Genomic DNA, 144,179 nt, shown 5'->3' on the forward strand with positions numbered 1-144,179 from the left:
GAAAACATCACTCTACACATCACTCTACACAACACTGAAAACATCACTCAACACATCACTCGACACAACATTGAAAACATCACTCTACACATCACTCTACACAACATTGAAAACATCAATCTACACATCACTCTACACAACATTGAAAACATCACTCTGCACATCACTCTACTCAACATTGAAAACATCACTCTACACAGCACTCTACACAACATTGAAAACATCACTCTACACAACAATCTACACAACATTGAAAACATCACTCTACAAATCACTCAACACAACATTGAAAACATCACTCTACACATCAATCTATACAATATTGAATATATCACTCTACACATCACTCCACACAACATTGAAAACATCACTTTACATATCACTCTGCACAACATTGAAAACCTCACTCGACACATCACTCAACACAACATTGAAAACTTCACTCCACATATCACTCTGCACAACATTGAAAACATCACTATACATATCACATCACTCTACACATCACTCCACACAACATTGAAAACATCACACTACACATCACTCTACACAACATTGAAAGCATCACTCTACACTTCACTCTACACAACATTGAAAACATCACTCTACACTACATTGAAAACATCACTCTACACAACATTGAAAACAACAATCTTTACATCACTCGACACAACATTGAAAAAATCACTCTACACATCACTCTACACAACATTGTAAACATCACTCTACACATCACTCTACACACCATTGATAACATCACTCTACACTCCACTCTACACAACACTGAAAACATCACTCAACACATCACTCTACACAACATTGAAAACATCAATCTACACATCACTCTGCAGAATATTGAAAACATCACTCTACACATCACTCTTCACAACATTTAAAAATTCACTCTGTACATCATTCTGCACAACATTGAAAACAACACTCTACACATCACTCTATAGAACATTGAAAACATTACTCTACACATCACTCTCCACAACATTGAAATATGGCGCTACACATCACTCTGCACAGCATTGAAAACATCACTCTACATATCACTCTGCACAACATTGAAAACATCACTCTACACATCACTCTACACAACATTGAAAACATCACTCTACACATCGCTCTACACAACATTGAAAAGATCACACTACACATCACTCTATACAACATAGAAAACATCTCTCTGCACCTTACTCTGCACAACATTGAAAACATCACTCTACACATCACTCTCCACAACATTGAAATATGGCGCTACATATCACTCAGCACAACATTGAAAAGATCACACTACACATCACTCTATAGAACATTGAAAACATCACTCTACACATCACTCTCCACAACATTGAAAACATCACTCTACACATCACTCTCCACAACATTGAAATATTGCGCTACATATCACTCAGCACAACATTGAAAACATCACTCTACACATCACTCTGCCCAACATTGAAAACATCACTCGACACAACATTGAAAAAATCACTCTACACATCAATCTATACAATATTGATTACATCACTCTACACATCACTCCACACAACATTGAAAACATCACTCTACATATCACTCTGCACAACATTGAAAACATCACTATACATATCACATCACTCTACACAACATTGAAAACATCACTCTACACATCACTCTAAACAACATTGAAAACATCACTCTACACTTCACTCTACACAACATTGAAAACATCACTCTACACTACATTGAAAACATCACTCTACACATCACTCTACACAACATTGAAAACATCACTCTACACATCACTCTGCACAACATTGAAAGCATCACTCTGCACAACACTCTGCACAACATTGAAAACATCACTCTACACATCACTCTACACAACATTGAAAAAATCACTCTACAGTTCACTTTACACAACATTGAAAACATCACTCAACACATCACTCTACACAACATTGAAAACATCACTCTGCACATCACTCTACACAACATTGAAAACATCACTCTACACAGCACTCTACACAACATTGAAAACATCACTCTACACAACAATCTACACAACATTGAAAACATCACTCTGCACATCAATCTATACAATATTGAAAACATCACTCGACACATCACTCCACACAACATTGAAAACTTCACTCTACATATCACTCTGCACAACATTGAAAACATCACTCTACACATCACTCGACACAACATTGAAAACATTACATATCACTCTGCACAACATTGAAAACATCACTCTTCACATCACTCTATACAACATAGAAATCATCTCTCTGCACCTCACTCTGCACAACATTGAAAACATCACTCTACACATCACTCCACACAACATTGAAAACATCACTCAACACATCACTCTACACAACATTGAAAACACCACTCTACACATCACTCTACACACCATTGATAACATCACTCTACACTTCACTCTACACAACACTGAAAACATCACTCAACACATCACTCTACACAACATTGAAAACATCAATCTACACATCACTCTGCAGAATATTGAAAACATCACTCTACACATCACTCTACACAACATTGAAAAATTCACTCTCTACATCATTCTGCACAACATTGAAAACATCACTCTACACATCACTCTACAGAACATTGAAAACATCACTCTACACATCACTCTCCACAACATTGAAATATGACGCTACACATCACTCTGCACAGCATTGAAAACATCACTCTACATATCACTCTGCACAACATTGAAAACATCACTCTACACATCACTCTACACAACATTGAAAACATCACTCTACACATCGCTCTACACAACATTGAAAACATCACTCTACACATCACTCTATACAACATAGAAAACATCTCTCTGCACCTCACTCTGCACAACATTGAAAACATCACTCTACACATCACTCTACACAACATTGAAAACATCACTCTGCACATCACTCTGCACAACATTGAAAACATCACTCTACACATCACTCTACACAACTTTGAAAACATCACTCTACACTTGATTCTACACAACATTGAAAAAAACACTCTGTACATCATTCTGCACAACATGGAAAACATCACTCTGCACCTCACTCTGCACAACATTGAATACATCACTGTACACATCAATCTGCACAACATTGGAAACTTCACTCTACGTATCACTCTGCACAACATTGAAAGCATTACTCTACACATTACATCACTCTACACAACACTCTACACAACATTGAAAACCTCACTCTACACATCACTCTACACAACATTGAAAACATCACTCTACACATCACTCTACACAACATTGTAAACATCACTCTACACATCACTCTACACACCATTGAAAACATCACTCTACACATCACTCTACACAACACTGAAAACATCACTCAACACATCACTCGACACAACATTGAAAACATCACTCTACACATCACTCTACACAACATTGAAAACATCAATCTACACATCACTCTACACAACATTGAAAACATCACTCTGCACATCACTCTACTCAACATTGAAAACATCACTCTACACAGCACTCTACACAACATTGAAAACATCACTCTACACAACAATCTACACAACATTGAAAACATCACTCTACAAATCACTCAACACAACATTGAAAACATCACTCTACACATCAATCTATACAATATTGAATATATCACTCTACACATCACTCCACACAACATTGAAAACATCACTTTACATATCACTCTGCACAACATTGAAAACCTCACTCGACACATCACTCAACACAACATTGAAAACTTCACTCAACATATCACTCTGCACAACATTGAAAACATCACTATACATATCACATCACTCTACACATCACTCCACACAACATTGAAAACATCACACTACACATCACTCTACACAACATTGAAAGCATCACTCTACACTTCACTCTACACAACATTGAAAACATCACTCTACACTACATTGAAAACATCACTCTACACAACATTGAAAACAACAATCTTTACATCACTCGACACAACATTGAAAAAATCACTCTACACATCACTCTACACAACATTGTAAACATCACTCTACACATCACTCTACACACCATTGATAACATCACTCTACACTCCACTCTACACAACACTGAAAACATCACTCAACACATCACTCTACACAACATTGAAAACATCAATCTACACATCACTCTGCAGAATATTGAAAACATCACTCTACACATCACTCTTCACAACATTTAAAAATTCACTCTGTACATCATTCTGCACAACATTGAAAACATCACTCTACACATCACTCTATAGAACATTGAAAACATCACTCTACACATCACTCTCCACAACATTGAAATATGGCGCTACACATCACTCTGCACAGCATTGAAAACATCACTCTACATATCACTCTGCACAACATTGAAAACATCACTCTACACATCACTCTACACAACATTGAAAACATCACTCTACACATCGCTCTACACAACATTGAAAAGATCACACTACACATCACTCTATACAACATAGAAATCATCTCTCTGCACCTTACTCTGCACAACATTGAAAACATCACTCTACACATCACTCTCCACAACATTGAAATATGGCGCTACATATCACTCAGCACAACATTGAAAAGATCACACTACACATCACTCTACACAACATTGAAAACCTCACTCTACACATCACTCTACACAACATTGAAAACATCACTCTACACATCACTCTACACAACATTGTAAACATCACTCTACACATCACTCTACACACCATTGAAAACATCACTCTACACATCACTCTACACAACACTGAAAACATCACTCAACACATCACTCGACACAACATTGAAAACATCACTCTACACATCACTCTACACAACATTGAAAACATCAATCTACACATCACTCTACACAACATTGAAAACATCACTCTGCACATCACTCTACTCAACATTGAAAACATCACTCTACACAGCACTCTACACAACATTGAAAACATCACTCTACACAACAATCTACACAACATTGAAAACATCACTCTACAAATCACTCAACACAACATTGAAAACATCACTCTACACATCAATCTATACAATATTGAATATATCACTCTACACATCACTCCACACAACATTGAAAACATCACTTTACATATCACTCTGCACAACATTGAAAACCTCACTCGACACATCACTCAACACAACATTGAAAACTTCACTCAACATATCACTCTGCACAACATTGAAAACATCACTATACATATCACATCACTCTACACATCAGTCCACACAACATTGAAAACATCACACTACACATCACTCTACACAACATTGAAAGCATCACTCTACACTTCACTCTACACAACATTGAAAACATCACTCTACACTACATTGAAAACATCACTCTACACAACATTGAAAACAACAATCTTGACATCACTCGACACAACATTGAAAAAATCACTCTACACATCACTCTACACAACATTGTAAACATCACTCTACACATCACTCTACACACCATTGATAACATCACTCTACACTCCACTCTACACAACACTGAAAACATCACTCAACACATCACTCTACACAACATTGAAAACATCAATCTACACATCACTCTGCAGAATATTGAAAACATCACTCTACACATCACTCTTCACAACATTTAAAAATTCACTCTGTACATCATTCTGCACAACATTGAAAACATCACTCTACACATCACTCTATAGAACATTGAAAACATCACTCTACACATCACTCTCCACAACATTGAAATATGGCGCTACACATCACTCTGCACAGCATTGAAAACATCACTCTACATATCACTCTGCACAACATTGAAAACATCACTCTACACATCACTCTACACAACATTGAAAACATCACTCTACACATCGCTCTACACAACATTGAAAAGATCACACTACACATCACTCTATACAACATAGAAAACATCTCTCTGCACCTTACTCTGCACAACATTGAAAACATCACTCTACACATCACTCTCCACAACATTGAAATATGGCGCTACATATCACTCAGCACAACATTGAAAAGATCACACTACACATCACTCTATAGAACATTGAAAACATCACTCTACACATCACTCTCCACAACATTGAAAACATCACTCTACACATCACTCTCCACAACATTGAAATATTGCGCTACATATCACTCAGCACAACATTGAAAACATCACTCTACACATCACTCTGCCCAACATTGAAAACATCACTCGACACATCACTCTACACAACTTTGAAAACATCACTCTACACTTGACTCTACACAACATTGAAAAAATCAGTCTACACATCACTCTATACAACATGGAAAACATCACTCTGCACCTCATTCTGCACAACATTGAAAACATCACTGTACACATCAATCTGCACAACATTGGAAACTTCACTCTACGTATCACTCTGCACAACATTGAAAACATTACTCTACACATTACATCACTCTACACATCACTCTACACAACATTGAAAACCTCACTCTACACATCACTCTACACACCATTGAAAACATCACTCTACATATCACTCTACACAACACTGAAAACATCACTCAACACATCACTCGACACAACATTGAAAACATCAATCTACACATCACGCTACACAACATTGAAAACATCAATCTACACATCACTCGACAGAATATTGAAAACATCACTCTACACATCACTCTACACAACATTGAAAACATCACTCTTTAAATCACTCTAGACAACATTGAACACATCACTACACTTCTCTCTACACAATATTGAAAACATCACTCTACACATCAATCTATACAATATTGAAAACATCAGTCTACACATCACTCCACACAACATTGAAAACATCACTCTACATATCACTCTGCACAACATTGAAAACCTCACTCTAAACATCACTCCACACAACATTGAAAAAAACACTCTACATATCACTCTGCACAACATTGAAAACATCACTCTACATATCACATCACTCTACACACCACTCTACACAACATTGAAAACATCACTCTATACATCACTCTACACAGCATTGTGCACATAACTCTACACATCACTCTGCACAACATTGAGAACATCACTCTGCACATCACTCTACACAACATTGAAAACATCACTCTACACATCACTCGACACAACATTGAAAACATTACTCCACACATCACTCTACAGAACATTGAAAACATTACTCTCCACATCACTCTGCACAACATTGAAACCATCACTCTATACATCACTCTACACAACATTGTAAACATCACTCTACACATGACTCTACACAACATTGAAAACATTACTCAACACATCACTCTACACAACATTGAAAACATCATTCTCTACATCACTCTGCACAACATTGAAAACATCACTCTGCACATCACTCTGCACAACATTGAAAAGATCACTCTACACAACATTGAAAACATCACTCTACACATCACTCTGCACAACATTGAAAACATCACTCTGCACAACACTCTGCACAACATTGAAAACATCACTCTACAGTTCACTTTACACAACATTGAAAACATCACTCAACACATCACTCTACACAACATTGAAAACATCACTCTACACATCACTCTACACAACATTGAAAACATCACTCTGCACATCACTCTACACAATATTGAAAACATCACTCTACACAGCACTCTACACAACATTGAAAACATCACTCTACACAACAATCTACACAACATTGAAAACATCACTCTACACATCAATCTATACAATATTGAAAACATCACTCGACACATCACTCCACACAACATTCAAAACATCACTCTACATATCACTCTGCACAACATTGAAAACATCACTCTACACATCACTCGACACAACATTGAAAACATTACATATCACTCTGCACAACATTGAAAACATCACTCTACACATCACTCTATACAACATAGAAAACATCACTCTGCACCTCACTCTGCCCAAATTTGAAAACATCACTCTACACATCACTCCACACAACATTGAAAACATCACTCCACACATCACTCTACACAACTTTGAAAACATCACTCTACACTTCACTCTACACAACATTGAAAACATCACACAACACATCACTCTACACAACATTGAAAACATCACTCTACACAGCACTCTACACAACATTGAAAACATCACTCTACACAACAATATACACAACATTGAAAACATCACTCTACACAACATTGAAAACATCACTCTACACATCAATCTATACAATATTGAATACATCACTCTACACATCACTCCACACAACATTGAAAACATCACTCTACATATCACTCTGCACAACATTGAAAACATCACTATACATATCACATCACTCTACACAACATTGAAAACATCACTCTACACATCACTCTAAACAACATTGAAAACATCACTCTACACTTCACTCTACACAACATTGAAAACATCACTCTACACTACATTGAAAACATCACTCTACACATCACTCTACACAACATTGAAAACATCACTCTACACATCACTCTGCACAACATTGAAAGCATCACTCTGCACAACACTCTGCACAACATTGAAAACATCACTCTACACATCACTCTACACAACATTGAAAAAATCACTCTACAGTTCACTTTACACAACATTGAAAACATCACTCAACACATCACTCTACACAACATTGAAAACATCACTCTGCACATCACTCTACACAACATTGAAAACATCACTCTACACAGCACTCTACACAACATTGAAAACATCACTCTACACAACAATCTACACAACATTGAAAACATCACTCTGCACATCAATCTATACAATATTGAAAACATCACTCGACACATCACTCCACACAACATTGAAAACTTCACTCTACATATCACTCTGCACAACATTGAAAACATCACTCTACACATCACTCGACACAACATTGAAAACATTACATATCACTCTGCACAACATTGAAAACATCACTCTTCACATCACTCTATACAACATAGAAAACATCTCTCTGCACCTCACTCTGCACAACATTGAAAACATCACTCTACACATCACTCCACACAACATTGAAAACATCACTCTACACATTACACAGCACAATATTGAAAACATCACTCTACACATCACTCTGCACAACATTGAAAACATCACTCCACACATCACTCTACACAACATTGAAAACATCACTCTACACTACATTGAAAACATCACTCTACACATCACACTACACAACAATGAAAACAACACTCTATACATCACTCGACACAACATTGAAAAAATCACTCTACACGTCACTCTGCACAACATTGAGAACATCACTCTGCACATCACTCTACACATCATTGAAAACATCACTCTATACATCACTCTGCACAGCATTGTAAACATCACTCTACACATCACTCTGCACAATATTGAGAACATCACTCTGCACATCACTCTACACAACATTGAAAACATCACTCTACATATGACTCTGCACAACATTGAAAAAATCACTCTGTATCCCACTCTGCACAACATTGAATACATCACTCTATACGTCACTCTACAGAACATTGAAAACATCACTCTACACCTCACTCTCCACAACATTGAAATATCACGCTACACATCACTCTACATAACATTGAAATCATCACTCTACACATCACTCTGCACAATATTGAAAACATCACTCTACACATCACTCTACACAACATTGAAAACATCACTCCACACATCACTCGACACAACATTGAAAACATCAATCTACACAGCACTCTACACAACATTGAAAACATTACTCAACACATCACTCTACACAACATTGAAAACATCACTCTTTACATCACTCTGCACAACATTGAAAACATCACTCTGCACATCACTCTGCACAAACTTGAAAACATCACTCTACACATCACTCTACACAACATTGAAAACATCACTCTACACTTCACTCTACACAACATTGAAAACTTCAATCTACACATCACTCTGCAGAATATTGAAAACTTCACTCTACACATCACTCTACACAACATTGAAAACATCACTCTACACATCACTCTCCACAACATTGAAATATGATGCTACACATCACTCTGCACAACATTGAAAACATCACTCTACACATCACTCTGCACAACATTGAAAACTTCACTCTACACATCACTCAAAACAACATAGAAAACATCACTCTACACATCACTCTATACAACATAGAAAACATCACTCTGCACCTCACTCTGCACAACATTGAAAACATCACTCTACATATCACATCACTCTACACACCACTCTACACAACATTGAAAACATCACTCTATACATCACTCTACACAGCATTGTGCACATAACTCTACACATCACTCTGCACAGCATTGAGAACATCACTCTGCACATCACTCTACACAACATTGAAAACATCACTCTACACATCACTCGACACAACATTGAAAACATTACTCCACACATCACTCTACAGAACATTGAAAACATTACTCTCCACATCACTCTGCACAACATTGAAACCATCACTCTATACATCACTCTACACAACATTGTAAACATCACTCTACACATGACTCTACACAACATTGAAAAAATCACTCTGTACCCCACTCTGCACAACATTGAATACATCACTCTATACATCACTCTACAGAACATTGAAAACATCACTCTGCACCTCACTCTCCACAACATTGAAATATCACGCTACACATCACTCTACGCAACATTGAAATCATCATTCTACACATCACTCTACACAACATTGAAAAAATCAATCTACACATCACTCTATACAACATGGAAAACATCACTCTGCACCTCATTCTGCACAACATTGAAAACATCACTGTACACATCAATCTGCACAACATTGGAAACTTCATTCTACGTATCACTCTGCACAACATTGAAAACATTACTCTACACATTACATCACTCTACACATCACTCTACACAACATTGAAAACATCACTCTACACATCACTCTACACAACACTGAAAACATCACTCAACACATCACTCGACACAACATTGAAAACATCACTCTACACATCACGCTACACAACATTGAAAACATCAATCTACACATCACTCGACAGAATATTGAAAACATCACTCTACACATCACTCTACACAACATTGAAAACATCACTCTTTAAATCACTCTACAGAACATTGAAAACATCACTCTACACATCACTCTACACAACATTGAATACATCACTACACTTCTCTCTACACAATATTGAAAACATCACTCTGCACATCAATCTATACAATATTGAAAACATCAGTCTACACATCACTCCACACAACATTGAAAACATCACTCTACATATCACTCTGCACAACATTGAAAACCTCACTCTAAACATCACTCCACACAACATTGAAAAAAACACTCTACATATCACTCTGCACAACATTGAAAACATCACTCTACATATCACATCACTCTACACACCACTCTACACAACATTGAAAACATCACTCTATACATCACTCTACACAGCATTGTGCACATAACTCTACACATCACTCTGCACAACATTGAGAACATCACTCTGCACATCACTCTACACAACATTGAAAACATCACTCTACACATCACTCGACACAACATTGAAAACATTACACCACACATCACTCTACAGAACATTGAAAACATTACTCTCCACATCACTCTGCACAACATTGAAACCATCACTCTATACATCACTCTACACAACATTGTAAACATCACTCTACACATGACTCTACACAACATTGAAAACATTACTCAACACATCACTCTACACAACATTGAAAACATCATTCTCTACATCACTCTGCACAACATTGAAAACATCACTCTGCACATCACTCTGCACAACATTGAAAACATCACTCTACACAACATTGAAAACATTACTCTACACATCACTCTGCACAACATTGAAAACATCACTCTGCACAACACTCTGCACAACATTGAAAACATCACTCTACACATCACTCTACACAACATTGAAAACATCACTCTACAGTTCACTTTACACAACATTGAAAACATCACTCAACACATCACTCTACACAACATTGAAAACATCACTCTGCACATCACTCTACACAACATTGAAAACATCACTCTACACAACAATCTACACAACATTGAAAACATCACTCAACACATCACTCTACACAACATTGAAAACATCACTCTGCACATCACTCTACACAACATTGAAAACATCACTCTACACAGCACTCTACACAACATTGAAAACATCACTCTACACAACAATCTACACAACATTGAAAACATCACTCTGCACATCAATCTATACAATATTGAAAACATCACTCGACACATCACTCCACACAACATTGAAAACTTCACTCTACATATCACTCTGCACAACATTGAAAACATCACTCTACACATCACTCGACACAACATTGAAAACATTACATATCACTCTGCACAACATTGAAAACATCACTCTTCACATCACTCTATACAACATAGAAAACATCTCTCTGCACCTCACTCTGCACAACATTGAAAACATCACTCTACACATCACTCCACACAACATTGAAAACATCACTCTACACATTACACAGCACAATATTGAAAACATCACTCTACACATCACTCTGCACAATATTGAAAACATCACTCCACACATCACTCTACACAACATTGAAAACATCACTCTACACTACATTGAAAACATCACTCTACACATCACACTACACAACAATGAAAACAACACTCTATACATCACTCGACACAACATTGAAAAAATCACTCTACACGTCACTCTGCACAACATTGAGAACATCACTCTGCACATCACTCTACACATCATTGAAAACATCACTCTATACATCACTCTGCACAGCATTGTAAACATCACTCTACACATCACTCTGCACAATATTGAGAACATCACTCTGCACATCACTCTACACAACATTGAAAACATCACTCTACATATGACTCTGCACAACATTGAAAAAATCACTCTGTATCCCACTCTGCACAACATTGAATACATCACTCTATACGTCACTCTACAGAACATTGAAAACATCACTCTACACCTCACTCTCCACAACATTGAAATATCACGCTACACATCACTCTACATAACATTGAAATCATCACTCTACACATCACTCTGCACAATATTGAAAACATCACTCTACACATCACTCTACACAACATTGAAAACATCACTCCACACATCACTCGACACAACATTGAAAACATCAATCTACACAGCACTCTACACAACATTGAAAACATTACTCAACACATCACTCTACACAACATTGAAAACATCACTCTTTACATCACTCTGCACAACATTGAAAACATCACTCTGCACATCACTCTGCACAAACTTGAAAACATCACTCTACACATCACTCTACACAACATTGAAAACATCACTCTACACTTCACTCTACACAACATTGAAAACTTCAATCTACACATCACTCTGCAGAATATTGAAAACTTCACTCTACACATCACTCTACACAACATTGAAAACATCACTCTACACATCACTCTCCACAACATTGAAATATGATGCTACACATCACTCTGCACAACATTGAAAACATCACTCTACACATCACTCTGCACAACATTGAAAACTTCACTCTACACATCACTCAAAACAACATAGAAAACATCACTCTACACATCACTCTATACAACATAGAAAACATCACTCTGCACCTCACTCTGCACAACATTGAAAACATCACTCTACATATCACATCACTCTACACACCACTCTACACAACATTGAAAACATCACTCTATACATCACTCTACACAGCATTGTGCACATAACTCTACACATCACTCTGCACAGCATTGAGAACATCACTCTGCACATCACTCTACACAACATTGAAAACATCACTCTACACATCACTCGACACAACATTGAAAACATTACTCCACACATCACTCTACAGAACATTGAAAACATTACTCTCCACATCACTCTGCACAACATTGAAACCATCACTCTATACATCACTCTACACAACATTGTAAACATCACTCTACACATGACTCTACACAACATTGAAAAAATCACTCTGTACCCCACTCTGCACAACATTGAATACATCACTCTATACATCACTCTACAGAACATTGAAAACATCACTCTGCACCTCACTCTCCACAACATTGAAATATCACGCTACACATCACTCTACGCAACATTGAAATCATCATTCTACACATCACTCTACACAACATTGAAAAAATCAGTCTACACATCACTCTATACAACATGGAAAACATCACTCTGCACCTCATTCTGCACAACATTGAAAACATCACTGTACACATCAATCTGCACAACATTGGAAACTTCATTCTACGTATCACTCTGCACAACATTGAAAACATTACTCTACACATTACATCACTCTACACATCACTCTACACAACATTGAAAACATCACTCTACACATCACTCTACACAACACTGAAAACATCACTCAACACATCACTCGACACAACATTGAAAACATCACTCTACACATCACGCTACACAACATTGAAAACATCAATCTACACATCACTCGACAGAATATTGAAAACATCACTCTACACATCACTCTACACAACATTGAAAACATCACTCTTTAAATCACTCTACAGAACATTGAAAACATCACTCTACACATCACTCTACACAACATTGAACACATCACTACACTTCTCTCTACACAATATTGAAAACATCACTCTGCACATCAATCTATACAATATTGAAAACATCAGTCTACACATCACTCCACACAACATTGAAAACATCACTCTACATATCACTCTGCACAACATTGAAAACCTCACTCTAAACATCACTCCACACAACATTGAAAAAAACACTCTACATATCACTCTGCACAACATTGAAAACATCACTCTACATATCACATCACTCTACACACCACTCTACACAACATTGAAAACATCACTCTATACATCACTCTACACAGCATTGTGCACATAACTCTACACATCACTCTGCACAACATTGAGAACATCACTCTGCACATCACTCTACACAACATTGAAAACATCACTCTACACATCACTCGACACAACATTGAAAACATTACACCACACATCACTCTACAGAACATTGAAAACATTACTCTCCACATCACTCTGCACAACATTGAAACCATCACTCTATACATCACTCTACACAACATTGTAAACATCACTCTACACATGACTCTACACAACATTGAAAACATTACTCAACACATCACTCTACACAACATTGAAAACATCATTCTCTACATCACTCTGCACAACATTGAAAACATCACTCTGCACATCACTCTGCACAACATTGAAAACATCACTCTACACAACATTGAAAACATTACTCTACACATCACTCTGCACAACATTGAAAACATCACTCTGCACAACACTCTGCACAACATTGAAAACATCACTCTACACATCACTCTACACAACATTGAAAACATCACTCTACAGTTCACTTTACACAACATTGAAAACATCACTCAACACATCACTCTACACAACATTGAAAACATCACTCTGCACATCACTCTACACAACATTGAAAACATCACTCTACACAACAATCTACACAACATTGAAAACATCACTCTACACATCAATCTATACAATATTGAAAACATCACTCGACACATCACTCCACACAACATTGAAAACATCACTCTACATATCACTCTGCACAACATTGAAAACATCACTCTACACATCACTCGACACAACATTGAAAACATTACATATCACTTTGCACAACATTGAAAACATCACTCTACACATCACTCTATACAACATAGAAAACATCACTCTGCACCTCACTCTGCCCAAATTTGAAAACATCACTCTACACATCACTCCACACAACATTGAAAACATCACTCTACACATCACACAGCACAATATTGAAAACATCACTCTACACATCACTCTGCACAACATTGAAAACATCACTCCACACATCACTCTACACAACTTTGAAAACATCACTCTACACTTCACTCTACACAACATTGAAAACATCACACAACACATCACTCTACACAACATTGAAAACATCACTCTACACAGCACTCTACACAACATTGAAAACATCACTCTACACAACAATATACACAACATTGAAAACATCACTCTACACATCACTCTACACAACATTGAAAACATCACTCTACACATCAATCTATACAATATTGAATACATCACTCTACACATCACTCCACACAACATTGAAAACATATCTCTACACTACATTGAAAACATCACTCTACACATCACTCTACACAACATTGAAAACATCACTCTACACATCACTCTGCACAACATTGAAAGCATCACTCTGCACAACACTCTGCACAACATTGAAAACATCACTCTACACATCACTCTACACAACATTGAAAAAATCACTCTACAGTTCACTTTACACAACATTGAAAACATCACTCAACACATCACTCTACACAACATTGAAATCATCACTCTGCACATCACTCTACACAACATTGAAAACATCACTCTACACAGCACTCTACACAACATTGAAAATATCACTCTACACAACAATCTACACAACATTGAAAACATCACTCTGCACATCAATCTATACAATATTGAAAACATCACTCGACACATCACTCCACACAACATTGAAAACATCACTCTTCATATCACTCTGCACAACATTGAAAACATCACTCTACACATCACTCGACACAACATTGAAAACATTACATATCACTCTGCACAACATTGAAAACATCACTCTTCACATCACTCTATACAACATAGAAAACATCTCTCTGCACCTCACTCTGCACAACATTGAAAACATCACTCTACACATCACTCCACACAACATTGAAAACATCACTCTACACATTACACAGCACAATATTGAAAACATCACTCTACACATCACTCTGCACAACATTGAAAACATGACTCCACACATCACTCTACACAACATTGAAAACATCACTCTACACTACATTGAAAACATCACTCTACACATCACGCTACACAACAATGAAAATAGCACTCTATACATCACTCGACACAACATTGAAAAAATCACTCTACACGTCACTCTGCACAACATTGAGAACATCACTCTGCACATCACTCTACACATCATTGAAAACATCACTCTATACATCACTCTGCACAGCATTGTAAACATCACTCTACACATCACTCTGCACAACATTGAGAACATCACTCTGCACATCACTCTACACAACATTGAAAACATCACTCTACATATCACTCGACACAACATTGAAAACATTACTCTACATATCACTCTACAGAACATTGAAAACATCACTCGACACATCACTCTGCACAACATTGAAAACATCACTTTATACATCACTCTACACAACATTGTAAACGTCACTCTACATATGACTCTGCACAACATTGAAAAAATCACTCTGTATCCCACTCTGCACAACATTGAATACATCACTCTATACGTCACTCTACAGAACATTGAAAACATCACTCTACACCTCACTCTCCACAACATTGAAATATCACGCTACACATCACTCTACACAACATTGAAATCATCACTCTACACATCACTCTACACAACATTGAAAACATCACTCTACACATCACTCGACACAACATTGAAAACATCAATCTACACAGCACTCTACACAACATTGAAAACATTACTCAACACATCACTCTACACAACATTGAAAACATCACTCTTTACATCACTCTGCACAACATTGAAAACATCACTCTGCACATCACTCTGCACAAACTTGAAAACATCACTCTACACTTCACTCTACACAACATTGAAAACATCAATCTACACATCACTCTGCAGAATATTGAAAACTTCACTCTACACATCACTCTACACAACATTGAAAAATTCACTCTGTACATCATTCTGCACAACATTGAAAACATCACTCTACACATCACTCTACAGAACATTGAAAACATCACTCTACACATCACTCTCCACAACATTGAAATATGATGCTACACATCACTCTGCACAACATTGAAAACATCACTCTACACATCACTCTGCACAACATTGAAAACATCACTCTACACATCACTCAAAACAACATAGAAAACATCACTCTACACATCACTCTATACAACATAGAAAACATCACTCTGCACCTCACTCTGCACAACATTGAAAACATCACTCTACATATCACATCACTCTACACACCACTCTACACAACATTGAAAACATCACTCTATACATCACTCTACACAGCATTGTGCACATAACTCTACACATCACTCTGCACAGCATTGAGAACATCACTCTGCACATCACTCTACACAACATTGAAAACATCACTCTACACATCACTCGACACAACATTGAAAACATTACTCCACACATCACTCTACAGAACATTGAAAACATTACTCTCCACATCACTCTGCACAACATTGAAACCATCACTCTATACATCACTCTACACAACATTGTAAACATCACTCTACACATGACTCTACACAACATTGAAAAAATCACTCTGTACCCCACTCTGCACAACATTGAATACATCACTCTATACATCACTCTACAGAACATTGAAAACATCACTCTGCACCTCACTCTCCACAACATTGAAATATCACGCTACACATCACTCTACACAACATTGAAATCATCATTCTACACATCACTCTACACAACATTGAAAACATCACTCTACACATCACTCGACACAACATTGAAAACATCAATCTACACAGCACTCTACACAACATTGAAAACATTACTCAACACATCACTTTACACAACATTGAAAACATCATTCTCTACATCACTCTGCACAACATTGAAAACATCACTCTGCACATCACTCTGCACAACATTGAAAACATCACTCTACACAATATTGAAAACATCACTCTACACATCACTCTGCACAACATTGAAAACATCACTCTGCACAACACTCTGCACAACATTGAAAACATCACTCTACACATCACTCTACACAACATTGAAAACATCACTCTATAGTTCACTTTACACAACATTGAAAACATCACTCAACACATCACTCTACACAAAATTGAACACATCACTCTGCACATCACTCTACACAATATTGAAAACATCACTCTACACATCACTCTACACAACGTTGAAAACATCACTCTACACAACAATCTACACAACATTGAAAACATCACTCTACACATCAATCTATACAATATTGAAAACATCACTCGACACATCACTCCACACAACATTGAAAACATTACATATCACTCTGCACAACATTGAAAACATCACTCTACACATCACTCTATACAACATAGAAAACATCACTCTGCACCTCACTCTGCCCAACATTGAAAACATCACTCTACACATCACTCCACACAACATTGAAAACATCACTCTACACATCACACAGCACAATATTGAAAACATCACTCTACACATCACTCTGCACAACATTGAAAACATCACTCCACACATCACTCTACACAACTTTGAAAACATCACTCTACACTTCACTCTACACAACATTGAAAACATCACACAACACATCACTCTACACAACATTGAAAACTTCACTCTACACAGCACTCTACACAACATTGAAAACATCACTCTACACAACAATATACACAACATTGAAAACATCACTCTACACATCACTCTACACAACATTGAAAACATCACTCTACACATCAATCTATACAATATTGAATACATCACTCTACACATCACTCCACACAACATTGAAAACATCACTCTACATATCACTCTGCACAACATTGAAAACATCACTATACATATCACATCACTCTACACAACATTGAAAACATCACTCTACACATCACTCTAAACAACATTGAAAACATCACTCTACACTTCACTCTACACAACATTGAAAACATCACTCTACACTACATTGAAAACATCACTCTACACATCACTCTACACAACATTGAAAACATCACTCTACACATCACTCTGCACAACATTGAAAGCATCACTCTGCACAACACTCTGCACAACATTGAAAACATCACTCTACACATCACTCTACACAACATTGAAAACATCACTCTACAGTTCACTTTACACAACATTGAAAACATCACTCAACACATCACTCGACACAACATTGAAAACATTACATATCACTCTGCACAACATTGAAAACATCACTCTTCACATCACTCTATACAACATAGAAAACATCACTCTGCACCTCACTCTGCACAACATTGAAAACATCACTCTACACATCACTCCACACAACATTGAAAATATCTCTATACACATTACACAGCACAATATTGAAAACATCACTCTACACATCACTCTGCACAACATTGAAAACATCACTCCACACATCACTCTACACAACATTGAAAACATCACTCTACACTACATTGAAAACTTCACTCTACACATCACGCTACACAACAATGAAAACAACACTCTATACATCACTCGACACAACATTGAAAAAATCACTCTACACGTCACTCTGCACAACATTGAGAACATCACTCTGCACATCACTCTACACATCATTGAAAACATCACTCTATACATCACTCTGCACAGCATTATGCACATCACTCTACACATCACTTTGCACAACATTGAGAACATCACTCTGCACATCACTCTACACAACATTGAAAACATCACTCTACATATCACTCGACACAACATTGAAAACATTACTCTACACATCACTCTACAGAACATAGAAAACATCACTCTACACATCACTCTGCACAACATTGAAAAAATCACTCTGTACCCCACTCTGCACAACATTGAATACATCACTCTATACATCACTCTACAGAACATTGAAAACATCACTCTGCACCTCACTCTCCACAACATTGAAATATCAGGCTACACATCACTCTACACAACATTGAAATCATCACTCTACACATCACTCTGCACAACATTGAAAACATCACTCTACACATCAATCTACACAACATTGAAAACATCACTCTGCACATCACTCTACACAACATTGAAAACATCACTCTCTGCATCACTCTGCACAACATTGAAAACATCACTCTGCACATCACTCTGCACAACATTGAAAACATCACTCTACACATCACTCTGCACAACATTGAAAACATCACTCTGCACAACACTCTGCACAACATTGAAAACATCACTCCACACATCACTCCACAGAACATTGAAAACATCACTCTACACAGCACTTTACATAACATTGAAAACATCACTCTACACAACAATCTACACAACATTGGAAACATCACTCTACACATCACTCTACACAACATTGAAAACATCACTCTACACATCAATCTATAAAATATTGAAAACATCACTCGACACATCACTCCACATAAGATTGAAAACATCACTCTACATATCACTCTGCACAACATTGAAAACATCACTCGACACATCACACGACACAACATTGAAAACATCACTCTACATATCACTCTGCACAACATTGAAAACATCACTCTACACATCACTCTATACAACATAGAAAACATCACTCTGCACCTCACACTGCACTACATTGAATACATCACTCTACACATCACTCGACACAACATTGAAAACATCACTCTACACATCACTCTGCACAACTTTGAAAACATCACTCTACACAACATTGAAAACACCACTCAACACATCACTCTACACAACATTGAAAACATCACTCTACACAGCACTCTACACAACATTGAAAACATAACTCTACATATCAATCTACACAACATTGAAAAAATCACTCTACACATCACTCTACACAACATTGAAAACATCACTCTAGACATCAATCTATAGCATATTGAATACATCACTCTACATATCACTCTGCACAACATTGAAAACATCACTATACATATCACATCGCTCTACGCAACATTGAAAACATCACTCTACACATCACTCTAAACAACATTGAAAACATCACTCTACACTTCACTCTACACAACATTGAAAACATCACTCTACACTACATTGAAAACATCACTCTACACATCACTCTACACAACATTGAAAACAACACTCTATACATCACTCGACACAACATTGAAAAAATCACTCTACACATCACTCTGCACAACATTGAGAACATCACTCTGCACATCACTCTACACATCATTGAAAACATCACGCTACACATCACTCTACACAGCATTGTAAACATCACTCTACACATCACTCTGCACAACATTGAGAACATCACTTTGCACATCACTCTACACAACATTGAAAACATCACTCTGCACATCACTCGACACAACATTGAAAACATTACTCTACATATCACTCTATAGAACATTGAAAACATCACTCTACACATCACTCTGCACAACATTGAAAACATCACTTTATACATCACTCTACACAACATTGTAAACATCACTCTACACATGACTCTACACAACATTTTAAAAATCACTCTGTATCCCACTCTGCACAACATTGAATACATCACTCTATACGTCACTGTACAGAACATTGAAAACATCACTCTACACCTCACTCTCCACAACATTGAAATATCACTCTACACATGAATCTACACAACATTGAAATCATCACTCTACACATCACTCTGCACAACATTGAAAACATCACTCTACACATCACACTACACAACATTGAAAACATCACTCTACACATCACTCGACACAACATTGAAAACATCACTCTACACATCACTCTGCACAACATTGAGAACATAACTCTGCACATCACTCTACACATCATTGAAAACATCACTCTGTACATCACTCTACACAGCATTGTAAACATCACTCTACACATCACTCTGCACAACATTGAAAACATCACTCTACACATCACACTACACAACATTGAAAACATCACTCTACACATCACTCGACACAACATTGAAAACATCAATCTACACAGCACTCTACATAACATTGAAAACATTACTCAACAAATCACTCTACACAACATTGAAAACATCACTCTACACATCACTCTAAACAACATTGAAAACATCACTCTACACTTCACTCTACACAACATTGAAAACATCACTCTACACTACATTGAAAACATCACTCTACACATCACTCTACAGAACATTGAAAACAACACTCTATACATCACTCGACACAACATTGAAAAAATCACTCTACACATCACTCTGCACAACATTGAAAACATCACTCTACACATCACTCGACACAACATTGAAAACATCAATCTAAACAGCACTCTACACAACATTGAAAACATTTCTCAACACATCACTCTACACAACATTGAAAACATCACTCTACACATCACTCTAAACAACATTGAAAACATCACTCTACACTTCACTCTACACAACATTGAAAACATCACTCTACACTACATTGAAAACATCACTCTACACATCACTCTACACAACATTGAAAACAACACTCTATACATCACTCGACACAACATTGAAAAAATCACTCTACACATCACTCTGCACAACATTGAGAACATCACTCTGCACATCACTCTACACATCATTGAAAACATCACTCTATACATCACTCTATACAGTATTGTAAACATCACTCTACACATCACTCTGCACAACATTGAGAACATCACTCTGCACGTCACTCTACACAACATTGAAAACATCACTCTACACATCACTCGACACAACATTGAAAACAAAACTCTACATATCACTCTACAGAACATTGAAAACATCACTCTACACATCACTCTGCACAACATTGAAAACATCACATTATACATCACTCTACACAACATTGTAACCATCACTCTAGACATGACTCTACACAACATTGAAAAAATCACTCTGTATCCCACTCTGCACAACATTGAATACATCACTATATACGTCACTTTACAGAACATTGAAAACATCAGTCTACACCTCACTCTCCACAACATTGAAATACCACGCTACACATCACTCTACACAACATTGAAATAATCACTCTACACATCACTCTGCACAACATTGAAAACATCACTCTACACATCACTCTACACAACATTGAAAACCTCACTCTACACATCACACAGCACAACATTGAAAACATCACTCAACACATCACTCTACACAACATTGAAAACATCACTCTACACAGCACTCTACACAACGTTGAAAACATCACTCTGCACAACATTGAAAACATCACTCCACACATCACTCTGCACAACATTGAAAACATCACTCTACACATCACTCTGCACAACATTGAAAACATCACTCCACACATCACTCTACACAACATTCAAAACATCACTCTACACTTCACTTTACACAACATTGAGCACATCACTCAACACATCACTCTACACAACATTGAAAACATCACTCTGCACATCACTCTACACAATATGGAAAACATTACTCTACACAGCACTCTACCCAACATTGAAAACATCACTCTACACAACAATCTACACAACATTGAAAAAAATCACTCTACACATCACTCAACACAACATTGAAAACATCACTCTACACATCAATCTATACAATATTGAAAACATCACTCTACACATCACTCGACACAACATTGAAAACATCACTTTTCATATCACTCTGCACAACATTGAAAACATCACTCTACACATCACTCTATACAACAGAGAAAACATCACTCTGCACCTCACTCAGCACAACATTGAAAACATCACTCTACACATCACTCTGCACAACATTGAAACCATCACTCTACACATCACTCCACACAACTTTGAAAATATCACTCTACACTTCACTCCACACAACATTGAAAACATCACTGAACATATCACTCTACACAACATTGAAAACATCACTCTGCACATGACTCCACACAACATTGAAAACATCACTCTACACAGCACTCTAAACAACATTGAAAAGATCACTCTACACAACAATCTACACAACATTGAAAACATCACTCTACACATCACTCTATACAATATTGAATACATCACTCTACACATCACTCCACACAACATTGAAAACATCACTCTACATATAACTCTGCACAACATTGAAAACATCACTCTACACATCACTCTACACAACATTGAAAACATCACTCTACATATCACTCTGCACAACATTGAAAACATCAATATACATATCACATCACTCTACACAACATTGAAAACATCACTCTACACATCACTCTAAACAACATTGAAAACATCACTCTACACTTCACTCTACACAACATTGAAAACATCACTCTACACTACATTGAAAATATCACTCTACACATCACTCTACACAACATTGAAAACAACACTCTATACATCACTCGACACAACAATGAAAAAATCACTCTACACATCACTCTGCACAACATTGAGAACATCACTCTGCACATCACTCTACACAACATTGAAAACATCACTCTATACATCACTCTACACAGCATTGTCAACATCACTCTACACATCACTCTGCACAACATTGAGTACATCACTCTGCACATCACTCTACACAACATTGAAAACATCACTCTACACATCACTCGACACAACATTGAAAACATTACTCTACATATCACTCTACAGAACATTGAAAACATCACTCTACACATCACTCTGCACAACATTGAAAACATGACTCTATACATCACTCTAAACAACATTGTAAACATCACTCTACACATGACTCTACACAACATTGAATACATCACTGTATACGTCACTCTACAGAACATTGAACACATCACTCTACACCTCACTCTCCACAACATTGAAATATCACTCGACACATCACTCTACACAACATTGAAATCATCACTCTACACGTCACTCTGCACAACATTGAAAACATCACTCTACACATCACTCTACACAACATTAAAAACATCACTCTACACATCACTCGACACAACATTGAAAACATCAATCTACACAGCACTCTACACAACATTGAAAACATTACTCAACACATCACTCTACACAACATTGAAAACATCACTCTTTACAGCACTCTGCACAACATTGAAAACATCACTCTGCACATCACTCTGCACAACATTGAAAACATCACTCTACACATCACTCTACACAACATTGAAAACATCACTCCACACATCACTCTGCACAAAATTGAAAACATCACTCTACACATCACTCTGCACAACATTGAAAACATCACTCTACACATCACTCTACACAACATTGAAAACATCACTCTGCACGTCACACTACACAATATTGAAAACATCACTCTACACAGCACTCTACCCAACATTGAAAACATCACTCTACACAACAATCTATACAACATTGAAAATAATCACTCTACACATCAATCAACACAACATTGAAAACATCACTCTACACATCAATCTATACAATATTGAAGACATCACTCTACACAGCACTCCACACAACATTGAAAACATCACTCTACATATCACTCTGCACAACATTGAAACCATCACTCTACACATCACTCGACACAACATTGAAAACATCACTCTACATATCACTCTGCACAACATTGAAAACATCATTCTACACATCACTCTATACAACATAGAAAACATCACTCTGCACCTCACTCTGCACAACATTGAAAACATCACTCTACACATCACTCCACACAACATTGAAAACATCACTCTACACATCACGCTACACAACATTGAAAACATCACTCGACACAACATTGAAAAAATCACTCTACACATCACTCTGCACAACATTGAGAACATAACTCTGCACATCACTCTACACATCATTGAAAACATCACTCTGTACATCACTCTACACAGCATTGTAAACATCACTCTACACATCACTCTGCACAACATTGAGAACATCACTCTGCACATCACTCTACACAACATTGAAAACATCACTCTACACATCACTCGACACAACATTGAAAACATTACGCTACATATCACTCAACAGAACATTGAAAACATCACTCTACACATCACTCTGCACAACATTGAAAACATCACTTTATACATCACTCTACACAACATTGTAACCATCACTCTACACATGACTCTACACAACATTGAAAAAATCACTCTGTATCCCACTCTGCACAACATTGAATACATCACTCTATACGTCACTCTACAGAACATTGAAAACATCACTCTACACATCACTCTCCACAACATTGAAATATCACGCTACACATCACTCTACACAACATTGAAATCATCACTCTACACATCACTCTGCACAACATTGAAAACATCACTCTATACATCACTCTACACAACATTGAAAACATCACTCTACACATCACACAGCACAATATTGAAAACATCAGGCTACACTTCACTCTACACAACATTGAAAACATCACTCAACACACCACTCTAAACAACATTGAAAACATCACTCTACACAGCATTCTACACAACATTGAAAACATCACTCTACAGAACATTGAAAACATCACTCTACACATCAATCTATACAATATTGAATACATCACTCTACACATCACTCCACACAGCATTGAAAACATCACTCTACATATCACTCTGCACAACATTGAAAACATCACTCTACACATCACTCTACACAACATTGAAAACATCACTCTACATATCACTCTGCACAACATAGAAAACATCACTATACATATCACATCACTCTACACAACATTGAAAACATCACTCCACACCTCACTCTAAACAACATTGAAAACAGCACTCTACACTTCACTCTACACAACATTGAAAACATCACTCTACACTACATTGAAAACATCACTCTACACATCACTCTGCACAACATTGAAAACATCACTTTATACATCACTCTACACAACATTGAAAACATCACTCTACACTACATTGTAAACATCACTCTATACGTCACTGTACAGAACATTGAAAACATCACTCTACACCTCACTCTCCACAACATTGAAATAACACTCTACACATCAATCTACACAACATTGAAATCATCACTCTACACATCACTCTGCACAACATTGAACACATCACTCTACACATCACTCTACACAACATTGAAAACATCACTCTACACATCACTCGACACAACATTGAAAACATTACTCTACATATCACTCTACAGAACATTGAAAACATCACTCTACACATCACTCTGCACAACATTGAAAACATGACTCTATACATCACTCTAAACAACATTGTAAACATCACTCTACACATGACTCTACACAACATTGAATACATCACTGTATACGTCACTCTACAGAACATTGAACACATCACTCTACACCTCACTCTCCACAACATTGAAATATCACTCGACACATCACTCTACACAACATTGAAATCATCACTCTACACATCACTCTCCACAACATTGAAAACATCACTCTACACATCACTCTACACAACATTAAAAACATCACTCTACACATCACTCGACACAATATTGAAAACATCAATCTACACAGCACTCTACACAACATTGAAAACATTACTCAACACATCACACCACACAACATTGAAAACATCACTCTTTACAGCACTCTGCACAACATTGAAAACATCACTCTGCACATCACTCTGCACAACATTGAAAACATCACTCTACACAACATTGAAAACATCACTCCACACATCACTCTGCACAACATTGAAAACATCACTCTACACATCACTCTGCACAACATTGAAAACATCACTATACATATCACATCACTCTACACAACATTGAAAACATCACTCCACACCTCACTCTAAACAACATTGAAAACAGCACTCTACACTTCACTCTACACAACATTGAAAACATCACTCTACACTACATTGAAAACATCACTCTACACATCACTCTGCACAACATTGAAAACATCACTTTATACATCACTCTACACAACATTGAAAACATCACTCTACACTACATTGTAAACATCACTCTATACGTCACTGTACAGAACATTGAAAACATCACTCTACACCTCACTCTCCACAACATTGAAATAACACTCTACACATCAATCTACACAACATTGAAATCATCACTCTACACATCACTCTGCACAACATTGAACACATCACTCTACACATCACTCTACACAACATTGAAAACATCACTCTACACATCACTCGACACAACATTGAAAACATTACTCTACATATCACTCTACAGAACATTGAAAACATCACTCTACACATCACTCTGTACAACATTGAAAACATGACTCTATACATCACTCTAAACAACATTGTAAACATCACTCTACACATGACTCTACACAACATTGAATACATCACTGTATACGTCACTCTACAGAACATTGAACACATCACTCTACACCTCACTCTCCACAACATTGAAATATCATTCGACACATCACTCTACACAACATTGAAATCATCACTCTACACATCACTCTCCACAACATTGAAAACATCACTCTACACATCACTCTACACAACATTAAAAACATCACTCTACACATCACTCGACACAATATTGAAAACATCAATCTACACAGCACTCTACACAACATTGAAAACATTACTCAACACATCACACCACACAACATTGAAAACATCACTCTTTACAGCACTCTGCACAACATTGAAAACATCACTCTGCACATCACTCTGCACAACATTGAAAACATCACTCTACACAACATTGAAAACATCACTCCACACATCACTCTGCACAACATTGAAAACATCACTCTACACATCACTCTGCACAACATTGAAAACATCACTCTACACATCACTCTACACAACATTGAAAACATCACTCTACACTTCACTTTACACAACATTGAAAACATCACTCAACACATCACTCTACACAACATTGAAAACATCACTCTGCACATCACTCTACACAATATTGAAAACATCACTCTACACAGCACTCTACCCAACATTGAAAACATCACTCTACACAACAATCTACACAACATTGAAAAAATCACTCTACACATCACTCAACACAACATTGAAAACATCACTCTACACATCAATCTATACAATATTGAGAACATCACTCTACACATTACTCGACACAACATTGAAAACATCACTTTTCATATCACTCTGCACAACATTGAAAACATCACTCTACACATCACTCTATACAACATAGAAAACATCACTCTGCACCTCACTCTGCACAACATTGAAAACATCACTCTACACATCACTCCACACAACATTGAAAACATCACTCTACACATCACTCAGCACAACATTGAAAACATCACTCTACACATCACTCTGCACAACATTGAAAACATCACTCTACACATCACTCTACAAAACTTTGAAAATATCACTCTACACTTCACTCCACACAACATTGAAAACATCACTCAACACATCACTCTACACAACATTGAAAACATCACTCTGCACATGACTCTACACAACATTTAAAACATCACTCTGCACAGCACTCTAAACAACATTGAAAATATCACTATACACAACAATCTACACAACATTGAAAAGATCACTCTACACATCACTCTACACAACATTGAAAACATCACTCTACACATCAATCTATACAATATTGAATACATCACTCTACACATCACTCCACACAACATTGAAAACATCACTCTACATATCACTCTGCACAACATTGAAAACATCACTCTACACATCACTCTACACAACATTGAAAACATCACTCTACATATCACTCTACACAACATTGAAAACATCACTCTACACTTCACTCTACACAACATTGAAAACATCAATATACATATCACATCACTCTACACAACATTGAAAACATCACTCTACACATCACTCTACACAACATTGAAAACATCACTCTACACTTCACTCTACACAACATTGAAAACATCACTCTACACATCACTCTACACAACATTGAAAACAACACTCTATACATCACTCGACACAACAATGAAAAAATCACTCTACACATCACTCTGCACAACATTGAGAACATCACTCTGCACATCACTCTACACAACATTGAAAACATCACTCTATACATCACTCTACAACAGCATTGTAAACATCACTCTACACATCACTCGACACAACATTGAAAACATCAATCTACACTGCACTCTACACAACATTGAAAACATCACTCTTCACATGACTCTACACAACATTGAAAAAATCACTCTGTATCCCACTCTGCACAACATTGAATACATCACTCTATACGTCACTCTACAGAACATTGAAAACATCACTCTACACATCACTCTCCACAACATTGAAATATCACGCTACACATCACTCTACACAACATTGAAATCATCACTCTACACATCACTCTGCACAACATTGAAAACATCACTCTATACATCACTCTACACAACATTGAAAACATCACTCTACACATCACACAGCACAATATTGAAAACATCAGGCTACACATCACTCTGCACAACATTGAAAACATCACTCCACACATCACTCTGCACAACTTTGAAAACATCACTCTACACTTCACTCTACACAACATTGAACACATCACTCAACACACCACTCTACACAACATTGAAAACATCACTCTACACAGCACTCTACACAATATTGAAAACATCACTCTACACAACATTGAAAACATCACTCTACACATCAATCTATACAATATTGAATACTTCACTCTACACATCACTCCACACAACATTGAAAACATCACTCTACACATCACTCGACACAATATTGAAAACATTACTCTACATATCACTCTACAGAACATTGAAAACATCACTCGACACATCACTCTGCACAACATTGAAAACATCACTCTACATATCACATCACTCTACACAACATTGAAAACATCACTCTACACCTCACTCTAAACAACATTGAAAACATCACTCTACACTTCACTCTACACAACATTGAAAACATCACTCTACACTACATTGAAAACATCACTCTACACATCACTCTACACAACATTGAAAACAACACTCTATACATCACTCGACACAACATTGAAAAAATCACTCTGCACATCACTCTGCACAACATTGAGAACATCACTCTGCACATCACTCTACACATCATTGAAAACATCACTCTATACATCACTCTACACAGCATTGTAAACATCACTCTACACATCACTCTGCACAACATTGAGAACATCACTCTGCACATCACTCTACACAAGATTGAAAACATCACTCTACACATCACTCGACACAACATTGAAAACATTACTCTACATATCACTCTACAGAACATTGAAAACATCACTCGACACATCACTCTGCATAACATTGAAAACATCACTTTATACATCACTCTACACAACAATGTAAACATCACTCTACACATGACTCTACACAACACTGAAAAAATCACTCTGTATCCCACTCTGCACAACATTGAATACATCACTCTATACGTCACTCTACACAACATTGAAATCATCACTCTACACATCACCCTGCACAACATTGAAAACATCACTCTACACATCACTCTACACAACATTGAAAACATCACTCTATATATCACTCTACACAGCATTGTAAACATCACTCTACACATCACTCTGCACAACATTGAGAACATCACTCTGCACATCACTCTACACAAGATTGAAAACATCACTCTACACATCACTCGACACAACATTGAAAACATTACTTTACATATCACTCTACAGAACATTGAAAACATCACTCTATACATAACTCTACACAACATTGAAAACATCACTCCACACATCACTCTGCACAACATTGAAAACATCACTCTACACATCACTCTGCACAACATTGAAAACATCACTCTACACATCACTCTACACAACATTGAAAACATCACTCTACACTTCACTTTACACAACATTGAAAACATCACTCAACACATCACTCTACACAACATTGAAAACATCACTCTGCACATCACTCTACACAATATTGAAAACATCACTCTACACAGCACTCTACCCAACATTGAAAACATCACTCTACACAACAATCTACACAACATTGAAAAAATCACTCTACACATCACTCAACACAACATTGAAAACATCACTCTACACATCAATCTATACAATATTGAGAACATCACTCTACACATTACTCGACACAACATTGAAAACATCACTTTTCATATCACTCTGCACAACATTGAAAACATCACTCTACACATCACTCTATACAACATAGAAAACATCACTCTGCACCTCACTCTGCACAACATTGAAAACATCACTCTACACATCACTCCACACAACATTGAAAACATCACTCTACACATCACTCAGCACAACATTGAAAACATCACTCTACACATCACTCTGCACAACATTGAAAACATCACTCTACACATCACTCTACAAAACTTTGAAAATATCACTCTACACTTCACTCCACACAACATTGAAAACATCACTCAACACATCACTCTACACAACATTGAAAACATCACTCTGCACATGACTCTACACAACATTTAAAACATCACTCTTTACATCACTCTACACATCATTGTAAACATCACTCTACACATGACTTTACACAACATTGAATACATCACTGTATACGTCACTCTACAGAACATTGAAAACATCACTCTACACCTCACTCTCTACAACATTGAAATATCACTCTACACATCACTCTACACAACATTGAAATCATCACTCTACACATCACTCTGCACAACATTGAAAACATCACTCTACACATCACTCTACACAACATTGAAAACATCACTCTACACATCACTCGACACAACATTGAAAACATCAATCTACACTGCACTCTACACAACATTGAAAACATCACTCTTCACATGACTCTACACAACATTGAAAAAATCACTCTGTATCCCACTCTGCACAACATTGAATACATCACTCTATACGTCACTCTACAGAACATTGAAAACATCACTCTACACATCACTCTCCACAACATTGAAATATCACGCTACACATCACTCTACACAACATTGAAATCATCACTCTACACATCACTCTGCACAACATTGAAAACATCACTCTATACATCACTCTACACAACATTGAAAACATCACTCTACACATCACACAGCACAATATTGAAAACATCAGGCTACACATCACTCTGCACAACATTGAAAACATCACTCCACACATCACTCTGCACAATTTTGAAAACATCACTCTACACTTCACTCTACACAACATTGAAAACATCACTCAACACAAAACTCTACACAACATTGAAAACATCACTCTACACAGCACTCTACACAACATTGAAAACATCACTCTACACAACATTGAAAACATCACTCTACACATCAATCTATACAATATTGAATACTTCACTCTACACATCACTCCACACAACATTGAAAACATCACTCTACACATCACTCGACACAATATTGAAAACATTACTCTACATATCACTCTACAGAACATTGAAAACATCACTCGACACATCACTCTGCACAACATTGAAAACATCACTCTACATATCACATCACTCTACACAACATTGAAAACATCACTCTACACCTCACTCTAAACAACATTGAAAACATCACTCTACACTTCACTCTACACAACATTGAAAACATCACTCTACACTACATTGAAAACATCACTCTACACATCACTCTACACAACATTGAAAACAACACTCTATACATCACTCGACACAACATTGAAAAAATCACTCTGCACATCACTCTGCACAACATTGAGAACATCACTCTGCACATCACTCTACACATCATTGAAAACATCACTCTATACATCACTCTACACAGCATTGTAAACATCACTCTACACATCACTCTGCACAACATTGAGAACATCACTCTGCACATCACTCTACACAAGATTGAAAACATCACTCTACACATCACTCGACACAACATTGAAAACATTACTCTACATATCACTCTACAGAACATTGAAAACATCACTCGACACATCACTCTGCATAACATTGAAAACATCACTTTATACATCACTCTACACAACAATGTAAACATCACTCTACACATGACTCTACACAACACTGAAAAAATCACTCTGTATCCCACTCTGCACAACATTGAATTCATCACTCTATACGTCACTCTACACAACATTGAAATCATCACTCTACACATCACCCTGCACAACATTGAAAACATCACTCTACACATCACTCTACACAACATTGAAAACATCACTCTATATATCACTCTACACAGCATTGTAAACATCACTCTACACATCACTCTGCACAACATTGAGAACATCACTCTGCACATCACTCTACACAAGATTGAAAACATCACTCTACACATCACTCGACACAACATTGAAAACATTACTCTACATATCACTCTACAGAACATTGAAAACATCACTCGACACATCACTCTGCATAACATTGAAAACATCACTTTATACATCACTCTACACAACAATGTAAACATCACTCTACACATGACTCTACACAACACTGAAAAAATCACTCTGTGTCCCACTCTGCACAACATTGAATACATCACTCTATACGTCACTCTACACAACATTGAAATCATCACTCTACACATCACCCTGCACAACATTGAAAACATTACTCAACACATCACTCTACACAACATTGAAAACATCACTCCACACATCACTCTGCACAACATTGAAAACATCACTCTACACATCACTCTACACAACATTGAAAGCATCACTCTACACTTCACTTTACACAACATTGAAAACATCACTCAGCACATCACTCTACACAACATTGAAAACATCACTCTGCACATCACTCTACACAATATTGAAAACATCACTCTACACAGCACTCTACCCATCATTGAAAACATCACTCTACACAACAATCTACACAACATTGAAAAAATCACTCTACACATCACTCAACACAACATTGAAAACATCACTCTACACATCAATCTATACAATATTGAAAACATCACTCGACACAACATTGAAAACATCACTCTACATATCACTCTGCACAACATTGAAAACATCACTCTACACATCACTCTATACAACATAGAAAACATCACTCTGCACCTCACACTGTACAACATTGAAAACATCACTCTACACATCACTCCACACAACATTGAAAACATCACTCTACACATCACTCAGCACAACATTGAAAACATCACTCTACACATCACTCTGCACAACATTGAAAACATCACTCTACACATCACTCTACACAACTTTGAAAATATCACTCTACACTTCATTCTACACAACATTGAAAACATCACTCAACACATCACTCTACACAACATTGAAAACATCACTCTGCACATGACTCTACACAACATTGAAAACATCACTCTACACAGCACTCTAAACAACATTGAAAACATCACTCTACACAACAATCTACACAACATTGAAAAGATCACTCTACACAGCACTCTAAACAACATTGAAAACATCACTCTACACAACAATCTACACAACATTGAAAACATCACTCTACATATCACTCTACACAACATTGAAAACATCACTCTACATATCACTCTGCACAACATTGAAAACATCACTATACATATCAAATCACTCTACACATCACTCGACACTACATTGAAAACATCACTCTACACATCACTCCACACAACATTGAAAACAACACTCTATACATCACTCGACACAACATTGAAAAAATCACTCTACAAATCACTCTGCACAACATTGAGAACATCACTCTGCACATCACTCTACACATCATTGAAAACATCACTCTATACATCACTCTACACAGCATTGTAAACATCACTCTACACATCACTCTGCACAACATTGAGAACATCACTCTGCACATCACTATACACAACATTGAAAACATCACTCTACACATCACTCGACACAACATTGAAAACATTACGCTACATATCACTCTGCAGAACATTGAAAACATCACTCTACACATCACTCTGCACAACATTGAAAACATCACTTTATACATCACTCTACACAACATTGTAACCATCACTCTACACATGACTCTACACAATATTGAAAAAATCACTCTGTATCCCACTCTGCACAACATTGAATACATCACTCTATACGTCACTCTACAGAACACTAAAAACATCACTCTACACATCACTCTCCACAACATTGAAATATCACGCTACACATCACTCTACACAACATTGAAATTGTTAGCGTTAGTGTTTTCTTAGAAGAATCACTCAACACTCAGGGTCGGTTCCAATGCTGAAGCAGCTTTTATTACGCTCAGCGGGAAGGAAAAACTCAGGACCGTATCCAGGTTTCTCTTCACAGAACAAAGAGTTACATGTACCTTTATATGTTTTCCAACAGTTACAAAACGGTTTCCTACAGTTACACAGCCCATCACGGCTGGACACAAGCCAATCATAACGATTATAGATTACATATAGGTTCTTTTAATCCAATAGAATTCTCCTAGTAACCAGGGAACCATTGTCAATTTGGGCTGATTGATGACTTTATATGTTCTCTCCCTAGTTCTTTCATCTGGGAGAAATAATTGGTTTGTAGCCTTGTTTACAGCAAATGGTTTCCCTCTTATCTTTCTTCCTGCGGAATTAATTGGTTTATGGCCTTGTTCACAGGAGATGGTTTCCTTCTTATCTCTGTCTTCCCAGGCATTCCTACAGTGGGCCTCACAGGGTTATTGCTCGGTCAGTGAACGTTCAACAGTTCACAGCTTGACTACCTGGTTTCCCATCATGCCTGGGCAGCCATTTTATGTGTGTGTCCATTTAAGCTTATGTGAGTTTTAAATATCCAGCAGGTGCCTAATGCCTAAGTCTATATATATCTACTCTCGACAACAGAATTCATCATTCTACACATCACTCTGCACAACATTGAAAACATCACTCTATACATCACTCTACACAACATTGAAAACATCACTCTACACATCACACAGCACAATATTGAAAACATCACTCTACACTTCACTCTACACAACATTGAAAACATCACTCAACACACCACTCTACACAACATTGAAAACATCACTCCACACAGCACTCCACACAACATTGAAAACATCACTCTACACAACATTGAAAACATCACTCTACACATCAGTCTATACAATATTGAATACATCACTCTACACATCACTCCACACAACATTGAAAACATCACTCTACATATCACTCTGCACAACATTGAAAACATCACTCTACACATCACTCTACACAACATTGAAAACATCACTCTACATATCACTCTGCACAACATTGAAAACATCACTATACATATCACATCACTCTACACAACATTGAAAACATCACTCTACACCTCACTCTAAACAACATTGAAAACATCACTCTACACTTCACTCTACACAACATTGAAAACATCACTCTACACTACATTGAAAACATCACTCTACACATCACTCTACACAACATTGAAAACAACACTCTATACATCACTCGACACAACATTGAAAAAATCACTCTACACATCACTCTGCACAACATTGAGAACATCACTCTGCACATCACTCAACACATCATTGAAAACATCACTCTATACATCACTCTACACAGTATTGTAAACATCACTCTTCACATCACTCTGCACAACATTGAGAACATCACTCTGCACATCACTCTACACAACATTGAAAACATCACTCTACACATCACTCGACACAACATTGAAAACATTACTCTACATATCACTCTACAGAACATTGAAAACATTACTCTACACATCACTCTGCACAACATTGAAAACATCACTTTATACATCACTCTACACAACAATGTAAACATCACTCTACACATGACTCTACACAACACTGAAAAAATCACTCTGTATCCCACTCTGCACAACATTGAATACATCACTCGATACGTCACTCTACAGAACTTTGAAAACACCACTCTACACCTCACTCTCCACAACATTGAAATATCACGCTACACATCACACTACACAATATTGAAATCATCACTCTACACATCACCCTGCACAACATTGAAAACATCACTCTACACATCACTCTACACAACATTGAAAACATCACTCTACACATCACTCGACACAACATTGAAAACATCAATCTACACAGCACTCTACACAACATTGAACACATTACTCAACACATCACTCTACACAACATTGAAAAGATCACTCTTTACATCACTCTGCACAACATTGAAAACATCACTCTGCACATCACTCTGCACAACATTGAAAACATCACTCTACACATCACTCTACACAACATTGAAAACATCACTCCACACATCACTCTGCACAACATTGAAAACATCACTCTACACATCACTCTGCACAACATTGAAAACATCACTCTACACATCACTCTACACAACATTGAAAACATCACTCTACACTTCACTTTACACAACATTGAAAACATCACTCAACACATCACTCTACACAACATTGAAAACATCACTCTGCACATCACTCTACACAATATTGAAAACATCACTCTACACAGCACTCTACCCAACATTGAAAACATCACTCTACACAACAATCTACACAACATTGAAAAAATCACTCTACACATCACTCAACACAACATTGAAAACATCACTCTACACATCAATCTATACAATATTGAAAACATCACTCTACACATCACTCGACAAAACATTGAAAATATCACTCTACATATCACTCTGCACAACATTGAAAACATCACTCTACACATCACTCTATACAACATAGAAAACATCACTCTGCACCTCACACTGCACAACATTGAAAACATCACTCTACACATCACTCTACAGAACATTGAAAACATCACTCTACACATCACTCTCCACAATATTGAAATATCACGCCACACATAACTCTGCACAACATTGAAAACATCACTCTACACATCACTCTGCACAACATTGAAAACATCACTCTACACATCACTCTACACAACATTGAAAACATCACTCTACACTTCACTTTACACAACATTGAAAACATCACTCAACACATCACTCTACACAACATTGAAAACATCACTCTGCACATCACTCTACACAATATTGAAAACATCACTCTACACAGCACTCTACCCAACATTGAAAACATCACTCTACACAACAATGTACACAACATTGAAAAAATCACTCTACACATCACTCAACACAACATTGAAAACATCACTCTACACATCAATCTATACAATATTGAAAACATCACTCTACACATCACTCGACACAACATTGAAAACATCACTCTACATATCAGTCTGCACAACATTGAAAACATCACTCTACACATCACTCTATACAACATCGAAAACATCACTCTGCACCTCACTCTGCACAACATTGAAAACATCACTCTACACATCACTCCACACAACATTGAAAACATCACTCTACACATCACTCAGCACAACATTGAAAACATCACTCTACACATCATTCTGCACAGCATTGAAAACATTACTCTACACATCACTCTACACAACTTTGAATATATCACTCTACACATCACTCTACACAACATTAAAAACATCACTCCACACATCAATCTATACAATATTGAATACATCACTCTACACATCACTCCACACAACATTGAAAAGATCACTCTACACATTACTCTACACAACATTGAAAACATCACTCTACACATCAATCTATACAATATTGAATACATCACTCTACACATCACTCCACACAACATTGAAAACATCACTCTACATATCACTCTACACAACATTGAAAACATCACTCTACATATCACTCTGCACAACATTGAAAACATCACTATACATATCACATCACTCTACACATCACTCTACACAACATTGAAAACATCACTCTACATATCCATCTACACAACATTGAAAACATCACTCTACACTTCACTCTACACAACATTGAAAACATCACTATACAATACATTGAAAACATCGCTCTACACATCACTCTACACAACATTGAAAACAACACTCTATACATCACTCGACACAACATTGAAAAAATCACTCTACACATCACTCTACACAACATTGTAAACATCACTCTACACAATAATCTACACAACATTGAAAAGATCACTCTGCACATCACTCTACACAACATTGAAAATATCACTCTACACATCAATCGATACAATATTGAATACATCACTCTACACATCACTCCACACAACATTGAAAATATCACTCTACATATCACTCTGCACAACATTGAAAATATCACTCTGCACATCACTCTACACAACATTGAAAACATCACTCTACATATCACTCTGCACAACATTGAAAACATAACTATACATATCACATCACTCTACACATCACTTTACACAACATTGAAAATATCACTCTACACATCACTCTGCACATCATTGAAAACATCACTCTACACTTCAATCTACACAACATTGAAAACATCACTCTACACTACATTGAAAACATCACTCTGCACATCACTCTACACAACATTGAAAACAACACTCTATATATCACACGACACAACATTGAAAAAATCACTCTACACATCACTCTACACAACATTGTAAACATCACTCTACACATCACTCTACACACCATTGAAAACATCACTCTACACATCACTCTACACAACACTGAAAACGTCACTCAACACAACACTCTACACAACATTGAAAACATCAATCTACACATCACTCTACAGAACATTGAAAACATCACTCTACACATCACTCGACACAACATTGTAAACATCACTCTACACATCACTCTGCACACCATTGAAAACATCACTCTACACTTCACTCTACACAACATTGAAAACATCACTCTAAACAACAAACTACACAACATTGAAAACATCAATCTACACATCACTCTGCAGAATATTGAAAACATCACTCTACACATCACTCGACACAACATTGAAAACATCACTCTATACATCACTCTACACAACATTGAAAACATCACTCTATACAAAATTGTAAACATCACTCTACACATGAGTCTACACAACATTGAAAAAATCACTCTGGATATCATTCTGCACAACATTGAAAACATCAATCTACACAACACTCTACAGAACATTGAAAACATCACTCTACACCTCACTCTCCACAACATTGAAATATCACGCTACACATCACTCTACATAACATTGAAATCATCACTCTACACATCACCCTGCACAACATTGAAAACATCACTCTACACATCACTCTACACAACATTGAAAACATCACTCTACACATCACTCGACACAACATTGAAAACATCAATCTACACAGCACTCTACACAACATTGAACACATTACTCAACACATCACTCTACACAACATTGAAAAGATCACTCTTTACATCACTCTGCACAACATTGAAAACATCACTCTGCACATCACTCTGCACAACATTGAAAACATCACTCTACACATCACTCTACACAACATTGAAAACATCACTCCACACATCACTCTGCACAACATTGAAAACATCACTCTACACATCACTCTGCACAACATTGAAAACATCACTCTACATATCACTCTGCACAACATTGAAAACATCACTCTACACAGCACTCTACACAACATTGAAAACATCACTCTCCACTTCACTTTACACAACATTGAAAACATCACTCAACACATCACTCTACACAACATTGAAAACATCACTCTACACATCACTCTACACAACATTGTAAACATCACTCTACGCATGAGTCTACACATCGTTGAAAAAATCACTCTGTACATCATTCTGCACAACATTGAAAACATCAATCTACACAACACTCTACAGAACATTGAAAACATCACTCTACACATCACTCTCCACAACATTGAAAACATCACTCTACACAACAATCTACACAACATTGAAAACATCACTCTACACATCTCTCTACACAACATTGAAAATATCACTCTACACATCACTCTGCACAACATTGAAAACATCACTCTGCACATCACTCTGCACAACATTGAAAACATCACTCTACACATCACTCTACACAACATTGAAAACATCACTCTACAATTCACTTTACACAACATTGAAAACATCACTCAACACATCACTCTACACAACATTGAAAACATCACTCTGCACATCACTCGACACAATATTGAAAACATCACTCTACACAGCACTCTACACAACATTGAAAACATCACTCTACACAACAATCTACGCAACATTGAAAACATCACTCTACACATCACTCTACACAACATTGAAAACATCACTCTACACAACAATCTACACAACATTGAAAACAACACTCTACACATCACTCTACACAATATTGAAAACATCACTCTACACAGCACTCTACACAGCATTGAAAACATCACTCTACACATCATTCTACACAACATTGAAAACATCACTCTATACATCACTCTGCACAACATTTTAAACATCACTCTGCACATGACTCTACACAACATTGAAAAAATCACTCTGTACCCCACTCTGCACAACATTGAATACATCACTCTATAGATCACTATACAGAACATTGAAAACATCACTCTACACATCACTCTCCACAACATTTAAATATCACGCTACACATCACTCTACACAACATTGAATTCATCACTCTACACATCACTCTGCAGAACATTGAAAAAATCACTCTGCACATCACTCTACACAATATTGAAAACATCACTCTACACAGCACTCTACACAACATTGAAAACATCACTCTACACAACAATCTACGCAACATTGAAAACATCACTCTACACATCACTCTACACAACATTGAAAACATCACTCAACACAACAATCTACACAACATTGAAAACATCACTCTACACATCACTCTACACAATATTGAAAACATCACTCTACACAGCACTCTACACAGCATTGAAAACATCACTCTACACATCACTCTACATAACATTGAAAACATCACTCTATACATAACTCTACACAACATTGTAAACATCACTCTACACATGACTCTACACAACATTGAAAAAACCACTCAATACCCCACTCTGCACAACATTGAATACATCACTCGATAGATCACTCTACAGAACATTGAAAACATCACTCTACACATCACTCTCCACAACATTTAAATATCACGCTACACATCACTCTACACAACATTTAAATCATCACACTACACATCAGTCTGCAGAACATTGAAAACATCACTCTCCACATCAGTCTACACAACATTGAAAACATCACTCTACACATCACTCTACACAACATTGAAAACATCACTCTACACAACAATCTACACAACATTGAAAATATCACTCTACACATCACTCTGCACAATATTGAAAACATCACTCTACACATCACTCTACATAGCATTGAAAACATCACTCTACACATCACTCTACATAACATTGAAAACATCACTCTACACATCACTCTACACAACATTGTAAACATCACTCTACACATGACTCTACACAACATTGAAAAAACCACTCAGTACCCCACTCTGCACAACATTGAATACATCACTCTATAAATCACTCTACAGAACATTGAAAACATCACTCTACACATCACTCTCCACAACATTTAAATATCACGCTACACATCACTCTACACAACATTGAAAACGTCACTCTACACATCACTCTGCACAATATTGAAAACATCACTCTACACATCACTCTACACAACATTGAAAACATCACTCTACACATCACTCTGCACAACATTGAAAGCATCACTCTACACATCACTCTTCACAACATTGAAAACATCACTCTACACATCACTCTGCACAATATTGAAAACATCACTCTACACATCACTCTACACAACATTGAAAACATCACTCTACACTTCACTTTACACAACATTGAAAACATCACTCAACACATCATTCTACACAACATTGAAAACATCACTCTACACATCACTCTGCACACCATTGAAAACATCACTCTACACTTCACTCTACACAACATTGAAAACATCACTCTACACAACACTCAGCACAACATTGAAAACATCACTCTACACATCACTCTGCACAGCATTGAAAACATCACTCTACACATAACTCTGCACAACTTTGAAAATATCACTCCACACATCACTCTACACAACATTGAAAACATCACTCTACACATCAATCTATACAATATTGAATACATCACTCTACACATCACTCCACACAACATTGAAAAGATCACTCTACACATCACTCTACACAACATTGAAAACATCACTCTACACATCAATCTATACAATATTGAATACATCACTCTACACATCACTCCACACAACATTGAAAACATCACTCTACATATCACTCTGCACAACATTGAAAACATCACTCTACATATCACTCTGCACAACATTGAAAACATCACTATACATATCACATCACTCTACACATCACTCTACACATCATTGAAAACATCACTCTACACATCCATCTACACAACATTGAAAACATCACTCTACACTTCACTCTACACAACATTGAAAACATCACTATACAATACATTGAAAACATGACTCTACACATCACTCTACACAACATTGAAAACAACATTCTATACATCACTCGACACAACATTGAAAAAATCACTCTAAACATCACTCTACACAACATTGTAAACATCACTCAACACAATAATCTACACAACATTGAAAAGATCACTCAACACATCACTCTACACAACATTGAAAACATCACTCTACACATCACTCTACAGAACATTGAAAACATCACTCTACATATCACTCTGCACAACATTGAAAACATCACTATACATATCACATCACTCTACACATCACTCTACGCAACATTGAAAACATCACTCTACACATCACTCTACACAACATTGAAAACATCACTCTACACTTCAATCTACACAACATTGAAAACATCAATCTACACATCACTCTGCAGAATATTGAAAACATCACTCTACACATCACTCGACACAACATTGAAAACATCACTCTATACATCACTCTACACAACATTGAAAACATCACTCTACACAAAATTGTAAACATCACTCTACACATGAGTCTACACAACATTGAAAAAATCACTCGGTATATCATTCTGCACAACATTGAAAACATCAATCTACACATCAATCTATACAATATTGAATACATCACTCTACACATCACTCCACACAACATTGAAAACATCACTCTGCACATCACTCTGCACAACATTGAAAACATCACTCTACACATCACTCTACACAACATTGAAAACATCACTCTACAATTCACTTTACACAACATTGAAAACATCACTCAACACATCACTCTACACAACATTGAAAACATCACTCTGCACATCACTCGACACAATATTGAAAACATCACTCTACACAGCACTCTACACAACATTGAAAACATCACTCTACACAACAATCTACGCAACATTGAAAACATCACTCTACACATCACTCTACACAACATTGAAAACATCACTCTACACAACAATCTACACAACATTGAAAACAACACTCTACACATCACTCTACACAATAGTGAAAACATCACTCTACACAGCACTCTACACAGCATTGAAAACATCACTCTACACATCATTCTACACAACATTGAAAACATCACTCTATACATCACTCTGCACAACATTTTAAACATCACTCTGCACATGACTCTACACAACATTGAAAAAATCACTCTGTACCCCACTCTGCACAACATTTAATACATCACTCTATAGATCACTATACAGAACATTGAAAACATCACTCTACACATCACTCTCCACAACATTTAAATATCACGCTACACATCACTCTACACAACATTGAATTCATCACTCTACACATCACTCTGCAGAACATTGAAAAAATCACTCTGCACATCACTCTACACAATATTGAAAACATCACTCTACACAGCACTCTACACAACATTGAAAACATCACTCTACACAACAATCTACGCAACATTGAAAACATCACTCTACACATCACTCTACACAACATTGAAAACATCACTCAACACAACAATCTACACAACATTGAAAACATCACTCTACACATCACTCTACACAATATTGAAAACATCACTCTACACAGCACTCTACACAGCATTGAAAACATCACTCTACACATCACTCTACATAACATTGAAAACATCACTCTATACATAACTCTACACAACATTGTAAACATCACTCTACACATGACTCTACACAACATTGAAAAAACCACTCAATACCCCACTCTGCACAACATTGAATACATCACTCGATAGATCACTCTACAGAACATTGAAAACATCACTCTACACATCACTCTCCACAACATTTAAATATCACGCTACACATCACTCTACACAACATTTAAATCATCACACTACACATCAGTCTGCAGAACATTGAAAACATCACTCTCCACATCAGTCTACACAACATTGAAAACATCACTCTACACATCACTCTACACAACATTGAAAACATCACTCTACACAACAATCTACACAACATTGAAAATATCACTCTACACATCACTCTGCACAATATTGAAAACATCACTCTACACATCACTCTACATAGCATTGAAAATATCACTCTACACTTCACTCTACATAACATTGAAAACATCACTCTACACATCACTCTACACAACATTGTAAACATCACTCTACACATGACTCCACACAACATTGAAAAAACCACTCAGTACCCCACTCTGCACAACATTGAATACATCACTCTATAAATCACTCTACAGAACATTGAAAACATCACTCTACACATCACTCTCCACAACATTTAAATATCACGCTACACATCACTCTACACAACATTGAAAACATCACTCTACACATCACTCTGCACAATATTGAAAACATCACTCTACACATCACTCTACACAACATTGAAAACATCACTCTACACATCACTCTGCACAACATTGAAAGCATCACTCTACACATCACTCTTCACAACATTGAAAACATCACTCTACACATCACTCTGCACAATATTGAAAACATCACTCTACACATCACTCTACACAACATTGAAAACATCACTCTACACTTCACTTTACACAACATTGAAAACATCACTCAACACATCATTCTACACAACATTGAAAACATCACTCTACACATCACTCTGCACACCATTGAAAACATCACTCTACACTTCACTCTACACAACATTGAAAACATCACTCTACACAACACTCAGCACAACATTGAAAACATCACTCTACACATCACTCTGCACAGCATTGAAAACATCACTCTACACATAACTCTGCACAACTTTGAAAATATCACTCCACACATCACTCTACACAACATTGAAAACATCACTCTACACATCAATCTATACAATATTGAATACATCACTCTACACATCACTCCACACAACATTGAAAAGATCACTCTACACATCACTCTACACAACATTGAAAACATCACTCTACACATCAATCTATACAATATTGAATACATCACTCTACACATCACTCCACACAACATTGAAAACATCACTCTACATATCACTCTGCACAACATTGAAAACATCACTCTACATATCACTCTGCACAACATTGAAAACATCACTATACATATCACATCACTCTACACATCACTCTACACATCATTGAAAACATCACTCTACACATCCATCTACACAACATTGAAAACATCACTCTACACTTCACTCTACACAACATTGAAAACATCACTATACAATACATTGAAAACATGACTCTACACATCACTCTACACAACATTGAAAACAACATTCTATACATCACTCGACACAACATTGAAAAAATCACTCTAAACATCACTCTACACAACATTGTAAACATCACTCTACACAATAATCTACACAACATTGAAAAGATCACTCAACACATCACTCTACACAACATTGAAAACATCACTCTACACATCACTCTACAGAACATTGAAAACATCACTCTACATATCACTCTGCACAACATTGAAAACATCACTATACATATCACATCACTCTACACATCACTCTACGCAACATTGAAAACATCACTCTACACATCACTCTACACAACATTGAAAACATCACTCTACACTTCAATCTACACAACATTGAAAACATCAATCTACACATCACTCTGCAGAATATTGAAAACATCACTCTACACATCACTCGACACAACATTGAAAACATCACTCTATACATCACTCTACACAACATTGAAAACATCACTCTACACAAAATTGTAAACATCACTCTACACATGAGTCTACACAACATTGAAAAAATCACTCTGTATATCATTCTGCACAACATTGAAAACATCAATCTACACAACACTCTACAGAACATTGAAAACATCACTCTACACATCACTCTCCACAACATTGAAAACATCAATCTAAACAACAATCTACACAACATTGAAAACATCACTCTACACAAAACTCTACACAACTTTGAAAACATCACTCTACACAACAATCTACACAACATTGAAAACATCACTCTACACATCACTCTGCAGAATATTGAAAACATCACTCTGCACATCACTCTACACAACATTGAAAACATCACTCTATACATCACTCGACACAACATTGAAAACATCACTCTACACATCACTCTACACAACATTATAAACATCACTCTACACATGAGTCTACACAACATTGAAAAAATCACTCTGTACATCATTCTGCACAACATTGAAAACATCACTCTACACATCACTCTACAGAACATTGAAAACATCACTCTACACATCACTCTCTACAACATTGAAATATCACTCTACACATCACTGCACAACATTGAAAACATCACTCTACACATCACTCTACACAATATTGAAAACATCACTCTACACATCACTCTGCACAACATTGAAAACATCACTCTACATATCACTCTGCACAACATTGAAAACATCACTCTACACAGCACTCTACACAACATTGAAAACATCACTCTCCACTTCACTTTACACAACATTGAAAACATCACTCAACACATCACTCTACACAACATTGAAAACATCACTCTACACATCACTCTACACAACATTGTAAACATCACTCTACGCATGAGTCTACACAACGTTGAAAAAATCACTCTGTACATCATTCTGCACAACATTGAAAACATCAATCTACACAACACTCTACAGAACATTGAAAACATCACTCTACACATCACTCTCCACAACATTGAAAACATCACTCTACACAACAATCTACACAACATTGAAAACATCACTCTACACATCACTCTACACAACATTGAAAATATCACTCTACACATCACTCTGCACAACATTGAAAACATCACTCTGCACATCACTCTGCACAACATTGAAAACATCACTCTACACATCACTCTACACAACATTGAAAACATCACTCTACAATTCACTTTACACAACATTGAAAACATCACTCAACACATCACTCTGCACAACATTGAAAACATCACTCTGCACATCACTCTACACAATATTGAAAACATCACTCTACACAGCACTCTACACAACATTGAAAACATCACTCTACACAACAATCTACGCAACATTGAAAACATCACTCTACACATCACTCTACACAACATTGAAAACATCACTCTACACAACAATCTACACAACATTGAAAACAACACTCTACACATCACTCTACACAATATTGAAAACATCACTCTACACAGCACTCTACACAGCATTGAAAACATCACTCTACACATCATTCTACACAACATTGAAAACATCACTCTATACATCACTCTGCACAACATTTTAAACATCACTCTACACATGACTCTACACAACATTGAAAAAATCAATCTGTACCCCACTCTGCACAACATTGAATACATCACTCTATAGATCACTCTACAGAACATTGAAAACATCACTCTACACATCACTCTCCACAACATTTAAATATCACGCTACACATCACTCTACACAACATTGAATTCATCACTCTACACATCACTCTGCAGAACATTGAAAAAATCACTCTGCACATCACTCTACACAATATTGAAAACATCACTCTACACAGCACTCTACACAACATTGAAAACATCACTCTACACAACAATCTACGCAACATTGAAAACATCACTCTACACATCACTCTACACAACATTGAAAACATCACTCGACACAACAATCTACACAACATTGAAAACATCACTCTACACATCACTCTACACAATATTGAAAACATCACTCTACACAGCACTCTACACAGCATTGAAAACATCACTCTACACATCACTCTACATAACATTGAAAACATCACTCTATACATAACTCTACACAACATTGTAAACATCACTCTACACATGACTCTACACAACATTGAAAAAAACACTCAATACCCCACTCTGCACAACATTGAATACATCACTCGATAGATCACTCTACAGAACATTGAAAACATCACTCTACACATCACTCTCAACAACATTTAAATATCACGCTACACATCACTCTACACAACATTGAAATCATCACACTACACATCAGTCTGCAGAACATTGAAAACATCACTCTCCACATCAGTCTACACAACATTGAAAACATCACTCTACACATCACTCTACACAACATTGAAAACATCACTCTACACAACAATCTACACAACATTGAAAATATCACTCTACACATCACTCTACACAATATTGAAAACATCACTCTACACATCACTCTACATAGCATTGAAAACATCACTCTACACATCACTCTACATAACACTGAAAACATCACTCTACACATCACTCTACACAACATTGTAAACATCACTCTACACATCACTCTGCACAATATTGAAAACATCACTCTACACATCACTCTACACAACATTGAAAACATCACTCTACACATCACTCTGCACAACATTGAAAGCATCACTCTACACATCACTCTGCACAGCATTGAAAACATCACTCTACACATCACTCTGCACAATATTGAAAACATCACTCTACACATCATTCTACACAACATTGAAAACATCACTCTACACTTCACTTTACACAACATTGAAAACATCACTCAACACATCATTCTACACAACATTGAAAACATCACTCTGCACATCACTCTGCACAATATTGAAAACATCACTCTACACATCACTCTACCCAACATTGAAAACATCACTCTACACAACAATGTACACAACATTGAAAAAATCACTCTACACATCACTCAACACAACATTGAAAACATCACTCCACACATCAATCTATACAATATTGAAAACATCACCCTACACATCACTCGACACAACATTGAAAACATCACTCTACATATCACTCTGCACAACATTGAAAACATCACTCTACACATCACTCTATACAGCATCGAAAACATCACTCTGCACCTCACTCTGCACAACATTGAAAACATCACTCTACACATCACTCCACACAACATTGAAAACATCACTCTACACATCACTCAGCACAACATTGAAAACATCACTCTACACATCACACTGCACAGCATTGAAAACATCACTCTACACATCACTCTACACAACTTTGAAAATATCACTCTACACATCACTCTACACAACATTGAAAACATCACTCTACACATCAATCTATACAATATTGAATACATCACTCTACACATCACTCCACAAGACATTGAAAAGATCACTCTACACATCACTCTGCGCAACATTGAAAACATGACTCTACACATCAATCTATACAATATTGAATACATCACTCTGCACATCACTCTACATAACATTGAAAACATCACTCTATACATAACTCTACACAACATTGTAAACATCACTCTACACATGACTCTACACAACATTGAAAAAACCACTCAATACCCCACTCTGCACAACATTGAATACATCACTCGATAGATCACTCTACAGAACATTGAAAACACCACTCTACACATCACTCTCCACAACATTTAAATATCACGCTACACATCACTCTACACAACATTGAAATCATCACACTACACATCAGTCTGCAGAACATTGAAAACATCACTCTACACATCAGTCTACACAACATTGAACACATCACTCTACACATCACTCTACACAACATTGAAAACATCACTCTACACAACAATCTACACAACATTGAAAATATCACTCTACACATCACTCTACACAATATTGAAAACATCACTCTACACATCACTCTACATAGCATTGAAAACATCACTCTACACATCACTCTACATAACATTGAAAACATCACTCTGCACATCACTCTACACAACATTGTAAACATCACTCTGCACATGACTCTACACAACATTGAAAAAAACACTCAGTACCCCACTCTGCACAACATTGAATACATCACTCTATAGATCACTCTACAGAACATTGAAAACATCACTCTACACATCACTCTCCACAACATTTAAATATCACTCTACACATCACTCTGCACAACATTGAAAACATCACTCTACACATCACTCTGCACAATATTGAAAACATCACTCTACACATCACTCTACACAACATTGAAAACATCACTCTACACTTCACTTTACATAACATTGAAAACAACACTCAACACATCATTCTACACAACATTGAAAACATCACTCTGCACATCACTCTGCACAATATTGAAAACATCACTCTGCACATCACTCTACCCAACATTGAAAACATCACTCTACACAACAATGTACACAACATTGAAAAAATCACTCTACACATCACTCAACACAACATTGAAAACATCACTCTACACATCAATCTATACAATATTGAAAACATCACCCTACACATCACTCGACACAACATTGAAAACATCACTCTATATATCACTCTGCACAACATTGAAAACATCACTCTACACATCACTCTATACAACATCGAAAACATCACTCAGCACCTCACTCTGCACAACATTGAAAACATCACTCTACACATCACTCCACACAGCATTTAAAACATCACTCTACACATCACTCAGCACAACATTGAAAACATCACTCTACACATCACACTGCACAGCATTGAAAACATCACTCTACACATCACTCTACACAACTTTGAAAATATCACTCTACACATCACTCTACACAACATTGAAAACATCACTCTACACATCAATCTATACAATATTGAATACATCACTCTACACATCACTCCACAAGACATTGAAAAGATCACTCTACACATCACTCTGCGCAACATTGAAAACATGACTCTACACATCAATCTATACAATATTGAATACATCACTCTACACATCACTCCACACAACATTGAAAACATCACTCTACATATCACTCTACACAACATTGAAAACATCACTCTACATATCACTCTGCACAACATTGAAAACATCACTATACATATCACATCACTCTACACATCACTCTACACAACATTGAAAACATCACTCTACACATCCATCTAAACAACATTGAAAACATCACTCTACACTTCACTCTACACAACATTGAAAACATCACTATACAATACATTGAAAACATCACTCTACACATCACTCTACACTACATTGAAAACAACACTCTATACATCACTCGACACAACATTGAAAAAATCACTCGACACATCACTCTACACAACATTGTAAACATCACTCTACACAATAATCTACACAACATTGAAAAGATCACTCTACACATCACTCTACACAACATTGAAAACATCACTCTACACATCACTCTACACAACATTGAAAACATCACTCTACATATCACTCTACACAACATTGAAAACATCACTCTACATATCACTCTGCACAACATTGAAAACATCACTATTCATATCACATCACTCTACACATCACTCTACACAACATTGAAAACATCACTCTACACATCCATTTACACAACATTGAAAACATCACTCTACACTTCACTCTACACAACATTGAAAACATCACTATACAATACATTGAAAACATCACTCTACAAATCACTCTACACTACATTGAAAACAACACTCTATACATCACTCGACACAACATTGAAAAAATCACTCGACACATCACTCTACACAACATTGTAAACATCACTCTACACAATAATCTCCACAACATTGAAAAGATCACTCTACACATCACTCTACACAACATTGAAAACATCACTCTACACATCACTCTACACAACATTGAAAACATCACTCTACACTTCAATCTACACAACATTGAAAACATCACTCTACACTACATTGAAAACATCACTCTGCACATCACTCTACACAACATTGAAAACAACATTCTATATATCACACGACACAACATTGAAAAAATCACTCTACACATCACTCTACACAACATTGTAAACATCACTCGACACATCACTCTACACACCATTGAAAACATCACTCTACACATCACTCTACACAACACTGAAAACATCACTCAACACATCACTCTACACAACATTGAAAATATCAATCTACACATCACTCTACAGAACATTGAAAACATCACTCTATACATCACTCGACACAACATTGTAAACATCACTCTACACATCACTCTGCACACCATTGAAAACATCACTCTACACTTCACTCTACACAACATTGAAAACATCACTCTACACAACACTCAGCACAACATTGAAAACATCACTCTACACATCACTCTGCACAGCATTGAAAACATCACTCTACACATCACTCTGCACAACTTTGAAAATATCACTCCACACATCACTCTACACAACATTGAAAACATCACTCTACACATCAATCTATACAATATTGAATACATCACTCTACACATCAATCCACACAACATTGAAAAGATCACTCTACACATCACTCTACACAACATTGAAAACATCACTCTACACATCAATCTATACAATATTGAATACATCACTCTACACATCACTCCACACAACATTGAAAACATCACTCTACATATCACTCTACACAACATTGAAAACATCACTCTACACATCCATCTACACAACATTGAAAACATCACTCTACACTTCACTCTACACAACATTGAAAACATCACTATACAATACATTGAAAACATCACTCTACACATCACTCTACACAACATTGAAAACAACATTCTATACATCACTCGACACAACATTGAAAAAATCACTCTACACATCACTCTACACAACATTGTAAACATCACTCTACACAATAATCTACATAACATTGAAAAGATCACTCTACACTTCACTCTACACAACATTGAAAACATCACTCTACACATCACTCTACACAACATTGAAAACATCACTCTACATATCACTCTGCACAACATTGAAAACATCACTATACATATCACATCACTCTACACATCACTCTACGCAACATTGAAAACATCACTCTACACATCAATCTACACAACATTGAAAACATCACTCTACACTTCAATCTACACAACATTGAAAACATCACTCTACACTACATTGAAAACATCACTCTGCACATCACTCGACACAACATTGAAAACAACATTCTATATATCACACGACACAACATTGAAAAAAATCACTCTACACATCACTCTACACAACATTGTAAACATCACTCTACACATCACTCTACACACCATTGAAAACATCACTCTACACATCACTCTACACAACACTGAAAACATCATTCAACACATCACTCTACACAACATTGAAAACATCAATCTACACATCACTCTACAGAACATTGAAAACATCACTATACACATCACTCGACACAACATTGTAAACATCACTCTACACATCACTCTGCACACCATTGAAAACATCACTCTACACATCACTCTGCAGAATATTGAAAACATCACTCTACACATCACTCTACACAACATTGAAAACATCACTCTATACATCACTCTACACAACATTGAAAACATCACTCTACACATCACTCTACACAACATTGTAAACATCACTCTACACATGAGTCTACACAACATTGAAAAAAATCACTCTGTACATCATTCTGCACAACATTGAAAACATCAATCTACACAACAACTACAGAACATTGAAAACATCACTCTATACATCACTCAACACAACATTGAAAACATCACTCTACACATCACTCTACACAACATTGTAAACATCACTCTACACATGAGTCTACACAACATTGAAAAAATCACTCTGTACATCATTCTGCACAACATTGAAAACATCAATATAAACAACAATCTACACAACATTGAAAACATCACTCTACACAACACTCTGCACTACATTGAAAACATCACTCTACACAACAATCTACACAACATTGAAAACATCAATCTACACATCACTCTGCAGAATATTGAAAACATCACTCTACACATCACTCTACACAACATTATAAACATCACTCTACACATGAGTCCACACAACATTGAAAAAATCACTCTGTACATCATTCTGCACAACATTGAAAACATCACCCTACACATCACTCTACAGAACATTGAAAACATTACTCTACACATCACTCTCCACAACATTGAAATATCACGCTACACATCACTCTGCACAACATTGAAAACATCACTCTACATATCACTCTACACAATATTGAAAACATCACTCTACACATCACTCTGCACAACAATGAAAACATCACTCTACATATCACTCTGCACAACATTGAAAACATCACTCTACACAGCACTCTACACAACATTGAAAACATCACTCTCCACTTCACTTTACACAACATTGAAAACATCACTCAACACATCACTCTACACAACATTGAAAACATTACTCAACACATCACTCTACACAACATTGTAAACATCACTCTACGCATGAGTCTACACAACGTTGAACAAATCACTCTGTACATCATTCTGCACAACATTGAAAACATCAATCTACACAACACTCTACAGAACATTGAAAACATCACTCTACACATCACTCTCCACAACATTGAAAACATCACTCTACAGAACAATCTACACAACATTGAAAACATCACTCTACACAGCACTCTACAAAACATTGAAAACATCACTCTACACATCACTCTCCACAACATTGAAAACATCACTCTACACAACAATCTACACAACATTGAAAACATCACTCTACACATCACTCTACACAACATTGAAAATATCACTCTACACATCACTCTGCACAACATTGAAAACATCACTCTGCACATCACACTGCATAACATTGAAAACATCACTCTACACATCACTCTACACAACATTGAAAACATCACTCTACAATTCACTTTACACAACATTGAAAACATCACTCAACACATCACTCTACACAACATTGAAAACATCACTCTGCACATCACTCTACACAATATTGAAAACATCACTCTACACAGCACTCTACACAACATTGAAAACATCACACTACACAACAATCTACGCAACATTGAAAACATCACTCTACACAACATTGAAAACATCACTCTACACAACAATCTACACAACATTGAAAACATCACACTACACATCACTCTACACAATATTGAAAACATCACTCTACATATCACTCTCCACAACATTTAAATATCACGCTACACATCACTCTACACAACATTGAATTCATCACTCTACACATCACTCGACACAACATTGAAAACATCACGATACACATCACTCTGCACAACATTGAAAACATCACTCTACACATCACTCTACACAACATTGAAAACATCACTCTACACTTCACTTTACACAACATTGAAAACATCACTCTACACAGCACTCTACACAACATTGAAAACATCACTCTACACAACAATCTACGCAACATTGAAAACATCACTCTACACATCACTCTACACAACATTGAAAACATCACTCTACACAACAATCTACACAACATTGAAAACATCACTCTACACATCACTCTACACAATATTGAAAATATCACTCTACACAGCACTCTACACAGCATGGAAAACATCACTCTACACATCACTCTACATAACATTGAAAACATCACTCTATACATCACTCTACACAACATTGTAAACATCACTCTACACATGACTCTACACAACATTGAAAAAACCACTTAGTACCCCACTCTGCACAACATTGAATACATCACTCGATAGATCACTCTACAGAACATTGAAAACATCACTCTACACATCACTCTCCACAACATTTAAATATCACGCTACACATCACTCTACACAACATTGAAATCATCACACTACACATCACTCTGCAGAACATTGAAAACATCACTCTACACATCACTCTACACAACATTGAAAACATCACTCTAGACATCACTCTACACAACATTGAAAACATCACTCTACACAACAATCTACACAACATTGAAAACATCACTCTACACATCACTCTACACAATATTGAAAACATCACTCTACACAGCACTCTACACAGCATTGAAAACATCACTCTACACATCACTCTACATAACATTGAAAACATCGCTCTATACATCACTCTACACAACATTGTAAACATCACTCTACACATGACTCTACACAACATTGAAAAAAACACTCAGTACCCCACTCTGCACAACATTGAATACATCACTCTATAGATCACTCTACAGAACATTGAAAACATCACTCTACACATCACTCTCCACAACATTTAAATATCACGCTACACATCACTCTACACAACATTGAAATCATCACACTACACATCACTCTGCAGAACATTGAAAACATCACTCTACACAACATTGAAAACATCACTCTACACATCACTATACATAACATTGAAAACATCACTCTAAACATCACTCGACACAACATTGTAAACATCACTCTACACATCACTATGCACACCATTGAAAATATCACTTTACACTTCACTCTACACAACATTGAAAACATCACTCTATACATCACTCGACACAACATTGAAAACATCACTCTACATTTCGCTCTACACAACATTGAAAACATCACTCTACACATGAGTCGACACAACATTGAAAAAATCACTCTGTACATCATTCTGCACAACATTGAAAACATCACTCTACACATCACTCTACAGAACATTGAAAATATCACTCTACACATCACTCTCCACAACATTGAAATATCACGCTACACATCACTCTGCACAACATTGAAAACATCACTCTACACATCACTCTACACAATATTGAAAACATCACTCTACACATCACTCTGCACAACATTGAAAACATCACTCTACATATCACTCTGCACAACATTGAAAACATCACTCTACACAGCAACCTACACAACATTGAAAACATCACTCTCCACTTCACTTTACACAACATTGAAAACATCACTCAACACATCACTCTACACAACATTGAAAACATCACTCTGCACATCACTCTACACAATATTGAAAACATCACTCGACACAGCACTCTACACAACATTGAAAACATCACTCTACATAACAATCTACACAACATTGAAAACATCACTCTACACATCACTCTACACAACATTGAAAATATCACTCTACACAACAATCTACACAACATTGAAAACATCACTCTACACATCACTCTACACAATATTGAAAACATCACTCTGCACAGCACTCTACACAACATTGAAAACATCACTCTACACAACACTCTACACAACATTGAAAACATCACTCTATACATCACTCTACACAACATTGTAAACATCTCTCTACACATGACTCTACACAACATTGAAAAAATCACTCTGTACCCCACTCTGCACAACATTGAATACATCACTCTGTCGATCACTCTACAGAACATTGAAAACATCACTCTACACTTCACTCTACACAACATTGAAAACATCACTCTACACAACAATCTGCACAACATTGAAAACATCAATCTACACATCACTCTGCAGAATATTGAAAACATCACTCTACACATCACTCTACACAACATTGAAAACATCACTCTATACATCACTCGGCATAACATTGAAAACATCACTCTACACATCACTCTACACAACATTGTAAACATCACTGTACATATGAGTCTACACAACAATGAAAAAGTCACTCTGTACATCATTCTGCACAACATTGAAAACATCACTCTACACATCACTCTACAGAACATTGAAAACATCACTCTACACATCACTCTCCACAACAGTGAAATATCACGCTACACATCACTCTGCACAACATTGAAAACATCACTCTACACATCACTCCACACAATATTGAAAACATCACTCTACACATCACTCTGCACAACATTGAAAACATCACTCTACACAGCACTCTACACAACATTGAAAACATCACTCAACACATCACTCAACACAACATTGAAAACATCACTCTGCACATCACTCTACACAATATTGAAAACATCACTCTACACAGCACTCTACACAACATTGAAAACATCACTCTACACAACAATCTACACAATATTGAAAACATCACTCTACACATCACTCCACACAACATTGAAAACATCACTCTGCACATCACTCTACACAATATTGAAAACATCACTCTAAACAGCACTCTACACAACATTGAAAACATCACTCTACACTTCACTTTACACAACATTGAAAACATCACTCTACACATCACTCTACACAATATTGAAAACATCACTCTATACATCACTCTACACAACATTTAAAACATCACTCTACACATCACTCTACACAACATTGAAAACATCACTCTATACATCACTCTACACAACATTGTAAACATCACTCTACACATGACTCTACACAACATTGAAAAAATCACTCTGTACCCCACTCTGCACAACATTGAATACATCACTCTATCGATCACTCTACAGAACATTGAAAACATCACTCTACACATCACTCTCCACAATATTTAAATATCACGCTACACATCACTCTACACAACATTAAAATCATCACACTACACATCACTCTGCAAAACATTGAAAACATCACTCTACACATCACTCTACACAACATTGAAAACATCACTCTGCACATCACTCTACACAATATTGAAAACATCACTCGACACAGCACTCTACACAACATTGAAAACATCACTCTACACAACAATCTACACAACATTGAAAACATCACTCTACACATCACTCTACACAACATTGAAAATATCACTCTACACAACAATCTACACAACATTGAAAACATCACTCTACACATCACTCTACACAATATTGAAAACATCACTCTGCAGAGCACTCTACACAACATTGAAAACATCATTCTACACATCACTCTACACAACATTGAAAACATCACTCTATACATCACTCTACACAACATTGTAAACATCACTCTACACATGACTCTACACAACATTGAAAAAATCACTCTGTACCCCACTCTGCACAACATTGAATACATCACTCTATCGATCACTCTACAGAACATTGAAAACATCACTCTACACTTCACTCGACACAACATTGAAAACATCACTCTACACAACAATCTGCACAACATTGAAAACGTCAATCTACACATCACTCTGCAGAATATTCAAAACATCACTCTACTCATCACTCTACACAACATTGAAAACATCACTCTATATATCACTCGACACATCATTGAAAACATCACTCTACACATCACTCTACACAACATTGTAAACATCACTCTGCACATCACTCTACACAATATTGAAAACATCACTCTACACAGCACTCTACACAACATTGAAAACATCACTATACACATCACTCTGCACAACATTGAATACATCACTCTGCAAATCACTCTGCACAACATTGAAAACATCACTCTACACATCACTCTACACAACATTGAAAGCATCACTCTACACATCACTCTGCACAACATTGAAAACATCACTCTGCACATCACTCTACACAACATTGAAAACATCACTCTACACATCACTCTACACAACAATGAAAACATCACTCAACACTTCACTCTAAACAACATTGAAAACATCAATCTACACATCACTCTACAGAACATTGAAAACATCACTCTAAACATCACTCGACACAACATTGTAAACATCACTCTACACATCACTCTGCACACCATTGAAAACATCACTCTACACTTCACTCTACACAACATTGAAAACATCACTCTACACAACAATCTACACAACATTGAAAACATCAATCTACACATCACTCTGCAGAATATTGAAAACATCACTCTACACATCACTCTACACAACATTGAAAACATCACTCTATACATCACTCGACACAACATTGAAAACATCACTCGACACATTACTCTACACAACATTGTAAACATCACTCTACACATGAGTCTACACAACAATGAAAAAGTCACTCTGTACATCATTCTGCACAACATTGAAAACATCACTCGACACATCACTCTACAGAACATTGAAAACATCACTCTACACATCACTCTCCACAACATTGACATATCACGCTACACATCACTCTGCACAACATTGAAAGCATCACTCTGCACATCACTCTACACAATATTGAAAACATCACTCTACACATCACTCTGCACAACATTGAAAACATCACTCTACATATCACTCAGCACAACATTGAAAACATCACTCTACACAGCACTCTACACAACATTGAAAACATCACTCTCCACTTCACTTTACACAACATTGAAAACATCACTCAACACATCACTCTACACAACATTGAAAACATCACTCTGCACATCACTCTACACAATATTGAAAACATCACTCTACACAGCACTCTACACAACATTGAAAACATCACTCAACACATCACTCTACACAACATTGAAAACATCACTCTGCACATCACTCTACACAATATTGAAAACATCACTCTACACAGCACTCTACACAACATTGAAAACATCACTCTACACAACAATCTACACAATATTGAAAACATCACTCTACACATCACTCTACACAACATTGAAAACATCACTCTACATAACAATCTACACAACATTGAAAACATCACTCTACACATCACTCTACACAATATTGAAAACATCACTCTACACAGCACTCTACACAACATTGAAAACATCACTCTACACTTCACTTTACACAACATTGAAAACATCACTCAACACATCACTCTACACAACATTGAAAACATCACTCTGCACATCACTCTACACAACATTGAAAATATCACTCTACACAACAATCTACACAACATTGAAAACATCACTCTACACATCACTCTACACAATATTGAAAACATCACTCTGCACAGCACTCTACACAACATTGAAAACATCACTCTACACATGACTCTACACAACATTGAAAAAATCACTCTGTACCCCACTCTGCACAACATTGAATACATCACTCTATCGATCACTCTACAGAACATTGAAAACATCACTCTACACATCACTCTCCACAATATTTAAATATCACGCTACACATCACTCTACACAACATTGAAATCATCACACTACACATCACTCTGCAAAACATTGAAAACATCACTCTACACATCACTCTACACAACATTGAAAACATCACTCTGCACATCACTCTACACAATATTGAAAACATCACTCGACACAGCACTCTACACAACATTGAAAACATCACTCTACACAACAATCTACACAACATTGAAAACATCACTCTACACATCACTCTACACAACATTGAAAATATCACTCTACACAACAATCTACACAACATTGAAAACATCACTCTACACATCACTCTACACAATATTGAAAACATCACTCTGCACAGCACTCTACACAACATTGAAAACATCACTCTACACATCACTCTACACAACATTGAAAACATCACTCTATACATCACTCTACACAACATTGTAAACATCACTCTACACATGACTCTACACAACATTGAAAAAATCACTCTGTACCCCACTCTGCACAACATTGAATACATCACTCTATCGATCACTCTACAGAACATTGAAAACATCACTCTACACTTCACTCTACACAACATTGAAAACATCACTCTACACAACAATCTGCACAACATTGAAAACATCAATCTACACATCACTCTGCAGAATATTGAAAACATCACTCTACACATCACTCTACACAACATTGAAAACATCACTCTATATATCACTCGACACATCATTGAAAACATCACTCTACACATCACTCTGCACAACATTGTAAACATCACTCTACACATGAGTCTACACAACAATGAAAATGTCACTCTGTACATCATTCTGCACAACATTGAAAACATCACTCTACACATCACTCTACAGAACATTGAAAACATCACTCTACACATCACTCTCAACAACATTGAAAACATCACTCTACACATCACTCTGCACAACATTGAAAACATCACTCTACACATCACTCTACACAATATTGAAAACATCACTCTACACATCACTCTGCACAACATTGAAAACTTCACTCTACATATCACTCAGCATAACATTGAAAACATCACTCTACACAGCACTCTACACAACATTGAAAACATCACTCTCCACTTCACTTTACACAACATTGAAAACATCACTCAACACATCACTCTACACAACATTGAAAACATCACTCTGCACATCACTCCACACAATATTGAAAACATCACTCTACACAGCACTCTACACAACATTGAAAACATCACTCAACACATCACTCTACACAACATTGAAAACATCACTCTGCACATCACTCTACACAATATTGAAAACATCACTCTACACAGCACTCTACACAACTTTGAAAACATCACTCTACACAACAATCTACACAATATTGAAAACATCACTCTACACATCACTCTACACAACATTGAAAACATCACTCTACACATCACTCTAAACAATATTGAAAACATCACTCTACACAGCACTCTACACAACATTGAAAACATCACTCTACCCTTCACTTTACACAACATTGAAAACATCACTCTACACATCACTCTACACAATATTGAAAACATCACTCTGCACAGCACTCTACACAACATTTAAAACATCACTCTACACATCACTCTACACAATATTGAAAACATCACTCTACACAGCACTCTACACAACATTGAAAACATCACTCTACACAACAATCAACACAATATTGAAAACATCACTCTACACATCACTCTACACAACATTGAAAACATCACTCTACACATCACTCTACACAATATTGAAAACATCACTCTACACAGCACTCTACACAACATTGAAAACATCACTCTACCCTTCACTTTACACAACATTGAAAACATCACTCTACACATCACTCTACACAATATTGAAAACATCACTCTGCACAGCACTCTACACAACATTTAAAACATCACTCTACACATCACTCTACACAATATTGAAAACATCACTCTACACAGCACTCTACACAACATTGAAAACATCACTCTACACAACAATCTACACAATATTGAAAACATCACTCTACACATCACTCTACACAACATTGAAAACATCACTCTACACATCACTCTACACAATATTGAAAACATCACTCTACACAGCACTCTACACAACATTGAAAACATCACTCTACCCTTCACTTTACACAACATTGAAAACATCACTCTACACATCACTCTATACAATATTGAAAACATCACTCTGCACAGCACTCTACACAACATTGAAAACATCACTCTACACATCACTCTCCACATCATTTAAATATCACGCTACACATCACTCTACACAACATTGAAATCATCACACTACACATCACTCTGCAAAACATTGAAAACATCACTCTACACATCACTCTACACAACATTGAAAACATCACTCTACACATCACTCGACACAACATTGAAAACATCACTATACACATCACTCTGCACAACATTGAATACATCACTCTGCAAATCACTCTGCACAACATTGAAAACATCACTCAACACTTCACTCTAAACAACATTGAAAACATTAATCTACACATCACTCTACAGAACATTGAAAACATCACTCTAAACATCACTCGACACAACGTTGTAAACATCACTCTACACATCACTCTGCACACCATTGAAAACATCACTCTACACTTCACTCTACACAACATTGAAAACATCACTCTACACAACAATCTACACAACATTGAAAACATCAATCTACACATCACTCTGCAGAATATTGAAAACATCACTCTACACATCACTCTACACAACATTGAAAACATCACTCTATACATCACTCGACACGCATTGAAAACATCACTCGACACATCACTCTACACAACATTGTAAACATCACTCTACACATGAGTCTACACAACAATGAAAAAGTCACTCTGTACATCATTCTGCACAACATTGAAAACATCACTCTACACATCACTCTACAGAACATTGAAAACATCACTCTACACATCACTCTCCACAACATTGAAATATCACGCTACACATCACTCTGCACAACATTGAAAACATCACTCTACACATCACTCTACACAATATTGAAAACATCACTCTACACATCACTCTGCACAACATTGAAAACATCACTCTACATATCACTCAGCACAACATTGAAAACATCACTCTACACAGCACTCTACACAACATTGAAAACATCACTCTCCACTTCACTTTACACAACATTGAAAACATCACTCAACACACCACTCTACACAACATTGAAAACATCACTCTGCACATCACTCTGCACAATATTGAAAACATCACTCTACACATCACTCTACACAACATTGAAAACATCACTCTACACATCACTCTACACAATATTGAAAACATCACTCTACACAGCACTCTACACAACATTGAAAACATCACTCTACAATTCACTTTACACAACATTGAAAACATCACTCTACACATCACTCTACACAATATTGAAAACATCACTCTGTACATCACTCTACACAATATTTAAACATCACTCTACACATCACTCTACACAACATTGAAAACATCACTCTATACATCACTCTACACAACATTGTAAACATCACTCTACATATGTCTCTACACAACATTGAAAAAATCACTCTGTACCCCACTCTGCACAACATTGAATACATCACTCTATAGATCACTCTACAGAACATTGAAAACATCACTCTGCACATCACTCTACACAACATTGAAAACATCACTCTACACATCACTCTACACAACAATGAAAACATCACTCAACACTTCACTCTACACAATATTGAAAACATCACTCTACACAGCACTCTACACAACATTGAAAACATCACTCAACACATCACTCTACACAACATTGAAAACATCACTCTGCACATCACTCTACACAATATTGAAAACATCACTCTACACAGCACTATACACAACATTGAAAACATCACTCTACACAACAATCTACACAATATTGAAAACATCAGTCTATACATCACTCTACACAAAATTGAAAAAATCACTCTGTACCCCACTCTGCACAACATTGAATACATCACTCTATAGATCACTCTACAGAACATTGAAAACATCACTCTACACATCACTCTCCACAACATTTATATATCACGCTACACATCACTCTACACAACATTGAAATCATCACACTACACATCACTCTGCAGAACATTGAAAACATCACTCTACACATCACTCTACACAACATTGAAAACATCACTCTACACATCACTCGACACAACATTGAAAACATCACTATGCACATCACTCTGCACAACATTGAAAACATCACTCTGCACATCACTCTGCACAACATTGAAAACATCACTCTACACATCACTCTACACAACATTGAAGACATCATTCTATACACCACTCTGCACAAAATTGAAAGCATCACTCTACACATCACTCTGCACACCATTGAAAACATCACTCTACACTTCACTCTACACAACATTGAAAACATCACTCTACACAACAATCTACAGAACATTGAAAACATCAATCTACACATCACTCTGCAGAATATTGAAAACATCACTCTACACATCACTCTACACAACATTGAAAACATCACTCTATACATCACTCGACACAACATTGAAAACATCACTCTACACATCACTCTACACAACATTGTAAACATCACTCTACACATGAGTCTACACAACAACGAAAAAGTCACTCTGTACATCATTCTGCACAACATTGAAAACATCACTCTACACAGCACTCTACAGAACATTGAAAACATCACTCTACACATCACTCTCCACAACATTGAAATATCACGCTACACATCACTCTACACAACATTGAAAACATCACTCTATACATCACTCGACACAACATTGAAAACATCACTCTACACATCACTCCACACAACATTGTAAACATCACTCTACACATGAGTCTACACAACAACGAAAAAGTCACTCTGTACATCATTCTGCACAACATTGAAAACATCACTCTACACATCACTCTACAGAACATTGAAAACATCACTCTACACATCACTCTCCACAACATTGAAATATCACGCTACACATCACTCTACACAATATTGAAAACATCACTCTACACATCACTCTACACAACATTGAAAACATCACTCTACACAACAATCTACACAACATTGAAAACATCACTCTACACAGCACTCTACACAACATTGAAAACATCACTCTACACTTCACTTTACACAACATTGAAAACATCACTCAACACATCACTCTACACAACATTGAAAACATCACTCTGCACATCACTCTACACAATATTGAAAACATCACTCTACACATCACTCTGCACAACATTGAAAACATCACTCTACACATCACTCTACACAATATTGAAAACATCACTCTACACAGCACTCTACACAACATTGAAAACATCACTCTACACTTCACTTTACACAACATTGAAAACATCACTCTACACATCACTCTACACAATATTGAAAACATCACTCTATACATCACACTACACAACATTTAAAACATCACTCTACACATCACTCTACACAACATTGAAAACATCACTCTATACATCACTCTACACAACATTGTAAACATCACTCTACACATGACTCTACACAAAATTGAAAAAATCACTCTGTACCCCACTCTGCACAACATTGAATACATCACTCTATAGATCACTCTACAGAACATTGAAAACATCACTCTACACATCACTCTCCACAACATTTATATATCACGCTACACATCACTCTACACAACATTGAAATCATCACATACACATCACTCTGCAGAACATTGAAAACATCACTCTACACATCACTCTACACAACATTGAAAACATCACTCTACACATCACTCGACACAACATTGAAAACATCACTATGCACATCACTCTGCACAACATTGAAAACATCACTCTGCACATCACTCTGCACAACATTGAAAACATCACTCTACACATCACTCTACACAATATTGAAGACATCATTCTATACACCACTCTGCACAAAATTGAAAGCATCACTCTACACATCACTCTGCACACCATTGAAAACATCACTCTACACTTCACTCTACACAACATTGAAAACATCACTCTACACAACAATCTACAGAACATTGAAAACATCAATCTACACATCACTCTGCAGAATATTGAAAACATCACTCTACACATCACTCTACACAACATTGAAAACATCACTCTATACATCACTCGACACAACATTGAAAACATCACTCTACACATCACTCTACACAACATTGTAAACATCACTCTACACATGAGTCTACACAACAACGAAAAAGTCACTCTGTACATCATTCTGCACAACATTGAAAACATCACTCTACACATCACTCTACAGAACATTGAAAACATCACTCTACACATCACTCTCCACAACATTGAAATATCACGCTACACATCACTCTACACAATATTGAAAACATCACTCTACACATCACTCTACACAATATTGAAAACATCACTCTACACATCACTCTGCACAACATTGAAAACATCACTCTACATATCACTCAGCACAACATTGAAAACATCACTCTCCACTTCACTTTACACAACATTGAAAACATCACTCAACACATCACTCTACACAACATTGAAAACATCACTCTGCACATCACTCTACACAATATTGAAAACATCACTCTACTCAGCACTCTACACAACATTGAAAACATCACTCAACACATTACTCTACACAACATTGAAAACATCACTCTGCACATCACTCTACACAATATTGAAAACATCACTCTACACAGCACTCTACACAACATTGAAATCATCACACTACACATCACTCGGCAGAACATTGAAAACATCACTCTACACATCACTCTACACAATATTGAAAACATCACTCTGCACAGCACTCTACACAACATTTAAAACATCACTCTACACATCACTCTACACAATATTGAAAACATCACTCTACACAGCACTCTACACAACATTGAAAACATCACTCTACACAACAATCTAAACAATATTGAAAACATCACTCTACACATCACTCTACACAACATTGAAAACATCACTCTACACATCACTCTACACAATATTGAAAACATCACTCTACACAGCACTCTACACAACATTGAAAACATCACTCTACCCTTCACTTTACACAACATTGAAAACATCACTCTACACATCACTCTACACAATATTGAAAACATCACTCTGCACAGCACTCTACACAACATTTAAAACATCACTCTACACATCACTCTACACAATATTGAAAACATCACTCTACACAGCACTTACACAACATTGAAAACATCACTCTACACAACAATCTACACAATATTGAAAACATCACTCTACACATCACTCTACACAACATTGAAAACATCACTCTACACATCACTCTACACAATATTGAAAACATAACTCTACACAGCACTCTACACAACATTGAAAACATCACTCTACCCTTCACTTTACACAACATTGAAAACATCACTCTACACATCACTCTACACAATATTGAAAACATCACTCTGCACAGCACTCTACACAACATTGAAAACATCACTCTACACATCACTCTCCACATCATTTAAATATCACGCTACACATCACTCTACACAACATTGAAATCATCACACTACACATCACTCTGCAAAACATTGAAAACATCACTCTACACATCACTCTACACAACATTGAAAACATCACTCTACACATCACTCGACACAACATTGAAAACATCACTCTACACATCACTCTACACAACATTGAAAGCATCACTCTACACATCACTCTGCACAACATTGAAAACATCACTCTGCACATCACTCTACACAACATTGAAAACATCACTCTACACATCACTCTACACAACAATGAAAACATCACTCAACACTTCACTCTAAACAACATTGAAAACATTAATCTACACATCACTCTACAGAACATTGAAAACATCACTCTAAACATCACTCGACACAACGTTGTAAACATCACTCTACACATCACTCTGCACACCATTGAAAACATCACTCTACACTTCACTCTACACAACATTGAAAACATCACTCTACACAACAATCTACACAACATTGAAAACATCAATCTACACATCACTCTGCAGAATATTGAAAACATCACTCTACACATCACTCTACACAACATTGAAAACATCACTCTATACATCACTCGACACGCATTGAAAACATCACTCGACACATCACTCTACACAACATTTTAAACATCACTCTACACATGAGTCTACACAACAATGAAAAAGTCACTCTGTACATCATTCTGCACAACATTGAAAACATCACTCTACACATCACTCTACAGAACATTGAAAACATCACTCTACACATCACTCTCCACAACATTGAAATATCACGCTACACATCACTCTGCACAACATTGAAAACATCACTCTACACATCACTCTACACAATATTGAAAACATCACTCTACACATCACTCTGCACAACATTGAAAACATCACTCTACATATCACTCAGCACAACATTGAAAACATCACTCTACACAGCACTCTACACAACATTGAAAACATCACTCTCCACTTCACTTTACACAACATTGAAAACATCACTCAACACACCACTCTACACAACATTGAAAACATCACTCTGCACATCACTCTGCACAATATTGAAAACATCACTCTACACATCACTCTACACAACATTGAAAACATCACTCTACACATCACTCTACACAATATTGAAAACATCACTCTACACAGCACTCTACACAACATTGAAAACATCACTCTACAATTCACTTTACACAACATTGAAAACATCACTCTACACATCACTCTACACAATATTAAAAACATCACTCTGTACATCACTCTACACAACATTTAAACATCACTCTACACATCACTCTACACAACATTGAAAACATCACTCTATACATCACTCTACACAACATTGTAAACATCACTCTACACATGACTCTACACAACATTGAAAAAATCACTCTGTACCCCACTCTGCACAACATTGAATACATCTCTCTATAGATCACTCTACAGAACATTGAAAACATCACTCTGCACATCACTCTACACAACATTGAAAACATCACTCTACACATCACTCTACACAACAATGAAAACATCACTCAACACTTCACTCTAAACAACATTGAAAACATCAATCTACACATCACTCTACAGAACATTGAAAACATCACTCTAAACATCACTCGACACAACATTGTAAACATCACTCTACACATCACTCTGCACACCATTGAAAACATCACTCTACACATCACTCTCCACAACATTGAAATATCACGCTACACATCACTCTGCACAACGTTGAAAACATCACTCTACACATCACTCGACACAATATTGAAAACATCACTCTACACATCACTCTGCACAACATTGAAAACATCACTCTACATATCACTCAGCACAACATTGAAAACATCACTCTACACAGCACTCTACACAACATTGAAAACATCACTCTCCACTTCACTTTACACAACATTGAAAACATCACTCAACACATCACTCTACACAACATTGAAAACATCACTCTGCACATCACTCTACACAATATTGAAAACATCACTCTACAAAGCACTCTACACAACATTGAAAACATCACTCAACACATCACTCTACACAACATTGAAAACATCACTCTGCACATCACTCTACACAATATTGAAAACATCACTCTACACAGCACTCTACACAACATTGAAAACATCACTCTACACAACAATCTACACAATATTGAAAACATCACTCTACACATCACTCTACACAACTTTGAAAACATCACTCTACACAACAATCTACACAACATTGAAAACATCACTCTACACATCACTCTACACAATATTGAAAACATCACTCTACACAGCACTCTACACAACATTGAAACCATCACTCTACACTTCACTTTACACAACATTGAAAACATCACTCAACACGTCACTCTACACAACATTGAAAACATCACTCTGCACATCACTCTACACAATATTGAAAACATCACTCTACACATCACTCTACACAACATTGAAAACATCACTCTACACATCACTCTACACAATATTGAAAACATCACTCTACACAGCACTCTACACAACATTGAAAACATCACTCTACACTTCACTTTACACAACATTGAAAACATCACTCTACACATCACTCTACACAATATTGAAAACATCACTCTATACATCACTCTACACAACATTTAAAACATCACTCTACACATCACTCTACACAACATTGAAAACATCACTCTATACATCACTCTACACAACATTGTAAACATCACTCTACACATGAGTCTACACAACATTGAAAAAATCACTCTGTACCCCACTCTGCACAACATTGAATACATCACTCTATAGATCACTCTACAGAACATTGAAAACATCACTCTGCACATCACTCTACACAACATTGAAAACATCACTCTACACATCACTCTACACAACAATGAAAACATCACTCAACACTTCACTCTACACAATATTGAAAACATCACTCTACACAGCACTCTACACAACATTGAAAACATCACTCAACACATCACTCTACACAACATTGAAAACATCACTCTGCACAGCACTATACACAACATTGAAAACATCACTCTACACAACAATCTACACAATATTGAAAACATCACTCTACACATCACTCTACACAATATTGAAAACATCACTCTATACATCACTCTACACAACATTGTAAACATCACTCTACACATGACTCTACACAACATTGAAAAAATCACTCTGTACCCCACTCTGCACAACATTGAATACATCTCTCTATAGATCACTCTACAGAACATTGAAAACATCACTCTGCACATCACTCTACACAACATTGAAAACATCACTCTACACATCACTCTACACAACAATGAAAACATCACTCAACACTTCACTCTAAACAACATTGAAAACATCAATCTACACATCACTCTACAGAACATTGAAAACATCACTCTAAACATCACTCGACACAACATTGTAAACATCACTCTACACATCACTCTGCACACCATTGAAAACATCACTCTACACATCACTCTCCACAACATTGAAATATCACGCTACACATCACTCTGCACAACGTTGAAAACATCACTCTACACATCACTCGACACAATATTGAAAACATCACTCTACACATCACTCTGCACAACATTGAAAACATCACTCTACATATCACTCAGCACAACATTGAAAACATCACTCTACACAGCACTCTACACAACATTGAAAACATCACTCTCCACTTCACTTTACACAACATTGAAAACATCACTCAACACATCACTCTACACAACATTGAAAACATCACTCTGCACATCACTCTACACAATATTGAAAACATCACTCTACAAAGCACTCTACACAACATTGAAAACATCACTCAACACATCACTCTACACAACATTGAAAACATCACTCTGCACATCACTCTACACAATATTGAAAACATCACTCTACACAGCACTCTACACAACATTGAAAACATCACTCTACACAACAATCTACACAATATTGAAAACATCACTCTACACATCACTCTACACAACTTTGAAAACATCACTCTACACAACAATCTACACAACATTGAAAACATCACTCTACACATCACTCTACACAATATTGAAAACATCACTCTACACAGCACTCTACACAACATTGAAACCATCACTCTACACTTCACTTTACACAACATTGAAAACATCACTCAACACGTCACTCTACACAACATTGAAAACATCACTCTGCACATCACTCTACACAATATTGAAAACATCACTCTACACATCACTCTACACAACATTGAAAACATCACTCTACACATCACTCTACACAATATTGAAAACATCACTCTACACAGCACTCTACACAACATTGAAAACATCACTCTACACTTCACTTTACACAACATTGAAAACATCACTCTACACATCACTCTACACAATATTGAAAACATCACTCTATACATCACTCTACACAACATTTAAAACATCACTCTACACATCACTCTACACAACATTGAAAACATCACTCTATACATCACTCTACACAACATTGTAAACATCACTCTACACATGAGTCTACACAACATTGAAAAAATCACTCTGTACCCCACTCTGCACAACATTGAATACATCACTCTATAGATCACTCTACAGAACATTGAAAACATCACTCTGCACATCACTCTACACAACATTGAAAACATCACTCTACACATCACTCTACACAACAATGAAAACATCACTCAACACTTCACTCTACACAATATTGAAAACATCACTCTACACAGCACTCTACACAACATTGAAAACATCACTCAACACATCACTCTACACAACATTGAAAACATCACTCTGCACAGCACTATACACAACATTGAAAACATCACTCTACACAACAATCTACACAATATTGAAAACATCACTCTACACATCACTCTACACAATATTGAAAACATCACTCTATACATCACACTACACAACATTTAAAACATCACTCTACACATCACTCTACACAACATTGAAAACATCACTCTATACATCACTCTACACAACATTGTAAACATCACTCTACACATGACTCTACACAAAATTGAAAAAATCACTCTGTACCCCACTCTGCACAACATTGAATACATCACTCTATAGATCACTCTACAGAACATTGAAAACATCACTCTACACATCACTCTCCACAACATTTATATATCACGCTACACATCACTCTACACAACATTGAAATCATCACACTACACATCACTCTGCAGAACATTGAAAACATCACTCTACACATCACTCTACACAACATTGAAAACATCACTCTACACATCACTCGACACAACATTGAAAACATCACTATGCACATCACTCTGCACAACATTGAAAACATCACTCTGCACATCACTCTGCACAACATTGAAAACATCACTCTACACATCACTCTACACAACATTGAAGACATCATTCTATACACCACTCTGCACAAAATTGAAAGCATCACTCTACACATCACTCTGCACACCATTGAAAACATCACTCTACACTTCACTCTACACAACATTGAAAACATCACTCTACACAACAATCTACAGAACATTGAAAACATCAATCTACACATCACTCTGCAGAATATTGAAAACATCACTCTACACATCACTCTACACAACATTGAAAACATCACTCTATACATCACTCGACACAACATTGAAAACATCACTCTACACATCACTCTACACAACATTGTAAACATCACTCTACACATGAGTCTACACAACAACGAAAAAGTCACTCTGTACATCATTCTGCACAACATTGAAAACATCACTCTACACATCACTCTACAGAACATTGAAAACATCACTCTACACATCACTCTCCACAACATTGAAATATCACGCTACACATCACTCTACACAACATTGAAAACATCACTCTATACATCACTCGACACAACATTGAAAACATCACTCTACACATCACTCTACACAACATTGTAAACATCACTCTACACATGAGTCTACACAACAACGAAAAAGTCACTCTGTACATCATTCTGCACAACATTGAAAACATCACTCTGCACATCACTCTACAGAACATTGAAAACATCAATCTACACATCACTCTCCACAACATTGAAATATCACGCTACACATCACTCTACACAATATTGAAAACATCACTCTACACATCATTCTACACAACATTGAAAACATCACTCTACACAACAATCTACACAACATTGAAAACATCACTCTACACAGCACTCTACACAACATTGAAAACATCACTCTACACTTCACTTGACACAACATTGAAAACATCACTCAACACATCACTCTACACAACATTGAAAACATCACTCTGCACATCACTCTACACAATATTGAAAACATCACTCTACACATCACTCTGCACAACATTGAAAACATCACTCTACACATCACTCTACACAATATTGAAAACATCACTCTACACAGCACTCTACACAACATTGAAAACATCACTCTACACTTCACTTTACACAACATTGAAAACATCACTCTACACATCACTCTACACAATATTGAAAACATCACTCTATACATCACACTACACAACATTTAAAACATCACTCTACACATCACTCTACACAACATTGAAAACATCACTCTATACATCACTCTACACAACATTGTAAACATCACTCTACACATGACTCTACACAAAATTGAAAAAATCACACTGTACCCCACTCTGCACAACATTGAATACATCACTCTATAGATCACTCTACAGAACATTGAAAACATCATTCTACACATCACTCTCCACAACATTTATATATCACGCTACACATCACTCTACACAACATTGAAATCATCACACTACACATCACTCTGCAGAACATTGAAAACATCACTCTACACATCACTCTACACAACATTGAAAACATCACTCTACACATCACTCGACACAACATTGAAAACATCACTATGCACATCACTCTGCACAACATTGAAAACATCACTCTGCACATCACTCTGCACAACATTGAAAACATCACTCTACACATCACTCTACACAATATTGAAGACATCATTCTATACACCACTCTGCACAAAATTGAAAGCATCACTCTACACATCACTCTGCACACCATTGAAAACATCACTCTACACTTCACTCTACACAACATTGAAAACATCACTCTACACAACAATCTACAGAACATTGAAAACATCAATCTACACATCACTCTGCAGAATATTGAAAACATCACTCTACACATCACTCTACACAACATTGAAAACATCACTCTATACATCACTCGACACAACATTGAAAACATCACTCTACACATCACTCTACACAACATTGTAAACATCACTCTACACATGAGTCTACACAACAACGAAAAAGTCACTCTGTACATCATTCTGCACAACATTGAAAACATCACGCTACACATCACTCTACAGAACATTGAAAACATCACTCTACACATCACTCTCCACAACATTGAAATATCACGCTACACATCACTCTACACAATATTGAAAACATCACTCTACACATCACTCTACACAATATTGAAAACATCACTCTACACATCACTCTGCACAACATTGAAAACATCACTCTACATATCACTCAGCACAACATTGAAAACATCACTCTCCACTTCACTTTACACAATATTGAAAACATCACTCAACACATCACTCTACACAACATTGAAAACATCACTCTGCACATCACTCTACACAATATTGAAAACATCACTCTACTCAGCACTCTACACAACATTGAAAACATCACTCAACACATTACTCTACACAACATTGAAAACATCACTCTGCACATCACTCTACACAATATTGAAAACATCACTCTACACAGCACTCTACACAACATTGAAATCATCACACTACACATCACTCGGCAGAACATTGAAAACATCACTCTACACATCACTCTACACAATATTGAAAACATCACTCTGCACAGCACTCTACACAACATTTAAAACATCACTCTACACATCACTCTACACAATATTGAAAACATCACTCTACACAGCACTCTACACAACATTGAAAACATCACTCTACAAAACAATCTAAACAATATTGAAAACATCACTCTACACATCACTCTACACAACATTGAAAACATCACTCTACACATCACTCTACACAATATTGAAAACATCACTCTACACAGCACTCTACACAACATTGAAAACATCACTCTACCCTTCACTTTACACAACATTGAAAACATCACTCTACACATCACTCTACACAATATTGAAAACATCACTCTGCACAGCACTCTACACAACATTTAAAACATCACTCTACACATCACTCTACACAATATTGAAAACATCACTCTACACAGCACTTACACAACATTGAAAACATCACTCTACACAACAATCTACACAATATTGAAAACATCACTCTACACATCACTCTACACAACATTGAAAACATCACTCTACACATCACTCTACACAATATTGAAAACATAACTCTACACAGCACTCTACACAACATTGAAAACATCACTCTACCCTTCACTTTACACAACATTGAAAACATCACTCTACACATCACTCTACACAATATTGAAAACATCACTCTGCACAGCACTCTACACAACATTGAAAACATCACTCTACACATCACTCTCCACATCATTTAAATATCACGCTACACATCACTCTACACAACATTGAAATCATCACACTACACATCACTCTGCAAAACATTGAAAACATCACTCTACACATCACTCTACACAACATTGAAAACATCACTCTACACATCACTCGACACAACATTGAAAACATCACTCTACACATCACTCTACACAACATTGAAAGCATCACTCTACACATCACTCTGCACAACATTGAAAACATCACTCTGCACATCACTCTACACAACATTGAAAACATCACTCTACACATCACTCTACACAACAATGAAAACATCACTCAACACTTCACTCTAAACAACATTGAAAACATTAATCTACACATCACTCTACAGAACATTGAAAACATCACTCTAAACATCACTCGACACAACGTTGTAAACATCACTCTACACATCACTCTGCACACCATTGAAAACATCACTCTACACTTCACTCTACACAACATTGAAAACATCACTCTACACAACAATCTACACAACATTGAAAACATCAATCTACACATCACTCTGCAGAATATTGAAAACATCACTCTACACATCACTCTACACAACATTGAAAACATCACTCTATACATCACTCGACACGCATTGAAAACATCACTCGACACATCACTCTACACAACATTGTAAACATCACTCTACACATGAGTCTACACAACAATGAAAAAGTCACTCTGTACATCATTCTGCACAACATTGAAAACATCACTCTACACATCACTCTACAGAACATTGAAAACATCACTCTACACATCACTCTCCACAACATTGAAATATCACGCTACACATCACTCTGCACAACATTGAAAACATCACTCTACACATCACTCTACACAATATTGAAAACATCACTCTACACATCACTCTGCACAACATTGAAAACATCACTCTACATATCACTCAGCACAACATTGAAAACATCACTCTACACAGCACTCTACACAACATTGAAAACATCACTCTCCACTTCACTTTACACAACATTGAAAACATCACTCAACACACCACTCTACACAACATTGAAAACATCACTCTGCACATCACTCTGCACAATATTGAAAACATCACTCTACACATCACTCTACACAACATTGAAAACATCACTCTACACATCACTCTACACAATATTGAAAACATCACTCTACACAGCACTCTACACAACATTGAAAACATCACTCTACAATTCACTTTACACAACATTGAAAACATCACTCTACACATCACTCTACACAATATTGAAAACATCACTCTGTACATCACTCTACACAACATTTAAACATCACTCTACACATCACTCTACACAACATTGAAAACATCACTCTATACATCACTCTACACAACATTGTAAACATCACTCTACACATGACTCTACACAACATTGAAAAAATCACTCTGTACCCCACTCTGCACAACATTGAATACATCTCTCTATAGATCACTCTACAGAACATTGAAAACATCACTCTGCACATCACTCTACACAACATTGAAAACATCACTCTACACATCACTCTACACAACAATGAAAACATCACTCAACACTTCACTCTAAACAACATTGAAAACATCAATCTACACATCACTCTACAGAACATTGAAAACATCACTCTAAACATCACTCGACACAACATTGTAAACATCACTCTACACATCACTCTGCACACCATTGAAAACATCACTCTACACATCACTCTCCACAACATTGAAATATCACGCTACACATCACTCTGCACAACGTTGAAAACATCACTCTACACATCACTCGACACAATATTGAAAACATCACTCTACACATCACTCTGCACAACATTGAAAACATCACTCTACATATCACTCAGCACAACATTGAAAACATCACTCTACACAGCACTCTACACAACATTGAAAACATCACTCTCCACTTCACTTTACACAACATTGAAAACATCACTCAACACATCACTCTACACAACATTGAAAACATCACTCTGCACATCACTCTACACAATATTGAAAACATCACTCTACAAAGCACTCTACACAACATTGAAAACATCACTCAACACATCACTCTACACAACATTGAAAACATCACTCTGCACATCACTCTACACAATATTGAAAACATCACTCTACACAGCACTCTACACAACATTGAAAACATCACTCTACACAACAATCTACACAATATTGAAAACATCACTCTACACATCACTCTACACAACTTTGAAAACATCACTCTACACAACAATCTACACAACATTGAAAACATCACTCTACACATCACTCTACACAATATTGAAAACATCACTCTACACAGCACTCTACACAACATTGAAACCATCACTCTACACTTCACTTTACACAACATTGAAAACATCACTCAACACGTCACTCTACACAACATTGAAAACATCACTCTGCACATCACTCTACACAATATTGAAAACATCACTCTACACATCACTCTACACAACATTGAAAACATCACTCTACACATCACTCTACACAATATTGAAAACATCACTCTACACAGCACTCTACACAACATTGAAAACATCACTCTACACTTCACTTTACACAACATTGAAAACATCACTCTACACATCACTCTACACAATATTGAAAACATCACTCTATACATCACTCTACACAACATTTAAAACATCACTCTACACATCACTCTACACAACATTGAAAACATCACTCTATACATCACTCTACACAACATTGTAAACATCACTCTACACATGAGTCTACACAACATTGAAAAAATCACTCTGTACCCCACTCTGCACAACATTGAATACATCACTCTATAGATCACTCTACAGAACATTGAAAACATCACTCTGCACATCACTCTACACAACATTGAAAACATCACTCTACACATCACTCTACACAACAATGAAAACATCACTCAACACTTCACTCTACACAATATTGAAAACATCACTCTACACAGCACTCTACACAACATTGAAAACATCACTCAACACATCACTCTACACAACATTGAAAACATCACTCTGCACAGCACTATACACAACATTGAAAACATCACTCTACACAACAATCTACACAATATTGAAAACATCACTCTACACATCACTCTACACAATATTGAAAACATCACTCTATACATCACACTACACAACATTTAAAACATCACTCTACACATCACTCTACACAACATTGAAAACATCACTCTATACATCACTCTACACAACATTGTAAACATCACTCTACACATGACTCTACACAAAATTGAAAAAATCACTCTGTACCCCACTCTGCACAACATTGAATACATCACTCTATAGATCACTCTACAGAACATTGAAAACATCACTCTACACATCACTCTCCACAACATTTATATATCACGCTACACATCACTCTACACAACATTGAAATCATCACACTACACATCACTCTGCAGAACATTGAAAACATCACTCTACACATCACTCTACACAACATTGAAAACATCACTCTACACATCACTCGACACAACATTGAAAACATCACTATGCACATCACTCTGCACAACATTGAAAACATCACTCTGCACATCACTCTGCACAACATTGAAAACATCACTCTACACATCACTCTACACAACATTGAAGACATCATTCTATACACCACTCTGCACAAAATTGAAAGCATCACTCTACACATCACTCTGCACACCATTGAAAACATCACTCTACACTTCACTCTACACAACATTGAAAACATCACTCTACACAACAATCTACAGAACATTGAAAACATCAATCTACACATCACTCTGCAGAATATTGAAAACATCACTCTACACATCACTCTACACAACATTGAAAACATCACTCTATACATCACTCGACACAACATTGAAAACATCACTCTACACATCACTCTACACAACATTGTAAACATCACTCTACACATGAGTCTACACAACAACGAAAAAGTCACTCTGTACATCATTCTGCACAACATTGAAAACATCACTCTACACATCACTCTACAGAACATTGAAAACATCACTCTACACATCACTCTCCACAACATTGAAATATCACGCTACACATCACTCTACACAACATTGAAAACATCACTCTATACATCACTCGACACAACATTGAAAACATCACTCTACACATCACTCTACACAACATTGTAAACATCACTCTACACATGAGTCTACACAACAACGAAAAAGTCACTCTGTACATCATTCTGCACAACATTGAAAACATCACTCTGCACATCACTCTACAGAACATTGAAAACATCAATCTACACATCACTCTCCACAACATTGAAATATCACGCTACACATCACTCTACACAATATTGAAAACATCACTCTACACATCATTCTACACAACATTGAAAACATCACTCTACACAACAATCTACACAACATTGAAAACATCACTCTACACAGCACTCTACACAACATTGAAAACATCACTCTACACTTCACTTGACACAACATTGAAAACATCACTCAACACATCACTCTACACAACATTGAAAACATCACTCTGCACATCACTCTACACAATATTGAAAACATCACTCTACACATCACTCTGCACAACATTGAAAACATCACTCTACACATCACTCTACACAATATTGAAAACATCACTCTACACAGCACTCTACACAACATTGAAAACATCACTCTACACTTCACTTTACACAACATTGAAAACATCACTCTACACATCACTCTACACAATATTGAAAACATCACTCTATACATCACACTACACAACATTTAAAACATCACTCTACACATCACTCTACACAACATTGAAAACATCACTCTATACATCACTCTACACAACATTGTAAACATCACTCTACACATGACTCTACACAAAATTGAAAAAATCACACTGTACCCCACTCTGCACAACATTGAATACATCACTCTATAGATCACTCTACAGAACATTGAAAACATCATTCTACACATCACTCTCCACAACATTTATATATCACGCTACACATCACTCTACACAACATTGAAATCATCACACTACACATCACTCTGCAGAACATTGAAAACATCACTCTACACATCACTCTACACAACATTGAAAACATCACTCTACACATCACTCGACACAACATTGAAAACATCACTATGCACATCACTCTGCACAACATTGAAAACATCACTCTGCACATCACTCTGCACAACATTGAAAACATCACTCTACACATCACTCTACACAATATTGAAGACATCATTCTATACACCACTCTGCACAAAATTGAAAGCATCACTCTACACATCACTCTGCACACCATTGAAAACATCACTCTACACTTCACTCTACACAACATTGAAAACATCACTCTACACAACAATCTACAGAACATTGAAAACATCAATCTACACATCACTCTGCAGAATATTGAAAACATCACTCTACACATCACTCTACACAACATTGAAAACATCACTCTATACATCACTCGACACAACATTGAAAACATCACTCTACACATCACTCTACACAACATTGTAAACATCACTCTACACATGAGTCTACACAACAACGAAAAAGTCACTCTGTACATCATTCTGCACAACATTGAAAACATCACTCTACACATCACTCTACAGAACATTGAAAACATCACTCTACACATCACTCTCCACAACATTGAAATATCACGCTACACATCACTCTACACAATATTGAAAACATCACTCTACACATCACTCTACACAATATTGAAAACATCACTCTACACATCACTCTGCACAACATTGAAAACATCACTCTACATATCACTCAGCACAACATTGAAAACATCACTCTCCACTTCACTTTACACAACATTGAAAACATCACTCAACACATCACTCTACACAATATTGAAAACATCACTCTGCACATCACTCTACACAATATTGAAAACATCACTCTACACAGCACTCTACACAACATTGAAAACATCACTCAACACATTACTCTACACAACATTGAAAACATCACTCTGCACATCACTCTACACAATATTGAAAACATCACTCTACACAGCACTCTACACAACATTGAAATCATCACACTACACATCACTCGGCAGAACATTGAAAACATCACTCTACACATCACTCTACACAACATTGAAAACATCACTCTACACATCACTCGACACAACATTGAAAACATCACTATGCACATCACTCTGCACAACATTGAAAACATCACTCTGCACATCACTCTGCACAACATTGAAAACATCACTCTACACATCACTCTACACAACATTGAAGACATCATTCTATACACCACTCTGCACAACATTGAAAGCATCACTCTACACATCACTCTGCACAACATTGAAAACATCACTCTACACATCACTCTACACAACATTGAAAATATCACTCTACACATCACTCTACACAACACTGAAAACATCACTCAACACATCAATCTACACAACATTGAAAACATCACTCTACACATCACTCTACACAACATTGAAAACATCAATCTACACAGCACTCTACAGATTATTGAAAACATCACTCTACCCATCACTCAACACAACATTGAAAAGATCACTTTACACATCAATCTATACAATATTGAAAACATCACTCTACACATCACTCCACACAACATTGAAAACATCATTCTACACATCACTCTACACAACATTGTAAACATCACTCTACACATCACTCTACACAACATTGAAAACATCACTCTACACTTCACTCAACACAACATTGAAATCATCACTCTACACTACATTGAAAACATCACTCTACACATCACTCTACACAAGATTGAAAACAACACTCTACACATCACGCCACACAACATTGAAATATCATGCTACACATCACTCTGCACAACATTGAAAACATCACTCTACACATCACTCTTCACAACATTGAAAACATCACTCTACACATCACTCTACACAACATTGAAAACATCACTCTGCGCATCACTCCACACAACATTGAAAACATCACTCTACACATCACTCTATACAACAGAGAAAACATCACTCTGCACCTCACTCTGCACAACATTGAAAAAAACACTCTACACATCACTCTACACAACATTGAAAACATCACTCTACACATCACTCAGCACAACATTGAAAACATCACTCTACACATCACTCTGCACAACATTGAAAACATCACTCTACACATCACTCTACACAACTTTGAATACATCACTCTACGCATCACTCTACACAAGATTGAAAACAACACTCTACAAATCACTCGACACAACATTGAAAAAATCACTCTGCACATCACTCTACACAACATTGTAAACATCACTCTACACATCACTCTACACACCATTGAAAACATCACTCCACACATTACTCTACACAACACTGAAATCATCACTCAACACATCAATCTACACAACATTGAAAACATCACTCTAAACATCACTCTACACAACATTGAAAACATCAATCTACACATCACTCTACAGATTATTGAAAACATCACTCTACACATCACTCTACACAACATTGAAAACATCACTCTACACAACAATCTACACAACATTGAAAACATCACTCTACACATCACTCTACACAATATTGAAAAAATCACTCTACACAGCACTCTACACAACATTGAAAACATCACTCTACACTTCACTTTACACAACATTGAAAACATCACTCAACACATCACTCTACACAACATTTAAAACATCACTCTGCACATCACTCTACACAATATTGAAAACATCACTCTACACATCACTCTACACAACATTGAAAACATCACTCTACACATCACTCTACACAATATTGAAAACATCACTCTACACAGCACTCTACACAACATTGAAAACATCACTCTACATATCACTCTACACAACATTGAAAACATCACTCTATACATCACTCTACACAACATTGTAAACATCACTCTACACATGACTCTACACAACATTGAAAAAATCACTCTGTACCCCACTCTGCACAACATTGAATACATCACTCTATAGATCACTCTACAGAACATTGAAAACATCACTCTACACATCACTCTCCACAACATTTATATATCACGCTACACATCACTCTACACAACATTGAAATCATCACACTACACATCACTCTGCAGAACATTGAAAACATCACTCTACACATCACTCTACACAACATTGAAAACATCACTCTACACATCACTCGACACAACATTGAAAACATCACTATGCACATCACTCTGCACAACATTGAAAACATCACTCTGCACATCACTCTGCACAACATTGAAAACATCACTCTACACATCACTCCACACAACATTGAAGACATCATTCTATAAACCACTCTGCACAACATTGAAAGCATCACTCTACACATCACTCTGCACACCATTGAAAACATCACTCTACACTTCACTCTACACAACATTGAAAACATCACTCTACACAACAATCTACAGAACATTGAAAACATCAATCTACACATCACTCTGCAGAATATTGAAAACATCACTCTACACATCACTCTACACAACATTGAAAACATCACTCTATACATCACTCGACACAACATTGAAAACATCACTCTACACATCACTCTACACAACATTGTAAACATCACTCTACACATGAGTCTACACAACAACGAAAAAGTCACTCTGTACATCATTCTGCACAACATTGAAAACATCACTCTACACATCACTCTACAGAACATTGAAAACATCACTCTACACATCACTCTCCACAACATTGAAATATCACGCTACACATAACTCTACACAATATTGAAAACATCACTCTACACATCACTCTGCACAATATTGAAAACATCACTCTACACATCACTCTGCACAACATTGAAAACATCACTCTACATATCACTCAGCACAACATTGAAAACATCACTCAACACAGCACTCTACACAACATTGAAAACATCACTCTCCACTTCACTTTACACAACATTGAAAACATCACTCAACACATCACTCTACACAACATTGAAAACATCACTCTGCACATCACTCTACGCAATATTGAAAACATCACTCTACACAGCACTCTACACAACATTGAAAACATCACTCAACACATTACTCTACACAACATTGAAAACATCACTCTGCACATCACTCTACACAATATTGAAAACATCACTCTACACAGCACTCTACACAACATTGAAATCATCACACTACACATCACTCTGCAGAACATTGAAAACATCACTCTACACATCACTCTACACAACATTGAAAACATCACTCTACACATCACTCGACACAACATTGAAAACATCACTATGCACATCACTCTGCACAACATTGAAAACATCACTCTGCACATCACTCTGCACAACATTGAAGACATCATTCTATACACCACTCTGCACAACATTGAAAGCATCACTCTACACATCACTCTGCACAACATTGAAAACATCACTCTACACAACACTCTACACAACATTGAAAATATCACTCTACACATCACTCTACACAACACTGAAAACATCACTCAACACATCAATCTACACAACATTGAAAACATCACTCTACACATCACTCTACACAACATTGAAAACATCACTCTGCACATCACTCTGCACAACATTGAAAACATCACTCTACACATCACTCTACACAACATTGAAGACATCATTCTATACACCACTCTGCACAAAATTGAAAGCATCACTCTACACATCACTCTGCACACCATTGAAAACATCACTCTACACTTCACTCTACACAACATTGAAAACATCACTCTACACAACAATCTACAGAACATTGAAAACATCAATCTACACATCACTCTGCAGAATATTGAAAACATCACTCTACACATCACTCTACACAACATTGAAAACATCACTCTATACATCACTCGACACAACATTGAAAACATCACTCTACACATCACTCTACACAACATTGTAAACATCACTCTACACATGAGTCTACACAACAACGAAAAAGTCACTCTGTACATCATTCTGCACAACATTGAAAACATCACTCTACACATCACTCTACAGAACATTGAAAACATCACTCTACACATCACTCTCCACAACATTGAAATATCACGCTACACATCACTCTACACAACATTGAAAACATCACTCTATACATCACTCGACACAACATTGAAAACATCACTCTACACATCACTCTACACAACATTGTAAACATCACTCTACACATGAGTCTACACAACAACGAAAAAGTCACTCTGTACATCATTCTGCACAACATTGAAAACATCACTCTGCACATCACTCTACAGAACATTGAAAACATCAATCTACACATCACTCTCCACAACATTGAAATATCACGCTACACATCACTCTACACAATATTGAAAACATCACTCTACACATCATTCTACACAACATTGAAAACATCACTCTACACAACAATCTACACAACATTGAAAACATCACTCTACACAGCACTCTACACAACATTGAAAACATCACTCTACACTTCACTTGACACAACATTGAAAACATCACTCAACACATCACTCTACACAACATTGAAAACATCACTCTGCACATCACTCTACACAATATTGAAAACATCACTCTACACATCACTCTGCACAACATTGAAAACATCACTCTACACATCACTCTACACAATATTGAAAACATCACTCTACACAGCACTCTACACAACATTGAAAACATCACTCTACACTTCACTTTACACAACATTGAAAACATCACTCTACACATCACTCTACACAATATTGAAAACATCACTCTATACATCACACTACACAACATTTAAAACATCACTCTACACATCACTCTACACAACATTGAAAACATCACTCTATACATCACTCTACACAACATTGTAAACATCACTCTACACATGACTCTACACAAAATTGAAAAAATCACACTGTACCCCACTCTGCACAACATTGAATACATCACTCTATAGATCACTCTACAGAACATTGAAAACATCATTCTACACATCACTCTCCACAACATTTATATATCACGCTACACATCACTCTACACAACATTGAAATCATCACACTACACATCACTCTGCAGAACATTGAAAACATCACTCTACACATCACTCTACACAACATTGAAAACATCACTCTACACATCACTCGACACAACATTGAAAACATCACTATGCACATCACTCTGCACAACATTGAAAACATCACTCTGCACATCACTCTGCACAACATTGAAAACATCACTCTACACATCACTCTACACAATATTGAAGACATCATTCTATACACCACTCTGCACAAAATTGAAAGCATCACTCTACACATCACTCTGCACACCATTGAAAACATCACTCTACACTTCACTCTACACAACATTGAAAACATCACTCTACACAACAATCTACAGAACATTGAAAACATCAATCTACACATCACTCTGCAGAATATTGAAAACATCACTCTACACATCACTCTACACAACATTGAAAACATCACTCTATACATCACTCGACACAACATTGAAAACATCACTCTACACATCACTCTACACAACATTGTAAACATCACTCTACACATGAGTCTACACAACAACGAAAAAGTCACTCTGTACATCATTCTGCACAACATTGAAAACATCACTCTACACATCACTCTACAGAACATTGAAAACATCACTCTACACATCACTCTCCACAACATTGAAATATCACGCTACACATCACTCTACACAATATTGAAAACATCACTCTACACATCACTCTACACAATATTGAAAACATCACTCTACACATCACTCTGCACAACATTGAAAACATCACTCTACATATCACTCAGCACAACATTGAAAACATCACTCTCCACTTCACTTTACACAACATTGAAAACATCACTCAACACATCACTCTACACAATATTGAAAACATCACTCTGCACATCACTCTACACAATATTGAAAACATCACTCTACACAGCACTCTACACAACATTGAAAACATCACTCAACACATTACTCTACACAACATTGAAAACATCACTCTGCACATCACTCTACACAATATTGAAAACATCACTCTACACAGCACTCTACACAACATTGAAATCATCACACTACACATCACTCGGCAGAACATTGAAAACATCACTCTACACATCACTCTACACAACATTGAAAACATCACTCTACACATCACTCGACACAACATTGAAAACATCACTATGCACATCACTCTGCACAACATTGAAAACATCACTCTGCACATCACTCTGCACAACATTGAAAACATCACTCTACACATCACTCTACACAACATTGAAGACATCATTCTATACACCACTCTGCACAACATTGAAAGCATCACTCTACACATCACTCTGCACAACATTGAAAACATCACTCTACACATCACTCTACACAACATTGAAAATATCACTCTACACATCACTCTACACAACACTGAAAACATCACTCAACACATCAATCTACACAACATTGAAAACATCACTCTACACATCACTCTACACAACATTGAAAACATCAATCTACACAGCACTCTACAGATTATTGAAAACATCACTCTACCCATCACTCAACACAACATTGAAAAGATCACTTTACACATCAATCTATACAATATTGAAAACATCACTCTACACATCACTCCACACAACATTGAAAACATCATTCTACACATCACTCTACACAACATTGTAAACATCACTCTACACATCACTCTACACAACATTGAAAACATCACTCTACACTTCACTCAACACAACATTGAAATCATCACTCTACACTACATTGAAAACATCACTCTACACATCACTCTACACAAGATTGAAAACAACACTCTACACATCACGCCACACAACATTGAAATATCATGCTACACATCACTCTGCACAACATTGAAAACATCACTCTACACATCACTCTTCACAACATTGAAAACATCACTCTACACATCACTCTACACAACATTGAAAACATCACTCTGCGCATCACTCCACACAACATTGAAAACATCACTCTACACATCACTCTATACAACAGAGAAAACATCACTCTGCACCTCACTCTGCACAACATTGAAAAAAACACTCTACACATCACTCTACACAACATTGAAAACATCACTCTACACATCACTCAGCACAACATTGAAAACATCACTCTACACATCACTCTGCACAACATTGAAAACATCACTCTACACATCACTCTACACAACTTTGAATACATCACTCTACGCATCACTCTACACAAGATTGAAAACAACACTCTACAAATCACTCGACACAACATTGAAAAAATCACTCTGCACATCACTCTACACAACATTGTAAACATCACTCTACACATCACTCTACACACCATTGAAAACATCACTCCACACATTACTCTACACAACACTGAAATCATCACTCAACACATCAATCTACACAACATTGAAAACATCACTCTAAACATCACTCTACACAACATTGAAAACATCAATCTACACATCACTCTACAGATTATTGAAAACATCACTCTACACATCACTCTACACAACATTGAAAACATCACTCTACACAACAATCTACACAACATTGAAAACATCACTCTACACATCACTCTACACAATATTGAAAAAATCACTCTACACAGCACTCTACACAACATTGAAAACATCACTCTACACTTCACTTTACACAACATTGAAAACATCACTCAACACATCACTCTACACAACATTTAAAACATCACTCTGCACATCACTCTACACAATATTGAAAACATCACTCTACACATCACTCTACACAACATTGAAAACATCACTCTACACATCACTCTACACAATATTGAAAACATCACTCTACACAGCACTCTACACAACATTGAAAACATCACTCTACATATCACTCTACACAACATTGAAAACATCACTCTATACATCACTCTACACAACATTGTAAACATCACTCTACACATGACTCTACACAACATTGAAAAAATCACTCTGTACCCCACTCTGCACAACATTGAATACATCACTCTATAGATCACTCTACAGAACATTGAAAACATCACTCTACACATCACTCTCCACAACATTTATATATCACGCTACACATCACTCTACACAACATTGAAATCATCACACTACACATCACTCTGCAGAACATTGAAAACATCACTCTACACATCACTCTACACAACATTGAAAACATCACTCTACACATCACTCGACACAACATTGAAAACATCACTATGCACATCACTCTGCACAACATTGAAAACATCACTCTGCACATCACTCTGCACAACATTGAAAACATCACTCTACACATCACTCCACACAACATTGAAGACATCATTCTATAAACCACTCTGCACAACATTGAAAGCATCACTCTACACATCACTCTGCACACCATTGAAAACATCACTCTACACTTCACTCTACACAACATTGAAAACATCACTCTACACAACAATCTACAGAACATTGAAAACATCAATCTACACATCACTCTGCAGAATATTGAAAACATCACTCTACACATCACTCTACACAACATTGAAAACATCACTCTATACATCACTCGACACAACATTGAAAACATCACTCTACACATCACTCTACACAACATTGTAAACATCACTCTACACATGAGTCTACACAACAACGAAAAAGTCACTCTGTACATCATTCTGCACAACATTGAAAACATCACTCTACACATCACTCTACAGAACATTGAAAACATCACTCTACACATCACTCTCCACAACATTGAAATATCACGCTACACATAACTCTACACAATATTGAAAACATCACTCTACACATCACTCTGCACAATATTGAAAACATCACTCTACACATCACTCTGCACAACATTGAAAACATCACTCTACATATCACTCAGCACAACATTGAAAACATCACTCAACACAGCACTCTACACAACATTGAAAACATCACTCTCCACTTCACTTTACACAACATTGAAAACATCACTCAACACATCACTCTACACAACATTGAAAACATCACTCTGCACATCACTCTACGCAATATTGAAAACATCACTCTACACAGCACTCTACACAACATTGAAAACATCACTCAACACATTACTCTACACAACATTGAAAACATCACTCTGCACATCACTCTACACAATATTGAAAACATCACTCTACACAGCACTCTACACAACATTGAAATCATCACACTACACATCACTCTGCAGAACATTGAAAACATCACTCTACACATCACTCTACACAACATTGAAAACATCACTCTACACATCACTCGACACAACATTGAAAACATCACTATGCACATCACTCTGCACAACATTGAAAACATCACTCTGCACATCACTCTGCACAACATTGAAGACATCATTCTATACACCACTCTGCACAACATTGAAAGCATCACTCTACACATCACTCTGCACAACATTGAAAACATCACTCTACACAACACTCTACACAACATTGAAAATATCACTCTACACATCACTCTACACAACACTGAAAACATCACTCAACACATCAATCTACACAACATTGAAAACATCACTCTACACATCACTCTACACAACATTGAAAACATCAATCTACACAGCACTCTACAGATTATTGAAAACATCACTCTACACATCACTCTACACAACATTGAAAAGATCACTTTACACATCAATCTATACAATATTGAAAACATCACTCTACACATCACTCCACACAACATTGAAAACATCATTCTACACATCACTCTACACAACATTGTAAACATCACTCTACACTTCACTTTACACAACATTGAAAACATCACTCAACACATCACTCTACACAACATTGAAAACATCACTCTGCACATCACTCTACACAATATTGAAAACATCACTCTACACAGCACTCTACACAACATTGAAAACATCACTCAACACATTACTCTACACAACATTGAAAACATCACTCTGCACATCACTCTACACAATATTGAAAACATCACTCTACACAGCACTCTACACAACATTGAAATCATCACACTACACATCACTCTGCAGAACATTGAAAACATCACTCTGCACATCACTCTACACAACATTGAAAACATCACTCTACACATCACTCGACACAACATTGAAAACATCACTATGCACATCACTCTGCACAACATTGAAAACATCACTCTGCACATCACTCTGCACAACATTGAAGACATCATTCTATACACCACTCTGCACAACATTGAAAGCATCACTCTACACATCACTCTGCACAACATTGAAAACATCACTCTACACAACACTCTACACAACATTGAAAATATCACTCTACACATCACTCTACACAACACTGAAAACATCACTCAACACATCAATCTACACAACATTGAAAACATCACTCTACACATCACTCTACACAACATTGAAAACATCAATCTACACAGCACTCTACAGATTATTGAAAACATCACTCTACACATCACTCTACACAAGATTGAAAACAACACTCTACACATCACGCCACACAACATTGAAATATCACGCTACACATCACTCTGCACAACATTGAAAACATCACTCTACACATCACTCTTCACAACATTGAAAACATCACTCTACACATCACTCTACACAACATTGAAAACATCACTCTGCGCATCACTCTACACAACATTGAAAACATCACTCTACACATCACTCTATACAACAGAGAAAACATCACTCTGCACCTCACTCTGCACAACATTGAAAAAAACACTCTACACATCACTCTACACAACATTGAAAACATCACTCTACACATCACTCAGCACAACATTGAAAACATCACTCTACACATCACTCTGCACAACATTGAACACATCACTCTACACATCACTCTACACAACTTTGAATACATCACTCTACGCATCACTTTACACAAGATTGAAAACAACACTCTACAAATCACTCGACACAACATTGAAAAAATCACTCTGCACATCACTCTACACAACATTGTAAACATCACTCTACACATCACTCTACACACCATTGAAAACATCACTCCACACATTACTCTACACAACACTGAAATCATCACTCAACACATCACTCTACACAACATTGAAAAAAATCACTCTGTACATCACTCTACACAACATTGAAAACATCACTTTACACATGAATCTATACAATATTGAAAACATCACTCTACACATCCCTCCACACAACATTGAAAACATCATTCTACATATCACTCTGCACAACATTGAAAACAGCACTCTACACACTCTACACAACATTGAAAACATCACTCTACACATCATTCTGTACAACATTGAAAACATCACTCTACACATCACTCTGCACAACATTGAAAACATCTATATACACATCACTCTATACAACATAGAAAACATCACTCTGCATCTCACTCTGCACAACATTGAAAACATCACACTACATATCACTCTACACAACATTGAAAACATCACTCTACACATCACTCAGCACAACATTGAAAACATCACTCTACACATCACTCTGCACAACATTGAAAACATCACTCGACACAGCACTCTACAGAACATTGAAAACATCACGCTACAAAACAATCTACGCAACATTGAAAACATCACTCTACACATCACTCTACACAACATTGAAAACATCACTCTACACATCAATCTATACGATATTGAAAACATCACTCTACACATCAAGCCACACAACATTGAAACATCACGCTACACATCACTCTGCACAACATCGAAAACATCACACTACACATCACTCTTCACAACATTGAAAACATCACTCTACACATCACTCTACACAACATTGAAAACATCACTCTGCACATCACTCCACACACCATTGAAAACATCACTCTACACATCACTCTACACAACACTGAAAACATCACTCAAAACATCACTCTACACAACATTGAAAACATCATTCTACATATCACTCTGCACAACATTGAAAACATCACTCTACACATCACTCTACACAACATTGAAAACATCACTCTACACTACATTGAAAACATCTCTCTACACATCACTCTACACAAGATTGAAAACAACACTCTATACATCACTCGACACAAAATTGAAAAAATCACTCTACACATCACTCTACACACCATTGAAAACATCACTCTACACATCACTCTACACAACACTGAAAACATCACTCAACACATCACTCTACACACCATTGAAAACATCACTCCACACATTACTCTACACAACACTGAAATCATCACTCAACACATCAATCTACACAACATTGAAAACATCACTCTACACATCACTCTGCACAACATTGAAAACATCACTCTACACACCACTCTACACAACATTGAAAACATCACTCTACACATCACTCTGCACAACATTGAAAACATCACTCTATACAACATAGAAAACATCACTCTGCATCTCACTCTGCACAACATTGAAAACATCACTCTACACATCACTCCACACAACATTGAACATATCACTCTACACATCACTCGACACGACATTGTAAACATCACTCTACGCATCACTCTGCACACTATTGAAAACATAACTCTACACTTCACTCGACACAACATTGAAAACATCACTGTACACAACAATCTACACAACATTGAATACATCACTCAACACATCACTCTACACAACATTGTAAACATCACTCTACACATCACTCAAACAACATTTAAAACATCACTCTACACATCAATCTATACACTATTGGAAACATCAGTCTACACATCACTCCACACAACATTGAAAACATCATTCTACATATCACTCTGCACAACATGGAAAACATCACTCTACACAACATTGAAAACATCACTCTACACTTCACTCTACACAACATTGAAAATATCACTCTACACTACATTGAAAACATCACTCTACGCATCACTCTACACAAGATTGAAAACAGCACTCTACAAATCACTCGATACAACATTGAAAAAATCACTCTGCACATCACTCGACACAACATTGTAAACATCACTCTACACATCACTCTACACACCATTGAAAACATCACTCTACACATCACTCTACACAACACTGAAAACATCACTCAACACATCAATCTACACAACATTGAAAACATCACTCTACACATCACTCTACACAACATTGAAAACATCAATCTACACAGCACTCTACAGATTATTGAAAACATCACTCTACACATCACTCTACACAACATTGAAAAGATCACTTTACACATCAATCTATACAATATTGAAAATATCACTCTACACATCACTCCACACAACATTGAAAACATCATTCTACACATCACTCTACACAACATTGTAAACATCACTCTACACATCACTCTACACAACATTGAAAACATCACTCTACACTTCACTCAACACAACATTGAAATCATCACTCTACACTACATTGAAAACATCACTCTACACATGACCCTACACAAGATTGAAATCAACACTCTACACATCACGCCACACAACATTGAAATATCACGCTACACATCACTCTGCACAACATTGAAAACATCACTCTACACATCACTCTTCATAACATTGAAAACATCACTCTACACATCACTCTACACAACATTGAAAACATCACTCTGCGCATCACTCTACACAACATTGAAAACATCACTCTACACATCACTCTATACAACAGAGAAAACATCACTCTGCACCTCACTCTGCACAACATTGAAAAAAACACTCTACACATCACTCTACACAACATTGAAAACATCACTCTACACATCACTTAGCACAACATTGAAAACATCACTCTACACATCACTCTGCACAACATTGAAAACATCACTCTACACATCACTCTACACAACTTTGAAAACATCACTCTACGCATCACTCTACACAAGATTGAAAACAACACTCTACAAATCACTCGACACAACATTGAAAAAATCACTCTGCACATCACTCTACACAACATTGTAAACATCACTCTACACATCACTCTACACACCATTGAAAACATCACTCCACACATTACTCTACACAACACTGAAATCATCACTCAACACATCAATCTACACAACATTGAAAACATCACTCTAAACATCACTCTACACAACATTGAAAACATCAATCTATGCATCACTCTACAGATTATTGAAAACATCACTCTACACATCACTCTACACAACATTGAAAACATCACGCTACAAAACAATCTACGCAACATTGAAAACATCACTCTACACATCACTCTACGCAACATTGAAAACATCACTCTACACATCAATCTATACGATATTGAAAACATCACTCTACACATCAAGCCACACAACATTGCAATATCACGCAACACATCACTCTACACAACATTGAAAACATTACTCTACACATCACTCCACACAACATTGAAAACATCATTCTACATATCACTCTGCACAACATTGAAAACATCAATCTACACATCACTCTACACAACATTGAAAACATCACTCTACACTACATTGAAAACATCTCTCTACACATCACTCTGCACAAGATTGAAAACAACACTCTATACATCACTCGACACAAGATTGAAAAAATCACTCTACACATCACTCTACACACCATTGAAAACATCACACTACACATCACTCTACACAACACTGAAAACATCACTCAACACATCACTCTATACAGCATTGAAAACATCACTCTACACATCACTCTACACAACATTGAAAACATCAATCTGCACATCACTCTACAGATTATTGAAAACATCACTCTACACAACATTGAAAACATCACTCAATACATCACTCTACACAGCATTGCAAACATCACTCTACACATCACTCTACACAACATTGTAAACATCACTCTACACATGATTCTACACAACATTGACAAAATCACTCTGTCCATCATTCTGCACAACATTGAAAACATCACTCTGCACATCACTCTACAGAACATTGAAAACATCACTCTACACATCACTCTCCACAACATTGAAATATCACGCTACACATCACTCTGCACAACATTGAAAACATCACTCTACACATCACTCTGCACAACATTGGAAACTTCACTCTACGTATCACACTGCACGACATTGAAAACATTACTTTACACATCACATCACTCTACTCATCACTCTACACAACATTGAAAACATCACTCTACACATCACTCTACACAACATTGAAAACATCACTCTACACTTCACTCTACACAACATTGAAAACATCACTCTACACTACATTGAAAACATCACTCTACACATGTCTCTACACAACGTTGAAAACATCACTCTCTACATCACTCGACACAACATTGAAAAATTCACTCTACACATCACTCTACACAACATTGAAAACAACACTCTCCAAATCACTCTACACAACACTGAAAACATCACTCAACACATCACTCTACACGACTTTGAAAACATCACTCTACACATCACTCTACAGAATATTGAAAACATCACTCTACACATCACTCTACACAACATTGAAAACATCACTCTACACATCACTCGACGCAACATTGAAAACATCACTCTACACATCAATCTATACGATATTGAAAACATCACTCTACACATCACGCCACACAACATTGAAATATCACGCTACACATCACTCTGCACAACATCGAAAACATCACTCTACACATCACTCTTCACAGCATTGAAAACATCACTCTACACATCACTCTACACAACATTGAAAACATCACTCTACACATCACTCCACACAACATTGAAAACATCATTCTACATATCACTCTGCACAACATTGAAAACATCACTCTACACATCACTCTACACAACATTGAAAACATCACTCTACACTTCACTCTGCACAACATTGAAAACAACACTCTACACTACATTGAAAACATCTCTCTACACATCACTCTACACAAGATTGAAAACAACACTCTATACATCACTCGACACAACATTGAAAAAATCACTCTACACATCACTCTACACACAATTGAAAACATCACTCTACACATCACTCTACACAACACTGAAAATATCACTCAACACATCACTCTATACAACATTGAAAACATCACTCTACACATCACTCTACACAACATTGAAAACATCAATCTGCACATCACTCTACAGATTATTGAAAACATCACTCTACACAGCATTGAAAACATCACTCTACACATCACTCTACACAACATTGTAAACATCACTCTACACATGACTCTACACAACATTGACAAAATCACTCTGTCCATCATTCTGCACAACATTGAAAACATCACTCTGCACATCACTCTACAGAACAATGAAAACATCACTCTACACATCACTCTCCACAACATTGAAATATCACGCTACACATCACTCTGCACAACATTGAACACATCACTCTACACATCACTATGCACAACATTGAAAACATCACTCTACACATCACTATATACAACATTGAAAACATCACTCTGCACCTCACTCTGCACAACCTTGAAAACATCGCTGTACACATCACTCTGCACAATATTGGAAACTTCACTCTACGGATCACTCTGCACAACATTGAAAATATTATTCTACACATCACATCACTCTACTCATCACTCTACACAACATTAAAACCATCACTCTACACATCACTCGACACAACATTGAAATCATCACTCTACACTTCACTCTACACAACATTGAAAACATCACTCTACACTACATTGAAAACATCACTCTACACATGACTCTACACAACATTGAAAACATCACTCTATACATCACTCGACACAACATTGAAAAATTCACTCTACACATCAATCTACACAACATTGAAAACAACACTCTACAAATCACTCTACACAACACTGAAAACATCACTCAACACATCACTCGACACAACTTTGAAAACATCACTCTACACATCACTCTACAGAATATTGAAAACATCACTCTACACATCACTCTACACAACATTGAAAACATCACTCTATACATCACTCTACACAACATTGAAAACATCACTCTACACATCACTCGACACAACATTGTAAACATCACTCTACACATGAGTCTACACAACATTGAAAAAATCACTCTGTACATCATTCTGCACAACATTGAAAACATCACTCTACACATCACTCTCCACAACATTGAAATATCACGCTATACATCACTCTGTACAACATTGAAAACATCACTCTATACATCACTCTGCACAACATTGGAAACAACACTCTACACATCACTCCACACAACATTGAAAACATCACTCTACACATCACTCGACACAACATTGATAACATCACTCTACACATCACTCTATACAACATAGAAAACATCACTCTGCATCTCACTCTGCACAACATTGAAAAAATCACTCTACACATCACTCTACACAACATTGAAAACATCACTCTACACATCACTCAGCACAACATTGAAAACATCACTCTACACATCACTCTGCACAACATTGAAAACATCACTCTACACAGCACTCTACACAACATTGAAAACATCACTCTACAAAACAATCTACACAACATTGAAAACATCACTCTACACATCACTCTACGCAACATTGAAAACATCACTCTACACATCAATCTATACAATATTGAAAACATCACTCTACACATCACTCCACACAACATTGAAATATCACGCTACACATCACACTGCACAACATTGAAAACATCACTCTACACATCACTCTTCACAACATTGAAAACATCACTCTACACATCACTCCACACAACATTGAAAACATCACTCTACACATCACTCTACACAACATTGAAAACATCACTCTACACATCACTCTATACAACATAGAATACATCACTCTGCACCTCACTCTGCACAACATTGAAAAAAACACTCTACACATCACTCTACACAACATTGAAAACATCACTCTACCCATCACTCAGCACAACATTGAAATAATCACTCTACACATCACTCTACACAACATTGAAAACATCACTCTACACATCACTCAGCACAACACTGAAAACATTACTCAACACATCATTCTACACAACATTGAAAACATCACTCTACACATCACTCTACACAACATTGAAAACATCAATCTACACATCACTCTACAGATTATTGAAAACATCACTCTACACCACATTGAAAACATCACTCTATACATCACTCTACACAACATTGAAAACGTCACTCTGCACATCACCCGACACAACACTGAAAACATCACTCTCCACAGCACTCTACACAACATTATAAACATCACTCTACACATCACTCTGCACAACATTGAAAACTTCACACTACATATCACTCTTGACAACATTGAAAACATCATTCTACATATCACATCACTCTACACATCACTCTACACACCATTGTAAACATCACTCTACACATCACCCTACACAACATTATAAACATCACTCTACACATCACTCTACACAACATTGTAAACATCACTCTGCACATCAATCTATACAATATTGAAAACATCACTCTACACATCACACTGCACAACATTGAAAACATCACTCTACATATCACTCGACACAAAATTGAAAACATCACTCTACACATCACTCTACACACCATTGAAAACATCACTCTACACATCACTCCACACAACACTGAAAACAGTACTCAACACATCACTCTACACAACATTGAAAACATCACTCTACACTTCACTCTACACAACATTGAAAACATCACTCTACACATCACTCGATGCAACATTGAAAACATCACTCTACACATCAATCTATACGATATTGAAAACATCACTCTACACATCACGCCACACAACATTGAAATATCACGCTACACATCACTCTGCACAACATCGAAAACATCACTCTACACATCACTCTTCACAGCATTGAAAACATCACTCTACACATCACTCTACACAACATTGAAAACATCACTCTACACATCACTCCACACAACATTGAAAACATCATTCTACATATCACTCTGCACAACATTGAAAACATCACTCTACACATCACTCTACACAACATTGAAAACATCACTCTACACTTCACTCTGCACAACATTGAAAACATCACTCTACACTACATTGAAAACATCTCTCTACACATCACTCTACACAAGATTGAAAACAACACTCTATACATCACTCGACACAACATTGAAAAAATCACGCTACACATCACTCTACACACAATTGAAAACATCACTCTACACATCACTCTACACAAGACTGAAAACATCACTCAACACATCACTCTATACAACATTGAAAACATCACTCTACACATCACTCTACACAACATTGAAAACATCAATCTGCACATCACTCTACAGATTATTGAAAACATCACTCTACACAGCATTGAAAACATCACTCTACACATCACTCTACACAACATTGTAAACATCACTCTACACATGACTCTACACAACATTGACAAAATCACTCTGTCCATCATTCTGCACAACATTGGAAACGTCACTCTGCACATCACTCTACAGAACATTGATAACATCACTCTACACATCACTCTCCACAACATTGAAATATCACGCTACACATCACTCTGCACAACATTGAAAACATCACTCTACACATCACTCTGCACAACATTGAAAACATCACTCTACACATCACTATACACAACATAGAAAACATCACTCTGCACCTCACTCTGCACAACCTTGAAAACATCGCTGTACACATCACTCTGCACAACATTGGAAACTTCACTCTACGTATCACTCTGCACAACATTGAAAACATTACTCTACACATCACATCACTCTACTCATCACTCTACACAACATTGAAAACATTACTCTACACATCACTCTACACAACATTGAAAACATCACTCTACACATGACTCGACACAACATTGAAAACAACACTCTACACTACATTGCAAACATCACTCTACACATGACTCTACACAACATTGAAAACATCACTCTATACATCACTCGACACAACATTGAAAAATTCACTCTACACATCACTCTACACAACATTGAAAACAACACTCTACAAATCACTCTACACAACACTGAAAACATCACTCAACACATCACTCGACACAACTTTGAAAACATCACTCTACACATCACTCGACACAACATTGTAAACATCACTCTACACATGAGTCTACACAACATTGAAAAAATCACTCTGTACATCATTCTGCACAACATTGAAAACATCACTCTACACATCACTCTCCACAACATTGAAATATCACGCTACACATCACTCTGTACAACATTGAAAACATCACTCTATACATCACTCTGCACAACATTGGAAACAACACTCCACACATCACTCTACACAACATTGAAAACATCACTCTACACATCACTCGACACAACATTGAAAACATCACTCTACACATCACTCTATACAACATAGAAAACATCACTCTGCATCTCACTCTGCACAACATTGAAAAAATCACTCTATACATCACTCTACACAACATTGAAAAAATCACTCTACACATCACTCTACACAACATTGAAAACATCACTCTACACATCACTCAGCACAACATTGAAAACATCACTCTACACATCACTCTGCACAACATTGAAAACATCACTCTACACAGCACTCTACACAACATTGAAAACATCACTCTACAAAACAATCTAGACAACATTGAAAACATCACTCTACACATCACTCTACGCAACATTGAAAACATCACTCTACATATCAATCTATACAATATTGAAAACATCACTCTACACATCGCTCCACACAACATTGAATTATCACGCTATCATCACTCTGCACAACATTGAAAACATCACTCTACACATCACTCCACACAACATTGAAAACATCACTCTACACATCACTCAGCACAACATTGAAAACATCACTCAACACATCACTCTACACAACACTGAAAACATTACTCAACACATCATTCTACACAACATTGAAAACATCACTCTACACATCACTCTACACAACATTGAAAACATCAATCTACACATCACTCTACAGATGATTGAAAACATCACTCTACACCACATTGAAAACATCACTCTATACATCACTCTACACAACATTGAAAACGTCACTCTGCACATCACCCTACACAACACTGAAAACATCACTCTCCACAGCACTCTACACAACATTATAAACATCACTCTACACATCACTCTGCACAACATTGAAAACTTCACACTACATATCACTCTTGACAACATTGAAAACATCACTCTACATATCACATCACTCTACACATCACTCTACACACCATTGTAAACATCACTCTACACATCACCCTACACAACATTGTAAACATCACTCTACACATCACTCTACACAACATTGAAAACATCACTCTACACATCAATCTATACAATATTGAAAACATCACTCTACACATCACACTGCACAACATTGAAAACATCACTCTACATATCACTCGACACAAAATTGAAAACATCACTCTACACATCACTCTACACACCATTGAAAACATCACTCTACACATCACTCCACACAACACTGAAAACATTACTCAACACATCACTCTACACAACATTGAAAACATCACTCTACACATCACTCTACACAACATTGAAACCATCACTCTACACATCACTCGACACAACATTGAAAACATCACTCTACACTTCACTCTACACAACATTGAAAACATCACTCTACACTACATTGAAAACATCACTCTACACATGACTCTACACAACATTGAAAACATCACTCTATACATCACTCGACACAACATTGAAAAATTCACTCTACACATCACTCTACACAACATTGAAAACAACACTCTACAAATCACTCTACACAACACTGAAAACATCACTCAACACATCACTCGACACAACTTTGAAAACATCACTCTACACATCACTCTACAGAATATTGAAAACATCACTCTACACATCACTCTACACAACATTGAAAACATCACTCTACACATCACTCGACGCAACATTGAAAACATCACTCTACACATCAATCTATACGATATTGAAAACATCACTCTACACATCACGCCACACAACATTGAAATATCACGCTACACATCACTCTGCACAACATCGAAAACATCACTCTACACATCACTCTTCACAGCATTGAAAACATCACTCTACACATCACTCTACACAACATTGAAAACATCACTCTCCACATCACTCCACACAACATTGAAAACATCATTCTACATATCACTCTGCACAACATTGAAAACATCACTCTACACATCACTCTACACAACATTGAAAACATCACTCTACACTTCACTCTGCACAACATTGAAAACATCACTCTACACTACATTGAAAACATCTCTCTACACATCACTCTACACAAGATTGAAAACAACACTCTATACATCACTCGACACAACATTGAAAAAATCACGCTACACATCACTCTACACACAATTGAAAACATCACTCTACACATCACTCTACACAACACTGAAAACATCACTCAACACATCACTCTATACAACATTGAAAACATCACTCTACACATCACTCTACACAACATTGAAAACATCAATCTGCACATCACTCTACAGATTATTGAAAACATCACTCTACACAGCATTGAAAACATCACTCTACACATCACTCTACACAACATTGTAAACATCACTCTACACATGACTCTACACAACATTGACAAAATCACTCTGTCCATGATTCTGCACAACATTGGAAACGTCACTCTGCACATCACTCTACAGAACATTGAAAACATCACTCTACACATCACTCTCCACAACATTGAAATATCACGCTACACATCACTCTGCACAACATTGAAAACATCACTCTACACATCACTCTGCACAACATTGAAAACATCACTCTACACATCACTATACACAACATAGAAAACATCACTCTGCACCTCACTCTGCACAACCTTGAAAACATCGCTGTACACATCACTCTGCACAACATTGGAAACTTCACTCTACGTATCACTCTGCACAACATTGAAAACATTACTCTACACATCACATCACTCTACTCATCACTCTACACAACATTGAAAACATTACTCTACACATCACTCTACACAACATTGAAAACATCACTCTACACATGACTCGACACAACATTGAAAACAACACTCTACACTACATTGCAAACATCACTCTACACATGACTCTACACAACATTGAAAACATCACTCTATACATCACTCGACACAACATTGAAAAATTCACTCTACACATCACTCTACACAACATTGAAAACAACACTCTACAAATCACTCTACACAACACTGAAAACATCACTCAACACATCACTCGACACAACTTTGAAAACATCACTCTACACATCACTCTACACAACATTGAAAACATCACTCTATACATCACTCTACGCAACATTGAAAACATCACTCTACACATCACTCGACACAACATTGTAAACATCACTCTACACATGAGTCTACACAACATTGAAAAAATCACTCTGTACATCATTCTGCACAACATTGAAAACATCACTCTACACATCACTCTCCACAACATTGAAATATCACGCTACACATCACTCTGTACAACATTGAAAACATCACTCTATACATCACTCTGCACAACATTGGAAACAACACTCCACACATCACTCTACACAACATTGAAAACATCACTCTACACATCACTCGACACAACATTGAAAACATCACTCTACACATCACTCTATACAACATAGAAAACATCACTCTGCATCTCACTCTGCACAACATTGAAAAAATCACTCTATACATCACTCTACACAACATTGAAAAAATCACTCTACACATCACTCTACACAACATTGAAAACATCACTCTACACATCACTCAGCACAACATTGAAAACATCACTCTACACATCACTCTGCACAACATTGAAAACATCACTCTACACAGCACTCTACACAACATTGAAAACATCACTCTACAAAACAATCTAGACAACATTGAAAACATCACTCTACACATCACTCTACGCAACATTGAAAACATCACTCTACATATCAATCTATACAATATTGAAAACATCACTCTACACATCGCTCCACACAACATTGAATTATCACGCTATCATCACTCTGCACAACATTGAAAACATCACTCTACACATCACTCCACACAACATTGAAAACATCACTCTACACATCACTCAGCACAACATTGAAAACATCACTCAACACATCACTCTACACAACACTGAAAACATTACTCAACACATCATTCTACACAACATTGAAAACATCACTCTACACATCACTCTACACAACATTGAAAACATCAATCTACACATCACTCTACAGATTATTGAAAACATCACTCTACACCACATTGAAAACATCACTCTATACATCACTCTACACAACATTGAAAACGTCACTCTGCACATCACCCTACACAACACTGAAAACATCACTCTCCACAGCACTCTACACAACATTATAAACATCACTCTACACATCACTCTGCACAACATTGAAAACTTCACACTACATATCACTCTTGACAACATTGAAAACATCACTCTACATATCACATCACTCTACACATCACTCTACACACCATTGTAAACATCACTCTACACATCACCCTACACAACATTGTAAACATCACTCTACACATCACTCTACACAACATTGAAAACATCACTCTACACATCAATCTATACAATATTGAAAACATCACTCTACACATCACACTGCACAACATTGAAAACATCACTCTACATATCACTCGACACAAAATTGAAAACATCACTCTACACATCACTCTACACACCATTGAAAACATCACTCTACACATCACTCCACACAACACTGAAAACATTACTCAACACATCACTCTACACAACATTGAAAACATCACTCTGCACATCACTCCACACAATATTGAAAACATCACTCTACACAGCACTCTACACAACATTGAAAAAATCACTCTGCACATCACTCTACACAACATTGTAAACATCACTCCACACATGACTCTACACAACATTGAAAAAATCACTCTGTACATCATTCTGCACAACACTGAAAACATCACTCTGCACATCACTCTGCACAACATTGAAAACATCACTCTACACTACATTGAAAACATCTCTCTACACATCACTCTACACAAGATTGAAAACAACACTCTATACATCACTCGACACAACATTGAAAAAATCACGCTACACATCACTCTACACACAATTGAAAACATCACTCTACACATCACTCTACACAACACTGAAAACATCACTCAACACATCACTCTATACAACATTGAAAACATCACTCTACACATCACTCTACACAACATTGAAAACATCAATCTGCACATCACTCTACAGATTATTGAAAACATCACTCTACACAGCATTGAAAACATCACTCTACACATCACTCTACACAACATTGTAAACATCACTCTACACATGACTCTACACAACATTGACAAAATCACTCTGTCCATCATTCTGCACAACATTGGAAACGTCACTCTGCACATCACTCTACAGAACATTGAAAACATCACTCTACACATCACTCTCCACAACATTGAAATATCACGCTACACATCACTCTGCACAACATTGAAAACATCACTCTACACATCACTCTGCACAACATTGAAAACATCACTCTACACATCACTATACACAACATAGAAAACATCACTCTGCACCTCACTCTGCACAACCTTGAAAACATCGCTGTACACATCACTCTGCACAACATTGGAAACTTCACTCTACGTATCACTCTGCACAACATTGAAAACATTACTCTACACATCACATCACTCTACTCATCACTCTACACAACATTGAAAACATTACTCTACACATCACTCTACACAACATTGAAAACATCACTCTACACATGACTCGACACAACATTGAAAACAACACTCTACACTACATTGCAAACATCACTCTACACATGACTCTACACAACATTGAAAACATCACTCTATACATCACTCGACACAACATTGAAAAATTCACTCTACACATCACTCTACACAACATTGAAAACAACACTCTACAAATCACTCTACACAACACTGAAAACATCACTCAACACATCACTCGACACAACTTTGAAAACATCACTCTACACATCACTCTACACAACATTGAAAACATCACTCTATACATCACTCTACGCAACATTGAAAACATCACTCTACACATCACTCGACACAACATTGTAAACATCACTCTACACATGAGTCTACACAACATTGAAAAAATCACTCTGTACATCATTCTGCACAACATTGAAAACATCACTCTACACATCACTCTCCACAACATTGAAATATCACGCTACACATCACTCTGTACAACATTGAAAACATCACTCTATACATCACTCTGCACAACATTGGAAACAACACTCCACACATCACTCTACACAACATTGAAAACATCACTCTACACATCACTCGACACAACATTGAAAACATCACTCTACACATCACTCTATACAACATAGAAAACATCACTCTGCATCTCACTCTGCACAACATTGAAAAAATCACTCTATACATCACTCTACACAACATTGAAAAAATCACTCTACACATCACTCTACACAACATTGAAAACATCACTCTACACATCACTCAGCACAACATTGAAAACATCACTCTACACATCACTCTGCACAACATTGAAAACATCACTCTACACAGCACTCTACACAACATTGAAAACATCACTCTACAAAACAATCTAGACAACATTGAAAACATCACTCTACACATCACTCTACGCAACATTGAAAACATCACTCTACATATCAATCTATACAATATTGAAAACATCACTCTACACATCGCTCCACACAACATTGAATTATCACGCTATCATCACTCTGCACAACATTGAAAACATCACTCTACACATCACTCCACACAACATTGAAAACATCACTCTACACATCACTCAGCACAACATTGAAAACATCACTCAACACATCACTCTACACAACACTGAAAACATTACTCAACACATCATTCTACACAACATTGAAAACATCACTCTACACATCACTCTACACAACATTGAAAACATCAATCTACACATCACTCTACAGATGATTGAAAACATCACTCTACACCACATTGAAAACATCACTCTATACATCACTCTACACAACATTGAAAACGTCACTCTGCACATCACCCTACACAACACTGAAAACATCACTCTCCACAGCACTCTACACAACATTATAAACATCACTCTACACATCACTCTGCACAACATTGAAAACTTCACACTACATATCACTCTTGACAACATTGAAAACATCACTCTACATATCACATCACTCTACACATCACTCTACACACCATTGTAAACATCACTCTACACATCACCCTACACAACATTGTAAACATCACTCTACACATCACTCTACACAACATTGAAAACATCACTCTACACATCAATCTATACAATATTGAAAACATCACTCTACACATCACACTGCACAACATTGAAAACATCACTCTACATATCACTCGACACAAAATTGAAAACATCACTCTACACATCACTCTACACACCATTGAAAACATCACTCTACACATCACTCCACACAACACTGAAAACATTACTCAACACATCACTCTACACAACATTGAAAACATCACTCTACACATCACTCTACACAACATTGAAAACATCAATCTACACATCACTCTACACAACATTGAAAAAATCACTCTGCACATCACTCTACACAACATTGTAAACATCACTCCACACATGACTCTACACAACATTGAAAAAATCACTCTGTACATCATTCTGCACAACACTGAAAACATCACTCTGCACATCACTCTACAGAACATTGAAAACATCACTCTATACATCACACTCCACAACATTGAAATATCACGCTACACATCACTCTGCACAACATTGAAAACATCACTCTACACATCACTATATACAACATAGAAAACATCACTCTGCACCTCACTCTGCACAACATTGAAAACATCACTGTACACATCACTCTGCACAACATTGGAAACTTCACTCTACGTATCACCCTGCACAACATTGAAAACATTACTCTTCACATCACATCACTCTACACATCACTCTACACAACATTGAACACATCACTCTACACATCACTCTACACAACATTGAAAACATCACTCTACACTTCAATCTACACAACATTGAAATCATCACTCTGCACTACATTGAAAACATCACTCTACACATGACTCTACACAACATTGAAAACATCACTCTACACATCACTCTACACAACATTGAAAACATCACTCTATACATCACTCTACACAACATTGAAAACATCACTCTACACATCACTCTACACAACATTGAAAACATCACTCTACACTTCACTCTACACAACATTGAAATCATCACTCTACACTACATTGAAAACATCACTCTACACATGACTCTACACAACATTGAAAACATCACTCTACACATCACTCTACATAACATTGAAAACATCACTCTACACATAACTCGACACAACATTGTAAACATCACTCTACACATGAGTCTACACAACATTGTAAACATCACTCTACACATGAGTCTACACAACATTGAAAAAATCACTCTCTCTACATCATTCTGCACAACATTGAAAACATCACTCCACACATCACTTTCCACAACATTGAAATATCACGCTACACATCACTCTACGCAACATTGAAAACATCACTCTACACATCAATCTATACGATATTGAAAACATCACTCTACACATCACGCCACACAACATTGAAATATCACGCTACACATCACTCTGCACAACATCGAAAACATCACTCTACACATCACTCTTCACAACATTGAAAACATCACTCTACACATCACTCTACACAACATTGAAAACATCACTCTACACATCACTCCACACAACATTGAAAACATCATTCTACATATCACTCTGCACAACATTGAAAACATCACTCTACACATCACTCTACACAACATTGAAAACATCACTCTACACTTCACTCTACACAGCATTGAAAACATCACTCTACACTACATTGAAAACATCACTCTACACATCACTCTACAGATTATTGAAAACATCACTCTACACAACATTGACAACATCACTCAATACATCACTCTACACAGCATTGAAAACATCACTCTACACATCACTCTACACAACATTGTAAACATCACTCTACACATGACTCTACACAACATTGACAAAATCACTCTGTCCATCATTCTGCACAACATTGAAAACATCACTCTGCACATCACTCTACAGAACATTGAAAACATCACTCTACACATCACTTTCCACAACATTGAAATATCACGCTACACATCACTCTGCACAACATTGAAAACATCACTCTACACATCACTCTGCACAACATAGAAAACATCACTCTACACATCACTATATACAACATAGAAAACATCAGTCTGCACCTCACTCTGCACAACCTTGAAAACATCGCTGTACACATCACTCTGCAAATCATTGGAAACTTCACTCCACGTATCACTCTGCACAACATTGAAAACATCACTCTACACATCACTCTACACAACATTGAAAACATCACTCTACACTTCACTCTACACAACATTGAAAACATCACTCTACACTACATTGAAAACATCTCTCTACACATCACTCTACAAAAGATTGAAAACAACACTCTATACATCACTCGACACAACATTGAAAAAATCACTCTACACATCACTCTACACACCATTGAAAACATCACTCTACACATCACTCTACACAACACTGAAAACATCACTCAACACATCACTCTATACAACATTGAAAACATCACTCTACACATCACTCTACACAACATTGAAAACATCAATCTACACATCACTCTACACAACATTGAAAAAATCACTCTACACATCACTCTACACAACATTGTAAACATCACTCCACACATGACTCTACACAACATTGAAAAAATCACTCTGTACATCATTCTGCACAACACTGAAAACATCACTCTGCACATCACTCTACAGAACATTGAAAACATCACTCTATACATCACACTCCACAACATTGAAATATCACGCTACACATCACTCTGCACAACATTGAAAACATCACTCTACACATCACTGTATACAACATAGAAAACATCACTCTGCACCTCACTCTGCACAACATTGAAAACATCACTGTACACATCACTCTGCACAACATTGGAAACTTCACTCTACGTATCACCCTGCACAACATTGAAAACATTACTCTTCACATCACATCACTCTACACATCACTCTACACAACATTGAACACATCACTCTACACATCACTCTACACAACATTGAAAACATCACTCTACACTTCACTCTACACAACATTGAAATCATCACTCTGCACTACATTGAAAACATCACTCTACACATGACTCTACACAACATTGAAAACATCACTCTACACATCACTCTACACAACATTGAAAACATCACTCTATACATCACTCTACACAACATTGAAAACATCACTCTACACATCACTCTACACATCATTGAAAACATCACTCTACACTTCACTCTACACAACATTGAAATCATCACTCTACACTACATTGAAAACATCACTCTACACAACATTGAAAACATCACTCTACACATCACTCTACACAACATTGAAAACATCACTCTATACATCACTCTACACAACATTGAAAAAATCACTCTACACATAACTCGACACAACATTGTAAACATCACTCTGCACATGAGTCTACACAACATTGATAAAATCACTCTCTCTACATCATTCTGCACAACATTGAAAACATCACTCCACACATCACTCTCCACAACATTGAAATATCACGCTACACATCACTCTACGCAACATTGAAAACATCACTCGACACATCAATCTATACGATATTGAAAACATCACTCTACACATCACGCCACACAACATTGAAATATCACGCTACACATCACTCTGCACAACATCGAAAACATCACTCTACACATCACTCTTCAAAACATTGAAAACATCACTCTACACATCACTCTACACAACATTGAAAACATCACTCTACACATCACTCCACACAACATTGAAAACATCATTCTACATATCACTCTGCACAACATTGAAAACATCACTCTACACATCACTCTACACAACATTGAAAACATCACTCTACACTTCACTCTACACAACATTGAAAACATCACTCTACACTACATTGAAAACATCTCTCTACACATCACTCTACACAAGATTGAAAACAACACTCTATACATCACTCGACACAACATTGAAAAAATCACTCTACACATCACTCTACACAACATTGAAAACATCAATCTACACATCACTCTACACAACATTGAAAAAATCACTCTACACATCACTCTACACAACATTGTAAACATCACTCCACACATGACTCTACACAACATTGAAAAAATCACTCTGTACATCATTCTGCACAACACTGAAAACATCACTCTGCACATCACTCTACAGAACATTGAAAACATCACTCTATACATCACACTCCACAACATTGAAATATCACGCTACACATCACTCTGCACAACATTGAAAACATCACTCTACACATCACTGTATACAACATAGAAAACATCACTCTGCACCTCACTCTGCACAACATTGAAAACATCACTGTACACATCACTCTGCACAACATTGGAAACTTCACTCTTCGTATCACCCTGCACAACATTGAAAACATTACTCTTCACATCACATCACTCTACACATCACTCTACACAACATTGAACACATCACTCTACACATCACTCTACACAACATTGAAAACATCACTCTATACATCACTCTACACAACATTGAAAACATCACTCTACACATCACTCTACACATCATTGAAAACATCACTCTACACTTCACTCTACACAACATTGAAATCATCACTCTACACTACATTGAAAACATCACTCTACACATGACACTACACAACATTGAATGCATCACTCTACACATCACTCTACACAAGATTGAAAACATCACTCTATACATCACTCTACACAACATTGAAAAAATCACTCTACACATAACTCGACACAACATTGTAAACATCACTCTGCACATGAGTCTACACAACATTGAGAAAATCACTCTCTCTACATCATTCTGCACAACATTGAAAACATCACTCCACACATCACTCTCCACAACATTGAAATATCACGCTACACATCACTCTACGCACCATTGAAAACATCACTCTACACATCAATCTATACGATATTGAAAACATCACTCTACACATCACGCCACACAACATTGAAATATCACGCTACACATCACTCTGCACAACATCGAAAACATCACTCTACACATCACTCTTCACAACATTGAAAACATCACTCTACACATCACTCTACACAACATTGAAAACATCACTCTACACATCACTCCACACAACATTGAAAACATCATTCTACATATCACTCTGCACAACATTGAAAACATCACTCTACACATCACTCTACACAACATTGAAAACATCACTCTACACTACATTGAAAACATCTCTCTACACATGACTCTACACAACATTGAAAACATCACTCTACACATCACTCTACATAACATTGAAAACATCACTCTACACATAACTCGACACAACATTGTAAACATCACTCTACACATGAGTCTACACAACATTGTAAACATCACTCTACACATGAGTCTACACAACATTGAAAAAATCACTCTCTCTACATCATTCTGCACAACATTGAAAACATCACTCCACACATCACTTTCCACAACATTGAAATATCACGCTACACATCACTCTACGCAACATTGAAAACATCACTCTACACATCAATCTATACGATATTGAAAACATCACTCTACACATCACGCCACACAACATTGAAATATCACGCTACACATCACTCTGCACAACATCGAAAACATCACTCTACACATCACTTTTCACAACATTGAAAACATCACTCTACACATCACTCTACACAACATTGAAAACATCACTCTACACATCACTCCACACAACATTGAAAACATCATTCTACATATCACTCTGCACAACATTGAAAACATCACTCTACACATCACTCTACACAACATTGAAAACATCACTCTACACTTCACTCTACACAACATTGAAAACATCACTCTACACTACATTGAAAACATCACTCTACACATCACTCTACAGATTATTGAAAACATCACTCTACACAACATTGACAACATCACTCAATACATCACTCTACACAGCATTGAAAACATCACTCTACACATCACTCTACACAACATTGTAAACATCACTCTACACATGACTCTACACAACATTGACAAAATCACTCTGTCCATCATTCTGCACAACATTGAAAACATCACTCTGCACATCACTCTACAGAACATTGAAAACATCACTCTACACATCACTTTCCACAACATTGAAATATCACGCTACACATCACTCTGCACAACATTGAAAACATCACTCTACACATCACTCTGCACAACATAGAAAACATCACTCTACACATCACTATATACAACATAGAAAACATCAGTCTGCACCTCACTCTGCACAACCTTGAAAACATCGCTGTACACATCACTCTGCAAATCATTGGAAACTTCACTCCACGTATCACTCTGCACAACATTGAAAACATCACTCTACACATCACTCTACACAACATTGAAAACATCACTCTACACTTCACTCTACACAACATTGAAAACATCACTCTACACTACATTGAAAACATCTCTCTACACATCACTCTACAAAAGATTGAAAACAACACTCTATACATCACTCGACACAACATTGAAAAAATCACTCTACACATCACTCTACACACCATTGAAAACATCACTCTACACATCACTCTACACAACACTGAAAACATCACTCAACACATCACTCTATACAACATTGAAAACATCACTCTACACATCACTCTACACAACATTGAAAACATCAATCTACACATCACTCTACACAACATTGAAAAAATCACTCTACACATCACTCTACACAACATTGTAAACATCACTCCACACATGACTCTACACAACATTGAAAAAATCACTCTGCACATCACTCTACAGAACATTGAAAACATCACTCTATACATCACACTCCACAACATTGAAATATCACGCTACACATCACTCTGCACAACATTGAAAACATCACTCTACACATCACTGTATACAACATAGAAAACATCACTCTGCACCTCACTCTGCACAACATTGAAAACATCACTGTACACATCACTCTGCACAACATTGGAAACTTCACTCTACGTATCACCCTGCACAACATTGAAAACATTACTCTTCACATCACATCACTCTACACATCACTCTACACAACATTGAACACATCACTCTACACATCACTCTACACAACATTGAAAACATCACTCTACACTTCACTCTACACAACATTGAAATCATCACTCTGCACTACATTGAAAACATCACTCTACACATGACTCTACACAACATTGAAAACATCACTCTATACATCACTCTACACAACATTGAAAAAATCACTCTACACATAACTCGACACAACATTGTAAACATCACTCTGCACATGAGTCTACACAACATTGAGAAAATCACTCTCTCTACATCATTCTGCACAACATTGAAAACATCACTCCACACATCACTCTCCACAACATTGAAATATCACGCTACACATCACTCTACGCACCATTGAAAACATCACTCTACACATCAATCTATACGATATTGAAAACATCACTCTACACATCACGCCACACAACATTGAAATATCACGCTACACATCACTCTGCACAACATCGAAAACATCACTCTACACATCACTCTTCACAACATTGAAAACATCACTCTACACATCACTCTACACAACATTGAAAACATCACTCTACACATCACTCCACACAACATTGAAAACATCATTCTACATATCACTCTGCACAACATTGAAAAAATCACTCTACACATCACTCTACACAACATTGAAAACATCACTCTACACTACATTGAAAACATCTCTCTACACATGACTCTACACAGCATTGAAAACATCACTCTACACATCACTCTACATAACATTGAAAACATCACTCTACACATAACTCGACACAACATTGTAAACATCACTCTACACATGAGTCTACACAACATTGTAAACATTACTCTACACATGAGTCTACACAACATTGAAAAAATCACTCTCTCTACATCATTCTGCACAACATTGAAAACATCACTCCACACATCACTTTCCACAACATTGAAATATCACGCTACACATCACTCTACGCAACATTGAAAACATCACTCTACACATCAATCTATACGATATTGAAAACATCACTCTACACATCACGCCACACAACATTGAAATATCACGCTACACATCACTCTGCACAACATCGAAAACATCACTCCACACATCACTCTCCACAACATTGAAATATCACGCTACACATCACTCTACGCAACATTGAAAACATCACTCTACACATCAATCTATACGATATTGAAAACATCACTCTACACATCACGCCACACAACATTGAAATATCACGCTACACATCACTCTGCACAACATCGAAAACATCACTCTACACATCACTCTTCACAACATTGAAAACATCACTCTACACATCACTCTACACAACATTGAAAACATCACTCTACACATCACTCCACACAACATTGAAAACATCATTCTACATATCACTCTGCACAACATTGAAAACATCACTCTACACATCACTCTACACAACATTGAAAACATCACTCTACACTTCACTCTACACAACATTGAAAACATCACTCTACACTACATTGAAAACATCACTCTACACATCACTCTACAGATTATTGAAAACATCACTCTACACAACATTGACAACATCACTCAATACATCACTCTACACAGCATTGAAAACATCACTCTACACATCACTCTACACAACATTGTAAACATCACTCTACACATGACTCTACACAACATTGACAAAATCACTCTGTCCATCATTCTGCACAACATTGAAAACATCACTCTGCACATCACTCTACAGAACATTGAAAACATCACTCTACACATCACTTTCCACAACATTGAAATATCACGCTACACATCACTCTGCACAACATTGAAAACATCACTCTACACATCACTCTGCACAACATAGAAAACATCACTCTACACATCACTATATACAACATAGAAAACATCAGTCTGCACCTCACTCTGCACAACCTTGAAAACATCGCTGTACACATCACTCTGCAAATCATTGGAAACTTCACTCCACGTATCACTCTGCACAACATTGAAAACATCACTCTACACATCATTCTACACAACATTGAAAACATCACTCTACACTTCACTCTACACAACATTGAAAACATCACTCTACACTACATTGAAAACATCTCTCTACACATCACTCTACAAAAGATTGAAAACAACACTCTTTCCATCACTCGACACAACATTGAAAAAATCACTCTACACATCACTCTACACACCATTGAAAACATCACTCTACACATCACTCTACACAACACTGAAAACATCACTCAACACATCACTCTATACAACATTGAAAACATCACTCTACACATCACTCTACACAACATTGAAAACATCAATCTACACATCACTCTACACAACATTGAAAAAATCACTCTACACATCACTCTACACAACATTGTAAACATCACTCCACACATGACTCTACACAACATTGAAAAAATCACTCTGTACATCATTCTGCACAACACTGAAAACATCACTCTGCACATCACTCTACAGAACATTGAAAACATCACTCTATACATCACACTCCACAACATTGAAATATCACGCTACACATCACTCTGCACAACATTGAAAACATCACTCTACACATCACTGTATACAACATAGAAAACATCACTCTGCACCTCACTCTGCACAACATTGAAAACATCACTGTACACATCACTCTGCACAACATTGGAAACTTCACTCTACGTATCACCCTGCACAACATTGAAAACATTACTCTTCACATCACATCACTCTACACATCACTCTACACAACATTGAACACATCACTCTACACATCACTCTACACAACATTGAAAACATCACTCTACACTTCACTCTACACAACATTGAAATCATCACTCTGCACTACATTGAAAACATCACTCTACACATGACTCTACACAACATTGAAAACATCACTCTACACATCACTCTACACAACATTGAAAACATCACTCTATACATCACTCTACACAACATTGAAAACATCACTCTACACATCACTCTACACATCATTGAAAACATCACTCTACACTTCACTCTACACAACATTGAAATCATCACTCTACACTACATTGAAAACATCACTCTACACATGACACTACACAACATTGAAAACATCACTCTACACATCACTCTACACAACATTGAAAACATCACTCTATACATCACTCTACACAACATTGAAAAAATCACTCTACACATAACTCGACACAACATTGTAAACATCACTCTGCACATGAGTCTACACAACATTGATAAAATCACTCTCTCTACATCATTCTGCACAACATTGAAAACATCACTCCACACATCACTCTCCACAACATTGAAATATCACGCTACACATCACTCTACGCAACATTGAAAACATCACTCGACACATCAATCTATACGATATTGAAAACATCACTCTACACATCACGCCACACAACATTGAAATATCACGCTACACATCACTCTGCACAACATCGAAAACATCACTCTACACATCACTCTTCACAACATTGAAAACATCACTCTACACATCACTCTACACAACATTGAAAACATCACTCTACACATCACTCCACACAACATTGAAAACATCATTCTACATATCACTCTGCACAACATTGAAAACATCACTCTACACATCACTCTACACAACATTGAAAACATCACTCTACACTTCACTCTACACAACATTGAAAACATCACTCTACACTACATTGAAAACATCTCTCTACACATCACTCTACACAAGATTGAAAACAGCACTCTATACATCACTCGACACAACATTGAAAAAATCACTCTACACATCACTCTACACAACATTGAAAACATCAATCTACACATCACTCTACACAACATTGAAAAAATCACTCTACACATCACTCTACACAACATTGTAAACATCACTCCACACATGACTCTACACAACATTGAAAAAATCACTCTGTACATCATTCTGCACAACACTGAAAACATCACTCTGCACATCACTCTACAGAACATTGAAAACATCACTCTATACATCACACTCCACAACATTGAAATATCACGCTACACATCACTCTGCACAACATTGAAAACATCACTCTACACATCACTGTATACAACATAGAAAACATCACTCTGCACCTCACTCTGCACAACATTGAAAACATCACTGTACACATCACTCTGCACAACATTGGAAACTTCACTCTACGTATCACCCTGCACAACATTGAAAACATTACTCTTCACGTCACATCACTCTACACATCACTCTACACAACATTGAACACATCACTCTACACATCACTCTACACAACATTGAAAACATCACTCTACACTTCAATCTACACAACATTGAAATCATCACTCTGCACTACATTGAAAACATCACTCTACACATGACTCTACACAACATTGAAAACATCACTCTACACATCACTCTACACAACATTGAAAACATCACTCTATACATCACTCTACACAACATTGAAAACATCACTCTACACATCACTCTACACATCATTGAAAACATCACTCTACACTTCACTCTACACAACATTGAAACCATCACTCTACACTACATTGAAAACATCACTCTACACATGACACTACACAACATTGAATACATCACTCTACACATCACTCTACACAAGATTGAAAACATCACTCTATACATCACTCTACACAACATTGAAAAAATCACTCTACACATAACTCGACACAACATTGTAAACATCACTCTGCACATGAGTCTACACAACATTGAGAAAATCACTCTCTCTACATCATTCTGCACAACATTGAAAACATCACTCCACACATCACTCTCCACAACATTGAAATATCACGCTACACATCACTCTACGCACCATTGAAAACATCACTCTACACATCAATCTATACGATATTGAAAACATCACTCTACACATCACGCCACACAACATTGAAATATCACGCTACACATCACTCTGCACAACATCGAAAACATCACTCTACACATCACTCTTCACAACATTGAAAACATCACTCTACACATCACTCTACACAACATTGAAAACATCACTCTACACATCACTCCACACAACATTGAAAACATCATTCTACATATCACTCTGCACAACATTGAAAACATCACTCTACACATCACTCTACACAACATTGAAAACATCACTCTACACTACATTGAAAACATCTCTCTACACATCACTTTACACAAGATTGAAAACAACACTCTATACATCACTCGACACAACATTGAAAACATCACTCTACACTTCACTCTACACACCATTGAAAACATCACTCTACACATCACTCTACACAACACTGAAAACATCACTCAACACATCACTCTACACAACATTGAAAACATCAATCTGCAAATCACTCTACAGATTATTGAAAACATCACTCTACACAACATTGAAAACATCACTCAATACATCACTCTACACAGCATTGAAAACATCACTCTACACATCACTCTACACAACATTGTAAACATCACTCTACACATGACTCTGCACAACATTGACAAAATCACTCTGTCCATCATTCTGCACAACATTGAAAACATCACTCTGCACATCACTCTACAGAACATTGAAAACATCACTCTACACATCACTCTCCACAACATTGAAATATCACGCTACATATCACTCTGCACAACATTGAACACATCACTCTACACATCACTCTGCACAACATAGAAAACATCACTCTACACATCACTATATACAACATAGAAAACATCACTCTGCACCTCACTCTGCACAACCTTGAAAACATCGCTGTACACATCACTCTGCACAACATTGGAAACTTCACTCTACGTATCACTCTGCACAACATTGAAAACATTACTTTACACATCACATCACTCTACTCATCACTCTACACAACATTGTAAACATCACTCTACACATCACTCTACACAACATTGAAAACATCACTCTACACATCACTCTGCACAACATTGAAAAAAACACTCTACACATGACTCTACACAACATTGAAAACATCACTCTCTACATCACTCGACACAACATTGAAAAATTCACTCTACACATCACTCCACACAACATTGAAAACAACACTCTACAAATCACTCTACACAACACTGAAAACATCACTCAACATATCACTCTACACAACTTTGAAAACATCACTCTACACATCACTCTACAGAATATTGAAAACATCACTCTACACATCACTCTACACAACATTGAAAACATCACTCTACACATCACTCGACGCAACATTGAAAACATCGCTCTACACATCAATCTATACGATTTTGAAAACATCACTCTACACATCACGGCACACAACATTGAAATATCACGCTACACATCACTCTGCACAACATCGAAAACATCACTCTACACATCACTCTCCACAACATTGAAATATCACGCTACACATCACTTTGTACAACATTGAAAACATCACTCTATACATCACTCTGCACAACATTGGAAACAGCACTCTACACATCACTCTACACAACATTGAAAACATCACTCTACATATCACTCGACACAACATTGAAAACATCACTCTACACATCACTCTATACAACATAGAAAACATCACTCTGCATCTCACTCTGCACAACATTGAAAAAATCACTCTACACATCACTCTACACAACATTGAAAACATCACTCTACACATCACTCAGCACAACATTGAAAACATCACTCTACACATCACTCTGCACAACATTGAAAACATCACTCTACACAGCACTCTACACAACATTGAAAACATCACTCTACAAAACAATCTACACAACATTGAAAACATCACTCTACACATCACTCTACGCAACATTGAAAACATCACTCTACACATCAATCTATACAATATTGAAAACATCACTCTACACATCACTCCACACAACATTGATATATCACGCTACACATCACTCTGCACAACATTGAAAACATCACTCTACACATCACTCTATACAACATAGAATACATCACTCTGCACCTCACTCTGCACAACATTGAAAAAAACACTCTACACATCACTCTACACAACATTGAAAACATCACTCTACCCATCACTCAGCACAACATTGAAAACATCACTCTACACATCACTCTACACAACATTGAAAACATCACTCTACACATCACTCAGCACAACATTGAAAACATCACTCAACACATCACTCTACACAACACTGAAAACTTTGCTCAACACATCACTCTACACAACTTTGAAAACATCAATCTACACATCACTCTACAGATTATTGAAAACATCACTCTACACCACATTGAAAACATCACTCTATACATCACTCTATACAACATTGAAAACGTCACTCTGCACATCACCCTACACAACACTGAAAACATCACTCTCCACAGCACTCTACACAACATTATAAACATCACTCTACACATCACTCTGCACAACATTGAAAACTTCACACTACATATCACTCTTGACAACATTGAAAACATCACTCTACATATCACATCACTCTACACATCACTCTACACACCATTGTAAACAACACTCTACACATCACCCTACACAACATTGAAAACATCATTCTACATATCACTCTGCACAACATTGAAAACATCACTCTACACATCACTCTACACAACATTGAAAACATCACTCTACACTTCACTCTACACAACATTGAAAACATCACTCTACACTACATTGAAAACATCTCTCTACACATCACTCTGCACAAGATTGAAAACAACACTCTATACATCACTCGACACAACATTGAAAAAATCACTCTACACATCACTCTACACACAATTGAAAACATCACTCTACACATCACTCTACACAACACTGAAAACATCACTCAACACATCACTCTATACAACATTGAAAACATCACTCTACACAACATTGAAAACATCAATCTGCACATCACTCTACAGATTATTGAAAACATCACTCTACACAGCATTGAAAACATCACTCTATACATCACTCTACACAACATTGAAAACATCACTCTACACATCACTCGACACAACATTGTAAACATCACTCTACACATGAGTCTACACAACATTGAAAAAATCACTCTGTACATCATTCTGCACAACATTGAAAACATCACTCTACACATCACTCTCCACAACATTGAAATATTACGCTACACATCACTCTGTACAACATTGAAAACATCACTCTATACATAACTCTGCACAACATTGGAAACAGCACTCTACACATCACTCTACACAACATTGAAAACATCACTCTACATGTCACTCGACACAACATTGAAAACATCACTCTACACATCACTCTATACAACATAGAAAACATCACTCTGCATCTCACTCTGCACAACATTGAAAAAATCACTCTACACATCACTCTACACAACATTGAAAACATCACTCTACACATCACTCAGCACAACATTGAAAACATCACTCTACACATCACTCTGCACAACATTGAAAACATCACTCTACACAGCACTCTACACAACATCGAAAACATCACTCTACAAAACAATCTACACAACATTGAAAACATCACTCTACACATCACTCTACGCAACATTGAAAACATCACTCTACACATCAATCTATACAATATTGAAAACATCACTCTACACATCACTCCACACAACATTGAAATATCACGCTACACATCACTCTGCACAACATTGAAAACATCACTCTACACATCACTCTATACAACATAGAATACATCACTCTGCACCTCACTCTTCACAACATTGAAAAAAACACTCTACACATCACTCTACACAACATTGAAAACATCACTCTACCCATCACTCAGCACAACATTGAAAACATCACTCTACACATCACTCTACACAACATTGAAAACATCACTCTACACATCACTCAGCACAACATTGAAAACATCACTCAACACATCACTCTACACAACACTGAAAACATTGCTCAACACATCACTCTACACAACTTTGAAAACATCAATCTACACATCACTCTACAGATTATTGAAAACATCACTCTACACCACATTGAAAACATCACTCTATACATCACTCTACACAACATTGAAAACGTCACTCTGCACATCACCCTACACAACACTGAAAACATCACTCTCCACAGCACTCTACACAACATTATAAACATCACTCTACACATCACTCTGCACAACATTGAAAACTTCACACTACATATCACTCTTGACAACATTGAAAACATCACTCTACATATCACATCACTCTACACATCACTCTACACACCATTGTAAACAACACTCTACACATCACCCTACACAACATTGTAAACATCACTCTACACATCACTCTACACAACATTGAAAACATCACTCTTCATATCAATCGATACAATATTGAAAACACCACTCTACACATCACACTGCACAACATTGAAAACATCACTCTACATATCACTCGACACAAAATTGAAAACATCACTATACACATCACTCTACACACCATTAAAAACATCACTCTACACATCACTCCACACAACACTGAAAACATTACTCAACACATCACTCTACACAACATTGAAAACATCACTCTACACATCACTCTACACAACATTGAAAACATCAATCTGCACATCACTCTACAGATTATTGAAAACATCACTCAACACAACTTTGAAAACATCACTCTATATATCACTCTACACAACATTGAAAAATTACTCTACACATCACTCTACACTACATTGTAAACATCACTCCACACATGACTCTACACAACATTGAAAAAATCACTCTGTACATCATTCTGCACAACACTGAAAACATCACTCTGCACATCACTCTACAGAACAATGAAAACATCACTCTATACATCATTCTCCACAACATTGAAATATCACGCTACACATCACTCTGCACAACATTGAAAAAATCACTCTACACATCACTCTACACAACATTGAAAACATCACTCTACACATCACTCAGCACAACATTGAAAACATCACTCTACACATCACTCTGCACAACATTGAAAACATCACTCTACACAGCACTCTACACAACATTGAAAACATCACTCTACAAAACAATCTACACAACATTGAAAACATCACTCTACACATCACTCTACGCAACATTGAAAACATCACTCTACACATCAATCTATACAATATTGAAAACATCACTCTACACATCACTCCACACAACATTGAAATATCACGCTACACATCACTCTGCACAACATTGAAAACATCACTCTACACATCACTCTATACAACATAGAATACATCACTCTGCACCTCACTCTGCACAACATTGAAAAAAACACTCTACACATCACTCTACACAACATTGAAAACATCACTCTACCCATCACTCAGCACAACATTGAAAACATCACTCTACACATCACTCTACACAACATTGAAAACATCACTCTACACATCACTCAGCACAACATTGAAAACATCACTCAACACGTCACTCTACACAACACTGAAAACATTGCTCAACACATCACTCTACACAACTTTGAAAACATCAATCTACACATCACTCTACAGATTATTGAAAACATCACTCTACACCACATTGAAAACATCACTCTATACATCACTCTACACAACATTGAAAACGTCACTCTGCACATCACCCTACACAACACTGAAAACATCACTCTCCACAGCACTCTACACAACATTATAAACATCACTCTACACATCACTCTGCACAACATTGAAAACTTCACACTACATATCACTCTTGACAACATTGAAAACATCACTCTACATATCACATCACTCTACACATCACTCTACACACCATTGTAAACAACACTCTACACATCACCCTACACAACATTGTAAACATCACTCTACACATCACTCTACACAACATTGAAAACATCACTCTTCATATCAATCGATACAATATTGAAAACACCACTCTACACATCACACTGCACAACATTGAAAACATCACTCTACATATCACTCGACACAAAATTGAAAACATCACTATACACATCACTCTACACACCATTAAAAACATCACTCTACACATCACTCCACACAACACTGAAAACATTACTCAACACATCACTCTACACAACATTGAAAACATCACTCTACACATCACTCTACACAACATTGAAAACATCAATCTGCACATCACTCTACAGATTATTGAAAACATCACTCAACACAACTTTGAAAACATCACTCTATATATCACTCTACACAACATTGAAAAATTACTCTACACATCACTCTACACTACATTGTAAACATCACTCCACACATGACTCTACACAACATTGAAAAAATCACTCTGTACATCATTCTGCACAACACTGAAAACATCACTCTGCACATCACTCTACAGAACAATGAAAACATCACTCTATACATCACTCTCCACAACATTGAAATATCACGCTACACATCACTCTGCACAACATTGAAAACATCACTCTACACATCACTATATACAACATAGAAAACATCACTCTGCACCTCATTCTGCACAACATTGAAAACATCACTGTACACATCACTCTGCACAACATTGGAAACTTCACTCTACGTATCACCCTGCACAACATTGAAAACATTACTCTTCACATCACATCACTCTACACATCACTCTACACAACATTGAACACATCACTCTACACATCACTCTACACAACATTGAAAACATCACTCTACACATCACTCTGCACAACATAGAAAACATCACTCTACACATCACTATATACAACATAGAAAACATCACTCTGCACCTCACTCTGCACAACATTGAAAACATCACTCTACATATCACTCTACACAACATTGAAAACATCACTCTACACATCACTCAGCACAACATTGAAAACATCACTCTACACATCGCTCTGCACAATATTGAAACCATCACTCTACACAGCACTCTACACAACATTGAAAACATCACTCTACAAAACTATCTACACAACATTGAAAACCTCACTCTACACATCACTCTACGCAACATTGAAAACATCACTCTACACATCAATCTGTACAATATTGAAAACATCACTCTACACATCACTCCACACAACATTGAAATATCACGCTACACATCACTCTGTACAACATTGAAAACATCACTCTACACATCACTCTGCACAACATTGAAAACATCACTCTACATATCACTCTACACAACATTGAAAACATCACTCTACACATCACTCTGCACAACATTGAAAACATCACTCTACACATCACTCTATACAACATAGAAAACATCACTCTGCATCTCACTCTGCACAACATTGAAAACATCACTCTACACATCACTCCACACAACATTGAAAATATCACTCTACACATCACTCGACACGACATTGTAAACATCACTCTACGCATCACTCTGCACACTATTGAAAACATAACTCTACACTTCACTCGACACAACATTGAAAACATCACTCTACACAACAATCTACACAACATTGAATACATCACTCAACACATCACTCTACACAACATTGTAAACATCACTCTACACATCACTCAAACAACATTTAAAACATCACTCTACACTGCACTCGACACAACATTGAAATCATCACTCTACACAACAATCTACACAACATTGAAAACATCACTCTACACATCACTCTACACAACATTTAAAACATCACTCTACACATCAATCTATACACTATTGGAAACATCAGTCTACACATCACTCCACACAACATTGAAAACACCATTCTACATATCACTCTGCACAACATGGAAAACATCTCGCTACACATCACTCTACACAACATTGAAAACATCACTCTACACTTCACTCTACACAACATTGAAAATATCACTCTACACTACATTGAAAACATCACTCTACGCATCACTCTACACAAGATTGAAAACAGCACTCTACAAATCACTCGATACAACATTGAAAAAATCACTCTGCACATCACTCTACACAACATTGTAAACATCACTCTACACATCACTCTACACACCATTGAAAACATCACTCTACACATCACTCTACACAACACTGAAAACATCACTCAACACATCAATCTACACAACATTGAAAACATCACTCTACACATCACTCTACACAACATTGAAAACATCAATCTACACAGCACTCTACAGATTATTGAAAACATCACTCTACACATCACTCTACACAACATTGAAAACATCACTCTACACATCACTCTACACAACATTGTAAACATCACTCTACACATGACTCTACACAACATGGAAAACATCACTCTACACATCACTCTACACAACATTGTAAACATCACTCTACACATGACTCTACACAACATTGAAAAAAATCACTCTGTTCATCACTCTACACAACATTGAAAACATCACTTTACACATCAATCTATACAATATTGAAAACATCACTCTACACATCACTCCACACAACATTGAAAACATCATTCTACATATCACTCTGCACAACATTGAAAACATCACTCTACACATCACTCTACACAACATTGAAAACATCACTCTACACTTCACTCTACACAACATTGAAATCATGACTCTACACTACATTGAAAACATCACTCTACACATCACTCTACACAAGATTGAAAACAACGCGCTACACATCACGCCACACAACATTGAAATATCACGCTACACATCACTCTGCACAATATTGAAAACATCACTCTACACATCACTCTTCACAACATTGAAAACATCACTCTACACATCACTCTACACAACTTTGAAAACATCACTCGACGCATCACTCTACACAACATTGAAAACATCACTCTACACATCACTCTATACAACAGAGAAAACATCACTCTGCACCTCACTCTGCACAACATTGAAAAAAACACTCTACACATGACTCTGCACAACATTGAAAACATCACTCTACACATCACTCAGCACAACATTGAAAACATCACTCTACACATCACTCTGCACAACATTGAAAACATCACTCTACACATCACTCTACACAACTTTGAAAACATCACTCTACGCATCACTCTACACAAGATTGAAAACAACACTCTACAAATCACTCGACACAACATTGAAAATATCACTCTGCACATCACTCTACACAACATTGTAAACATCACTCTACACATCACTCTACACACCATTGAAAACATCACTCTACACATCACTCTACACAACACTGAAAACATCACTCAACACATCAATCTACACAACATTGAAAACATCACTCTACACATCACTCTACACAACATTGAAAACATCAATCTACACATCACTCTACAGATTATTGAAAACATCACTCTACACATCACTCTACACAACATTGAAAACATCACTCTACACATCACTCTACACAACATTGTAAACATCACTCTACACATGACTCTACACAACATTGAAAACATCACTCTACACATCACTCTACACAACATTGTAAACATCACTCTACACATGACTCTACACAACATTGAAAAAAATCACTCTGTTCATCACTCTACACAACATTGAAAACATCACTTTACACATCAATCTATACAGTATTGAAAACATCACTCTACACATCACTCCACACAACATTGAAAACATCATTCTACATATCACTCTGCACAACATTGAAAACATCACTCTACACATCACTCTACACAACATTGAAAACATCACTCTACACTTCACTCTACACAACATTGAAATCATGACTCTACACTACATTGAAAACATCACTCTACACATCACTCTACACAAGATTGAAAACAACGCTCTACACATCACGCCACACAACATTGAAATATCACGCTACACATCACTCTGCACAACATTGAAAACATCACTCTACACATCACTCTTCACAACATTGAAAACATCACTCTACACATCACTCTACACAACTTTGAAAACATCACTCGACGCATCACTCTACACAACATTGAAAACATCACTCTACACATCAGTCTATACAACAGAGAAAACATCACTCTGCACCTCACTCTGCACAACATTGAAAAAAACACTCTACACATGACTCTACACAACATTGAAAACATCACTCTACACATCACTCAGCACAACATTGAAAACATCACTCTGCACATCACTCTGCACAACATTGAAAACATCACTCTACACATCATTCTACACAACTTTGAAAACATCACTCTACGCATCACTCTACACAAGATTGAAAACAACACTCTACAAATCACTCAACACAACATTGAAAATATCACTCTGCACATCACTCTACACAACATTGTAAACATCACTCTACACAACTCTACACACCATTGAAAACATCACTCTACACATTACTCTACACAACACTGAAAACATCACTCAACACATCAATCTACACAACATTGAAAACATCACTCTACACATCACTCTACACAACATTGAAAACATCAATCTACACATCACTCTACAGATTATTGAAAACATCACTCTACACATCACTCTACACAACATTGAAAACATCACTCTGCACCTCACTCTGCACAACATTGAAAACATCACTCTACACATGACTCTACATAACATTGAAAACATCACTCTACACATCACTCTACACAACATTGTAAACATCACTCTACACATGAATCTACACAACATTGAAAAAAAGCACACTGTACATCACTCTACACAACATTGAAAACATCACTTTACACATCAATCTATACAATATTGAAAACATCACTCTACACATCACTCCACACAACATTGAAAACATCATTCTACATAGCACTCTGCACAACATTGAAAACAGCACTCTACACATCACTCTACACAACATTGAAAACATCACTCTACACATCATTCTGTACAACATTGAAAACATCACTCTACACATCACTCTGCACAACATTGAAAACATCACTCTACACATCACTCTATACAACATAGAAAACATCACTCTGCATCTCACTCTGCACAACATTGAATACATCACTCTACACATCACTCTACACAACATTGAAAACATCACTCTACACATCACTCAGCACAACATTGAAAACATCACTCTACACATCACTCTGCACAACATTGAAAACATCACTCGACACAGCACTCTACACAACATTGAAAACATCACTCTACAAAACAATCTACACAACATTGAAAACATCACTCTACACATCAATCTATACGATATTGAAAACATCACTCTACACATCACGCCACACAACATTGAAATATCACGCTACACATCACTCTGCACAACATCGAAAACATCACTCTACACATCACTCTTCACAACATTGAAAACATCACTCTACACATCACTCTACACAACATTGAAAACATCACTCTACACATCACTCCACACAACATTGAAAACATCATTCTACATATCACTCTGCACAACATTGAAAACATCACTGTACACATCACTCTACACAACATTGAAAATATCACTCTACACTTCACTCTACACAACATAGAAAACATCACTCCACACTACATTGAAAACATCTCTCTACACATCACTCTACACAAGATTGAAAACAACACTCTATACATCACTCGACACAACATTGAAAAAATCACTCTCCACATCACTCTACACACCATTGAAAACATCACTCTACACATCACTCTACACAACACTGAAAACATCACTCAACACATCACTCTATACAACATTGAAAACATCACTCTGCACATCACTCTACAGAACATTGAAAACATCACTCTACACACCACTCTCCACAACATTGAAATATCACGCTACACATCACTCTGCACAATATTGAAAACATCACTCTACACATCACTCTGCACAACATTGAAACATCACTCTACACATCACTATATACAACATAGAAAACATCACTCTGCACCTCACTCTGCACAACCTTGAAAACATCGCTGTACACAGCACTCTGCACAACATTGGAAACTTCACTCTACGTATCACTCTGCACAACATTGAAAACATTACTCTACACATCACATCACTCTACTCATCACTCTACACAACATTGAAAACATCACTCTACACATCACTCGACACAACATTGAAAACATCACTCTACACTTCACTCTACACAACATTGAAAACATCACTCTACACTACATTGAAAACATCACTCTACACATGACTCTACACAACATTGAAAACATCACTCTATACATCAGTCGACACAACATTGAAAAATTCACTCTACACATCACTCTACACAAAATAGAAAAAAACACTCTGCAAATCACTCTACACAACACTGAAAACATCACTCAACACATCACTCTACACAACTTTGAAAACATCACTCTACACATCACTCAACACACCATTGAAAACATCACTCTACACATCACTCTACACAACATTGAAAACATCAATCTACACAGCACTCCACAGAACATTGAAAACATCACTCTACACATCACTCAACACACCATTGAAAGAATCACTCAACACATCACTCTACACAACATTGAAAACATCACTCTACACATCACTCTACACACCATTGAAAACATCACTCTACACATCACTCTACACAACACTGAAAACATCACTCAACACATCAATCTACACAACATTGAAAACATCACTCTACACATCACTCTACACAACATTGAAAATATCAATCTACACATCACTCTACAGATTATTGAAAACATCACTCTACACATCACTCTACACAACATTGAGAACATCACTCTGCACATCACTCTACACAACATTGTAAACATCACTCTACACATGACTCTACATAACATTGAAAACATCACTCTACACATCACTCTACACAACATTGTAAACATCACTCTACACATGACTCTACACAACATTGAAAAAAATCACTCTGTTCATCACTCTACACAACATTGAAAACATCACTTTACACATCAATCTATACAGTATTGAAAACATCACTCTACACATCACTCCACACAACATTGAAAACATCATTCTACATATCACTCTGCACAACATTGAAAACATCACTCTACACATCACTCTACACAACATTGAAAACATCACTCTACACTTCACTCTACACAACATTGAAATCATGACTCTACACTACATTGAAAACATCACTCTACACATCACATTACACAAGATTGAAAACAACGCTCTACACATCACGCCACACAACATTGAAATATCACGCTACACATCACTCTGCACAACATTGAAAACATCACTCTACACATCACTCTTCACAACATTGAAAACATCACTCTACACATCACTCTACACAACTTTGAAAACATCACTCTACGCATCACTCTACACAACATTGAAAACATCACTCTACACATCACTCTATACAACAGAGAAAACATCACTCTGCACCTCACTCTGCACAACATTGAAAAAAACACTCTACATATGACTCTACACAACATTGAAAACATCACTCTACACATCACTCAGCACAACATTGAAAACATCACTCTACACATCACTCTGCACAACATTGAAAACATCACTCTACACATCATTCTACACAACTTTGAAAACATCACTCTACGCATCACTCTACACAAGATTGAAAACAACACTCTACAAATCACTCGAAACAACATTGAAAATATCACTCTGCACATCACTCTACACAACATTGTAAACATCACTCTACACAACTCTACACACCATTGAAAACATCACTCTACACATTACTCTACACAACACTGAAAACATCACTCAACACATCAATCTACACAACATTGAAAACATCACTCTACACATCACTCTACACAACATTGAAAACATCAATCTACACATCACTCTACAGATTATTGAAAACATCACTCTACACATCACTCTACACAACATTGAAAACATCACTCTGCACCTCACTCTGCACAACATTGAAAACATCACTCTGCACATGACTCTACACAACATTGAAAACATCACTCTACACATCACTCTACACAACATTGTAAACATCACTCTACACATGAATCTACACAACATTGAAAAAGATCACTCTGTATATCAGTCTACACAACATTGAAAACATCACTCTGCATCTCACTCTGCACAACATTGAATACATCACTCTACACATCACTCTACACAACATTGAAAACATCACTCTACACATCACTCAGCACAACATTGAAAACATCACTCTACACATCACTCTGCACAACATTGAAAACATCACTCGACACAGCACTCTACACAACATTGAAAACATCACTCTACACATCACTCGACACAACATTGAAAACATCACTCTACACTTCACTCTACACAACATTGAAAACATCACTCTACACTACATTGAAAACATCACTCTACACATGACTCTACACAACATTGAAAACATCACTCTATACATCAGTCGACACAACATTGAAAAATTCACTCTACACATCACTCTACACAAAATAGAAAAAAACACTCTACAAATCACTCTACACAACACTGAAAACATCACTCAACACATCACTCTACACAACTTTGAAAACATCACTCTACACATCACTCAACACACCATTGAAAACATCACTCTACACATCACTCCACACAACATTGAAAACATCAATCTACACATCACTCCACAGAACATTGAAAACATCACTCTACACATCACTCAACACACCATTGAAAACATCACTCAACACATCACTCTACACAACATTGAAAACATCACTCTACACATCACTCTACACACCATTGAAAACATCACTCTACACATCACTCTACACAACACTGAAAACATCACTCAACACATCAATCTACACAACATTGAAAACATCACTCTACACATCACTCTACACAACATTGAAAATATCAATCTACACATCACTCTACAGATTATTGAAAACATCACTCTACACATCACTCTACACAACATTGAGAACATCACTCTACACATCACTCTACACAACATTGTAAACATCACTCTACACATGACTCTACACAACATTGAAAACATCACTCTACACATCACTCTACACAACATTGTAAACATCACTCTACACATGACTCTACACAACATTGAAAAAAATCACTCTGTTCATCACTCTACACAACATTGAAAACATCACTTTACACATCAATCTATACAGTATTGAAAACATCACTCTACACATCACTCCACACAACATTGAAAACATCATTCTACATATCACTCTGCACAACATTGAAAACATCACACTACACATCACTCTACACAACATTGAAAACATCACTCTACACTTCACTCTACACAACATTGAAATCATGACTCTACACTACATTGAAAACATCACTCTACACATCACATTACACAAGATTGAAAACAACGCTCTACACATCACGCCACACAACATTGAAATATCACGCTACACATCACTCTGCACAACATTGAAAACATCACTCTACACATCACTCTTCACAACATTGAAAACATCACTCTACACATCACTCTACACAACTTTGAAAACATCACTCTACGCATCACTCTACACAACATTGAAAACATCACTCTACACATCACTCTATACAACAGAGAAAAGATCACTCTGCACCTCACTCTGCACAACATTGAAAAAAACACTCTACACATGACTCTACACAACATTGAAAACATCACTCTACACATCATTCTACACAACTTTGAAAACATCACTCTACGCATCACTCTACACAAGATTGAAAACAACACTCTACAAATCACTCGACACAACATTGAAAATATCACTCTGCACATCACTCTACACAACATTGTAAACATCACTCTACACAACTCTACACACCATTGAAAACATCACTCTACACATTACTCTACACAACACTGAAAACATCACTCAACACATCAATCTACACAACATTGAAAACATCACTCTACACATCACTCTACACAACATTGAAAACATCAATCTACACATTACTCTACAGATTATTGAAAACATCACTCTACACATCACTCTACACAACATTGAAAACATCTCTCTGCACCTCACTCTGCACAACATTGAAAACATCACTCTACACATGACTCTACACAACATTGAAAACATCACTCTACACATCACTCTACACAACATTGTAAACATCACTCTACACATGAATCTACACAACATTGAAAAAGATCACTCTGTACATCAGTCTACACAACATTGAAAACATCAGTTTACACATCAATCTATACAATATTGAAAACATCACTCTACACATCACTCCACACAACATTGAAATCATCATTCTACATAGCACTCTGCACAACATTGAAAACAGCATTCTACACATCACTCTACACAACATTGAAAACATCACTCTACACATCATTCTGTACAACATTGAAAACATCACTCTACACATCACTCTGCACAACATTGAAAACATCTCTCTACACATCACTCTATACAACATAGAAAACATCACTCTGCATCTCACTCTGCACAACATTGAATACATCACTCTACACATCACTCTACACAACATTGAAAACATCACTCTACACATCACTCAGCACAACATTGAAAACATCACTCTACACATCACTCTGCACAACATTGAAAACATCACTCGACACAGCACTCTACACAACATTGAAAACATCACTCTACAAAACAATCTACACAACATTGAAAACATCACTCTACACATCAATCTATACGATATTGAAAACATCACTCTACACATCACGCCACACAACATTGAAATATCACGCTACACATCACTGTGCACAACATCGAAAACATCACTCTACACATCACTCTTCACAACATTGAAAACATCACTCTACACATCACTCTACACAACATTGAAAACATCACTCTACACATCACTCCACACAACATTGAAAACATCATTCTACATATCACTCTGCACAACATTGAAAACATCACTCTACACATCACTCTACACAACATTGAAAACATCACTCTACACTTCACTCTACACAACATAGAAAACATCACTCCACACTACATTGAAAACATCTCTCTACACATCACTCTACACAAGATTGAAAACAACACTCTATACATCACTCGACACAACATTGAAAAAATCACTCTCCACATCACTCTACACACCATTGAAAACATCACTCTACACATCACTCTACACAACACTGAAAACGTCACTCAACACATCACTCTATACAACATTGAAAACATCACTCTACACATCACTCTACACAACATTGAAAACATCAATCTGCACATCACTCTATACAACATTGAAAACATCACTCTACACATCACTCCACACAACATTGAAAACATCAATCTGCACATCACTCTACAGATTATTGAAAACATCACTCTACACAACATTGAAAACATCACTTAATACATCACACTACACAGCATTGAAAACATCACTCTACACATCACTCTACACAACATTGTAAACATCACTCTACACATGACTCTACACAACATTGACAAAATCACTCTGTCCATCATTCTGCACAACATTGAAAACATCACTCTGCACATCACTCTACAGAACATTGAAAACATCACTCTACACATCACTCTCCACAACATTGAAATATCACGCTACACATCACTCTGCACAATATTGAAAACATCACTCTACACATCACTCTGCACAACATTGAAACATCACTCTACACATCACTATATACAACATAGAAAACATCACTCTGCACCTCACTCTGCACAACCTTGAAAACATCGCTGTACACATCACTCTGCACAACATTGGAAACTTCACTCTACGTATCACTCTGCACAACATTGAAAACATTACTCTACACATCACATCACTCTACTCATCACTCTACACAACATTGAAAACATCACTCTACACATCACTCCACACAACATTGAAAACATCACTCTACACTTCACTCTACACAACATTGAAAACATCACTCTACACTACATTGAAAACATCACTCTACACATGACTCTACACAACATTGAAAACATCACTCTATACATCACTCGACACAACATTGAAAAATTCACTCTACACATCACTCTACACAAAATAGAAAAAAACACTCTGCAAATCACTCTACACAACACTGAAAACATCACTCAACACATCACTCTACACAACTTTGAAAACATCACTCTACACATCACTCAACACACCATTGAAAACATCACTCTACACATCACTCTACACAACATTGAAAACATCAATCTACACATCACTCCACAGAACATTGAAAACATCACTCTACACATCACTCAACACACCATTGAAAACATCACTCAACACATCACTCTACACAACATTGAAAACATCACTCTACACATCACTCTACACACCATTGAAAACATCACTCTACACATCACTCTACACAACACTGAAAACATCACTCAACACATCAATCTACACAACATTGAAAACATCACTCTACAC

Source organism: Pristiophorus japonicus, chromosome 29 (assembly GCF_044704955.1).
Source record: "Pristiophorus japonicus isolate sPriJap1 chromosome 29, sPriJap1.hap1, whole genome shotgun sequence".
NCBI lineage: Eukaryota > Metazoa > Chordata > Chondrichthyes > Pristiophoridae > Pristiophorus > Pristiophorus japonicus.